Source organism: Panicum virgatum, chromosome 6K (assembly GCF_016808335.1).
Source record: "Panicum virgatum strain AP13 chromosome 6K, P.virgatum_v5, whole genome shotgun sequence".
Taxonomy (NCBI): Eukaryota; Viridiplantae; Streptophyta; class Magnoliopsida; order Poales; family Poaceae; genus Panicum; species Panicum virgatum.
Genome location: NC_053141.1, coordinates 2,275,394 through 2,408,579, shown reverse-complemented (window position 1 = coordinate 2,408,579; position 133,186 = coordinate 2,275,394). Strand labels below are relative to the sequence as shown.

The 133,186-nt window shown below is 48.1% G+C and overlaps 7 protein-coding genes, 1 long non-coding RNA gene and 1 pseudogene across 11 annotated transcripts; 4 read left to right on the top strand and 5 right to left on the bottom strand.

The window, feature by feature from the left end:
• Positions 1-71,759: 71,759 nt before the first annotated feature.
• LOC120711218 (AT-hook motif nuclear-localized protein 7-like) lies at positions 71,760-75,153 on the bottom strand. Its single transcript, XM_039996680.1, has 5 exons — positions 74,628-75,153; positions 73,558-73,625; positions 72,876-73,007; positions 72,587-72,748; positions 71,760-72,435 (listed from the first exon to the last, which is right to left on the bottom strand). The coding sequence occupies exons 1-5, from the start codon at positions 75,151-75,153 to the stop codon at positions 72,145-72,147; spliced, it is 1,179 nt and encodes a 392-aa protein (XP_039852614.1). The 3' UTR covers positions 71,760-72,144.
• Positions 75,154-79,676: 4,523 nt separating this feature from the next.
• LOC120639306 lies at positions 79,677-80,888 on the top strand (annotated as a pseudogene).
• Positions 80,889-94,636: 13,748 nt separating this feature from the next.
• On the bottom strand, positions 94,637-97,456 carry LOC120711217 (50S ribosomal protein L9-like). Its single transcript, XM_039996679.1, has 6 exons — positions 97,258-97,456; positions 96,763-96,897; positions 96,395-96,454; positions 95,555-95,617; positions 95,321-95,392; positions 94,637-95,249 (listed from the first exon to the last, which is right to left on the bottom strand). The coding sequence occupies exons 1-6, from the start codon at positions 97,378-97,380 to the stop codon at positions 95,085-95,087; spliced, it is 618 nt and encodes a 205-aa protein (XP_039852613.1). The 5' UTR covers positions 97,381-97,456; the 3' UTR covers positions 94,637-95,084.
• A 1,087-nt stretch (positions 97,457-98,543) lies between these two features.
• Positions 98,544-102,437, top strand: LOC120711215. 4 transcript variants are annotated; one of them, XM_039996675.1, is made up of 7 exons: positions 98,544-98,772; positions 99,610-100,152; positions 100,562-100,734; positions 100,817-100,897; positions 100,990-101,065; positions 101,146-101,262; positions 102,063-102,437. In XM_039996675.1, exons 2-7 carry the CDS (start codon positions 99,630-99,632, stop codon positions 102,191-102,193), a joined length of 1,101 nt encoding a protein of 366 aa, XP_039852609.1. In that variant the 5' UTR covers positions 98,544-98,772; positions 99,610-99,629; the 3' UTR covers positions 102,194-102,437. The 4 variants fall into 4 exon arrangements, with proteins under 4 accessions (XP_039852609.1, XP_039852610.1, XP_039852607.1 ...); XM_039996676.1 differs by having other exon boundaries at positions 100,559-100,728; XM_039996673.1 differs by having other exon boundaries at positions 100,559-100,734.
• A 117-nt stretch (positions 102,438-102,554) lies between these two features.
• LOC120711216 (cation/H(+) antiporter 15-like) lies at positions 102,555-105,435 on the bottom strand. The gene is made up of 2 exons (XM_039996678.1): positions 104,043-105,435; positions 102,555-103,850 (listed from the first exon to the last, which is right to left on the bottom strand). The coding sequence occupies exons 1-2, from the start codon at positions 105,306-105,308 to the stop codon at positions 102,642-102,644; spliced, it is 2,475 nt and encodes an 824-aa protein (XP_039852612.1). The 5' UTR covers positions 105,309-105,435; the 3' UTR covers positions 102,555-102,641.
• Positions 105,436-108,923: 3,488 nt separating this feature from the next.
• On the top strand, positions 108,924-113,050 carry LOC120713858. The gene is made up of 2 exons (XR_005691298.1): positions 108,924-109,211; positions 112,815-113,050. It is a non-coding gene; the product is annotated as an uncharacterized LOC120713858 (long non-coding RNA).
• Positions 113,051-117,647: 4,597 nt separating this feature from the next.
• On the bottom strand, positions 117,648-121,390 carry LOC120711214 (MDIS1-interacting receptor like kinase 1-like). The gene is made up of 4 exons (XM_039996672.1): positions 120,885-121,390; positions 119,425-119,685; positions 118,464-119,333; positions 117,648-118,334 (listed from the first exon to the last, which is right to left on the bottom strand). Exons 1-4 carry the CDS (start codon positions 121,345-121,347, stop codon positions 117,862-117,864), a joined length of 2,067 nt encoding a protein of 688 aa, XP_039852606.1. The 5' UTR covers positions 121,348-121,390; the 3' UTR covers positions 117,648-117,861.
• Positions 121,391-123,548: 2,158 nt separating this feature from the next.
• Positions 123,549-124,524, top strand: LOC120711213 (probable calcium-binding protein CML7). Its single transcript, XM_039996671.1, has one exon. It carries the CDS (start codon positions 123,688-123,690, stop codon positions 124,135-124,137), a length of 450 nt encoding a protein of 149 aa, XP_039852605.1. The 5' UTR covers positions 123,549-123,687; the 3' UTR covers positions 124,138-124,524.
• Positions 124,525-127,865: 3,341 nt separating this feature from the next.
• Positions 127,866-129,774, bottom strand: LOC120711210 (60S ribosomal protein L31). The gene is made up of 2 exons (XM_039996670.1): positions 129,485-129,774; positions 127,866-128,360 (listed from the first exon to the last, which is right to left on the bottom strand). The coding sequence occupies exons 1-2, from the start codon at positions 129,577-129,579 to the stop codon at positions 128,081-128,083; spliced, it is 375 nt and encodes a 124-aa protein (XP_039852604.1). The 5' UTR covers positions 129,580-129,774; the 3' UTR covers positions 127,866-128,080.
• Positions 129,775-133,186: the final 3,412 nt, after the last annotated feature.

Genomic DNA, 133,186 nt, shown 5'->3' with positions numbered 1-133,186 from the left:
TTCTCCCATCAGCTCCACAGACCATTTGGCAATTCTACCCTCGGCTTCCCGGTTGCGAGCTATCTCTCCCAAGGGGAAAGATGAGACCACGGTGACGGGGTGAGCCTCGAAGTAGTGGCGGAGCTTGCGCCGAGCCAAAACCACTGCGTAGAGCAGTTTTTGAATCTGTGGATAGCGTGTCTTAGTTTCAGACAACACCTCGCTGATGTAATACACTGGTCGTTGGACGGGCTGAGCATGGCCCTCCTCTTGTCTTTCGACCACGATCACCGCGCTGACCAATTGGGTCGTCGTGGCTACGTACAGATAGAGGGGCTCGCCGTCCGTAGGCGGTGTGAGAATGGGAGCTCGAGTGAGCGATGCCTTCAGCCTTTCGAGGGCTTCTTGAGCTTCGGGGGTCCACGTGAAGCGCTCGGTTTTCCTCAAGAGTCGGTACAGGGGTAAGCCTTTCTCGCGGAGACGCAAGATAAAACGGCTAAGGGACGCTAGGCATCCCATGACCCTCTGTAACCCCCTTCAAGTCTCGGATCGGTCCCATCCGAGTGATGGCCGAGACTTTGTCAGGGTTGGGTTCGATGCCCCGCTGGGAGACAACGAAACCCAAGAGCATGCCTCGAGGCACCCCGAATACGCACTTCTCAGGATTTAGTTTTACCCCTTTGGCCCGTAGGCAGTCGAATGCGATCCTGAGATCAGCAACCAGGTCGTCCGCCTTCCTGGATTTCACAATGATATCGTCGACATATGCTTCTACGCTGCGCCCGAGATGGTCTCCGAAAACGTGGAGCATACACCGTTGATAGGTGGCTCCGGCGTTTCTGAGGCCAAAGGGCATCGTAACGTAGCAGTACATGCCGAAAGGTGTGATAAAAGAAGTCGCGAGCTGGTCGGACTCTTTCATCTTGATTTGGTGGTAACCGGAGTAAGCATCAAGAAAGGACAAGAGCTCACATCCCGCAGTAGTGTCTACAATCTGATCGATTCGTGGCAAAGGAAAGGGAACCTTCGGACATGTCTTATTTAAACTAGTGTAGTCTACACACATCCTCCAGCTCCCACTCTTTTTCTTCACTAATACTGGGTTAGCTAGCCACTCGGGATGGAATACCTCTTTGATGAATCCGGCCACCAGAAGTTTCTGCAACTCCTCGCCGATCGCCCAGCGCTTGAGCTCGTCGAAGCGTCTTAGGCGCTGCTTCACCGGCTTAAAGTTGGGTCGGACATCAAGAGAGTGCTCGGCGACCTCCCGCGGTATGCCAGGCATGTCCGCGGGGCTCCACGCAAAGATATCTGCGTTGGCGCGGAGGAAATCGACGAGCACCACTTCCTATTTGTCGTCGAGGGTGGCACTGATCTGCAACACCTTGTCGTCGGAGTGGCTTGGGTCGAGGGGTACTTTCTTGATACCCTCGGCGGGCTTGAAGTTCCCGGTGTGTCGGTGCGTGGAGTCCAAGGCCTCGCTCGCCATTTTGTCGAGGGTGGCTACGAGGGCCTCGTCCTCCGCTTGAGCTTCCGCGCGCTCAACGCACTCAACGTCGCACTCGTAGGCGTGCTCGAACGAAGAGCCAATGGTGATGACGCCCTTTGGACCCGGCATTTTGAGTTTGAGGTAGGTGTAGTTGGGGACGGCCATAAACTTGGCGTAGCAAGGACGACAAAGGATGGCATGATAGGACCCTCGAAATCCCACCACCTCGAAAGTGAGTACCTCCTTGCGGAAGTTGGCTGCTGTGCCGAAGCACACAGGCAGATCGATCTGGCCGAGGGGTTGGACTCGCTTCCCCGGCGCAACGCCATGGAATGGCGACTTGCTGGGGCGAAGCTTGTCTAGTCCGATCCCCATGAGCTCCAAGGTTGGAGCGTACATGATGTTGAGGCCGCTGCCTCCGTCCATGAGCACCTTGGAGAAGCGGGTGTTGCTGATGATGGGGTCGACAACGAGCGGGTACCGTCCCGGATGCGGGACGTAGTCGGGGTGGTCCTCGCGGCCAAAGGCAATGGTATCCTTCGACCAGTCGAGGTAGGATGGCGTGGCTTTGGTGACGGAGAAGACCTCGCGGCGCTCGCACTTGCGCTGCCGAGAAGTCATATTCGTCATTGCTCCTCCAAAGATGAAGAAGGCGTTCTCCACTGGGGGGAACTCGTCATCTCCACCTTTGTCGCCCGCATCCTTCTTCTTGTCTTCGTTGCGATGTGCGACGCGGTTATAGTACTTCTTGAGCATTTCGCACTGCTCGAGGGTATGGTTGACCGGCCCCTTGTGATAAGGGCACGGTTTCTTAAGCATGTCGTCAAACTGGCCACCACCGCCTCGAGGGGGGCCTCGAGGTCCCTTGCGATCTGGGGCAGCTGCAAAGGCCTCCTCGGAGTCCTCTGCCTGTCTCGACCCGCGCTGGCTTGGTGGGATCGGCTTCTTTCCCTTCTTCCCCCGCTTCAGTTTCTTGGCGGGGGCATTGGGCTTGACGCTGCCGCCCTCCGCGGGCGCATCGTCTTTGCGCTTGCTCGATTTGTCGTCGAAGATGGCACCAATCGTTTCCTCGCCGGCGGCGTAGTTGGTGGCAGCGTCGAACAACTCATTGGTGTTAACGGGTCGGCTTCTCGCAAGCTCATGCACCTCGAGGAAAGCGTTAATGACCTCGACGTGGGTGACGCTGGGGAGCTCGGTGCACTGCTTGGAGAAGCGTCGCACGTAGTCACGCAGGGACTCGCGGGGCTTTTGACGACACCCTTTGAGGTCCCAAGAGTTCCCAGGGCGCACATACGTGCCCTGGAAATTGCCCACGAAGATGTGGACCAAATCGGCCCAGTTGTGGATCTGATCCGCAGGCAGGTGCTCGAGCCACGTTCGTGTGGCGTCAGCAAGATGGAGAGGAAAGTTGCGGATGATGGCTGCGTCCTCCCTCGCGCCGCCTAGCTGGCATGCTAGGTGGTAGTCATTAAGCCAGACTGCAGGATCAGTCTCGCCCGAGTATTTGACGAGGGTGTTGGGTTGTCGGAAGCGCGGGAGAAAAGGCGCGGTTCGAATCTCCCGGCTGAACACCCGGGTGCCCGGAGGCTCTGGTGACTCACCCCTGTCGTGCTCGGGGTCGAAGCGTCCACCCCGTCGAGGGGTGTACCTCCTGCCGTCGATGACGTTGCGGGCGTCGCCGTCGCCAGCGTGCCCGCGAGTGTCACGGATTCGCTCCCTTACGGGAACTCTCCCGATGCGCTCGTGCACCGAGGGTGCCCTCGCGCCGGGCGCTACGGCTGCTTTGCCCTTCGCCGCTGGGGGTGTGTGCACGGAAACCTCACGGTCCTGGTGCGCAGTCCCATCACACTGCTCCAGGGCCTTCGAGCGCATGCGAGACGCAGAACTCTCGGCCTGCTACACGGCAGCTTGCTCGATGAGCTCCTGTGGCGCAGGTTGCGGCCCGAAGGTGTCGATGGCTCGGGCATAGCTTGGAGTAGGTAAGCCGCAGCGACGAGCTTCTCGCCCGCCGTCTTCAGTTCCGGAGATTTGTCGACGTTGTCGTCGGCCAGGATGCGCTCCCGGGCAACACATCCCGCCGCCTGGGCGTGTGCACCAGGCACGGCACGCTGCTGCTCGAGTGCGGCGCGTAGCTCCTGGGTTTGTTGACGCTGCTCGTCGAGCTTGGCTTGAAGCTCGTTGAGCTGCGCCAGTTGAGCTTGTCGCGCCGCTGAACTTGACGAGGAAGGGGCCGCAGGCGGGACCACCAGTTGCTTTGCCCGTACGTCCGCCCCGCCTTCCCCGTCGTTGCCTGGGGCGTTGTCATTTTGCTCGTCCGCAAGGTCCACCATGAAGCACTCCCGGGAAGGATCGAAATCCCCCTCACTGGAGTCTTCGGAGCAGGTGAGGCAGTAGGCCGTCGCCAGCTGGAACGCGCGGAGAGCGTCGGGGTCGCGGGCCCCGGAGTAGTCCTCGGCCTCCTCGGCTACGAAGTTGTTCATGAAGAAGTCGATGTCGTCGGCGATCGAGCTCGCCGTCTCGGGGTAGGATTCGTCAGGAGATGACGCGATGGGGCTGCGAATCGACCGAAGATGATGACCCGACAGATCCCCACGCTCGATGAAGTCAGCGACGGTTGACGAGGCATGGGCGGCAGCGTTGCGCATCCCGAAGGGGAAGGGCGACGCCGAAGTCGAGTCCCCCCTGGGAGGCACTAGTGTTGCCGCAGGCGATGGTGCCGGCGCAGATGACGCCGAGGCACGCGATGGCGAAACGGTTGCCCCATTGGCCGTGATGCTGAGTTGCGACATGCCAGCCTCGACCCACGTGGGGGAGCTGTGGCGTGCCGCACGACGCCGCTCCGCGCGTGCTTGTCGCGAACGCTGACCCGAGCGCCTGTTGCGCCGGGCTGGCGAAGTCAGAGTGATGAGGTTGCGTTCGGAGGAGAGGAGCTGCATGAGGTAACCGTTGCCGGTTGTCCTGAACTCGAGACTCCCGAACGAGATCGCGCGTCCCGCTGGAAACGGATCCGAAACACCCATAGGGTATGGGTTCGATCTGCTCGCCATTCCTGGAGATCAAATGGGGAAAAGAGAGAAAAAGTCACGCAGCGCACCCCTACCTGGCGCGCCAACTATCGGTGTTCCGACCCGAGGGGCCTGAATCCCAACTAGTAAATGCTGCGTGTTTCCTCGTCCCAGATGATGATGCAAGAGGCAACACAGTAACGCACGGTTTTATCCTAGTTCCGGCCGCGGGGCCGTACGTCCAGCAAAGAGGGTGTGTGAGGGCACTGTATTATCTTGCACCCGGAGTGCTTGTAGTAGGGGATACAAGCAAAGCGAGAGAGGGAGGGAAGCTCCCAAGTCTCTCCTAGGAGTGGAGTCGGTTGAGGTGAGTGCTCCGTAGTGCTGAGGCCTTTCTGAGGGAGAAAAACCGGAGAACCTGCTGCCAACCACGCCTAAGGAAGCCCACCTCCTCCTTTTATAGTCACAAGGAAGGGCGGTGCACATGAGTGGGGATATGGAAGTCATCGTTTCCCCTTAAATCGCGGGGTACTGTGGTCGAACACTGTAGAAAGTGTACTGTGGGAAGGCGGCGCGCGTCGTTGTCGTCCTGGGTTCCGCGAAGATTGCGCCGGTCGTCCTGCAGTGTCCCGGCGGTAGTAATGGCGTGGGACGGCCCCGGACCCCTGGTCGGAGTGCGGGCGTGCACACTAGAAGGTCCAGGAGCGCGTGGAAGTCCCGGACCCCATAAGGGGGAGGTCCGGTTTCCCTGCCCGTGCGTGCAGAGCATCCTTCTCGGAAGGACACGTGACATCGCCGGACCCCTTCCCCAGCGGGAGGTGAGTCCGGATGGTTGATGTCGGCAGAACAGTAACGGGGGCGGCGCCAACTTGTCTTGCCCCGCATTGAATGTCCACAGTGTTGCTACAGCGACCGGGGTGGCAGAGCAGTGACCGGGGTCAGCGGATGGGACGTCGGTCACATCCACCGCGGGAGCGGCGGTCTGGCGCCGCCCGTCATTTGAGCCGCGGTGGAGTGGCTGGCCTTTAATGCCTTTGTACGGTGGTCGGTTGGGCGGCGGGGCCGTTTGTCCCTTGTGCCGTGAGAGGGCCTCGAGCGAGGCGGAGATGAGTCACCTGCTCGAGGGCAGATCCGCTACCCTCGAGCGAGGCGGAGATGAGTCACCTGCTCGAGGGCAGATCCGCTACCCTCGAGCGAGGCGGAGATTGCCCAGCGGGCCCGAGAGGGACCCTCGAGCGAAGCGGAGATCGTTCTTCTGGTTCGAGGGGGATGGGAATGGGCCGCATGCTGGGCTTCTTTGAGTCCTTTCCTTTCTTTCGAATAGGAAGCATGCCGTGGGTCTTCGTGGGCCCAGTTGCCTTAACAGGTATTCGTGTTTTAAAAGCGATCTTAGTACCCCAATTAGGGTGTCCCTAATTGTGGTACCCGACAAGATCGCCTCGTGAGAAGGTGCAATCCCGCCAATCATGGCTCTGCGCGGTGGATCTGCATCTCCGTAAACCATCTCGTGCAAGGATACGTCAACCAAAGACCTGGCCTCCAAAAACAAAGTGTACTGCTCGACGCTCGGGAGCAATCCAGGCCGTGGCATAGAAGACTCTGACCCAGTCCTCGATATATCTGTTTTGCTCAATCTGGAGTAACCTGGGCAGGCCCCTGAAGTGAGCGAAGTGCTCTCTGACGTTTGCTCCCCCTGCGGCTGTCCTCAGTGACACCCAGTCAAGCACTCTGTGCGGGAAGATCCTGTGGCCCCGCCTCTGGTAGGTCTCGTAGAAACTGTCCTGAAGAAGCATCCAGAACCTACGGTCGACCCGGCTGTCACGGGTCACGGGGAACCAGTCCTCCTCCTGAACACTCCACCTGAGCCTCTTGACCTTCGCCGCATTGGCCTTGGTCAAGTTCTGGAGCAGCACACCTGGCTCCAGACGCACAACAGTGTCCATACGGAACACTGCGCGCTCGGCCTCTAGGGCCTCGGCTCTACGAGCTGCTGCTGCTGCGGACCTGCGAGGCTCCTGTGGCTGGTGACCTCCTCGCGTCCTCGATCCAGTGCGACGCTCGGTCGCTGGCGAAGTGTCTCCTACTGGAGACGTCTGCCGAGTGCGGCCAGACCGTCGTAGAGTCGGTGACTCCTGTGTGCCCTGCCCCTGCGACTGCTCAGACTGCTCTGCCTCTGTATCTGCATCTGACTCTGCAGCTGAAAGTGAACGATCTGACTCTGCTGCTGCTGCCTCAGTCGTGGCTCTGGTGGCCCTGGCACCTCTGACTCTGCCCATACCTCGACCTCTGCCCCTGCCCCTGGCTGGCGGATCCCTGATCGCGAACGGGCGAGCACGGCCTGACGCCTGCTCCTCGGCGGCCTTGGCCACCATCTCGGCCCTCTCGGCCTCTCTCTCTGCACGAGTCCGCTTGCGAGCGGGCTTCTCGACCACAACCTCCTTCCCCTTCCTCTTCTCACGACCCATCTCGACAACTGGGAGTGACAAGGACGCGGCGCTGCGAGCTAGGGCGAGCGCGATGGTTCGGGCAAAACACCGAACACTTGGCGTGCGAGGCGTGGATGCGCGAGTAGGGTTTCGCGTGCGGCGAACTTGCGCTGTGTGGGCTGTGAGGTAGGCAGTGGAGGCGGCGTGATTTTGCAGCGGTGATGATGCGAGGCGCAGACGGCGGCGAGGGCGTGGTGCGGCGGCGGCGGCTACGTGCGTAGGCGGCGCAGAGCGGTTGTGCGGGCGGCGCAGAGCGCTCGCGGGAAGCGCGGCGTGGCGCGGCGGTGCGGCGAGCGCGCGAGGATGGCGCACGGTGGTGGCGGCGCGGGCGCACGGCGGCGGTGTGGAGGAGCGGATGGAGCGGCGGCGGAGTCGGGTGCGGGTGCGGCGGCGATGAGAAGAAAAACTGGGAATCAGAGGCCGCGGGCAAGGGATATATGACAGGTGGACCGCGCTAATTTTCTTATCGCTGGTTAATCCGATGATTAGGTTTTGAACGCCGGACGATTTCATCGGTGCAGTTCACCCGAGACTCAGCACAAAATCCTTCTGAGCGCCGGTTGATCCGACGATATGTATTTTGTATACGCCGGTTGAACGCTGATATCACCGGTTGATTGGCAGGTCAAAACTGTGTTACGCTCACCGGTTGATCCGATGCTGTCACTTTTGTATACGCCGGTTGAACGCCTGACACTAACTGAGCTGAGACACAACTTAGTAACGCCGGTTAAACCGATGGGTATAGATCCATTGAGCGTCGGTTTAACCGGTGAAGCCAAAAACCCCTCACTCAGCTCACTCTTCTATGCTAAGTCCAATAAACTTATAAGATTCAAATAAACTCAAGTTAATGGACTTGCATAGGCGACTTTACCCCTCAAAATAAATAGGATAGCACACTAGCTTAAATAATTTTCTTTTCAAACATAAGGAAAAGCCGCAAGAGAGACAAAGCGCCAAATAAAATGTATGAGCCATGTTATAGAAATATTGAAGATAGAAAGCTTCAAACTCATCATGACATTGCTCACTAGGCAATAACGCACCTAACACTTTGCTCTTTTCACTTTTCATGAATTAAGATCTTGTATATGAAACAAGTCTCATTTTCATCAAGTGATCTCCTTTGTGACCCTTACGCATGCAATGATGGTGCAAGCTATAACCACATGCGAAAGTAAGGTAAACATGAAGTGCACATCTATATGACAAGAAATGCATAGCAAGAATTTAAATTCTACTTGTCAGGTTTGAACCCACGGGAAGCTTCTTCATGATGAGCCTTTCTACAAGCCTAGAGGAAAACAAGTGGACCACCACCTCTAGCTAAACCCTTGCTCATCACTATCTTACCATGGTTAGACAAGTGTCCTATATGTATGCATTTTTCTATATGACATGGCAACTTACATGATGTTTGCCGCATCTAACACATTAAGCTCATTCCTTAGCCTAACAAAGGTACTCTCGTCTAAAGGTTTTGTGAATATATCCGCCAATTGCTCCTCGGATCTCACACCTTGAAGGGAAATGTCCCCCTTGGCTTCGTGATCACGCAAGAAGTGATGGCGAATATCAATGTGCTTTGTGCGAGAGTGTTGAACCGGATTCTTGGCAATTTTTACGGCACTTTCATTGTCACAAAGGAGTGGTATTTTATCTAGTTTCACACCAAAGTCCAAAAGGGTTTGCTTCATATATAGGATTTGGGCACAACATGCACCGGCCGCTATATATTCCGCTTCCGCGGTGGACAAAGCCACGGAATTTTGCTTCTTACTCGACCAAGAAACTAGAGAACGCCCAAGCAAATGGCAACCCCCGGAGGTACTCTTGCGATCCACACGGCTTCCGGCAAAATCTGAATCCGAGTATCCCAAGAGATCTAAGCTAGCGCCTTTGGGGTACCACAAGCCTATGCTAGGGGTGTGCTTGAGATACCGAAGGATCCTATTCACAGCCGAAAGGTGTGATTCCTTTGGGTTAGCTTGAAAGCGGGCACATAAGCACACACTAAACATTATATCGGGCCTAGATGCGGTAAGGTAAAGCAAAGACCCTATCATAGAACGATAGAGAGATTGATCAACCGGTTTACCGTCCACATCCAAGTCGAGATGCCCATTGGTTGCCATGGGTGTCTTGATTGGCTTGCACTCATCCATCTTGAACTTCTTCAAGATATCTTTAGTATACTTTTCTTGATGGATGAATGTCCCTTCCTTCATTTGTTTGACTTGAAAACCAAGGAAGAAGGTCAATTCGCCAATCATGGACATCTCGAATTCCCTAGACATCATGGTAGCAAACTCATGGCTTAGAAAATCATTAGTTAAGCCAAAGATAATATCGTCAACATAAATTTGACAAATGAAAAGATCCCCGTTGACGTCTTTTGTGAACAAAGTGGTGTCCACCCTCCCGATCTTGAAGCCTTGCATGATTAGGAAGTCACGAAGCCTCTCATACCTAGCCCTTGGAGCTTGTTTGAGTCCATAGAGTGCCTTGTGCAACCTATAAACATGATTAGGATTCCTCGGATCTTCAAACCCGGGAGGTTGCTCAACATAAACAAGTTCGTTAATAACGTCATTTAAGAATGCACTTTTCACATCCATTTGATATAACTTAATGTTGTGATGTGAAGAGTAAGCAAGAAGGATACAGATAGCTTCAAGTCTTGCGACTGGAGCAAAGGTTTCACCAAAATCTAAACCTTCGACTTGAGAAAACCCTTTTGCCACAAGTCTTGCTTTGTTGCGTATCACCACCCCATGTTCATCTTGCTTGTTTCGAAAGACCCACTTGGTGCCAATTACATTCTTGTCTTTCGGAGGAGCTTCGAGGACCCAAACTTCATTGCGGGTGAAGTTGTTCAATTCTTCTTGCATGGCCATCACCCAATCCGAGTCCTCAAGCGCTTCCTCTATGCTAGTGGGTTCAATACAAGAAACAAACGAGTGATGTTCGCAAAATGAAGCATGCTTGGAGCGAGTTCTTACTCCCTTGGAAGGACTACCAATGATTTGACCAATTGGATGATCCTTGGAGATGCGACCATGCTTCACTAGCGGTGTTTGCGTGGATGCTTGTTGGGGTGGATCATGGGTGACTTGCGCTTGTGGTGGAACACTTTGCTCCTCTTGTTCTTGGACTTGGGGTGTTGGCGTTGGCACATCTTCTTGAGTTTGTGTATCATCTTTGTTTTGATCTTCATCCACTTGGGGTGCCATGGAGGTGCTTGGTGTAGATGAGGAAGGTCCTCCCCCTTGATCATTGCCTTCATGCACCTCTTCCGGCTTGATATCCCCAATGGACATTTTCTTCAAAGCTTTGTCAATCTCCTCATCACCTATATTTTCATAGCCAACAACCTCCTCTTGGGAGCCATTAGATTCATCAAACTCCACATCACATGTTTCTTCAACTAACCCGGAGGTTTGATTGAATACTCTATATGCTTTGGAGTTTGATGCATAACCAAGAAAGAAACCTTCATCACTTCTACTCTCAAACTTACCGAGCATTTTCTTCTTATAGATGAAGCATTTGCAACCAAAGACTCGAAAGTAGGATATATTTGGTTTCCTCCCGGTGATGAGCTCATATGGAGTTTTCTTGAGGAGTCGGTGGGGATACACTCGGTTGGATGCATGACACGCCGTATTGATTGCTTCCGCCCAAAACTTCTCGGACGTGCCATAATCATCCAACATTGCTCTTGCTAGAGTGATGAGTGTCTTGTCCTTTCTTTCCACCACTCCATTTTGTTGAGGCGTGTAGGTGGCGGAGAACTCATGCTTGATGCCCTCTTCATCGCACCATTCTTCAATCTTCATATTCTTGAATTCGGTGCCGTTGTCACTCCGGATCTTTACTATTGGGGAGTTGTACTCCCTTTGAGCTCTTCTTGCAAAAGTCTTGAAGATTTCCGGAGTTTCACCCTTATCGCCTAGAAATATGACCCAAGTGTAACGTGAAAAATCATCAACGATTACTAGGCAATAGAGGTTACCACCAATGCTCTTGTATGTAGTTAGACCAAAGAGATCCATGTGAAGTAGCTCGAGCGGCTTGGAGGTAGACAACATCGTCTTGATGGGATGATGTGTTGCAACTTGCTTCCCGGCTTGACATGCTTTGCATAACTTGTTTTTGTCAAAGGTAACGTCCTTCAAGCCGGTGATCATCCCTCTCTTGTGGGCCTTCTTGAGGTTGCTCATGCCAATATGAGCAATTCTTCTATGTCAAAGCCACCCAAGAGAAGACTTGGTGAAGAGGCATGTCATGGAGCTTGTTTGCTTTGAAGAGAAATCCACCAAATAAATGTTGCCATGCCTAAACCCCGTGAATACCAATGACTTGTCTTTTTCATGAGTTACTACAACACCATTTTTGTCAAAGGCACACGTTAGTCCAAGATCACACAATTGAGCAATTGAAATAAGATTAAAACTAAGTGATTCTACAAACAAAACATTAGAAATAGATAAATCTTTAGAAATTGCTATTCTACCCAAACCTAAAACTTTTCCCCTTGAATTATTGTAGGATCAAGAACACCGACTAGAGGGGGGGTGAATAGGCGGTTTAAAATCTAAAGCCAACAACACTAGAGAAATTTAATTAGAAACAAAGAAAAAGCCCTATGTCATGCTATTACTATCTCTAGATGGGTTTGCAACCTAAGGTGACAAGAGACAAGTCAAGCTCTAGTAAAGTAAATTGCTCAAAGTAAAAGTAAGTATTAAAGTGAGCAAGAGAAGTAACCAAGCTTGACACAAGAAATTATCCCGTGGTGTCGATGACTTGCCGGTCACCCCTAATCCACGTTGAGGTGGATTCCAAGAATCAACCGCTCCTCTATCAAGAACCTCTTGATCTTGAGCCGGCTAGAATCAAGGAACCGCTCCACACCTCGATTCCACTAGAGTTGCTCTTCACCACTCCGGTGAGGTGAGCACAAAACCTCTCACAACCGAAATCGGGGCTCCTCAACAATCTCCTTGGAGGAGCTCCACGAAATCCACTTCTCCAAGCCGTCTAGGGAGCGGCAACTCCCAAGAGTAACAAGTTGATGACGCTTGCTTGAAGTTTCCCTAATGCCACAAAGCTCAAACTTTTGATGCAATGCACTAGGAAGCTCTCACACTCTCAAGAAAGTAATCTCTAAGCAAGTGTGTGTGAGAGAGGGATGCCTTAGCTCTAATGTGTCAAGAATGCTATCCAAATGGCCAAGAGAGTCACCCAATGGCCGGGCATTGGGTATATATAGACACCCCTTCAAAAACTAGCCGTTACACTCTTTTCTGCGAAATCGCGGACCGTCCGCGGTTCAAAAACCGGACTGTCCGCCGTTATAAACCAGTGAGTCAGAGTGCATTTAATGCATGTCAGAACTAGCCGTTAAGCCATGGCGGACCGTCCGCGCCCCATGGGCGGACCGTCTGCAGTTAAGAGTTCCCCACCACCAGAGACGAACATCGTCTCTGGAACAACTTTGAGATTAGCCTGCGGACCGTCCGCGCCCTATGGCCGGACTGTCCGCAGTTCAACATTGAAGCCCACACCAGTCAGACACCCTTTCTGGTACAAATTTTAAAACCAGTGGCGGACTGTCCGCCCACCTGGGCCGGACTGTCCGCCAGCTCACCAGAGCCTCTGCAAGCTCTCTGGAACGGTCGCGGACTGTCCGCCCCTCTGGTGCGGACTGTCCGCCAGCCCACCAGAGCCTCTGCAAGCTCTCTGACTTAGTCTAATTCAAAACTTTTCAAAACGCTGTTAGCCCTCATGCATGCAACTAGACATTTTGAGCAAAATGACACTAAAGACCCGTCAAGCATGAGTACACAACCCCTCTTGATAGTACGGCTATCTATCCAACAAATCCGGTCACTTTTCATCCACTAAACGCCTTGTGACCGGTAAAATACAAAAGCCCTATTTTATACCTTTGCCTTGAGCCCGAGCTTTGCTCATCATCTCCAAAACTCCATACGTTCACAATCAAATCTCTTTCATCCGTGGATCAACCTATACTCATTGTCTCAACTGAAATCGTTAATCCACAAACTGTTGTCATTAATTACCAAAACTCGAATTAGGGGCCTAGATGCTTTCAATCTCCCCCTTTTTGGTAATTGATGACAACACTAAATTTTGGAGTGATAAAAGTTTTCAAGTCAACTTTATACACTAGGCATAAGGTGGACTTGTAATTGAACTTTGGAAGAACTTACTCATTTTCTTGAAAATTTCAGAATATGGTATGAATAAATTCACCAAGTTCGATGAGTAGAGAGAACTCCCCCTTGATATGTGCATAAAATTTTTCATGAATACCAAGTACACATATATATATTTGAAACTTTTGACGGAGTTTTCCCTACAAGTGGAAAACGAGGCATACAAGATACAAGATATATATGATATGAACTTTTGCATGGTTAGCACAACCTCACAACCACAAGATGAACATAAAATAGATAAGAGTAGCACAAACTAACACAGTTCATCACACATTACAAACCAAGGTTCAAATCCAAACACAAGTCTCAAACCGATCAAACATAAATATGTAAAGCAATACAAATGATCATGAGTGGCAAGCGGAAGCCAAAAACGAATGATCTCCATGAGAAATCCATGAGCTCCCCCTAGATCCAAGCACTCCAAAGCTCCTTCTCCCCCTTTGGCATCAAGTGCCAAGAAAGTCAATCCATCGGCGGTGGAGGAGGTGGCGGTGTGTAGAACGGCTGGTGCGGGTAGAACTCTGGAGGCGGCACTGGAGCCGGAAATACCGAGTAGAAGTGGTCTGAGAACCCTATGAAGGCTGTGCTGAAAGAATCAAATCTCTGCTCTAGCTGCTCCTGCCTCTGCTCAAGCTGCTCAAACTGCTCAGAAGAGGGCAAATCCTCAAAACGTGAGTCAAGTGCTGCTATATCTGAGTGTAAACTCTCCTGAAACCCCTGCATCTGAGCCATCATGGGCTGAAGCATCTGCTGCTGCATGTTCTGAAAGTTGAGGTTCATCTGATTCTGCATCTGATTAGCCAACCCCGCAATCTGAGAGGACATGCTCTCCTGCATGGATGCAAAGTATGGGTCAAAATAGCCAGCTGGAGGAGCCCACTGCTGCTGTGCTGGAGGGTGCGGTGGTGGCATGGCATGCTGAGCTGCAGCTGCTCCCATGTGAGCATCATCATCACTATCATCATCATTCCCCTGTGCATCAGCATCCATATCATCTCCAGGGAAAGGAGTCAGAGGCCTCAAAAGAAAAGCATTGTCATTCTTAAATGGCCTGAAAGGAGTGTGCTTGCTTTCACATAACCCTCTGAAGCTAGTCTTAACCTTGATGATGGACATAATGTATGGAGCAAAATACAAGTTCATCTCCATGTTAAGCCTTAAATCTGCAAGCTGATCCATGATGAGAGCAATGACATTTATCCTATTTCCATTCATGACATGAGATATCACATTCCAATAGTGTCCTCTAATCTTGTCCTTGTTGCCACTCTTAGGCATGAATGTGACTCTAGCAATCTTATTTATCACTGCAGGATGATGCCTCAGACCCTGAGTGCCCCCAAAAGTTCTAGCAATTCCAAGATGTGCAGGCTCATAGAACATGGGATAGTCATTCTCATCTAGAGGGTTTTCTAACACAATATTCATACTTTGCTCACTAGTGATGAAATTATAATCCAATTCATTTGCCTCAGCAAACTGTGCAAATGTAGCACCATAGGTTCTTTTCCCAGTTGTCCACCTAAAAGTTTCCTCAACCATGTTGGTCTCTAGAGTGGCATAGAACTGGCGTATCACAGTTTCATTCCAATCACACCTATGCTGCAGAAAATTAGCTAACCCCATTTGCTGAAATCTATCTACTAGATCAGTCATGACTTGTTGTTGTCTCATGTAGCCTATGTCAATGGTCTGATGTTTGAATACATTTTTCTTAATTAGATGACCAAAGTAAACATCTTTTTGTACCTCGGTTTTGAAGAAGAGAATGTTGGTGTCACGAGGCAAGCTGAACTGATCCACTGCTCTTGCATTTGCATAGCTTTCTGCAGTCCACTGTCGACTAGGTAGATCCAGCCCCATCAAATCTGTAACATCATTGTCAACCCCCTCAGTATCTTCCTCTGAAGACTCATCACCAACATCTCCCACTAAAGATGCAGCAGCCATCTCACTGACATTTGGAGCATAATCCACATCATCCGAGTCATCACTGTCTCTTTGTCTCTTGGAAGTCATTGCCTTCTTAATTTTTGAAGCAGTGGCCTTGATGATCTTCCGAGGTGGCCTGAGATCAAGATTTAACCATAAGAACAATTACTAAAGTCATAGAATCAATCCTTAATGATATAACTCAATTCAGCACTGATCTGAAAAATCTGATACTAGCGGACCGTCCGCACTTCTGAACGCGGACCGTCCGCGGTTCATGAGCTACCACGGCGGACCGTCCGCGTCCAGCAGGCGGACTGTCCGCGGCCCATCTGTTCTGCGCAGGAACACAAAATCGCCCTCATCTTTGATTCACCCACATTTTGAGTTTCGATTCAAATCCACCAACCAAAATTAAACTATAGCATCTCTTCATCACTAGGAATAAGACCCCCCAAGTATTTTCAAGAATCCATGGTCCAAAAATAGATCGGAGCATCTAACCCTAACTCTTTCCAATAAAGAAATCCAAGAACAAGAGTTAGGGATTCATCGAAATACCGAGAGGACATGATGCACAATCTTGAGAAGAGTCCGGGGATGTGCTCGGACCGTCCGGGAACCACTCCAAAAAGGCTTGACCTTGTTGTCTCCCCCACGTGCTTGAGAGAGAAAGAGAGAGAGAGAGAGCCTTTTGGAGGATATGTGCGGTTTGGTGGGGGAGAGTGAGAGGGACATCCAATATAAGTCAAGTCTGGCCGACCCCACCTTTCTGTCCAGTCGCGGACTGTCCGCGATATCCTGGCGGACCGTCCGCCGTTGAATTTTTTACCCTGCCAACCGACTGAAACTGCCTCTGGTAAAAAACTGCCCAGCACAGGCGGACCGTCCGCGGTCCTTTGGCGGACTGTCCGCCCCTTACCCGCGGACTGTCCGCAGTACCAAATTTCAGACTGTCCAGAATTGTGCCAATTTTCTCAATTCCAACTCCGATTTGGGATCATTGCTCATATAAAAATCCAAAAATCTCAAATATTGCATAAAAACCTTCAAAAGACTCATATGAGCAAGTTTCAACAAGAATTCAAAAATAAATCGAGTAGAATCATGAAAACTCATAAATGGCTCAAAAATACCTCAAAAATTCAGAAAAATGAAACAAAGAGAGCATGAAAGAACCATATACCACATGTGCTAGTTTTCAAGCCACATTTGAGAAGTCAATGATATTTAACTCATTTCTCAACTTGCAAAACTGAGATTCATCCAAAGGCTTGGTAAATATATCGGCTAATTGATCATCCGTGCCAATACCATCAATCTTGATATCACCTTTGTTCACATGATCTCTAAGAAAATGATGGCGGATATCAATATGCTTGGTTCTTGAATGTTGAACCGAATTAGAGGCAATCTTCACGGCACTTTCATTATCACACAACAAGAGAATTTCATCAAATTTCACACCATAATCTAGAAGAGTTTGCTTCATCCATAACAATTGTGCACAACAACTTCCGGCCGAGATATATTCCGCTTCGGCGGTTGAAAGAGCCACGGAATTTTGCTTCTTTGATGACCATGATACAAGAGATCTTCCAAGAAATTGACAACCACCGGAGGTGCTTTTCCTATCAACCTTGCACCCCGCATAATCCGAATCCGAGAATCCAACCAAATCAAAATGAGCACCCTTGGGATACCACAAACCAATATTAGGAGAATATTTCAAGTATCTCAAGATCCTTTTGACGGCGGTCAAATGGCATTCTCTAGGTGCGGCTTGAAATCGTGCACACATGCAAACACTAAACATGATGTCGGGCCTAGATGCGGTCAAATAAAGCAAACTACCAATCATTGAACGGTAAAGCTTTTGGTCAACCGGGTTACCTCCCTCATCTAGGTCGAGATGCCCATTTGTGGCCATAGGAGTCTTGATTGGTTTTGCATCTTCCATACCAAATTTCTTCAAGATATCCTTCACATATTTTGATTGACACACAAAGGTGCCTTCCTTGAGTTGCTTGATTTGAAGTCCAAGAAAGAAACTCAATTCACCAATTATGGACATCTCAAATTCCCTAGACATCATTTCACCAAATTCCTCACAAAAGCTTGGGTTAGTTGAACCAAAGATAATATCATCAACATAAATTTGACAAACAAACAAATATTTACCAATATCTTTAGTGAACAAAGTAGTATCAACCTTACCAATTTTGAAGCCCTTAGAAATAAGAAAATCCCTCAATCTTTCATACCAAGCTCGTGGAGCTTGCTTAAGACCATAAAGAGCTTTAGAGAGCTTGTATACATGATTTGGCTTCTTGGGATCTTCAAAACCGGGAGGTTGCTCAACAAAAACAAGTTCACTAATCTTGCCATTCAAGAAAGCACTTTTCACATCCATTTGAAAAAGTTTAATGTTGTGAGAGCAAGCATAAGCTAATAAAATTCTAATAGCTTCTAATCTAGCAACGGGAGCAAAAGTTCCACCGAAATCCAAATCTTCGACTTGAGTGAAGCCTTGAGCTACCAATCTTGCCTTGTTTCTCACAACCCATTTTGTGCCAATAACATTATAATTCTTGGGCCTCTCTACTAAATCCCAAACTTGATTCCGGGTGAAATTATTTAATTTTTCATGCATAGCATTCACCCAATCCGGATCTCTCAATGCTTCATCTACACGGTTAGGTTCAAGAAAAGATACAAAAGAATAATGTTCACAAAATGAAGCAATGCGAGATCGAGTTTGGACACCCTTACTAATATCACCCATGATTTGATCCACCGGATGATCCTTTGCAAGGACATGATGAATTCTTTGAGGAACAATGGGTTCTTGAGTTGATGAAGAAGGTACACTAGATGAACCAACTTGATCTTGTACTTGAGAATCATCATTACTAGAATCTTGTACAATTAGTTGTGCTTGATCATTTGAGATAGAAGTTGAAGGATTTACTCTAATAGAGATAGAAGGACCAACTTCATCTTCATCTTCTTCTCTTGGTCTAATATCACCAATTGACATATTTTTCATTGCATTTCTCAAACCATCACTTCTCACATCATCAAGATTTTCTTGTTCATTGTGAGACCCATTGGTTTCATCAAACTCAACATCGTATGCTTCTTCAACAATGCCATGTGTTTTGTTGTAGACCCGATAAGCCTTGCTATTAGATGAATATCCAAGAAGAAAACCCTCATCACATTTGCTTTGAAACTTTGATAACCGAGTTCCCTTCTTGAGAATATAGCATTTGCAACCAAACACTCTAAAATATGATATATTTGGCTTCCTTCCAATGAGCAACTCATATGGGGTCTTGTTATGAAATCTATGGCAATACAATCTATTAGAGGCATGACAAGCCGTGTTGATTGCTTCGGCCCAAAAGCTATCCGAAACATTATACTCGGAGAGCATTGATCTTGCCATATCAATCAAGGTTCTATTTTTCCTCTCAACAAGACCATTTTGTTCCAGAGTGTACTTGGTTGAGAATTCATGCTTGATTCCTTTCTCATCACACCATTCCTCAACTCTTGTGTTTCTAAACTCACTTCCATTGTCACTCCTCACTTTCTTCACCTTGAGCTCAAATTCATTTTCGGCCCTTGTAAAGAATTTCTTGAATGTGTCATATGTATCGGCCTTGTCATGAAGAAAGAAAACCCATGTATATCTTGAGTAATCATCCACTACCACAAGACAATAGCAATTTCCACCAATACTTCTATAAGTTGTAGGACCAAATAAATCCATATGCAATAATTCCAATGGTCTCTCGGTTGACATGACCCTCTTAGTGGGATGAGTATTTGCAACTTGCTTTCCGGCTTGACATGCACTACAAAGCTTATCTTTATCAAACTTCACATTCTTCAAGCCAACTACTAAATCATGCTTCAAAAGTCGGTTGAGTTGCTTCATGCCAACATGACCAAGCCTTCTATGCCATAACCAACCCAAAGATGATTGAGTGAATAAGAAAGTGGACAAATTTGCCTCTTTAGTAGCAAAATCCACAAGATATACATCCTCATGTCTAAATCCCGTAAAGATGTGATCTTTTCCATCCAAGCTAGTCACCACAACATCATCTTTAGTGAAACTACACTTATATCCAAAATCACAAAGTTGAGTGACCGCTAAGAGATTAAACTTGAGAGAATCAACCAACAAAACATTTGAAAGAGAATGATTGCTTGAGATAGGAATTGTACCAACTCCTTTGACTTTGCCCCGGCTATTGTCACCAAAGATGATGTCACTATAGCCACCCACATTCTCATCTAGAGAGGAAAACATCATTTGATCTCCGGTCATGTGTTGAGTGCATCCACTATCAAGCACCCAATGTCTTCCTCCGGACTTGTAATTCACCTACAAAGAGGAAGTAACTCTTTTAGGTACCCAAACTTTCTTGGGTCCTTGAATGTTAGTGACCACATTAGTGACCAAGACTTTTGGCACCCAAATGGCATTCTTTTTAGCACCATTTATAGGTATCCCAACAAATTTTGCACTAACATTGCCATTTGAATTTTTCATAAGCATGTAACTTGAATCAAAGGATATGACTTTCTTGTTGGTGCAATTCTTCTCAACATGGCCAACCTTCTTGCATTTTTCACAATATGGCTTGCCACTACTCTTCACAAAGGTAGTTTTAGTTTGCACAAAAGCCTTCTTCCCTTTCTTAGGAATATATCCAAACCCTTGCTTGTTCAAGGTGAACTTTTGGCTTGCCCAACAATGATTAAACTTTGCTCTACTATCATAGCATTTTCTCAAATCATTAGTCAAGCAAGTAACCTCTTTCTTTAACAAATCATTTTCCATAATGAGAGATTCATTGCATGATGAGTTATCAATTTTGGTGCACAAAGAACTAGTAGAGCTAGAGCCACAAGATTTATCATCAATTAAATCACAACTAACACCAATGCTCAATGTTGCTTTTCTTTCATGACTAAGCAAGGTATTGTGAGCTTCCTCAAGCTTCTCATGAGTTTCTTTGAGATTCTCATGAGAAGTCTTTAGCTCCTCATAGGAATCTTGAAGAGAAGTAAACTTCAACTTCAAGTCCCTCAACTTAGCCTTTTCCTTTGTCATGAATTCATCGGCATCATTAAGCATTTCAACAAGATCATCATATGAAAATTCATCAAGTTCACCATCTTGTTGTACCTTTGCACCACCCTTTGCCATAAGACAATGTGGTGTAGAGAAGAGTGATGGAGCCTGTAACACCCTAATTTAAATTCTAGCATTTAATAATAAATTTAATTGGCTTTATTTAAATTTCTAAGGTTTATTGTGTTTAGTATGGCATTTAATTCAATTTTTGTTCTATAAGTAATTAAAATTTTATCATAGGTTTAAAAATTTTTGTTGCATTCATGCTGGTGCATACTTTTATTTGAGTGTGGTTTGAATTCAAATTCATATTTGAATTCAAACTTTGTTTGAATTAGATTTAGAAAGGAGAAGAATAGGAAATAGAAAAGGAAAATAGAAACCCAATAGGAAACCCAAACCCAACCCAGCAGCTCCAGCCCGTCCGGCCCACCCTTTCCCCGCGGCCCAGTTCGGCCTGCTCCTTTCTCCCTCAACCGCGGCCTGCTCCGCTCTGTCCGCTCGGCCCAAGCGCGTGGCCGCTTCTCTTCACCGCGCGGCCCACTTCCACAGCCCAACTTCCACTGCACTGACCCCAGCGCCGCACGCCTCCGCGCGCGCGCGGCCCAGCACCCCCACACTGCGCGTCGTCCTCCCCTCGCTGACCAGCCGGGCCCGCTGGTCAGCTTCGTCTACCCCGCGCCGCGCTCGCGCAATGGCAGAGCCGTGATCCCTGCCCCGAATCGCGCCGGCCTTCCATCCCGGGCGCGCACGCCAAGACGCTGCCGCCGCCCTATAAGTACCGCCCGTGACCTCTGTGCCTTCATCCTCCCATTCGCGACCACCCTCAAACCCTAGTGCGGTACCACCGCCATCGCCCCGGCGAGCAGAGGTGCCCCGCCGCCTCAATTCCCCCACCGCCGTGCCTCTCTGGTCGCGCTACCTAGTTCACCAGCACCGCCCGAAGCCACTGCATCCAGCCATCGGATCCAGAATCCCCGAGGTGCCCTTCTCCGGCCCCTCCGCGTGCGCCTCCCTTCCGCTGCCGCCGGTGAGTACTTCCGCCACCGCGATTTCACGCCGTCGGCCTGTTTCGCCCCGCCATGACCCTCTGTTCACCTCCACAGCCCGACCTCGCACCGAATCGAGGGGCCCAGGGACCGGAGGACCCCCACCGCATCAGGACCGTGAGCTCCGCCCCTCCTCCGCCGCAAGTCCTCACCGCCGGCGCCGCTGCGTCACACCTCCTGCCTGGTCCTAGTGCTCGGTGAGCATCACGACACCCCTTTTTCTTTTGCGCTGGAAATCTAGGCCCGTAGCCCTTTCCGAGGCCGAATGGCGCTCGCCGTCGTTCCGCCGCCACGCCGGTCCGCCCCCGCCGTTGCGCACGCCGCCCCAAACCCTGCAGAACCACGCTAAGGCTCTAGGTGGATTACGCGTATTGCGAAGTCCACCCTAGACCCAAATCCGAGTCGCATTGACCGCCAGAGTGCCGGATTTGGCGAAATCCGGCGACCCCTTAGCGCGCCGCCGCGGAACAGTGAGTTCCGGCGAGCTCCGCCGCCGCACGCGCGTCCAAACCTTCCTGGCCGCCAGATCCGGAATCAGCGGCCACGATTAGATCTAAAGCCCAACAAATCTGATCCACTAGATCAAGATCCAAAGGCCCACGTGCGTAGATACCGGTTCGGCCTATACGTTTTGCTAAAAAGCCCCTGCACTTTTTGGAATTCAACCCGCAGTCCACAATAGTGTAAAAGTATTCCCAGTTAAGCCCAGAATTTATCATTTTAACCCCTGAGCTTTCCCAAATTAGAACCCGCCATCCAGGTCTGTTGTTTTTGTGAGTTAGACCCCAGAGTTTTAGTTTAATTACGTTTAGGCCCTCGGTTTTTGCAGAAAACCCCCTGGTACTTAGTTTTTCTCGCAGATAAGCCCCTGAACCTTGTTTTAGGCCTAGTTTATGCGTTTTAGCTCCGTTTTTAGCGTTCTTTATATCCACGCGATCGTTGTACAACGTTGATCCATCTGAGGAGCCCCAGTACCAGTACCCGGAGCAGCCGTCTTCGGAGTAGTTTGAGCAGCAGCCAGAGCAGTACGAGGAAGGCAAGTGTAACATGAACAACCTATCACTTTAAATACATTTTTCATACTGCATTTAATACTGTATGCCTATAAGGATTTCCTAGCCACTTTATATCCTTTATATATATATCCTTTGGGTTGCATTTTGGTTAGTTGTGCTAGGTTGCTGCGCTATAACACTCTCTGGTCCTTTTTAATTAATTTGAATAACGGTTTACTTGAACTTAATTCTGAGAGTGGCCCTCTGTGCTTCGTGCTTGAGTGGCTCACGTCTCGTTAAAATATGGTTTTTGGTAGAAACATGGTTTAGGGGGCCAGCACGGTGCTTAGTGCTTGGTTGGCCACTCTCCATAAGGACCGGTTCATAGAGCGACAACCTGGGACAACAGCGCTACCACAAGGCTAGAATGGGATAGACTTGGCGTAATAATTAGATATTTTTGGTTTGGAGTAACTTACCTGCGGGGCAGGGGCGGTAAGCTTCTATGGCCCTCGTGCTGAGTGACCTCGTCTGTGCTTCGTGTCTTGACGCCCACTAGACCTGCTCCATAGTCGCCGATCCACCCTCGCGGTTACTCCCTACCAACGAGTTTCTTTGTAAAGGCCTCGTAGTGAGTCGCTAGTCATCTCACCTAAGGAAGTGTGATGAACAACTGGCGTAGCTCACGACTTGTGGGTAAAGATGTGCAACCTCTGCAGAGTGTAAAACTGGTATACTAGCCGTGCTCACGGTTATGAGCGGCCCAGATCCTCCTTTTGATTAGTGGAGTTATCTCCTTCCGACGAGGGAGGTGCTTCTCGGGGTTACCTTGGTGGCTTGGTTTCGGTTTGGTTCTCAGTAGTGACATGTTTAATCTTGATTAATTACTATGTAACTGGGTTAATGGTAATTCATCAACTTGTAGTAAATAGTTCTAATAAAATTTTGCCAAGACTTAAAAGCTAATGCAGTTGAGTCAGCCAACCTTAGAGACTCATAGTTTGTGTTATACTTGTTGAGTACAAGTTGTGTACTCACTCTTGCCTCTTCTCTACTTTTTCCTCTTGGCTACGCTACTGCTGCTCAGTTCCTGCCGACACGAGGGAGTTCGTCCAGCGCTACCAGGACTACGAGGACTTCTAGGCGTTCGTCTCCCAGTCGACGTCCCTGTGGCGCCCTGCTTCAGCTTCATTCGTATTTTTTGTACTTCGCTTCCGCTGTATCAGACATTTTGTCATTATTGTAATAAATAACATTCGTATTCGCTTTATTATATCTTTTTACGTGATATGTGCTATGATATACTGTTCATTCTGTTGTATATACGTGTGACTTGATCCTGGCACGTATATGATTGCTCGGTTTATGTTCTATTATAAACCGGGTGTTACAGAGTGGTATCAGAGCCGTATCGACTGTAGGACAAAGCCTAGATAGAACTGGTCGAGTTTTAGGACTTCTTCTCACCAATCCTTGCCTGCTGAAACTATTTTACTATTATACCCCTTGACTTCTATGACTTTTACCCTTCTTGCCTTGATTTCTCTCTCTGAAGGATAGTTTTCGTAGATTTTGGCCTGAATCAGTCATCTGACCACCATGAGTATACCTAGGTGAACTTTTTATAATAATATGATAGCACGTTCTGCGACGCGTTGTGTTAGTCGAGTCGTGTGTTAAACTCGGCTAAGTTGTGAAAATTGTCTGCTTGTTATTATGCTACATGTTTGATTTGGATTTTTGAATGATTGCATAGCTTAGTAGTTTAAATCTGTTTAAAGAAAATCACTCTTATGTTAAAGTTAATTAATTAATAAAATGAGTTAGATCGTTGGGGGTAAAACAGTCCACTCTATCCTGTCTACTTTATCATGACTGAGTCTTTTTCCGCAAAGAGTTATCATATCCATCTGAATTTATTCCTGCAATATCCTTACCCGTGAAATCTTTTGTCCAAAATCAGATGGTGAACACCAGGCGTGGTTCTGATCAGCAGGGGCAGAACAACCAGGGTCAGAACACCCAGGGGACCGGGATCCCGATGCCACCACCTTTGACTCCGGAGCAGTACTTCCAGCTCCAGATGCAGATGATGGCTACCCTGAACAACACTATTCAGGCTCTTCAGCAGGCTCACACTCAGCCTCCGCCTCCTCCACCGCCGCAGCCTCGCGACAGGCGTACTGAGTTCCTGAGTGGTCACCCGCCGATGTTTTCTCACACGTCCGACCCTCTTCAGGCTGACGACTGGCTCCGTGCAGTGGAGCGCCAGTTGGACATCGCCCAGTGCGATGATCGGGAGCGAGTTTTGTACGCAGCAGGACAGCTGCGAGGGGCAGCTTTGGACTGGTGGGAGTCCCACCTAGTTCATGACCGCGAGTCTCTCACTTGGCTCCAGTTCAGGGAGCGTTTCCGTAGCCACAACGTCCCCGCGGGCGTTATGAAGATGAAGCAGAAGGAGTTCCTTGCACTGAAGCAGGTAATCTTAAATATAATCATTCAGCGGTTTCTTTTGAGCTAATGCCCCTTGTTCTATCCTCATGAATCTTGAGTTAATCTTCCGATATCTATCTGTCTTTGTGAATTCAGGGGACTATGTCGGTCACGGAGTATCGTGATCGCTTTCTTCAGCTGGCTCGCTACGCCCCTGCCGATGTTGCGGATGACCGCAAGAAGCAGGAGCACTTCATGGAGGGCCTTGAGGACTACCTCCAGTACGCGCTGCTCAACCTCCGCTTCGACGACTTCAACCATCTGGTTGACAGCGCGCTCAACACCGAGCGCAAGCACTTGGAGATGGAGGACAAGAAGAGGAAGATTGTCCCCGTTGCTTCCGGCAGCAACACTCGTCCACGCCTCCAGCAGCCCCAGCAGTACCCGCAGCCTCAGTACCGGCCTCCTCAGTAGTACCAGCAGAGGCCACCGCAGCAGTACCCGCCTCGACAGCAGCAGGCAGGTCAGGGCCCGAGGTTACCGGCGCCTCCGGCTCGTGCTCCACCAGCTCCGCCAGCACCGCAGGACTCCACGTCCGGCAGCTCCTACTGGACAGCAGGCTTCGACACTTGCACGCGTCTGCTATCACTGCGGCCAGCCGGGGCACTACGCCAACACTTGCCCCCGGAAGGCGCAGGCGGGACAGCAGGGACGCCCAGCTCAGCCCAGGGCGCCAGCACAGGCTCGAGTGAACCACGTGACGGCCGAGTCAGCGGCCGAGGCTCCTAACGTGGTTATTGGTACGTTCATGGTCAACTCTCACCCCGCTACAGTGCTTTTCGATACCGGTGCTACCCATTCTTTCATTTCCAAGTCATTTGCCGAGCAGCATGGTATACCGGTTTCTTGTATGAGGACAGCTATGGTAGTTACCTCACCTGGGGGTCAGATTCGTACATGTTCTATATGCTCCAGAGTTAGTATTGTCATAAAGGGGGTAGAATTCCGCACTGGCTTGATAGTTATTGACTCCTCGGGGATAGATGTGATCTTGGGCATGGAGACACTTACCAGATGGGGAGTCCGTATTGATTGTGCTCAGCGGACAGTTCACTTATCGGCATCTGATGGCCAAGAGGTGACAGTCAGTGCTTCAGAGCCTTCTGGATTTCTTCATCAAATGGAGGCTAGACCCACGAACGGAATTCGCGTGGTGTCTGAATTCCCGGATGTCTTTCCGGATGATCTGCCAGGTATGCCGCCTGAACGCGCCATTGAGTTTTGTATTGATCTCTTGCCTGGCACAGCTCCTATTGCAAAGCGGCCCTACCGTATGGCACCTATAGAGCATGAAGAAGTAAAGAAGACTATTGATGAGTTGCTAGCCAAGGGCTATATCCGTCGCAGCTTCTCTCCTTGGGCTTTCCCATTGTTGCTGGTAGATAAGAAGGATGGCTCGAAGAGGATGTGTGTCGATTATCGGGAGCTGAATGCAGTTACTATCAAGAACTGTGACACCTCAGGTGTCAGTACTTTTAAATACAATCAATGTACCTTAGTTAAAGTTAAAATAAAAATTTGAGAAACTAATTCAAAGAGAAAGGACCAAAAAAAATACAAATCATACAAAAGAAACTAAAGGAAAAAGAGAAAGGAGTGAAAAGCTACTCAAAACTTAATTCAAAAATGTGCACAAAATTTCTGTTGGCTCATGAGAGGTGTTTCAATTGGCATGTGCTCAATTGAACTTCAGCCAAAATCAAGTCAAAAACTGAATAAAACTAAAGTCCTTTTGTGCAAATATGCAAATATACCAATAGTTCAAAATGTGAGTTTCAAATGAAAATTTGCATAACACAAAAGTTGTAGATCTTGAAAAGTTATGCAAAAGTGGTATTCAACACTTTTCCATTTGAGCCCTCCAATTAGGAGATAATTTTTGTTTACCGAGAGGTCCCTGGAATTTCAGAAATCACAAATATGCCCTTATCTCCATCTCTCTCTTTCCCGGCCTGCTCTGTTCGCGCCGCCCGCCGTACGCCGCCGGTGGACTTCGTCCACCGCGCGCCCGCGGCCAAATGGACCCGGGGAAACCTCTCCACGCCACCTGGCCCGCCCCTTGGCGCCCTCCCACGCCCACACGCGTCCCAGCCCGCTCCCCGAGCCGCCACGACACCCCCAGCCATGCGTCGCGCCGCTGCCGCTCCGCCCGCTCGCCGTCGACTCGCCCAGGCCAAATCGACCGCCCCCAGTCACTCCATTCCTCACCCAGGAGCTCTTTGGCCTATAAAGACCCCCCAGAACCCCCACAGTCGCGCCCCTTCTTCCCCTTCTTCCTCCTCCCGCCGCTCCGCCATGGCCGCCGTGATCCAGCTCTCGCGGACCGGCTAGCCCAGCCCCACATTGCCCCCTCCGACCACCGCAGTAGCTTCGCCACCTCCCAGTTAAGCTCCACGCGCGCGGAATCGAATCCAAACCCCCTCCCGAAGCCGTTCCCCTTTTGCGCCGCCGCCGGCGAGCTCAGGCTCACCGCGGACCGGCCAGCTCCGGGGAAGACCGAGCCCGACAGCTACCCCAGAAGCATCCACGAGCTCACGTGGTGCTCATGCGCGCCTTGTTCCCCTACCCCGAGCCCTCCTTCGCCTCCAGCGCCGGCGAACCGAACAACCGACCCGCCATCAACGCCGACGAGCTTGAACCTGTGCTCCAAACGCTCGAACGTCGACCAGGGTAGGTGTTCCTCGATCCTTTCTTCCCCACGCGCCTCCCCGTGGCAGCCCCGGTAAGCCCTGCACCGCAGAACACCACCGGCAAGATGCCACGGCGGAGAAGGTCGGCGAAGGACCCGGTTGTAATTTCTTTTTTTGTTCAAGGGTGTCTCTGCAAGTTTTACAGTGTATACCAGTGAACTTCTAAAATACGAAACAAATCACAGAAAAATCAGAAAAATGCAAACTCAACTGATCTGGAATCCTTGTAACAAAATCTACAAATTTTGTACCATTCACATTTGCAGAAACTCAACCGAGTTTAATCTAGGGAAAAGATTAAGAAAACCACCTTATGCATGTTCATGAAGTTCTACCTATCAAATGACCTTGATTTTTGGATATGTTATCACTAATGGAATGCTAAGATCACAGTAAAAAGATGACACCAACCCAAAGTAGTTATCATGTTAGAACAATCAAGATTCTCTAATCTGTTGTTAGCTTTTTCGATTTAATTCAGGAAAATATACACATGACCTTGCTCTGAAAATTTTATTACAGACTTGTGCCACTGAATCCCTGAAAATCTCTAAATTTCAAATTTATTAGAGTTCATTTTCTATATACCATGATTTATGCTTGTTTAATCAACTTAATTCCTCGTATATAGTTGTTATACTCAGAAAAATCCATATTTATTTCTGAAGTCTCTTTTTAGCTCTGTGTTCCTGTCTAAAAATTTTGAGCTGCAGTTACTGAGTTTGGCTTTGTTGAATAATCATGCTTAGCATCTTAGGGCTAGATTTACTATTTTTGTTCTGAGTAATCTACAATGTTTCTGATCTTTATTTTTGGGCATGATCTTGTTTAGAGTATGTTCTACCTGTGATAAAAAGTTCAGATGCAATACTGGTCAAATGCATCTTGAGAAATTTATTCAAACTCATGTTAAGTTAACTGAATAACTAATATATCATAGTGAGTTAAATCTTGAAAAATTTTCTGGAGTATGCTTAACTCAGGACTAGTCTCTGGTAAAAATTTGAGAACCAAATCCTTAGTAAAACTTTCTGTAGAATTAATCTTTGTTAATGGCTTGCTGTTTTTATTCTTTTTATCACCTCTGCTGTATAAGTGTATAAAATCTGGAAAAATTTCAGTGCTGAGTATATGCGGTGAAGTTGCTCCCATAAAATTTTCAGCACCAGAACCCATGTTGAAAATTCTGTACAAAAAGATGAAGCAACTAGAGTAATCCATTTGCATGAATAGTTATAGTTTTTGCTCTATGGTAGATGCTGAAATTTATACCATGAATGTTCAAGTTTGAATCTGAGTTACTTTAGTGTTTCATCACTAGCTCTTTAGTAGTTGTGTTGTTAAGGAATAATGAAAGCATGCTATGTGTTGAAATTAAAAATGAAAACCCAAAACCCCACTCATTCATGAATAACCGTAGTTATGTTTGCTACTCTATAAACGATTGCCCATGCAATGAAATGTGAAATCATCACTAAATTAACTTTCGTGGACTACAACTTTATCGTGAAGGAAAGAAATTATATCCCTGAATAACTCAAAATCTTGCATTGCATATAGAAACGGTTAACCTCGCGGACGGAGACTACGAACTGGTGCCCGCGGACTCTCGTGCGGAGCAGGAGGTTAATCTGAACTGTACTAACTTGTCTCAAGACCTGGGCCAAGCCCCAGAAGCTTTTATGCCAGACAGTGCCCAAGAAGGCAAGCCCCGGAGCATAATCCCACTATTTTTCCGAATTATCATTCTGCTATCTATTTATTAATGTATGGTAATAGTTGGTTTTCTACATTTAAGTTCTCTAGGCGTTGATCGAAAACCCTAGATGCATGATCCATAGGAACCTATGTTTGATACCGGATCTCTCTATCGACTAGCTGCCATGCTAAATAGGTACGGTAGAAGTCGAGTGGTTTTCTGCCTCTCGCGAGCAAATAAGAATTGTACTGACTTTAATTCCTGTTGAAATGTAAGGACAACGGGCGGGGTTGTGTAGTTGTGATACCCCGCTGGTGTAGTCAAAAAATGGCTAAGGTCGAGGTGTGTGGCTCATTTCGTTAAGCGTTTGAAAGTACTAGCCACATACCGAGAAATATGGTAATCGGTAAGCTTAAGTACCTGATTGGACCGGCGAGTGGAACGATCTCGCACCCTCCTGGTAGAAGTAGGGTTTATTTTTATGTCGCGACGTACGGGTGCAGAGTGGTCGGACTCTATAGTCGGGGAGGGTGTTCCGGATCCACGGACTGGAAAGAAAGGGGAAAAGTAGCGTGGGCGGGAGCGAAGTCGATCCCCATGCGTGTGGTCTAGGTTCCCCTGGCCAGGTTGAAATCCGATTCAGAATCGTCCGCCTCTCACGGCATGAGACTGCTTAATGTTTTCGGTCACACAGAGTAACAAGTGGAACATGATGATGATAATACTGCTGGTTGATTAAATGATTGCTCTACCATGTTTGTGTAGAGTTAGTTGCAAATTAGAATGGTTAATCCAACTAGAAGATGGCTAGATAAAATCTGAAAATAAGGACCAACTCTTAGTGGCTTTTTTGGCAAACAAACCCCACAAACCAAAAAGCCTTGCATGTCTAGTTATCGGACTATGTTATATCCGGTGACGGGTCAGTCTTGCTGAGTATTAGTATACTCAGCCTTGCTTGTGGCACTGTTTTTCAGGTACTAACTTCGAAGATCTGTTTGCAAGTCTTACTTGGCCTTGCACTCTGCCTCCGGGTTGGTCTGTTGAGTGGGATGGCCCTTCAGCTGGTGCTAATCACCCTCCCGCTGAGTGACGCATTCGTACGGGCTTTACCGATGCGTCACGTTATTTCGTTAGTTATCTTTTAATGCTTCCGCTGAACTTTGAGACTTGAATAATTGAGGAGTTGGAACTCCGTAGTACTTCGCTAGTCTGAACATGGTTTGTAATAAATTTTCTTTCCGCTGCAATCACTCTGAGATGTATGAAATGGTTTGTGTTGTAATCTCTGGGCTCACCTTCATATGAGTGTTGTCTGCTGATCCTGGAATAGCGTGGCTTTTATCGAGGCTTCACTCGAGGAACTACCGGTGAGTGCCAAATTGGGTCAGAGTTGCTTAGCAACGAAGATCAGTGCACCCGGGCCCAGTAGTTTTGGGTGGTTCCGCCACAGCTGGCATCAGAGCTCGCAAACAGCCTACCAGAGATGGCAACCTCGGTTTTCAAAACAACAATTTAAAACTTGACTTCAAAGCTACTAAAGTTTTTGAAAGAGTTTAGGATCTCCAAGGACAAGTCTAGGACGTAAAGCCCTAGAGAATCTTATGGGTATAATCAGGTGGCTTATTTTGTATGGCTAACTTCCAGCACCTTACTTTTCAGTATTTAAATCCTGTAAGTTAAATTATGCAACTACATCATCGCCACGAAGGTATGCTTACTCAGTCAGCTGAGGGAGTCTGACCTTCCCGTCGGTGATGCGAGCCGAACGCTGGAGCTCAAGCAGTGGCCTACTTGAGCTGCTGCCCATATACCAACTTCGGTTGAGTATATGGGGAGTAATGGTTCGAAATTGGAATTCAATTCCCCGTCAAAGACGGTACTCAGTCAATACGTTGTTTCGATAACGTATGCTTAACGTTGTCCATACGGCGGTAATGGTATGGATGCCGATTCTATAGTGATCGGTAATGTATGGGGACGCTTTCGTGAGTGCTGGCACGAAAGGTTCATTTTATATACTGTCAATCTTCTGCAGGTACGCTAACTCGAAATCGAATTATAGGCTATCTAGCTATATCGAGTAGCTATATAGTGAGAGACGTAATATGTATGCCACCAAAGTCATTGCGTAAGACCAAGGTTACTTGGCAATTGTTTTCCTTGGTGAGGACGTATAGGTTCTGCATTCATTCTCGAAAAGATTAGCAAATAAATCTCGGGGGAAATCGCAAGCAAATCAGTTAAAACACTATCCTAGGGAGTATCCAGAAAGTCTGCAACCGGTTTCCACGAATTTTAACCTTCTGTTAAGTTACTCAAATTGACTTGGGGTAGTAAGACTAAATGGTGTTTCCTAAGTTATCCAGCTGCTGTAAAAAATTGAAAATTTTTGAAGCCTTCTAGCATGGTATTTGTATTTTTGGATCAACCCTGTGTAAAACTGTTAACTCTGAACAGTCTATACAACTGAAATTTTTCGACCTTTATAAGTTGTTCAAACTAAAAATCGTTCAACATGAAAGTTGTAGACAACTAAGTGATGAGCTTACAATAAAAATTTGAAAAATTTTTGACGTCTGGGTTGAGAGTTATAGTCAAAATACACCCTCTCTGGACACTCAATTTTCCTGGTTGACGTCACTCCGAATACCTGAGCATATCACCCCCATGGAGTCCGAATTGATCTTAGTGGTGACTAGATGAATTGTTCCTTAATATCAGAGGGATCTTGTGTAAATTTTTGAGAATTTTTGAAGCAAGTTCTCTACAGTTTTGGCCATTTCTTTCACTGTTCCAGAGTTAGTAGTCTTGTTACCATCAGCTGATCCATCGGTCTTTTGTTGGGACAGATGGAAGAGCTGCTGGTCGTTGACGCGCAGGGGCACGTGCACTCCGCTTGCCTGCACTGGGACGGGTTTCCCCGCCGTCTTTGGGAGCTTTTGAGTGCAGCCGGTTACCTCCAGCCACCGGTTTACGATGGCCACGAGTTTGTGGAGGACGGAGTTCGTCGCTGCAGTGTGACGATGGTGATTCCGCAGCACCCGCTCAACGGGTGGGAGCCGATCGTGACTCAGATGGTCGGTCACTACCTGCTGGACACCTGGGAGCTTACCGCCATGAGGGCGATGACCGCTTTTTGCTCTTCGCACCCTCTGGAGGTGGTTCTGACCGCGTTCGGGTTGTTCCCTGCACCTGACCCGGCAGACCCGCTTTGGCTCGACCGGATGGCACACGTGGACGTGGTCGCTACCCTTGACCCGGTCGGGGCACTTCGGACGACAGCGAGGTGCTTGGACGGTCTCTACAGACTTCACACTTACCAGGGTTACGCCGTCGCTCAGTTGGTGGACCACGCTCAGGCCTTGCACCTGGCGGTCCAGCTGAGAGATGGGCAGCTTCAGGAGGCTAGTACCGAGCTCGAGAGCAGGGCTACTCTTATCGCCCAGCTCCACGGCCAGGTTCACGAGCTTTAGGACACTGTGTCGGATCGTGACGCTACGATCAACTTCCTGGAGGACCAGTTTCACGACCTGCAGCTTGAGATGGACGAGGCTCAGGGGCAGCTCCACGCGATACAGCACGCGCAGGATGCCCTTCACGCACCTCCCGACGAGATGCAGGTGGACGAGGAGGACGAGCCCCAGGAGATAGAGGGCGTTTCAGAGATGGACTCCGAGGACCAGGCGCCGCAGCCCGCACCGGTTGAGGTTCACACTCCCGTGGCGAGTGAGGCATCGGTCAACATGTAGACCGAGTCACTGTTTCTTAGCTTTTGTAGACTCCTCTTAGTGTAGCCTACTTTTGGATCATGGCTACTAGGCTAACTTAGAGTTGAGTAACCCCCTTAGTACTGATGTTAGGAGTGACCAAGTAGAAATGAGAGAACGATGGATGTAATGAACCCCTAATGCTACTAGTGTTAATTATCAGTGATCTGCAAAAAGCTGAAGGCAGCAGTTAGTTCGAATTTTTATCCTCTTTTCCTTTCGGATTTAGCTCCTGAGTTGAATACCAAAGTTGTTCCAAATTTCATCAGGAACCTGCTCGCAAAATTTCAGCCCAAACGGATTGGTATTGCAGGAGATAATCGCAAATTACAGAAGCTCTGTTTTCTGTGAAGCAGAAAAACCAGAGGAGGAGTAATTGAATTTTTCGACTAACCTACTCTGGAAATCTGACTTTGTGATGACTACCAAAGTTGTAGATCATGAAATTTCCTATCTCTTGTAAAAATTTCAAGTCCATATCATGTACCGAACTCCAGTTATGAGCGTTTTCGTATCGCTGGTCTTGCTGCACAACCTGATTAAGCAATTTCCAGTATTTCCATGTCATTTTGAGTTGTATATTCCATTTGAAATGATGATAATGATGAGCCTAATGCAAAAGTACTCACATTTCAGATGGTTGGATCAACTCGAGGCACCCCTAGTGGTTTTGGAGCCGGAGGGAATGGCGATCCACCTCCACCTCCTCCACCAGTGGGTATTGCTGAGGTTCTTGCTGCCCAGACAGAGATTTTGCGGCAGTTGGTTCAAGCTCAGCAACAACCGCGGGGTGGGCATCATGCTCATCACGCACAAGAAGCGAGCTACCAAGATTTCCTCAGTACTCAGCCTCCGCTGTTCAATAAAGCGGATGAGCCTCTGGACGCTGACGCTTGGATTCGCACGATCGAGTCCAAGTTTTCTCTATTGACTACTCCTTGTTCCGAAGCGAACAAGACTCGCTATGCCGCGCAGCAGCTTCGCGGATCAGCTCGTATGTGGTGGGATCATTACCATGGGATGCTACCGGCTGATCATGTGGTGAATTGGGATGAATTCAAATTGGCTTTTCGAGATCATCATATTCCAGCTGGACTTCTTGACCGTAAGCTCAACGAGTTCTTGGCCTTGACTCAGGGCACTCGTACCGTGGTGCAGTATGCTCAAGTATTCCATCAATTGTGTCAGTATGCTGGACATCATGCCGATACCGACGCTAAGAAGCGTGAACGCTTCCGTCGAGGCCTTAGTACCAAATTACAGGAGAGGCTAAATCTTGTCCGAGCAGACTCATTCAATGAATTGGTGAATATGGCTATATCTCAGGAGGATCTAATTTCTGCACACCGCGCTGAAAAGAAGCGCAAGGCACCTGCTGGACCCTCGAGTGCCTCTGCACCGAGGTATCGTATTGTGCAAAATAACCCACCCGCATCCTCTCAGAAGGCCCCTCAGCCAGGGCGTTGGATTATTAGGCCTCCTCAACAGCAGCAGCAGACTCGATTCGGGCTTCCCCAGCAAGCTCGATTTGCACCTCAGCAGCAGCAGAACGGCCCTAGGCCGAATGCTCAGCCAGCCGCTCGCCCCGATAATAATAACCGCTGTTTCAGATGCGGGAGTCCGGATCACTTTGCCAAGATGTGCCCCCAGGCGGGACAATCTCAAGGGCAGGCTTCTCGCAGAAATAATCAGCACAAGGGCAAGAGGCAAACCATTCAAGTCAGGCAGGGCCGACTTAACTTCACCAACCTTGCTGACCTTCCTGAGGGAGCACCAATCATGTCGGGTACATTCTCTATAAACCAACACCCCACTGTTATCTTATTTGATTCTGGTGCATCTCATAGCTTCATTAGTTCTAAATTTGGAGCAAGGGTTGGGTTAGATTTCTGTCACACAAAAGGGTCATTCATGATATCTACCCCAGGTGGTAAAGTCGCATCAAACCAAATCGTTCATAATGCGCCACTTAGTTTGGGTAGTAAAACCATTCCTACCACCTTGATATTGTTGCCACTAGAAGGTATGGACATTATTCTAGGAATGGATTGGATGAAAAGACATGGGGTAATGTTAGATATCTCTTCCCGAGCCGTTGAATTAAATTCTCCAACTCATGGTCATTCGGTTCTATATTTACCTCATCACCAATGCAACAACTCTTGTGCCTATGCCATGAAAGATATTCGTCTCGAAGATATTCCGGTAGTCCGTGAATATGCAGATGTGTTTCCGAATGATTTACCTGGTATGCCTCCAGACCGGGATATCGAATTTGTCATTGAACTTCAGCCTGGTACAGCCCCTATTTCAAAAAGGCCGTATCGAATGCCGCCTAAAGAATTGGCTGAACTAAAAATCCAGCTACAAGAACTGTTGGACAAGGGTTTTATTCGCCCAAGTGCTTCACCTTGGGGCTGTCCAGCATTGTTCGTAAAGAAGAAGGATGATAGTCTGAGGTTGTGTGTTGATTACCAGCCTCTCAATGCGGTGACCATCAAAAATAAATATCCACTTCCCCGCATTGATGTATTGTTTGATCAATTGGCTGGAGCAAAGATTTTCTCCAAGATTGATCTTCGTTCGGGTTATCATCAAATTAAAATCCGGCCTTGCGATATTCCCAAGACCGCCTTCTCAACCCGATATGGTCTCTATGAATATTTGGTTATGTCTTTCGGTCTCACCAATGCTCCGGCTTATTTTATGTATCTCATGAACTCGGTATTTATGCCGGAACTTGACAAGTTTGTCGTGGTCTTTATTGACGACATTCTGATCTATTCTAAAGATGAGGCAGAACATGAGCAACATCTGCGCATTGTTCTTCAACGTCTCAGAGATCATAAGCTGTACGCAAAATTCTCCAAGTGTGAATTCTGGCTGGACACAGTCAAATTTCTGGGTCACACTATATCTAGTGAAGGCATTTCAGTTGATCCCAGCAAAGTACAAGAAGTAATGGACTGGAAACCTCCTACTTCAGTTCATCAGATCCGCAGTTTTCTCGGCTTGGCGGGGTATTACCGCAGATTTATTCCGGACTTCTCCAGAATTGCTAAGCCCATGACAGAACTACTAAGGAAAGATGTCAAGTTTAAATGGAACACGAAGTGTGATGAAGCATTCCATACATTGAGAGCACATCTAACCACTGCACCAGTCTTGGCTCAACCTGACAACAATAAACCATACGACGTTTATTGTGATGCTTCAGGCACTGGTCTTGGTTGTGTTCTAATGCAAGATAATCGGGTGATAGCTTATGCTTCCCGAGCTCTTCGGCCACACGAGCTAAATTATCCCACTCATGATCTGGAACTAGCCGCCGTTATTCATGCTCTCAAGCTTTGGAGACATTATCTTATGGGCACTCATTGCAATATCTATACCGACCATAAGAGTCTCAAATACATTTTCACTCAAAGTGAGCTGAATATGAGGCAACGAAGATGGCTGGAATTAATTAAAGATTATGATCTGGAGGTTCATTATCATCCGGGCAAGGCGAATGTTGTAGCCGATGCGCTCAGTCGCAAGGTTCACTGCAATTGCCTATCAATGGAGTCATATAATGACACATTGTGTGCTGAAATGCAAAGGCTGAAATTAGAAATTATTCCGCAGGGCTCTTTGAATCATATTTCGGTGGAACCGACACTCTATGACCAGGTCATCATGGCACAATTACACGACAAAAGTGTTGGTATCATCAAGCAGCAAGTAGTAGAAGGTGAAAATAAATATAAGTGTTTCCGAGTGGACCATAAAGGAATTTTGTGGTTCGAGGATCGCCTAGTCGTTCCCAAGAATCCTGACCTGCGGAAACAAATCCTGGACGAAGCACATCTCTCTAAATTCTCTATTCATCCGGGCAGCACCAAGATGTACCAAGATCTCAGGCAAAAATTTTGGTGGACTCGCATGAAGAGAGAGATTGCCAAATATGTCGCAGAATGTGACACCTGCCAGAGAGTGAAAGCTAGTCACTTGAAAGTTGCTGGAACTCTCCAACCTCTACCGATTCCGTCTTGGAAATGGGAAGATATCAGCATGGATTTCATCGTGGGCTTACCAAATACTTCTCAGCACCATGATTCCATTTGGGTCATTGTTGATAGGCTCACAAAGACTGCTCATTTTATTCCAGTGCATACTGAATATCGAGCCAAGAAATATGCTGAAATCTATATTGATCGGATTGTCTGCCTACACGGTATACCCAAAACAATTATATCGGATCGGGGTCCTCAGTTTGTGGCAAGGTTTTGGGAGCAACTCCAAGAGGCTCTCGGGACTAAATTAATTCGAAGCTCAGCTTACCATCCACAGACTGACGGACAGACCGAAAGGGTAAATCAAATTCTTGAGGATATGCTTCGAGCATGTGTCATCCATTATGACAAAAACTGGGACAAATGTTTATCCTTGGCTGAGTTTTCTTATAACAACAGCTATCAGGCCAGTCTGAAGATGGCACCCTTCGAGGCCTTGTATGGTCGACGGTGTCGAACTCCTTTGAGTTGGTCCCAGACTGGAGAACGTCAAATCTTTGGACCTGAATTAGTGGTCGAGGCTGAAGAGAAAGTAAAAATAGTACAAGCAAATCTCCGAGCAGCCCAGTCTCGGCAAAAGAGTTATTTCGATAAAAGAAGGGATCCTTTGAAGTTCATGGTTGGTAATCACGTCTATTTACGAGTGTCCCCAACTCGAGGCGTTCAACGTTTCGGAGTCAGGGGTAAGCTCGCACCTCGCTATGTCGGGCCATATGAAATCATTGAAGAATGTGGACCCGTGGCTTATCGTTTGCGACTTCCTTCACGACTTACCGCCATCCATAATGTTTTCCACATATCCCAACTCAAGAAATGTGTTCGAGTTCCTACGGAAATCATTGATCAACAGAAAATTTTAGTGGAGCCCGATCTCTCATATACCGAATATCCACTCAAAATTCTGGATCAAAAAGAGAGAGGTACTCGTCGAAAGGTGGTAAAAATGTATAAAATTCAGTGGTCTCATCACACTGAGGAAGAAGCCACTTGGGAGACGGAGGATTATCTTAATCGACATTATCCGGGTTTCCTTAGCTCTACCTCAGGTATATCATTTTCCCCACCTAAATCCAAACATCCAATCTCGGGACGAGATTCTTTTAAGGGGGGTGGGTTGTGACACCTCAGGTATCAGTACTTTTAAATACAATCAATGTACCTTAGTTAAAGTTAAAATAAAAATTTGAGAAACTAATTCAAAGAGAAAGGACCAAATAAAATACAAATCATACAAAAGAAACTAAAGGAAAAAGAGAAAGGAGTGAAAAGCTACTCAAAACTTAATTCAAAAATGTGCACAAAATTTTTGTTGGCTCATGAGAGGTGTTTCAATTGACATGTGCTCAATTGAACTTCAGCCAAAATCAAGTCAAAAACTGAATAAAACAAAAGTCCTTTTGTGCAAATATGCAAATATACCAATAGTTCAAAATGTGAGTTTCAAATGAAAATTTGCATAACACAAAAGTTGTAGATCTTGAAAAGTTATGCAAAAGTGGTATTCAACACTTTTCCATTTGAGCCCTCCAATTAGGAGATAATTTTTGTTTACCGAGAGGTCCCTGGAATTTCAGAAATCACAAATATGCCCTTATCTCCATCTCTCTCTCTTTCCCGGCCTGCTCTGTTCGCGCCGCCCGCCGTACGCCGCCGGTGGACTTCGTCCACCGCGCGCCCGCGGCCAAATGGACCCGGGGAAACCTCTCCACGCCACCTGGCCCGCCCCTTGGCGCCCTCCCACGCCCACACGCGTCCCAGCCCGCTCCCCGAGCCGCCACGACACCCCCAGCCATGCGTCGCGCCGCTGCCGCTCCGCCCGCTCGCCGTCGACTCGCCCAGGCCAAATCGACCGCCCCCAGTCACTCCATTCCTCACCCAGGAGCTCTTTGGCCTATAAAGACCCCCAGAACCCCCACAGTCGCGCCCCTTCTTCCCCTTCTTCCTCCTCCCGCCGCTCCGCCATGGCCGCCGAGATCCAGCTCTCGCGGACCGGCTAGCCCAGCCCCACATTGCCCCCTCCGACCACCGCAGCAGCTTCGCCACCTCCCAGTTAAGCTCCACGCGCGCGGAATCGAATCCAAACCCCCTCCCGAAGCCGTTCCCCTTTTGCGCCGCCGCCGGCGAGCTCAGGCTCACCGCGGACCGGCCAGCTCCGGGGAAGACCGAGCCCGACAGCTACCCCAGAAGCATCCACGAGCTCACGCGGTGCTCGTGCGCGCCTTGTTCCCCTACCCCCGAGCCCTCCTTCGCCTCCAGCGCCGGCGAACCGAACAACCGACCCGCCATCAACGCCGACGAGCTTGAACCTGTGCTCCAAACGCTCGAACGTCGACCAGGGTAGGTGTTCCTCGATCCTTTCTTCCCCACGCGCCTCCCCGTGGCAGCCCCGGTAAGCCCTGCACCACAGAACACCACCGGCAAGATGCCACGGCGGAGAAGGCCGGCGAAGGACCCGGTTGTAATTTCTTTTTTTTGTTCAAGGGTGTCTCTGCAAGTTTTACAGTGTATACCAGTGAACTTCTAAAATGCGAAACAAATCACAGAAAAATCAGAAAAATGCAAACTCAACTGATCTGGAATCCTTGTAACAAAATCTACAAATTTTGTAACATTCACATTTGCAGAAACCCAACCGAGTTTAATCTAGGGAAAAGATTAAGAAAACCACCTTATGCATGTTCATGAAGTTCTACCCATCAAATAACCTTGATTTTTGGATATGTTATCACTAATGGAATGCTAAGATCACAGTAAAAAGATGACACCAACCCAAAGCAGTTATCATGTTAGAACAATCAAGATTATCTACTCTGTTGTTAGCTTTTTCGATTTAATTCAGGCAAATATACACATGACCATGCTCTGAAAATTTTACTACAGACTTGTGCCACTGAATCCCTTCAAATCTCTAAATTTCAAATTTATTAGAGTTCATTTGCTATATACCATGATTTATGCTTGTTTAATCAACTTAATTCCTCGTATATAGTTGTTATGCTCAGAAAAATCCATATTTATTTCTGAAGTCTCTTTTTAGCTCTGTGTTCCTGTCTAAAAATTTTGAGCAGCATTTACTGAGTTTGGCTTTGTTGAATAATCATGCTTAGCATCTTAGGGCTAGATTTACTATTTTTGTTCTGAGTAATCTACAATGTTTCTGATCTTTATTTTTGGGCATGATCTTTTTTAGAGTATGTTCTACCTGTGATAAAAAGTTCAGATGCAATACTGGTCAAATGCATCTTGAGAAATTTATTCAAACTCATGTTAAGTTAACTGAATAACTAATTTATCATAGTGAGTTAAATCTTGAAAAAATTTCTGGAGTATGTTTAACTCAGGACTAGTCTCTGGTAAAAATTTGAGAACCAAATACTTAGTAAAACTTTCTGTAGAATTAATCTTTGTTAATGGCTTGCTGTTTTTATTTTTATCACCTCTGCTGTATAAGTGTATAAAATCTGGAAAAATTTCAGTGCTGAGTATATGCTGTGAAGTTGCTCCCATAAAATTTGCAGCACCATAACCCATGTTGAAAATTCTGTACAAAAAGATGAAGCAACTAGAGTAATCCATTTGCATGAATAGTTATAGTTTTTGCTCTATGGTAGATGCTGAAATTTATACCATGAATGTTCAAGTTTGAATCTGAGTTACTTTAGTGTTTCATCACTAGCTCTTTAGTAGTTGTGTTGTTAAGGAATAATGAAAGCATGCTATGTGTTGAAATTAAAAATGAAAACCCAAAACCCCACTCATTCATGAATAACCGTAGTTATGTTTGCTACTCTATAAACGATTGCCCATGCAATGAAATGTGAAATCATCACTAAATTAACTTTCGTGGACTACAACTTTATCGTGAAGGAAAGAAATTATATCCCTGAATAACTCAAAATCTTGCATTGCATATAGAAACAGTTAACCTCGCGGACGGAGACTACGAACTGGTGCCCGCGGACTCTCGTGCGGAGCAGGAGGTTAATCTGAACTGTACTAACTTGTCTCAAGACCTGGGCCAAGCCCCAGAAGCTTTTCTGCCAGACAGTGCCCAAGAAGGCAAGCCCCGGAGCATAATCCCACTATTTTTCCGAATTATCATTCTGCTATCTATTTATTAATGTATGGTAATAGTTGGTTTTCTACATTTAAGTTCTCTAGGCGTTGATCGAAAACCCTAGATGCATGATCCATAGGAACCTATGTTTGATACCGGATCTCTCTATCGACTAGCTGCCATGCTAAATAGGTACGGTAGAAGTCGAGTGGTTTTCTGCCTCTCGCGAGCAAATAAGAATTGTACTGACTTTAATTCCTGTTGAAATGTAAGGACAACAGGCGGGGTTGTGAAGTTGTGATACCCCGCTGGTGTAGTCAAAAAATGGCTAAGGTCGAGGTGTGTGGCTCATTTCGTTAAGCGTTTGAAAGTACTAGCCACATACCGAGAAATATGGTAATCGGTAAGCTTAACTACCTGATTGGACCGGCGAGTGGAACGATCTCGCACCCTCCTGGTAGAAGTAGGGTTTATTTTTATGTCGCGACGTACGGGTGCAGAGTGGTCGGACTCTGTAGTCGGGGAGGGTGTTCCGGATCCACGGACTGGAAAGAAAGGGGAAAAGTAGCGTGGGCGGGAGCGAAGTCGATCCCCATGCGTGTGGTCTAGGTTCCCCTGGCCAGGTTGAAATCCGATTCAGAATCGTCCGCCTCTCACGGCATGAGACTGCTTAATGTTTTCGGTCACACAGAGTAACGAGTGGAACATGATGATGATAATACTGCTGGTTGATTAAATGATTGCTCTACCATGTTTGTGTAGAGTTAGTTGCAAATTAGAATGGTTAATCCAACTAGAAGATGGCTAGATAAAATCTGAAAATAAGGACCAACTCTTAGTGGCTTTTTTGGCAAACAAACCCCACAAACCAAAAAGCCTTGCATGTCTAGTTATCGGACTATGTTATATCCGGTGACGGGTCAGTCTTGCTGAGTATTAGTATACTCAGCCTTGCTTGTGGCACTGTTTTTCAGGTACTAACTTCGAAGATCTGTTTGCAAGTCTTACTTGGCCTTGCACTCTGCCTCCGGGTTGGTCTGTTGAGTGGGATGGCCCTTCAGCTGGTGCTAATCACCCTCCCGCTGAGTGACGCATTCGTACGGGCTTTACCGATGCGTCACGTTATTTCGTTAGTTATCTTTTAATGCTTCCGCTGAACTTTGAGACTTGAATAATTGAGGAGTTGGAACTCCGTAGTACTTCGCTAGTCTGAACATGGTTTGTAATAAATTTTCTTTCCGCTGCAATCGCTCTGAGATGTATGAAATGGTTTGTGTTGTAATCTCTGGGCTCACCTTCGTATGAGTGTTGTCTGCTGATCCTGGAATAGCGTGGCTTTTATCGAGGCTTCACTCGAGGAACTACCGGTGAGTGCCAAATTGGGTCAGAGTTGCTTAGCAACGAAGATCAGTGCACCCGGGCCCAGTAGTTTTGGGTGGTTCCGCCACAAGAACAAGCATCCACTGCCCCGTATTGAGGATCTTTTCGATCTGCTTCGAGGTGCTCGTATATTCTCGAAGATCGATCTTCGTTCGGGTTATTTTCAGCTGAGGATCCGTCCTGGGGATATTCCGAAGACGGCATTCACCTGCAAGTACGGGCTATATGAGTATGCAGTCATGTCCTTCGGCTTGACTAATGCCCCGGCTTTCTTCATGCATCTGATGAACATGGTCTTCATGGATTATCTGGATGTCTTTGTGGTGATTTTCATTGATGATATTCTGATCTTCTCCAAGACAGAAGAAGAGCATGAGGAGCATCTGAGACTCGTATTGCAGAGATTGAGAGAGCATCAGTTGTATGCTAAGTTCAGCAAGTGCGAGTTCTGGATTGACGAGGTTCCATTCCTCGGTCATGTTATCTCTCAGGGAGGCATTGCTGTTGATCCGAGTAAGGTGAAGGATGTGCTAGAGTGGGAGACACCGCAGACAGTAAAGGAAGTCAGGTCTTTCTTGGGCTTAGCTGGATATTATCGGAGGTTCATTGAGAATTTCTCCAAGATCGCGAAGCCTTTGACTTCTTTGCTAGAGAAGAATGTGGCATTCATATGGACTGATGAGCGTCAGAAGGCCTTTGATGAGCTGAAGAAAAGGTTGACTACGGCACCAGTCCTGACTCTGCCAGACCAGACGAAGAGGTTCACGGTATATTGTGATGCTTCGAATGATGGTCTTGGGTGTGTTCTGATGCAGGAGGGCAGAGTGATTGCTTATGCTTCACGGCAGTTACGTCGGCATGAGCTGAACTATCCTACTCATGATCTTGAGTTAGCCGCAGTTGTGCATGCTCTGAAGATTTGGAGGCATTGCTTGTATGGGCAGCGGTGTGATATCTACACTGATCACAAGAGCCTCAAGTACATTTTCACGCAGAATGAGCTGAACATGCGGCAGAGAAGATGGCTAGAGTTGGTCAAGGATTATGATCTGGAGATTCACTATCATCCGAGCAAGGCCAATGTTGTAGCAGATGCTCTGAGCAGAAGAAGTTATGTCAACATGGCCGTGGCTTTCCAGATGCCTCCAGAGTTATGTGAGGAGTTCGAGCAGTTGAGTCTGGGCTTCTTGCATCATACTTCCAGTGCAGCATTCGAGGCAGTACCAACTCTAGAGTCAGAAATCAGGCAGCATCAGAAAGATGATGAGAAGCTGCAGGAGATCCGTGAGTTGCTTAAGAAGGGCAAGTGTAGCGAAAATGGCCTCTCATGCCATATTTCAATATAATGTTTTGGCGATTGATGACACACACAACACTTGGACTAATATGATTGTTAAAGATGACCATTCTCAGGCTTTTAGGTTCAAGTGATGACAAAGAGAAGATAGGCGTAGCTAGGCCCAAAGGAGCATCGGTTCAAAATAGTGCATCGGTGCATTGGGCGTCCTATGTACCAGAGACGATGTCAAGCGCCCAGGAGAAGTTTCTTCAGCACCGGTTCAACCGACGGTGCATCGGAGCATACCGTCGGTGCATTGGCCGTCCTTTGTACCAGAGACGATGTCAAGTGCCCAGGAGAAGTTTCTTCAGCACCGGTTCAACCGACGGTGCATCGGTGCATACCACCGGTGTAATGACGTCAGCGTCCAGGAGAAGATTCTTTCAGCACCGGTTGAACCGGTGAGGCATCGGTGCATTGCATCGGTTCAACCGGTGGTCTCTGCGTCTGCTGTCAGGACTTCAACGGCTACTTCATGTTGTGAGTGACCGGATGAACCGACGCTACCCCACCAAGAGGCATCGGTTCTTCCGGTGATACGCAGTTTTTCAGCTGACCGTTGGAGCAACGGCTACAAGACTTGGTGGCCTATATATACGCCTCACCCCGTCCATTTGAAGTGTGCTGGAGTTGCTGAACATCCCAAACACACCCAAGAACATCTCCAACCACCATAGAGCTTCATTGTACATCATATAGGCTTAAGCACACTTGTTAGAGTGCTTAGTGCTTGATTAGGGATTAGTTCTTGCGAGAGCTCCCTTGAGAGAAGTCTTGCTGCGGCAAGCAAACACTTGTACTCGTCGTGTGACCCTCCGACTTGGTGTGGAGTGGCAACGACACTTTGTGCGGGGAAGGAGGCCCCTACTTGGTGTTAAAGCTCCAAGATAGTGAAGACGGTGCCGTGGTGACGCTTCGAGATAAACGGTGGCGGTGACCTCGTCTTTATGACTTGGTGTCACTTAGCCTTTGCTTGTCGGGAGCCTTGGAGGCGTGACAAGACGGTGATCAAGCGAAGAGACTCGGTATCACACTTGTTCTTTGTGAGCAAGTGGCCGTGGACGTAGGGAGGGACTTTGGTGTCCTAACCGAACCACGTTAAATCGTGTGTCTTGGTGTCTTCACGGGAGTTTGCATATCCTCTCCCTTACCGCTTTACTTACCGCATTACGTTTCCGCATTTACTCTTTCTTGCTTACCTTTACTTTCCTAGTTAGTTTGATTAGGATTGGCTATAGGTGGCAAGTCTTTTGGGGTAAGTAGAGGGTAGCATAGATAAACCTTAGTCATAACTAGCATGTGTAGGACGTGTTAGGTTTATCTTAAGCAATTAGATTGAGCCCTAGGATAGAAAAGCGATTAGCGACCCTATTCACCCCCTCCCCCTCTAGGGTCGGACACCCCGGTGATCCTTACAGCAAGGCTCCTCATTTCAGAGAGGATGATCAGGGTACCTTGTGGTACAAGAACCGGATCTGTGTTCCAGATGTGAAGGATCTCCGAAAGTTGATTCTGAGTGAGGCCCATGATACAACTTACTCTATTCATCCGGGCAGCACGAAGATGTACTATGATCTGAAGGGACGTTTCTGGTGGTATGGGATGAAGCGTTCAGTGGCAGAGTACGTGGCCATTTGTGACACCTGTCAGCGTGTCAAGGCTGAGCATCAGAGGCCAGCAGGTCTATTACAGCCTTTGAAGATTCCAGAGTGGAAATGGGAGGAAATCACTATGGACTTCATTGTTGGATTGCCTCGTACCCATAAAGGGTACAACTCTATCTGGGTAGTAGTGGATCGATTGACAAAGGTTGCTCACTTCATTCCAGTGAACACTACTTACTCCGGTGCTAGACTTGCAGAGTTGTACATCTCTCGAATTGTCTGCTTGCATGGTATGCCCAAGAAGATTATATCTGACAGAGGGTCTCAGTTCACTTCTCGGTACTGGGAGCAGCTCCATGATTCTTTGGATACGAAGCTGCGTTTCAGTACGGCTTGTCACCCTCAGACAGATGGGCAGACAGAGAGAACCAACTAAGTGTGGGAAGATATGCTGAGAGCTTGTGCCATTCAGTACGGTACTAGTTGGGATAAGTGCCTGTCTTATGCTGAGTTTTCATATAACAACAGCTATCAGGCCAGTCTGAAGAAGTCCCCCTTTGAGGCATTGTATGGCAGAAAGTGCAGGACTCCTCTCTATTGGGATCAGATCGGTGAGAAACAGCTCTTTGGCCCTGAGATTATAGATGATGTAGAGCAGATGGTTCAGGCTGTGCGAGAAAATCTGAGGATTGCACAGAGCAGGCAAAAGAGCTATGCAGATGGCAAACGGAGAGACCTGACTTTCAGTGTTGGTGATTATGTGTATCTGAAGGTGTCTCCGATGAGAGGAATCCGCAGATTTAATGTCAAGGGAAAGTTAGCACCTCGGTATGTGGGGCCATTCAAGGTGCTAGAGCGGAAAGGCGAAGTTGCTTATCGCCTGGAGTTACCTCTCAGCCTCTCAGGAGTTCATGATGTCTTCCATATATCTCAGCTGAAGAGATGTCTGCGAGTACCCGAGGAGCAGGCACCCCTGGATGGAGTCGATGTGCAGGAAGATCTGACTTATACTGAGCATCCGGTGAAGATTCTGGAGACATCAGAGAGGATTACTCGGAACAAGCGCATCAAGATGTGCAGAGTTCAGTGGAGCCATCACAGTGAAGCTGAGGCTACTTGGGAGCGAGAAGATGAGCTGATGAAGACATATCCAGATCTCTTTGCTAGCCAGCCCAGCTAAATCTCGGGGACGAGATTTCTTTAAGGGGGTAGGGTCTGTAACACCCTAATTTAAATTCTAGCATTTAATAATAAATTTAATTGGCTTTATTTAAATTTCTAAGGTTTATTGTGTTTAGTATGGCATTTAATTCAATTTTTGTTCTATAAGTAATTAAAATTTTATCATAGGTTTAAAAATTTTTGTTGCATTCATGCTGGTGCATACTTTTATTTGAGTGTGGTTTGAATTCAAATTCATATTTGAATTCAAACTTTGTTTGAATTAGATTTAGAAAGGAGAAGAATAGGAAATAGAAAAGGAAAATAGAAACCCAATAGGAAACCCAAACCCAACCCAGCAGCTCCAGCCCGTCCGGCCCACCCTTTCCCCGCGGCCCAGTTCGGCCTGCTCCTTTCTCCCTCAACCGCGGCCTGCTCCGCTCTGTCCGCTCGGCCCAAGCGCGTGGCCGCTTCTCTTCACCGCGCGGCCCACTTCCACAGTCCAACTTCCACTGCACTGACCCCAGCGCCGTACGCCTCCGCGCGCGCGCGGCCCAGCACCCCCGCACTGCGCGTCGTCCTCCCCTCGCTGACCAGCCGGGCCCGCTGGTCAGCTTCGTCTACCCCGCGCCGCGCTCGCGCAATGGCAGAGCCGTGATCCCTGCCGCGAATCGCGCCGGCCTTCCATCCCGGGCGCGCACGCCAAGACGCTGCCGCCGCCCTATAAGTACCGCCCGTGACCTCTGCGCCTTCATCCTCCCATTCGCGACCACCCTCAAACCCTAGTGCGGTACCACCGCCATCGCCCCGGCGAGCAGAGGTGCCCCGCCGCCTCAATTCCCCCACCGCCGTGCCTCTCTGGTCGCGCTACCTAGTTCACCAGCACCGCCCGAAGCCACTGCGTCCAGCCATCGGATCCAGAATCCCCGAGGTGCCCTTCTCCAGCCCCTCCGCGTGCGCCTCCCTTCCGCTGCCGCCGGTGAGTACTTCCGCCACCGCGATTTCACGCCGTCGGCCTGTTTCGCCCCGCCATGACCCTCTGTTCACCTCCACAGCCCGACCTCGCACCGAATCGAGGGGCCCAGGGACCGGAGGACCCCCACCGCATCAGGACCGTGAGCTCCGCCCCTCCTCCGCCGCAAGTCCTCACCACCGGCGCCGCTGCGTCACACCTCCGCCTGGTCCTAGTGCTCGGTGAGCATCACGACACCCCTTTTTCTTTTGCGCTAGAAATCTAGGCCCGTAGCCCTTTCCGAGGCCGAATGGCGCTCGCCGTCGTTCCGCCGCCACGCCGGTCCGCCCCCGCCGTTGCGCACGCCGCCCCAAACCCTGCAGAACCACGCTAAGGCTCTAGGTGGATTACGCGTATCGCGAAGTCCACCCTAGACCCAAATCCGAGTCGCATTGACCGCCAGAGTGCCGGATTTGGCGAAATCCGGCGACCCCTTAGCGCGCCGCCGCGGAACAGTGAGTTCCGGCGAGCTCCGCCGCCGCCCGCGCGTCCAAACCTTCCTGGCCGCCAGATCCGGAATCAGCGGCCACGATTAGATCTAAAGCCCAACAAATCTGATCCACTAGATCAAGATCCAAAGGCCCACGTGCGTAGATACCGGTTCGGCCTATACATTTTGCTAAAAAGCCCCTGCACTTTTTGGAATTCAACCCGCAGTCCACAATAGTGTAAAAGTATTCCCAGTTAAGCCCAGAATTTATCGTTTTAACCCCTGAGCTTTCCCAAATTAGAACCCGCCATCCAGGTCTATTGTTTTTGTGAGTTAGACCCCAGAGTTTTAGTTTAATTACGTTTAGGCCCTCGGTTTTTGCAGAAAACCCCTTGGTACTTAGTTTTTCTCGTAGATAAGCCCCTGAACCTTGTTTTAGGCCTAGTTTATGCGTTTTAGCTCCGTTTTTAGCGTTCTTTATATCCACGCGATCGTTGTAATGCGTAGAATAGTTTTAGACTAGTTTAGTGTGCTGTTCTTATGAATTGATGTATTGTTTCTTAGTTTTTGTTAGTGTTTGCTTGTATGCTTATTATTGTGCATTGTTTTGGCCATGTGTTCGTGAGTAGACGTTGATCCATCTGAGGAGCCCCAGTACCAGTACCCGGAGCAGCCGTCTTCGGAGTAGTTTGAGCAGCAGCCAGAGCAGTACGAGGAAGGCAAGTGTAACATGAACAACCTATCACTTTAAATACATTTTTCATACTGCATTTAATATTGTATGCCTATAAGGATTTCCTAGCCACTTTATATCCTTTATATATATATCCTTTGGGTTGCATTTTGGTTAGTTGTGCTAGGTTGCTGCGCTATAACACTCTCTGGTCCTTTTTAATTAATTTGAATAACGGTTTACTTGAACTTAATTCTGAGAGTGGCCCTCTGTGCTTCGTGCTTGAGTGGCTCACGTCTCGTTAAAATATGGTTTTTGGTAGAAACATGGTTTAGGGGGCCAGCACGGTGCTTAGTGCTTGGTTGGCCACTCTCCATAAGGACCGATTCATAGAGCGACAACCTGGGACAACAGCGCTACCACAAGGCTAGAATGGGATAGACTTGGCGTAATAATTAGATCTTTTTGGTTTGGAGTAACTTACCTGCGGGGCAGGGGCGGTAAGCTTCTATGGCCCTCGTGCTGAGTGGCCTCGTCTGTGCTTCGTGTCTTGACGCCCACTAGACCTGCTCCATAGTCGCCGATCCACCCTCGCGGTTACTCCCTACCAACGAGTTTCTTTGTAAAGGCCTCGTAGTGAGTCGCTAGTCATCTCACCTAAGGAAGTGTGATGAACAACTGGCGTAGCTCACGACTTGTGGGTAAAGATGTGCAACCTCTGCAGAGTGTAAAACTGGTATACTAGCCGTGCTCACGGTTATGAGCGGCCCAGATCCTCCTTTTGATTAGTGGAGTTATCTCCTTCCGACGAGGGAGGTGCTTCTCGGGGTTACCTTGGTGGCTTGGTTTCGGTTTGGTTCTCAGTAGTGACATGTTTAATCTTGATTAATTACTATGTAACTGGGTTAATGGTAATTCATCAACTTGTAGTAAATAGTTCTAATAAAATTTTGCCAAGACTTAAAAGCTAATGCAGTTGAGTCAGCCAACCTTAGAGACTCATAGTTTGTGTTATACTTGTTGAGTACAAGTTGTGTACTCACTCTTGCCTCTTCTCTACTTTTTCCTCTTGGCTATGCTACTGCTGCTCAGTTCCTGCCGACACGAGGGAGTTCGTCCAGCGCTACCAGGACTACGAGGACTTCTAGGCGTTCGTCTCCCAGTCAACGTCCCTGTGGCGCCCTGCTTCAGCTTCATTCGTATTTTTTGTACTTCGCTTCCGCTGTATCAGACATTTTGTCATTATTGTAATAAATAATATTCGTATTCATTTTATTATATCTTTTTACGTGATATGTGCTATGATATACTGTTCGTTCTGTTGTATATACGTGTGACTTGATCCTGGCACGTATATGATTGCTCGGTTTATGTTCTATTATAAACCGGGTGTTACAGAGCCTCCTTGATGGCGATACCGGCAACTCCCTTGGATGGCTTGTCATTATCATCATCATCATCATCATCATCATCATCATCATCGGAGCTTGCATCGGAATCCCATCCAACAAAATATGCTTGGCCATTCTTTTTCTTCTTGATGAACTTCTTCTTCTTCTTTTCATCATTTTTCTTGTCCTTTTTCTTGTTTGGACAATTTACAATGATATGACCTACTTCACCACAATTGAAGCAAGTCTTGTCCACAAAAGGATTTTTTCTTGATGATTGACCTCTCTTGCCAAAGTTCTTCTTGCTCATCATTCTATTGAATCTCTTGACAAAGAGAGCCATCTCCTCATCCGATTCTTCTTCTTGGCACCCACTTTCTTCTTCATTTTTGCTATCTTGAGCTTTGAATGCCACACTTTTCTTTTTCACATCAATTTCTCCACCATGAGCTTCATCTTGAGATTTCTTGAACATGTCATGGGTGAGAATTTCTCCCAATATTTGTGTGGGAGTTGCGGTCTTCACATTTGACCTTACAAGTAAGGTCACAATTGTGTCATATCTTTCCGGAAGACATCTAAGAAACTTGTGGTTGAAATCCCCATCCGGTACCTCAAATCCAAGTCCCTTGAGGTCATTCACAATGTCATTTAGCCGGTTGAACATCTCGGCTATACTCTCATCCTTCTTCATGGTGAATTCACTAAAATTCCCTTTGAGCAAATATAACTTGGCCTCCTTCACAGTTGATGTGCCCTCATGAATTTCCATGAGCTTCTTTCATATGTCATTTGTATTTGTGAGGCTCTTGACTCTATTAAATTCATTCACATCAAGAGCACTAAAGAGCACATTAACCCCTTGATCATTTAGTGTCTCATTTTCCTCATCTAGGGGTGTCAAACTCTTTGGGTCCAAAATGACATATCCATCACTTACTACTCTCCATAGCTTTCTACTCATGGCTTTGAGATGAGCCGACATCCTAGTCTTCCAATAATCATAATTGTTCCCATCAAAGAACGGTGGCTTCCCAACATGAATCCCATGATCACTAGTCATTGTTCTACTCCAAGATGGTTAAATCTGCAATTAATGGAGTACTTAGCTCTGGTACCACTTGTAGGATCAAGAACACTGACTAGAGGGGGGGTGAATAGGCGGTTTAAAATCTAAAGCCAACAACACTAGAGAAATTTAATTAGAAACAAAGGAAAAGCCCTATGTCATGCTATTACTATCTCTAGATGGGTTTGCAACCTAAGGTGACAAGAGACAAGTCAAGCTCTAGTAAAGTAAATTGCTCAAAGTAAAAGCAAGTATTAAAGTGAGCAAGAGAAGTAACCAAGCTTGACACAAGAAATTATCCCGTGGTGTCGATGACTTGCCGGTCACCCCTAATCCACGTTGAGGTGGATTCCAATAATCAACCGCTCCTCTATCAAGAACCTCTTGATCTTGAGCCGGCTAGAATCAAGGAACCGCTCCACACCTCGATTCCACTAGAGTTGCTCTTCACCACTCCGGTGAGGTGAGCACAAAACCTCTCACAACCGAAATCGGGGCTCCTCAACAATCTCCTTGGAGGAGCTCCACGAAATCCACTTCTCCAAGCCGTCTAGGGAGCGGCAACTCCCAAGAGTAACAAGTTGATGACGCTTGCTTGAAGTTTCCCTAATGCCACAAAGCTCAAACTCTTGATGCAATGCACTAGGAAGCTCTCACACTCTCAAGAAATTAATCTCTAAGCAAGTGTGTGCGAGAGAGGGATGCTTTAGCTCTAATGTGTCAAGAATGCTATCCAAATGGCCAAGAGAGTCACCCAATGGCCGGGCATTGGGTATATATAGACACCCCTTCAAAAACTAGCCGTTACACTCTTTTCTGCGAAATCGCGGACCGTCCGCGGTTCAAAAACCGGACTGTCCGCCGTTATAAACCAGTGAGTCAGAGTGCATTTAATGCATGTCAGAACTAGCCGTTAAGCCATGGCGGACCGTCCGCGCCCCATGGGCGGACCGTCCGCAGTTAAGAGTTCCACACCACCAGAGACGAACATCGTCTCTGGAACAACTTTGAGATTAACCTGCGGACCGTCCGCGCCCCATGGCCGGACTGTCCGCGCCCCATGGCCGGACTGTCCGCAGTTCAACATTGAAGCCCACACCAGTCAGACACCCTTTCTGGTACAAATTTTAAAACCAGTGGCGGACTGTCCGCCCACCTGGGCCGGACTGTCCGCCAGCTCACCAGAGCCTCTACAAGCTCTCTGGAACGGTCGCGGACTGTCCGCCCCTCTGGTGCGGACTGTCCGCCAGCCCACCAGAGCCTCTGCAAGCTCTCTGACTTAGTCTAATTCAAAACTTTTCAAAACGCCGTTAGCCCTCATGCATGCAACTAGACATTTTGAGCAAAATGGCACTAAAGACCCGTCAAGCATGAGTACACAACCCCTCTTGATAGTACGGCTATCTATCCAACAAATCCGGTCACTTTTCATCCACTAAACGCCTTGTGACCGGTAAAATACAAAAGCCCTATTTTATACCTTTGCCTTGAGCCCGAGCTTTGCTCATCATCTCCAAAACTCCATACGTTCACAATCAAATCTCTTTCATCCGTGGATCAACCTATACTCATTGTCTCAACTGAAATCGTTAATCCATAAACTGTTGTCATTAATTACCAAAACTCGAATTAGGGGCCTAGATGCTTTCAATTATCACCATAGGTGACATGTTCATGATCTCCGGGGTCTTCAAGAGTGGTGAACATGCTATCATTGCCGGTCATGCGTTGAGAGCAACCGCTATCAAGTACCCAATGTTTTCCACCGACTTTGTAGTTCACCTACACACATGAGAATCACTTTTGAGTTTTAGGAACCCAAACAAGCTTTGAGCCTTGCACATGTGTGACAAGAGCTTTTGGGACCCAAAGTTGCTTGGGGAGCTTCTTCTTTGACTCCTTAGTGAGTTTGCCAATGAATTTGGCCTTCACCTTGCCCTTCACTTTACTCAAGAGAAAATGGTTATTTTGAAACATTGATGAGTAATTCTTGGGTAAATTAGGAAGAGGACGTAATGGTAAAGTGCACTCCCTAGTGTGGTGCCCGGTGACTTGGCAATGTTGGCAATATGAACCAACTTCCTTGATGAAGCTAATCTTGATCTCCGGAGAAGGAGTAGTAGCTATGTTTGGCTCCGGAAATGAACCAAGACCTCTCTTGCCATAGTCACGGGCATTGTTGAAGAGAATCTCCTTGTGGATGTATTCTCCTCTTGAGAGCTTCTCCACACTACTCTTGAGGCTTGCCACTTAATCCATCAATTCCTTTTCCCTAGAAGGTGCAAGCTCGGGCAAAGCATTAGTAGCATTTGCATTAATGAGTAGGTCATCACATGAAGTAGAAGCATTGACCTTCTCAATAGTTTCATGAGCAAAGTTCTCAAGACTTGGGTCAATTGCTTCATAGGCAAATTCAAGTTCTTGATACTTGTGAGCCAACTCCCTATGCTCTTGTTTAAGCTTTTTGTGGCTCTCTTCAACTTGCTTAGCAAGTACAAGTGACTCATTGTGCTTTTTGAGCAAGTCATTGTACTTGCCAAGCAAATCGGAGTGGGCAAGCTCTAACTTAGCACGAGTGCTCTCAAGAACCTTGACTTTGCCCTTTTCCCTCTTGATGACGGATGTATACTCATTAATGAGGTTAGCAAACTCATTAGGGTCAAGCTCATCATCACTATCATCTTCACTCTCACATACCTTAGAGTTACCTTTGCCCATGAGGCACATTGGAGGTGGAGGTAGTGATGGTTCTTCATTTGTGAGGGCGATGGTGACGATATCTTCTTCCTCATCGCTTGACTCTTCGCTTGATGAGACATCGGTCACCCATTCTTGTTTTTCTACCAAGAAGCTTCTCTTGGTGTGCCCTTTCTTCTTTGGGAAGAGCTTGGTCTTCTTGTCATGGCTCTTCTTCTTCCCAAGTCTCTTGTTTTTGTTCTTCCTTTCTTCTTCTTCATCATCGCTTGAATCATGGCGATGCTTGCTCTTGTTATCCTTGTTTTTTTTGTCCGGCTTGGGGCAATTTGGACGGATGTGACCTTTTTCTCCACAATTGTAGCAAATTTTGTTCTTGACATCCATTGGCCGGAACATTCCCTTTTTAGAGTCAAAGTTGAAACCCTTCTTATTGATCTTGTCATTCAAGCGTGTGAACTTTCTCATCATGAGAGCAAGTTCTCCGTCATCTTCAACATCGGATGAGCTTTCATGATGATCATCTTCTTCATTGCTTGAGCTTGAATCTTGCTTGATCATCTTGAGCTTGCGGGATTTGTTTGCCTTGATTTTTAGAGCAATTGATTTGCTTGAGGTTGGCTCTTCGGACATACCAAGGATACTCATTTCATGAGCGTGAATTTCGTTCACAAGTTCTCCCACTTCCATTGTGTCAAGATTCTCCTTTTGAAGCATAGCATTGATGATGTTATACTTGGGCTTCGGGAGGAGCATGAGAATCTTGCGATTGATGGAGGCACTGTCAATTTTGGATATTTCAAGTGCATTAATGTCCTTGACAATGACATTCAAACGAGAATACATATCATTGCAATTTTCATGAGCTAGCATTTTAAAGGAATCATACTTAGCTCTAAACAAGTGATATTTTTGCTCACGAACTTTAGTGGAGCCTTCATGAATTTCAATGAGCTCTTTCCAAATATCACTTGCTAAGTCCATGCCATTAACTGTAGCAAAGACTTCCTCACTAATGGCTTCGAAAATTGCATTTCTAGCCTTGGCATTCCATTTTAATTGTTCGGTGGTGGGAGTTCTGGTGAATCCGGTCTTAGTTGCCAACCACACTTCGGGAGCAATCGCATCAAGGTATGCGGCCATGCGAACTTTCCAATAAGCAAAGTTCTTGCCCTCGAAGTGAGGCGGCGAACCACCCATCTTGGCCATAGCTCTAGGCGGTGAAGCCTAATGATCCAAATGAGCAACGAGGCTCTGATACCAATTGAAAGGATCGATGGACCAAGAGGGGGGGTGAATTGGGCCTTTTTCAAATTCTAAAACACAATTAAGCAACCTTAAACCTATGCAATGCTAGTAAGGCACCAATTCACCAACCGGATAACTAAGCTTCCTACACAAGCTATGAGAGAGAAAACAAGAAGTAAAGCCTAGCAAGGTAGAGCTAAGTTATGATCTCTAAGTCAAGCACATGAACAAATTACATGAAAGAAAATGCTGGAATAAAGAGAGTGGACAAGAGACGACCGGATTTTTTCCCGTGGTATCGATGTGTTGGCACACACCCCTAATCCACGTTGTGACACTCACAAAGAGTCTTGTCACCTCCCAAGTCACCGAGACGAGGGCGCTCACTAAGAGTCTCCGTTCACCATCCCGGCGTGGTGGAGATCAAGCCACGTACAAACTTCTTCTCCGGGCTCCCACAATCCTTGGCAAGCTCCGCGAGAAACACCTCGATCACCAAGATCGCCTAGGTGATGCCAATCACCAAGAGTAACAAGCTAAGGCCTTCACTTGAGCAAGAACCGATCACCAAGAACGGATGCACACAAGCTTCTCTCTACTCAAGTCCTTAATCTTGCTTCTTGATTGATTGAATGAACAAGTATGTGAAAGATGAAGCTCAAGGTGGCTCTTGACTATAGTATGAGTGTTTGGATGTTCCCTGGTGTCAAGAGTGGCAAAATGACCAATTGGAGGGGTATATATAGGCAGCTCACACGAATAGAGCCGTTGGAGAAAAGCTGCCAGAAAACTGCGTAGCGCCGGTTAATCCGACGTACCTCCAATAGTCAGCGTCGGTTTAACCGATGAATGTAAACTGCCCCTTCTGAAAACTAGCTGTTACAACTTGGACAGATTAACCGACGTATCATTGGTTTAACCGGTGAGTGTAGTTGTCCTCTGATCAACTGAAAAACCAAGTCTCTGGACAACTGCACCGACGTTAACTCAAAACCATCGTCGGTTTAACCGGTGAGTACAACTTCAGAAATTCCTGGAAAAACCATCTCACTGGTCAATTGCACCGACGTCTCAATTCAAACATCGTCGGTTTCACCAGTGTATAGAACCTTGAAACACCCTGGAAAAACCAACTCTGGACTAATGCACCGACGTTCAATTCAAACGCGTCGGTTTAACCGGTGTATTGACTTGTCCAGACTCTGCTGACTTCGTTTAACCGACGTATAGAAAATTGGAGTCGTCGGTTAAACCGGTGTAGAGACTTTTTCCTGATTTTGCCTTTTCTGATTTGAGTCTTGAATGAAATCCAAATATTCTTGAGATATAAGTTGAGAACCACTTATTTGAACTTCTGAAAACCTGAGTGACCAAAGTGTGCATCCATTTTTGATTGACCATGTCCATGCTCAAGTTACTTGGCCTTAACCCCTCTTAATAGTGCGATCACTACAAAACTATAAAACCTATACTAACCTAAGTGTCCTTCTCAACCTTATGACACTTAGGACTAGAAAGATCCTTAGTCTTGACATATAATTGAGTTGAATACCGAGATCGCCTTTTTGAATAATGAAATTGAGGGGCCTCTTTTGACATATGACCAAATGAGCGATAATGATCTATTAAGCTGCACAAACTCATTAGTCACAATAATGGTTGTCATTAATCACTGAAACATACCTTGAGGGCCTAGATGCTTACAACTAAAACCCAAACTTGGTTTTTTTTCAAAATTTTCAAGTTCCTCATGCATGGCATTGACCCTATTAGAATCAGAAAGAGCGTGTCCAATATCCTTGGGCTCAAAAGAGGCAACAAACGCTGAATTAGCAAAACCAGCGATACTTGTTACCTTGGACCTGGTGACTCGCTCGTTGAGATCACCTAGCATCTGTTGAGGTGGATGTCGACGCTGAATGTGTCGCGGTGCTTCCCGTGTCGAAGTCGCCTGCTCCTCAACCAAAACTGGTGTCTCCTCAGGTGCAGCTGGTGAAGCCTGAGTCACCTCCTCGATCAGCCCCCGGGAAGTAGACGTAGTCGGATCGGGGCCGTCGTCATCGTCCGAGCTCGTGGCCGAGATGGCTGGGTCCACAGCACGCGTGGTAGCCTCAGCCTCGCCATCTGCAGCTTCTTTCTCCTCATCTTCAAAGATGGAGGTGCCGAGCTCATCATCTCCTGCAACTTCAAAGACAAAAGAATTGCACGGTGCAGTCTCGTCGAAAGTGACTTCACAAGTCTCTCTGACGATGTTAGTATCAATAATCAGCACACGGTACGCTCTAGAGTGAGAAGCATAACCGAGAAAAACACCGTCAGACGAGCGAGACTCAAACTTATCAAGACTTCCATCTTTCAGCACAAAGCACCGGCAACCGAAAACTCTGAGATGGTCAACACGGGGCTGGCGTCCAAACCGCAACTCATAAGAAGTCCTGTGCATGCAAGCACGCAAGAAAATGCGGTTGGACACGTAACAAGCGGTGTTAACCGACTCAGCCCAGTATTTTCGAGGAGTCCTATGCTCATCGAGCATCGTCCTCGCCATCTCAACCAGCGTCCGATTCTTCCGCTCTACAACTCTATTCTGCTGTGGAGTGTAGGGGGGAAGAATACTGGTGTTCGAGCCCTTGATCACTGCAAAAGGCGTCAAAACGAGCGTTCTTGAATTCTATGCCATTATCACTGTGAATCGCTCTCATGGCCTGGGGTAGCTCGTTTTTCAACCTCAAGATCAAGTCTCGAACAAACTCGAAAGCCTCATCCTTGGTTCTCATGAAAAAGACCCAAGAATAGCGAGAAAAGTTGTCCACAATCACAAGAACGTACCACTTCCCACCAACAGACATCACCCGAGAAGGACCGACAGTGTCCATGTGTAGCAACTCTCCAGGGTGAGAGGTCATCACCTGATTAACAGGCGGATGTGAAGTGGTAATCATCTTCCCGTGGCGACACGGATGGCAAACAAGGTCCTTTTCAAACTTCAATTTGAGCAATCCTCGAATCAGGTCAAGTGAGCTCAGTCTTGCCAACAAGTCAAAGCTCAAATGTCCAAGTCTCCTATGCCACTTCCACAGATCAGAAGAAGGACCAGCCATCAAGCAATGAGAAGGGCCAAAAGGAGTTCCAGAGAAGTCAACCAAGAAAACCCGATTGCGAGGTGTAATCCGGCAAACCAAATCTCCCCTGGAATCCAAAACACGCGAGCAACCCTCCTTGAAGCGAACCTCAAACCCTTCATCAAGAAGTTGCGAACCAGAGAGCAAATTAAAGCCAAGATTTGAAACCAAAGCAACTTCTCTCAGGGTAAAGCGATCAGAAACTCGAACAACGCCGAGTCCACGTACCTTTCCTCTTCCATTATCCCCGAACCCAATGTACTCCTTTGAACGCATCGGGAGGAGGCTGGAGAACCATTTGTCATTTTCGGTCATGTGGCGCGAACAACCGGAGTCCATGATCCACCTGTTCTCCAAGCCTCTGACCTGCACATCAGTAGTGAGACAAAGGGTGAGCAAATGTCTCAACACTTGGGTTAGCAAAGTGAGAAGCAAACCAATGTCGAGCCATTTGCTCTACAGAAGGGTTATCAAAATCAGATAAAGCGTATCCCCCATCCCGTCTACCGCGTGACTGACGAACACCACCGCGAGGAAAGCGTGGAGCCTCAAAACCTCCTCCAAAGCCTCGGTCTCGTGGTCCATAGCCGTACTGAAAACGACCAGGAGCACGACCGGCAAAGCGACCACCCGCCGGAGCACGGTAACCACCACCATCTCCCTGACCTCCACCTACACGGCGCGCCCTAGCATCTCGCCTATCACCACGCCGAGAAAGACCATGCACCCGAGCAGAGTACATGTCTGCGTTCCGTCTCTCCTGCTCTCTCCTCACAGCCTGCTTCCTCCTGAAGCAAAACTCCTCCAGGTGACCTTCCCTGTCACAGAACTCGCAGTGGTACCTCACCTCACGCTTGGGAGGTGGAGGCCTAGCCTGCGGACGGGGAGGAGCAGCCCTCTTCTTCTGGGCAACCTGGGCTGTGGCAGCAGGGAGCGTGTCGAGGGGGTTCCTCAGCGCATTGGGCTTTGGAACCCAAACCTGCTTCTGCGGAGGTGCTTTCGGTGGTTCTTTAAGCACACCATCCGCGGGGTCAACAAGCGAAGGCTGTGTGCTCGTGCTAGCAGTGTTTCCAGCAGCCTTGCCAATCTTACCATGCAACCTGTCAAAGTCTGACTTCGTGTATGTGTAACCGACCCCAAACCCATCACCACGCTTGAACTGCTTAATCATCATGCCCAACTGCGGCTCACTCCTAGAAACCCAACTTAGAATCGCCCTAAGGTATGTGTTCTCATTCTCCAAGTTGGCTTTCTCTACCGCAAGACTATCTAAATTAGCAATCAAACCAGGGCAAACAGAGCAGTCAATAGGTGGGCTAGACTCTACGACCTTAGTCTTTCCAAAAGACTTGATCAAAGCATTCTTCTCCTCTAGCTCCGACCTAAGCGTGGGACAAAGCTTACAAGCGCCAAGCAAAGCAGGCCTAGATCTAAGCTCCTCTAGTTCACAAACAACAGTAGCAAACTTGGACTGCAAAGAAGCTAGATCAGACTTGAAGATAGGACACTCATCGCATTCAAGCACATCACTAACAATGGGAGCGTCCTTGACAAGTTCAAGCTCATGCTTGGCCTTGGCTAGCTCGTGAGACACGTCAGAAAGCGAAGTCTTAGCAACATCTAAGTTCGCGACGTTCTCATCATGCTTGGCACGGAGAGCAACAAGATCATTCATGTGAGATATGCAGTCAGCGCACTCATCCTCACTAGATCTCTCCCTAGCACAAGCCAGCTCAGCCTTAAGCTTTCTACGCTCTCTAGCTGCTTCCTTAAGCAGCCTCTTCTGGTTGTCGAGAGCGGCGTACAACTCCCTAACCTCTGTATCAAGCAGGTTGATCGTGGAGTTTACCTCTGAATCGCTCTCGGATCCAGGAGAAGAGCCGGAGTGCGTCGGTGTAGCATGTCCACCTGAAGACGCACGAGCACCATCGGCTTCGCCCGCCATGGTGCAGAAGCTCTTGCGCCAACCGGCCGCCAAGCAAAGGCCGATGAAGCCGGTGGCTTCCTTGTCCCGCTTCTTCTTCTTCTTGTCGTCGTCGTCGGAGGTCGGTGAAGAAGAGCGGTCGGTGTCGGAGCTCTTGTCAAGGTCGCTGAGCTACGTCAGGAAGGCCTTCTCCCGCTTCTTGGCCTTGTACTGGAAGCGCTTCTTGAGCGACTCCTTGTCGAAGCGTCCTCCCCGGTCATGACTGCGGTGCTTGTGGCGCCGACGCTCCTTGTTGGAGCCTCCCTCGTTGCGGTCGCGGTGGCGGTAGTAGTCGAAGGAGTTGTTCTGGCCACCGCCGGACTTCTTGGGGCAATCGGCGATGAAGTGGTTCAGAACGCCGCAGTTGTAGCACCTGGGGTTCTTCTTCCTCTGCCTGTTGTGGTAGACGCGCTGGAACTTGCTGATGAGGAGGCACAAGTCATCGTCGCCCAGCGTCTCTAGCTGCTCATATGAAACAGAAGGCAAAGAGGCAAGAGAAAAGCCAAGAGCAGAGTTAGCGTTAGAGCTCGATCCACCTGAGCCAGTCACAAGAGCAACGCTCTTGGAAGGAGGGGCACCATTGAGCTTGGCTCGTGTCTGGTTATCCACCTCCGTGGCCTTGAGCTTGCTGAAAAGCTCGTTCACGGTCAGAGTCTCATAGCCTGAAGACTCAATGATCGTGTTCACCTTGAGATCCCACACAGAGCGGTCAAGTGCGTAGAGCAACTTGAGAGCCTTCTCGTGCTCTGTGTACTCAAGGGCACCAGCAGATCTGTTCGCATTGACCTTGTTCACAATCGACTGAAAACGACTGAACATCAGGTCAATGCTCTCACCAGGCTCCTGTGTGAAGTTCTCGTACTCACGCCGGTGAGTCTCGAACAGTGTGGCCTTCACCTGAGGTGTACCCTCGTGGTAGTTCTCAAAGCACGTCCAAATTTTGTGGGCTTCCTGAAAACCCTGTAAGAGTGAGAACTCCGCACGAGAAACGCCAGCGAAAAAGGCATTGACGGCCTTGGCGTTAGCCTCGTGCTGGGTCACCTGGAGAGGTGTGGTCCGAACAACAAGCACCTCGTAAAGCTGGTTCTTGGTAATTTCCCAGACCTCAGCTCCCATGCTCTGCAAGAAGGCTCTCATGCGAACCTTCCAGTAGGCATAGTCCTCGCCGGAAAACATCGGGATCTTACCAAGACTCGCCATGGTCGCCAAGTGGTTTTCGAACCGGTTAAGATATTGAAAACCTCAACCAAGCTCTGGTACCAATTGAGGGACCGAAACCGGCGACCAGAGGGGGGGTGAATGGGAGCCGATCAAAATTTCTTCCGAAATCGATCCGTCGGCCTATATCCCAAAATCACCGCAAATCCTACACCTAGGGTATGTGAGAATAGCTATGAACAAGCTATCTCACAACAGCACACCCTAGAAAACTTCGTGGAAGCAAAACTCGAAAAACTCCACAAACAGCAGCACACTAAGTCAGACCGGTCTGACCGCTAGCACAGACCGGTTGGGCTGGAATTCAAAAATCCAGACCAGTCAGACCGGTTTCAGAGACCGGTCAGACCGGTCCCTTCCAGACAGCCCGAGACCAAAGCTTCAAAAGGCAAATCTTGAGCAAACGAAGTCCAAATTCGATGAAATTTGGACGAAAGCTTCGTAACTACCCCGTGAACATATCCCCAAAGGATCTCACCCAAAAGATTCACAGATCGAGAGAAATCGATGAAAGATCAAAGAAGATTGGGGTTTTCTCAAGAACACAAACTCGCCAATTCGTGAGAACTCTCGATTCCAGTATGTTTAGCACTCGGCTAGAAGGATTAGAATCGTCACAAAGAGTCCATCAAACCACGAATTCAAGGGTTGGTCTCCTCCAAACAAGAAACACACCAAAAGAGGAGAATTAAACCCAAAACGCAAGAGAGAAGGGGAGGACGAGATGCTCAGCACACACAAGTGAATCTCAAACAAATTTCATCCATTAAACTCAGAGGAATTCACCTATACAAAGGCTAGAGTCATCCGCCCATCATCCACCCACTAGATTGAAGAGAATAGCTATAATCTAAACTCTCTTTGCATTGGAGTCCTTGGCCCTAACCTAGAGCAGAGGCTGGGAGAAGGAAAAACCCAGAGAAAACAAAAGACTCAAGAGACTCACCCACCCATGGGCTGGTGGGGGGTATTTATACCCGGCTGCTGCGGCCAGACCGGTCAGACCGGTCCAGGGGACCGGTCAGACCGGTCGGGTCAGCAGCACCCTGCTGTACAGCTTCGATCGACGGCGGAGCTTCTTTCTTCGACTCGAAGTCTTTACTGCGATGCCGCCACGTCGATGAAGATCCGGTCCGCGGTTTTGGAGGGTCCGCGAAACCCGGGTAGGTGGCCGATTTTGAGAAAACCGCCAAAACCTCACGCGCGGGAAGATTCCCGCCTCCACGCCGTGGCCCTAGACGCCGTTCCCGCCTCGGCCTTCTGACGGCCCTAGACGCCGCCCGACGCCCGTCACCTCCTCGCCCGCAGCGAGGCCCTAGACGCCGTCGACGCCCGTCGCCTCCGTCAGTCCCGAGACCGACGCCCGTCACCTCCACGACTTGGCGTCTTCAACCGCCATCCGCCTCCTTGGTTTTGTGGCGCAAACCAAGAAACCCGCCTTCCGTCGTCGCTCGCGCCCTCGATCCAGGAGTGGACGCCACAGCTGCCGCCCAGTACGAGCTCTGGTCCCGGCTGCCCTTCACCGCCGTCCACCGCACGGTCCATCGGTCACAGCACCTCCACGGCAGCTCCCCGCCGACACTCGACGCCCGTGTACCTGCAATCCAAAGACCAAGCGCACGATCACACCACACGGTTGACAATTCACTCATCACAAACAGGATAGAGTACTCTCGTTCCTCAGTCGGACAGTAATTTCATACTAGCAATTTATGTGCCTTTACTTTCATAGAATAGTTTCTTGATAGAAAAGGCTATAGGTTGCTACATTTTTTTGGGATAGGGGTTTCACACTAGAACTACCTAGTTGCACATCTAGATAGCATGTTTTAGTTTAAGTTTTGTGCAAACTAGTTGGAGCCATAGGTCTAAGTTTTTATTAGTGCCTAATTCACCCCCTCCCCCTCTTAGGCTAGAGCACCCGATCACTTTCACACGATGATCAGATGGCGACCCAGTTCTGGCAACTGCTGATGCTCCTGCTCCTGCTCCTGCCGCCCACAGGGATGCAAGAGTGAGCAAAGGCAAGATGGTGTTGGAGTAGCCCATCTCTCAGCCAAGAAGTTTGAGAATTGGGCACGTATTTGGATAAACACATTACACAGTAGTCTTGGTTTCGTGCTCAGGATGACCACTATTTATAAACGGGCATGGAGAAGACAGCCACAGGCAAGACCGTCACACCGTTGATCTACTATCTTTCATATCAGAAAAAAATGATCAGAGAAAAGGTGTCTTTACCTTTGCTCTCAAGGTACAAAACTCTCACAGTAAAAACAAACTGAATAGTAAGTGTACATGCATGTCTATGTGAGTATATGAGTCTGTACTCTGTATAAAAAAAATACTGATGCCATGTGGGATGATTGCTTTGTAATGTTATGTGCAGACCGGACTAACATTGTGAAGGGAGCAACTAGCTAGGACGACACTATCTGATTCAGTAGCCATCCGGTGGTATGTCCATCTTTCAAGTCAAAGAAAGATGGAAGACTTCCATGGCTAGCGCAAGATTTGTTAGTATGTTGTGGTCAACATTTTTGCGTTCTCCAAGAAGATAAATAAATCAAAGCAACTCATCAAAATCTCAGCAATGACGTGGCCGTCTCATACAATTGTCGCTCTATTTCATTTGGATATACTAGTCTATCAACACGTGCTTCCGCGCGGGCTAGCTAGCGATATATCTAATAATTATCGATCTCACGCTCTCTTTAACCAATTAAATATTCTAATCCGGTACATACATATTTATTATTATGTAATTGTAATAAATGTGATAGGTTTAGTTACTAACAATTTTTTCTCACTCTGCATCACACCTCCATATATATTTGATATGTATTTAATTGAACACTTTGTTTGGGCTATGTGAACAACATAAAAATTGACATTCTTATCACTTCTCTTATACATGAATATATAGTGTCACACACATTATGGTTAGTATTTTTATATAAATAATAACATAAACAATATATTATTAATAATAGAAATAGTAATTTAGAATTTTATATTGATGTGTTTTACAATTTTATTGTAATAATATAATTTTGATTCAGATTTAGTGTTTATTTTAACTTTTTATTATGATATTATTGGATGATATATATAAAAATTTAGGGTGTTATTTGATATTATTTTATAATGGCATAAGTAGTTAATTTACATAAAGATTAGGGGATTGTTTTAGATTATTTTTTATAATAGCAGATGTGGGTAATTTAGATACATGTTTAGGGGTTACTTTAGCCTATTTTTATAATGATAAATGTGGGTAATTTATTAGAAAAGGATAACAGATTCAATCACTCTGTTCGCTATTTGGTTTCTCCAGCCAGCCAACAGTATTTTTCTTTCACATAGCTCTAGCACCAGCCTCCAGCCACCAGCCAGCCAACAGTATTTTTCTCTCACACCACTCCAGCACCAGCCACCAGCACCAGTACATCGAACAGAGTGAATGGATATTATGATTAGAGTTGCCAAATTGATGGTCGAATGTTTCAGATTTTTGTGAGAACTTAGATTTTTTCTATTTTTTAAATTATCCACCTGGGATCTTAGGTGGCTTCACCTGAAGATTTTAAAATAAGCCTCCAATTAGTAATAGTAAGACCGTCCACAGCGGCCGGAGCATCCGGTGGAGCAAAATGCTCCTTCCCCTCCTCGTTCCCGTGTCTCCACTGTCTGCAGTGCCAAACAGTACATCTACAGTGACAAACAGTGCATTTGCTCCTCTGACCGCTGTGGACGGTCTAAGATCACAACTTTAATGGTCACCCGTGGTTCTCCCCTCCGATTCCTTCACTGCTGGAAGTTGCCTCCAGAGCGACCTTCGATAGCAGGTGGCGGATCCGGCAAGGAACTCCGCGGAGAGACAGATCCAGGCAGACGCGCAGGAGGCCTTCAGGTAGATGGGTGCCACGCGCCGGCGATGTTTGCTCCTGCACGAGCCGCACAACCGCTGGAGGAAACGTGCCGCCGCTAGGGGTGGTAATGGGCCATGGCCCTAATGGCCTCTTCACAGCCCAATAAAGCCCTTAAAATTTTTAGTTCAAAAATACATATGTTTAGAGCCCGGCCCTTTTAGGGCCCGATCCTTAGATTTTCTAGTTCAAAATGTTGGGCCCTTTACCACCCCTAGCCGCCGCTGTTGGCGTGAAGGATGCGCGCTGCCGGCGCGCTTCATTCTTGGGCTCGCCGTCGGCCTATGTAGAGATAGAGAGGAAGGTGCAGAGGCTGGGGGGGGGGGGGGGTTAGATGTGAGGCTGACAGGTGGCCCTCATATGTCATAATAGAAGTAGGGGCGCAATATTAGGGGTTGTTGCTGGAGTTGCTGGAGTTGCTGGTAAAAAACATAGCCTTAAAAAGTTGAGAGAGCTCCTACTAAATAAATTAGGGGCTGGAAATATGGACTATCACTGAAGATGCTCTAAATCTGCAGAATAGTCTTACCCATAGAACGATGCGTTGGACATTGTATGGAAGGTCCAAGCAAGTGCACATCATCTCCAACTAGTTTATATACCGCTGAAATAAGCAGAGATACAATGGTTGGTGCAGGAGCAGGTCCAAGGCACGTTCTTCATCACCATGCCCCTCTCCAAATTTAGGCATTTGCAAGCAAGGAATAGCTCTGTCAGTTGACTACTGCATCATCTAAGCAGCTATACCGATAGATTCCAGCACGGGAAACCGTTTGGGCGATCTTTGGTGCATTTCGAGTCAGAAAGCAAAAGGGGGAAATCTCAGCCTGAACTTCTGGTACTAGAGCCTGGTAGGATGATCATAGCCTTTTGGGAGACTGAAACGTAGCTGAAAATGTTCGTAATGAATTTGCTGCCGGCCTTGCTGGATGAAACGGAACGCAGGGGAAACAGCCTGGTACTACAGTCTCGAGTCGAGAACGCGGCAGCGCTCCGGCGAGCGCGGACACAATCACACAACGCCGGAGGAGGCGTTCTTTGCCCAGGTCTCGGGGATGGGAGACACAGCCACACAGGACAGCAAGCAAGCAAGGGAGACACCGGGAAGGAGTACGTTGAGGAAAGCGCTTACCAGTGACGCGGCGGCGCTCCGGCGAGCCACGGCGGGCGGGCGTGCGGCGGGTGAGGCGTCCGGCAGACTCCCGAGGTGGACGGTAGTTCAGAATTCTGATAAGCGGTGTGCTGGTGTCTGATAGAGAGGGGATTCAGAACTCAGATCGATTTTTGTCACCACCCGATTTGGTCCGTGCAAGCTCTGTTTCTTGTTCCTCTGTTGGTGGCTCACTGGCTCGGTGCAAGCTCCTCCTAGCACGCGGCGGCGCTCCGGCGACGGCTAGCCAGGGCGTGCGACACAGTTCGTGCTCGCAGGATCAAGCCTGCAGGGCGTCCCCAGCTAGACGTCATGCCCGCCGGCGCGGCGCCGCGCCGCGCGCTTGCTGGGATGCGAGCGGCCTTTGCCTCCTCGACGAGAACGCGGCGGCGTTCCACGGGCGCAGGGAAGGAGCAGTTTGTTGACGAAACCGCTTCCAGAGACGCGGCGGCGCTCCGGCGAGCCACGGCGTGCGGCGGGCGAGCCAGCGAGGCGTCCTGGCAAAGACCCGGGGTGGACGGGGGGTGGACGGTATTTGAAATACCGTCCACCCCGGGTCCTCGCTGGCGGTCGGATCGAGAACTTGCGGCCCAGATCGAGCGTGGACTAGTAAGCGGCCAGGGACTCGGTCGTCCTCGTCCCTCGTCGGAAAGCCTCGCGTCAAGCTGGCGCGCGCGGTGCCGCGCCGCCGCCGGACGATGAGAGCCCGATGCGGCACGAAGGCGTGGCTCAGGCTCGGAACATGCGTCGTCTGCTGTGCCGCCATGGTCGCACGGGCCTGCATCTCAAGGACCGAGACATGCCGCTCGCGGAGACGGTGAAGCTCAGGCGGCGCTCGCTCTCCGTATCGCGCGCCCGAGCTAGCTGTTCGTCGGAGCGGTGGCGGTGGCGGTGGCGAACGTCGCCGCTTGATGTCTCTGGGGACTGCTGCTCCGCGCCGCGCCGGATGCGTTGAAGAGGATGAGACGCCTGGCATGTCGCCGATGTTGGGATGGGACGTCGTGCAATGAGTGGCGAGGTTGGATCACAATTCACACACACCTGATTGCTGGACGCTCGCCAACGACGGTCGAGGCCAAGGCCCAAGGAGAAGCTCGCCGGAGCCGAGAGCGACGACGCCGTGAGTACGGGCGCAACAAGGAAGGATTCGGGTTCAGCCTCACCGGCGTCGTGGGCGATTTCACCGTTGAGCGGCGCTGTGTTTCGGCTGCCAGCTGATTGGCTCCGCTCCCGGCGTCGTGGGCCATGCACGCTCCCCTTCCTTGTCTCCGGCCTGAACCTGAACGCCCCCATCACATGGCCTGAGACCGGGATGCTGTCTGTTCCCTCTCCCCTGGTCTTCATCTCTCCGTCGTCCGGTCGGTGCTTGACACTTTGTCCGTCCGGTGCGGCGCGACGCGCTTGCTGGGATGCGAGCGGCCTTCGCCTCCTCGAGGAGAACGCGGCGGAGTTCGACGAGCGCAGGGATGGAAGCCCTAGTCTGACCCCTTGCGTCGAGCCACCTGCTGGGCATCGGGGGAAAGCCGAACGGACTGAGGAGCAGCGGCGCCGGCACCTCGTCGCCGGCCAGTGGTTGGTCCACGGCCTGCTGAACCGCCCTGGTCAACGAAGGGCAAGTCCTGTCGGAGGAGTCGGAGGAAGCAAGCAAGCAAGGGCGCCGCCGGTAAGTAGAAGTATGTTGAGGGAACCGCTTCCACGGCACGCGGCGGCGCCCCCGGCGAGCCGCGGCGTGCGGCGAGCGAGGCGTCCTGGCTTTGGCAAAGACCCGGGGTGGACGGGGGGTGGACGGTATTTCAAATACCGTCCACCCCCGGCCCCCGGTAACGGTCGGATCGAGAACGTGCGGTCCAGATCTTGCGCGGACTGAGCGGCCAGGGAGTTGGACTCGGTCGTCCTCGCCAGCCGCGCGTCAGGTTGGCGCGCGGTGGAGCGGCTCGGCGCCATGGTGGAGGCCGCCGGACGACGAGAGCCCCATGCTGCGCGGCGGCGTGCCTCGGTCTCGTAGCCCTCGGGCGAAAGCGTCCGTGCGGCGGCTCCGGGAACAAGCACCGCTAGCTGTCTTCTGCGCGCCACCATGGCCTCCACCTCAAGGACGGCGACATGCCGCGCGCTGAGACGGCGAAGCTCGGGTGCGCGGTACGGAGCGGTGGTGGTGGCGGTGGAGAACGTCGCCGCACGATGTCTCTGGGGACTGCTACTCCGCGGCGGATGCGTTGAAGTCTTGAAGAGGATGAGACGCCTGTCATGTCGCCGATGTCGGGAAGGGACGTCGTGCTCGTGCAATGGGTGGCGAGGTTGGATCACAATTCACACACACCTGATTGCTGGACGCTCGCCGACGGCGGTCGAAGCCAGGCCCCAAGGAGAAGCTCGCCGTAGCCGAGAGCGGGGACGCCGTGAGTGCGGGCGCAACAAGGAATAAAGATTCAGGCTCACCGGCGTCGTGGACGACGCCGCCGTTGAGACTTAAGCGGCGCTGTGTTGCGGTTGCGGCTGCCTGGTTGGTTCCGCTCCCGCGCGTGCCTTTCCACGCACGCTTCCCTGACTGCAGACGCCGCCCGCTGCCAGGTCGTTCTTCATCGGCGCATCACTGATCACTTGTCTGCAGAAAGCCAGAAAAGAAACAATCTTGTACGTCGAACAAGCAGACTGTATTTTTGTACTCGGTAGAGAACATTACTAGTACTAGTTTGAAAATGATTTTTGGAAACTTATGCAGGAGAGACATTAGTTTTTTTTTGGCAGAAACAGGAGAGACATTAGGTTTCAAATGTCAATTTTGACTCAAGTGCGCATCAGGAGAAACACAAACACTAGCATGTATCACGGCGACCATTATTGAATGGTGGATGTTGTTCGTCAAGCATCAGCAGAGGAGGCACCGCGCGCGCGCTGGTGCGCCGACGACGCCGGGTTTCCGTCTGGGTCTGACCGTCCAGCGCCACGGTGCCCGGCGCCGCGCCGCGCTTGCTGGGGATGCGAGGGGCCTTCGCCTCTTCGAGGAGAACGCGGCGGCGTTCCACGGGCGCAGAGATGGAAGCCCTGGTCCAATCCCTTGCGTCGAGCCACCTGCTGGGCGTCGGCACCTCGTCGCCGGCCGGTGGCTGGTCCGTGGCCTGCTGAACCGCCCTGGTCAACGAAGGGTAGATCCCGTCGGAGGAAGCAAGCAAGGGCGCCGCGGGTGAGGAGGAGTATGTGGGAAAACCGCTCTCAGAGACGCGGCCGCGCTCCGGCGAGCCGCGGCGTGCGAGGCGCCCTGGCAGTGGCCCGGGGTGGACGGTGGCGCGTCCGGGGGTGGACGGTATTTCAAATACCGTCCACCCCACTCCCAGGCCCTCGGTAGCGGTCGGATTGAGCACGGGCGGCCCAGATCTTTCGCGGACCGAGCGGCCAGGGACTCGGTCGTCCTCCTCGTCAACCTCGCGTCTGGCGCGCGATGGTACGGCGCCGCGCCAAGGAGGAGGCCGCCGGCGCCGTACGACGAGAGCATGATGCTGCGCGCGCCGCGGCGTGGCTCGGGCTCGGAGCCCTCGGCGGGAATCGAGGATCCATCTTGGGATGGGCGAAAGCGTCCGCCGTGGGGAGGAGGGCTCCACCTCAAGGACCGCGACATGCCGCGCGCGGAGACGGTGAAGCTCGGGCGGCGCTCGCTCGCCGTACCGCTCGCCGGAGCTGTTCGGTGGAGCGGTGGCGGTGGAGAACGCTGCTGCGTGGTGTCTCTGGGGAATGGGGACTGCTACCCCGGCGCCGGACATGGCCTGAGACCGGGATGCCAGCAAGCAAGCTAAGCATCGCCGTCCGAGACGAGCAGGCAGGCAGCTGCTACGCCACCGCTGGCCGGCTGTTCCCTCTCCCCTGGCTAGCTGCTGCTTCATCTCTACGTCGTCCGTCCCCTTACTCTAATCCAGCTGCCTCGCCTTGTTTAGCGCGTAACCACGTGTCTGCTTTGCCCTAACCATCATCACATCGTCTCTCCTGCAGTGTTTTCCTTACCGGTCGGTAACCGCCGGTTACCGCCGATTTTTACCGATACCGCTACTAGGCGGCAACCCATACCGGCGGTATATTTCGAAAAATTTCGCCCGAATTTAAAATTTTCAAAAATATTTGAAATAAAAAAGGAAAAAATATGGTAAGAAAGTAGAGATGACATACATCATTCTAATATAGAACATGTTCAAATATTTGACTGTTTGGGCACTCAAAAAAATAAAAAAACTTTCGGACCGGTAATCCCAAGCGGTATCCTCTAATCCCGAGCGTATTCGGCGTTTTCCGAGCGGAAATCGACGCGTTTGGACCGGAAACCACTGCATTGTGAGTATTTCTTGATTTTACATTGATTTTTAGATGTTTGTTGTGTAGCTATATTCAAAAACATGTGTTCATATTAGCTATATGGATCCATTTGTTCATGGTAGTTGGATGTTAATTTGTTCATTTTAGCTATATGTATATATGTGTGTTCATATTTCAAATATGTACATATATTTTCATTTGTTCATTTGTTCATTTGGACCGGAAACCACTACTATGTATGATATATAATGATGATGATGGTTTGTGAGGACTATGGTTGTGATGATTTGCATGGACTATTGTTGTGATGATTTATATGGACTATGGATGTGAATTTCTATTTTTATGGATATGAACTTCTATTCTATGTATGTGTAAATGTTATATAATTGTTTGATATATACCATCAGTAATGATATTTACAAAATTACGGTGAAATGCTGCCAAAATTTTTAATTTTCCAAAGTCATACGGTGTTTACCGGTTAAAAACGACGGTTACCGGTCGGTAAACATCGATTACCGGTCGGTAAACAACGGTTACCGGTTTTTTGAATTTGAATTGTCATTTCGAGCGGTTTCCGGCGATTTACCGCCGGTTTACCGATACCGCTAGTTGGCGAAAATCGCTTTACCGTCGGTAAGGTGAACCCTACTCTCCTGGAAGCTAAGTCTGCCCTTCACTGCCTAGCTAGGCAACGCTAAACTTTCAGAATTTGTCTGACAGGCTGCCAACATGAACCAAGTACTGAATGCCAATGTCAAGAAGAATTGTAGCCTCCTTCACGTATCGGACCCAGCGTCAGCCAGAGTGCAAAACGGAACAACGCGGCTACTTGGCTGGCTGGCGTGCAAGCTAGCTCGAATCTGAACATACAGATAGGGCAGATCAGCATTGCCACACTGAACATCAGTATGATTAATTAGGCCGCACATGAATGATACAGAATGCAGGAACACAGATCAACAGTGAGGCAGAGAATTTCTAGTGCTAATTTAAGGGATCCAACATGTAATAATCCAACACAAGAATTACTAATAGGCACGCCGCTAGCACGCAAACTGTAACTACACACTCCCTCTCTTTCTCTCTCGGACAAAGGTGTTACAAAACCGTAGGTAGGGTAGAAAACAACTAACGTCGCACAGCTACAGCAAATGCAGTTAGACTCTCCTGCCTGATATATGTAACCCAATTAAAACCTAGTGCGAGATCCGCAGACACGCATCTTTTACAAGTCAGGAACGAATGAACCCATCCATCCATCCATCTTCTGCAGCAGCATCCGCGGCAGCAGACGCAGCTTCAGTACTCCGCTCCCCCTGTCAGTGTGGCTCCGTGCTGGGTTTCAGGTTCAGGATCCAGAGGCAGTTGTCTTCTGGTCGCCTGACGGCGTCCGGGACGCCTCGGGTGTTGGCTGGGCGGGGGATGCCCAGCTCTGGTCTGCGCCATAGGCTGGGGTCACGACGCTCGTTGTTCTCTGGTGGGCCGCGGAGCTGTGCTGCCCTTGATCAACGCCGTGGGTGTCCACGCTTGAGATTGGAATGGCGGGAGGTGTCTGGGGGTGGGTGGGTGCTGGGTCCACCCGCGGCTTCTTGTTCTTCTGCTCCATTTGATAGCTTGGCAGGAAGCTCCCCACGACAATCTGTCAAGCAAAACTCTACTGTCAGCCAAAATCAGAATTTTCACAGCATGTAAAGACAGATCATCTGGGGACCTCGAACACGGCATGCAGTTCTGTTGTACAAATGAGCTTATAGGCATTCAGATCTCAACGAGGGCAAGCAAGCGCATACCTGGACAGGACTTGCTGCCACCAGGAGGCCGGCAACTCCACCACCCACGACACGACCATCTGGGCTGGCAAGAGACACGCTCATCCCACCAGATCGACTTCGTGTTCCGCTATTTTCAGTTGGCATAAAGGAGCCAGACAAGGACAGCAACTCGAAGCGTCCCTACAATCAAAATAGGGCATCAGATGGGGTTAAGTAGGACCACTCAGAATCTTTCATGTACACACAGCCATATGAAACCATGCCCACAGTAAGTCACGAAGGAGTAAAAGATTTCTGCGTTGCTAACCTCATAAGTCAATGTGCCACCAGACGAATCAGGCTGACGGAGTGTAACATTTGATATCACGCCGTTTGCAGAGAGAATACAGATAGCCCGTGGTCCTTGTTGCGAAAACGATATAACCTTCATCGTCACATCCTGAACCAACAGGGAAAATATAGATCACTCTTTCACACAACGATAGAGATCACTTTAAGAAAAAAAGATTAGTATAGCTGTAAGCTTTAAGGAATACAGGTACAGTGATCAACAAGGGAAAAAAAGGACACATTCATTTCAGTCTTTATTGACTTTGACACAGATGACACATAAGATCTGTTCACCTCTCCTTGTCTAATTGAATAAATGGAAAATGACACTAAAATAAGAGCATTCTGTAAAAATGTTTTGCTTAGGTAAACCAACAGCGCATACAAAATCCAATGTGTCCTGTGTAGAATAACATTTGATCTGTCATCTGTGGGGTCATCAGCCATCACATTACTTCTGTAAGTTATTATATAACCTAAAGTGCATAAACATACATAAACTGATGCAGGTGATCCACATAACTAATTATTCATAAAAAATGATATTTCAGAATAGCATATATGATGGAGCTACATATACTGCCACGTCAGAATTCAGAAATACTCAAGTAAAATCAACAGCCAGTTACACACATCAAAGACAACATCTAGATCCATACCTCACCAGGGGCGACAGTAATTATATGTGGGGTGAAATTTGCACCAGCAGAACAAGCCACCATGTCACCTGCCAACACATGGTGGAGTTAAGAAAAATCACAGCAAATTGTAACATACCAAACTGAAAGATCAATACAAAACTACCAAATGAAAGGACTGCCAATTTGCTAGAAACGACAGCGATCACCCATCAAAAATCAGGTCTGGACACCACCAAGAGAAAGATGAAATTCTGAAGCTACATCACTACATCATCAATATGATCCTTCCAACTACAAGTGTCGCCTGAATGTTCATTCACCAGTCCAACCATTCTGACTTTCACAGCCATGCACTAATACCGCATGCATTCACAGACTGCCTTGAAAAACAGATGTCTGCACAATATCAATGGCCATTGCCTTGAACACGGTGACACCAGAGACAGGTATGACGAAAAGCACCATGCATGTTATAACCAAACAAGGAGGATCTTCTCGTGATTTACCCTCCCATATTTTGTTTCAGAATCGTTAACCACACCACCATGGCACCCCCACAACAGCAGAACCCCACCACAGAACACCAAGAAGCCTTGAGAGCAACCCAAGGAATTGGGTCGGATTCAGGCAGGATATGCCTCCATCCTGGCCCACACTTTGCTCCCCGGCCGAGCCACGAATCTCGGAACACACCAACCAGCCGCCTAAGCCTGAGGTCCCTGACCATCAGAACTATCCGATCATGCAGCACGAGATGCGTAGAGCGGAGGAGACAAGAAATATTCGAATAAGAGAGGGACAGACACGGACAGTGTCATGACAAGGAGTGAGCGGTGACGCCGCCAGCCAATTACTACTACTACTCGTGTGTCGTGTCATCGCTTTGGCCCCTCCCCCACCGCCCAGCCATTCTCTAATCGAGTAATTCCTCAAGAGAAAAGCGTGATAGAAATCCAACTTTTTCTCCGGAACAGTATGCGGATTATCCCAAAAGATTAGTAGATTTTTTTGATATGGATTAATCTAGAAAAAAATGGGGGGGGGGGGGGAGATGCGAGCATGAGTGAGCGGGAGCAGTAGACTGGTACCGATCGAGTCGAAGTGGAAGCCGAACGGCGACTGGTGGTGGTGGAGCTGGTGATGCTGGTGCTGCTTGGCCGCTGCGGCGGCGAAGTCGAGGGGCCGGCCCCTCCCGCGCTTCATGGCGGCGCCGACCGCCGAGGCGGGCGTGTACTGCCCCGCCGCCACGGCCGCCGCCATGGGCGCCGACGCCGAGATCGGCGTGGCGTTCAGCGGCCGGATCAGGCTCCCGTCCGGCCCGTACTTCCTCGGCCTCCCGCGCTTCTTCGGCACCTTCATCGCCACCGGGCCCAGCGCCAGCGCGCCGCCCGCTCCGGCCGCCGCCGCCGGCCCCGCAGCGGGGGGCGGTGGCCCCGTAGCAGGAGGCGACACCAACACGCCGCTCGAGCTACCCTTCTCCACCGCCGCGGCCGGCGCCGCCGACTGGAAGCTCACCGTCGCCTCTGGTGCCGCCGTAACCACTGGCGCCGCCGCCGCCGCCGCCATAGGCGCAGGCGCGGGCCCGGCACTCGCTTCCCCCGACTTGGCCTCCATGCACGCCGCACCCCGCACGCGTCCGCCTCCTCCTAGCCCAACTAAGCTTCCCGCCACGAGCACTCGCCATTGGAGCTCGCGCGCGCCCGCCCCATCTCCTCCCTCCCCTTAACCCCCCACCTCCTGAAAAAAACAAATTTTCCCGGCCAAAAATAACCGCAAAATCCCGAAATATTCCTCCGAAAATCCCCGCTCCACCGGGAAAAATCCGACGCGGCGATGGGGCGAGGACGGAGCGGAGGTCGCGAGTCGAGGCGGGGGAGCAAATGGGGGCGGCGGAAATGGGGGCGAAATAAAAAGCCAAAACTAAAAGCAAAAGAAGAGGAGGCCGCCGCGGGGGGAGGAGGAGGAGGCGAATTACGGGATTAAAAAAGGAAATAAATAAGATTATCGGGGGGATATTAAATTAATAAAACCCCCCGCGCGCGCGGCCGGGAAGAAATGGGGGGGCCGAAATTGTCGCGGTTTAAGCGGGCGGGCCGGGGGGCCCACGCGAGTTTTTAATGCGGGGATCGAAAAATGCCCGTTGCTTGGCGCCGCGTGGCGAGGGGCAGAACCGGAAGAGGAAAAAGCTTTGGCCTTACGCGGTTAATTAAGTGCGGGTGAGGCGGGTGGGGCGGGGAGTTTGGGCGCGGTTGTGGGGTGGAATTACGGTTCTGCCACTGAGGAGGGGGTGGCTGACCGGTCGTCGGCTTGTCGCATGCGGGGAGGGGAGCTGGGTGCTTTGTTTGCTGCGAGTCAAGGGTGTCAAAGCAAACTGTGACGCGTAGGACAGGGTGAGCCGTGTGGAAACAGCTCGGATCCAACTAAAAAAAAAAGAGTTCAAACGAGTAGTCTTCGTGTGTTCCATTTCAAAAAAAGAGTAGTCTTCGTGTGAAATGAGACCGGTGTCATCTTGTGTTTTCGGCGAAGTTTTTTTTTTTGGTTTGGTTTTTGGCCAACCAGATCCAACTTTCTATCATGGACCAGTTTCACTTGTCGAAATCCATGAATAGTAAAATAGTACTAAAATGGGTACTTTATCTGCTGATAGTGGCCTGGAATATATATATATATTTGTTGCATTATGGCATATTTTCGAAAAAGAGTTTTGGTTATTATTGTAACACCCCGGGTGTTAATCACCTTGCATTAAGGCTGAGCACACGATTAACCTCATTATTAGCACTGAGTTTGCATACATAAAAATGTTGAATAAATTTATACCAAAAAATTTCACATGAGATCCTTTAACAAGTTTTCAAAATGAAATCAAATCGAATTCTAGTTTAAGCATCTAAACATATGAAATGACGAGTTCGAGTATGGTTAGAAATTATGTTTCAATTTCGAAATGATAAGAATTTGAATTCGCAAAAACTGAAACCAACATTACCAAAAATTTAGTTTTGCTCGGTCAGGACCGGTCTGACCGATTGCCCACGACCTTATCCATTTGTCTTGACCCCATAAAGAATAAAACCCACCTCTCTCTCCCTCACAGCTCACTCCCCCTCTCTCCCTCACGTCACTCTCTCCCTCTCCCTCCGTCACGAGCTCTCTCTCTCCCTCATGAGCTCCCTCTCTCTCTCTAATACCCTAGAGTCCAAATCCCCATCCCCAAATCAATCTCATGGCCATGGAAGCTTCAAATCCACGTGGAGGACTACCTTCCCCGCGTATTTATCCCCGGGGAGTCTTGGATTTCAAGTTCTTCGCACAGGGAATAGCTCGTTCAAGGTACTCCAACTTGTGCCGGTCTGATCTATCTTTCGAGGAGGTTTTAAGTGATTTCCCTTGGTCAATCGTCTCTATATGCATCCCTTAACTAGGATCTAAAAGGGTTTCGATTTTGGTGGGTTAGTTTTTCCTCAAGAAGGATTTTTGTTCTTGGCGATTTCTGTTTTTGGCTGAAAACGTGTTTATTGGAACTTCCTACCCTATGTCGGAACTTCCGACAAATTAATTCCAATCGGCCGAGGACCCTTTGTCGGAACTCAAACTTCTGTCGGTGGTCGGAACTTCTGATCAGCACTGTGCAGCAGTACTTCTAAAATGCGTAGAAAATTACATAAAAATTAGAAAAATGCAAAACCAATTTGGTTAGCTTCGTAATTTCATGCTCTATATGATAGAACCATGAAATGTATTATTTGACAACTTTTTATATACAGTTTTAACTATGCTACATAAATGCTTCTATAACTCATTAATTGCATAAATGGAGTTGGGAATTTGCTAAAAATATAAAACCAGTTTGGTTAACTTTGTTTAGACTCGTGCAAAGTTTAATTAACCTCCGCATGTGTAATTGTCCATGTTTAGGCAATATTGACCTTGGGGCTTGTATTGCTGTGTTTTTTAATGCATCATCCATCATTTATGCATATGCATCATTGCACCTCATTTAGGTACGTTAGATGTACAACGTGTGGACGTAAAGCACGTGATGTTGGAGCCAAACCACAAGACGGTGTTCGGTGGACATCTCTAGAAGATGGAAGGACCCGCTGAAGCAACCGAAGACCCGGCCCAAGGTCGGAAGGGCCAAAGGCCTTGATAGCTTTAACACTAACTTAGTGTTACCCTCAGGCAAGCCCCGGTGCATGTCCTACTATTTTAAATTATGACTTACTATGTATAATTATTACTTGTGCATTACGTTTCAGGAGTTGTTTGGAATTCTAGTTGCATGATCCCTAGGGTTCCTTGAGTGTATACTAGTATGTATAGAACGATGGTAATGCTATGCTTAATAGTTCTCGGTAGAAGTCGAGTGATTTCTTGTCACTCGCGAGATATAGGATGTTTAGAAGTCGAGTAATTTCCGGTTACTCGCGAGATATAGGATATATTTATATTCTAGTATATGAGTTATTGAATTTGATATGGAATGAATGGAAATTGGAGACCGGACGGGGAATGATAATGGTGTATAGGTATGGCAGCAGGATGGGGTTCTTGGGTGTCTTAACCCCGTCAGTGTCGATTAAGGACCTTCTGTTGTCGGCGGTGCTGATCGGGGATTGAATTGTACCACCCGCATGCCGGGAGTAGGAGGTAGTCGAAACCGGTAAGCCTAGTACTGCCTCGCTTCGAAAGTACAGAACTTCATCACCACTCCTTAGGGCGAGTCGAGTAGTCGCGGAGAATTGGGGATGCATGTATTTATTTTTGGTGGTCTCACGTTGAGCTCGACTGACTATATGTAGGTGGGGCGGTTCTATAGTTCGAGGCGGGGAGGAGAAGGGTTGGTGCGTGTGGTCCGACGGGGCTTATGCGTGCCGTGTTGATTAGGTCCACCTTACAAGGTTAAATCGGATCAATTCACCGTGTCTCGCGGTTATGAGAGCCTGGATCTCTTTGTCACATCGTAGTAATATTATATGGAACATGGATTATATTATATATAATGATGGCTACTTTGATTTGTAATTTAATACTCTACCATGTATGTTCTAGTTGGTTTAAGCAAATATTAGATTATGATTAATCTATATACAACCTGGAGCTAAAATAATGGAAATAAAGAATTACTTAGTCGCTTTTTCTGCAAAATAAACCACCAGTCAAATGTCTTAGCATGTCTAAATACGTGGGCTAGGTATACCCACTGATCGGGTAAGTCTTGCTGAGTATTAGTTGCTCAGGATTTGTTGTTTACCCTATTTCAGGTATAGGAGCTAACTAGGTTTCACATCGGTGGACTCGATATGGTGCCTTGTCTTTACGTCTCGTTAGTTCTCGACTTATTTAGTTTGTTTTATTTATTCTCTAGTAAAAATGCTCTGTAAGTTAGATTCTCTTCCGATGCTATCTTTTCTTTTGTAAAGTTTAAATTTAAAACTGTTTTGTAAAAATCTTAATATTATTACTATTTTGTGAAATTATAACATGCTGGTACGGTCCGCGCTCGCCGTCGTGCGAGACTTCTGGTCAAGTTACACTTAATTAAGCTAATGCGCCTGATGTGTTTAAATGATGACGATTACGCTTAATTAGATATTTTAACTCGGTGGGTCTGTCGCAATTAGACTATCTTTTTCTTTTTTCTACAAGAATGGCAGGAGCTATGCCTTTTTTATGAAGGACGAAAAAGAATTTAGCAAAAAATTATAGGATGTAACGGGCACAACCCTTGATGGCTTGGTGCACAAAAAGGTGAGGCTTTTACATGTATACTATTAAAAATAGATGACCCTGACGTCTATACCACTAAAAAGTTTGGAGACATTTTTGTACCATCGCGTTTTTTTTGTTTTAACCTCCATACTATTTTGGACGAAAGATGTGCTAACAGAGGCTAACGGAGCTAAAAAAACCATTATATCCTTCGATGCAAAAATTGCTAACTCTCTCCTCTCAATACGAGCGGGCCCCACTTGTCTTCTTCTTCCTCCCACACCGTCTGCAAGTTCCCGGACGACGCAGACGTGCTGTGGTGTACACGAAGCCCGGCCGGCCTCACCGCGGCCGCCCTGGCCACACGGCGGCGCTGCCACAGCCATCCTCGGCGAGGCCGCGAGGGCTTCCCTGGCCGCGCCATGGCCGCCCCGACCGTCCTCGCCGCAGCCACCCTCGCCGCGTTGTGCCCAGCCCCAGTGGTCCGCGCCGTGGCCACCCGGGCCGCCCCGGCCGTCCTCGACCTGGCCACCCTGGCCACCCGCGCCCCGCGGCGCCTCGCCCCGGCGGGCCTCTCCCTGTGGCCGCCCGCGCCGCCCGGCCGCCTCGCCGCGGCCTCCCTCGCCGTGGCGGGCCGCGCCTCGGCCACCCTGTCCGCGCCGGCCATCCTCGCCCCGGCCACCCTAGCCGCCCCGGCGGGCCTCTTCCCGCTGCCTCCCGCGCCTCCGGACGCTCTCCTTCTACAGCTGCTTCCCGGCGAGCAACCCCACGACCATCCCCGCCGTCGGCTGAGACAAGTTCTCGGGGAGCCTCGAGACGCTCGAGTTCCGCACCAACCCGGGCCTCGGCGGCGACATCCCGGCCTCCCTCGGCCGCCTTGCCAGCCTGCAGTCCCTGGTGCTCGTCGAGAACAACCTGACCGGACCCGTGCCCGCCGAGCTCGGCGCGCTGCTAAAGCTGAGGCGGCTGGTGCTCTTCGGGAACGGGCTGTCGGGGCCGATCCCGGCGACGCTCGGTAACGCCCGCCGCCACGACGAGCTGCTGATCGTGGACCTGAGCAAGAACCATCTAACGGGGTCTCTGCATGCATCGCTAGGTGGCCTGAGGGGGCTCCTCAAGATGGACCTGAGCAATAACCAGCTGGACGGCAGCATCCCGCCGGAGTTCGGCGGGCTTGGGAACCTCACGCTGCTGGACCTCCGGAACAACAGCCTCACCGGCGGGGTGCCCCAGTTCGTGCAGGGCATGGCATCGCTGCAGGACCTGCTGCTCTCCAACAACCCGCTGGGCGGGAGCCTGCCGGCGTCCGGGTGGGAGAAGCTGAGCGGCGCGCTCGCGACGCTGGACCTGTCCAACGCCGGCCTGACCGGCGCCATACCGGAGTCCATGGCGGCGCTGGCCGGGCTGCGGTTCCTTGCGCTGGACCACAAGTCCACAACCGGCTGACGGGGCCCGTGCCGGCGGGGCTCGCGGAGCTGCCCAGCCTCGGGCAAGGTTTTGGGATTCAATTTCGGAAAAAATTCAGTCCCAACCGAATTGGGCGAATTACGATCAATTTCGGTCGGTTTTTGGTTAGATTCCTGGGAATATTCGAATTTTGAAGCACTAAATTTGGTTCGGACCCTTCCGAGATGGGTGAATTTCGGTGAGATTCGGTCCGCTCGGGGCCCTGTACCTGAACGGCAACAACCTGACGGGCGCGCTGGAGTTTGCGCCGGGGTTCTACCGGCGGATGGGGCGGCGCTTCGCGTCGTGGGACAACCCGGGGCTGTGCTACGACGTCGCGGCCGTGCACGCGGCGCACGCGCCGGCGGGGGTGGTGATGTGCAAGGACCTACACGAGCCCAGCGGCGCCACGCGGGACGGCGCGGAGGAGGGCGGGGGGAGGAAGCTCGAGCCTCGTCGGCGGTGGTCGGGTTCTCGACGGCCAGGGGAGGATAGGGTTTGATGCAAAAGTAAAATGGTCATTTTACTATGTTAGGTCCACATATCAGAGCCCTAAATTTGTTAACTTCTGACGGATGGTAGATGGAATGGTATAGAGGTCAAAATGAAAAAAACACGATGGTACAGAGGTATCACCAAACTTTTTAGTGGTATGGACGTCTAGGCTATCTTTCGTAATGGTATACATGTAAAAGCCTCCAAAAACACACATCGAAGCATGTGTGTACTCTAATGGAACAGAACTTGATCAAGATTGACTACAGCGGCACGGAAGCTCTTCTCCTTTGATTGATATCCTCCTTTGTTGTATCTTTTTCATTAGTATATTTTCAATAATATTCATAAGAATTCACTTACGGATTTAAATTTCTTAAAATGAAGGTGAAGGTAGATTAAACAAAATGTTTTTAATTGACATGATAGTTACAAGAACAGTGTAACAATTTCTCCCATCAAAAAGTTTCTAATTTAGGACTGAAATAGAAAACAGAGAATTAATGCCACCACTTCGTGGCTTGGGTCCACCTTCTTCTTCTTTTAATTCAAGGGGCCGGCAGTCTCTTGTGCGAAATGAAACTAGTGCATGGTAATCAAGTCTTAATTTCTTTTTCCAGGGACCATTCCCACTTGCTGAAACTCATAGATAGTACACAGCCCACCAACTATTTTATCATAAAATATATCGTGTAGCGCTAGAATGACGACCAATATAGTGTGAAGCGTGTGAAAGATGATTCATGCATTCATAATGTGAAATGAAATAAAAGACTGTTTCTCCTTAAAAGGGCATTTTCAATCTGGCCAACAACAATGCCCTACTTTTCTTGTAGACCAATTTCCTAGAAATCCATAATAGCGTAGAGTGGTGTGTAGTTGCGTTGGTTGCATCGTACAGTACTTTCTTGCTTTTCATATGTTTAATATCACTACATTTCATCCAGTTAGGGGTTTCTCCCCCATTTTTTGTAGTTAAATAGGATGTGTTATTAATTCATTTGATATTCTAAAAAAATCCCATGTTGTATTATTCGCCAAATATTTCCACTTTCGATCTATATGTAATGATAAAATGAAGAATAATTCATGCGCAACTTGATGTGTTAGGCGGAAATTCAATATGAATATGTATGGTAGCTGAAACCACCATCTTTTTAACTCTTTTCTCCTGGGCACAACTAGAAACCCAAACATATCCATCATAGCTCCCGTCCAATCTCCAAACATATACAAGACAAAATCCACGGAAAATAAAATACAAGAGAAGCGCCAAACTTCCCACTCAAGAAGAAGAAGAAAGTAATTCCGAGTAGCATCTCAAAACAAAGCTAGTTACAATGAATTGTTGCCATCCGGATCCTTATCTCTCACCAAATGGGCACCCATAAACTAACACACACACACAAAAACAAAACAATGCACAAAACCATGCTGCAATCTAGTAAAGGTTAGGAGGAGTAGGAACTGCAGGAGGAAGCCAGCAGATGGCTTTTTCTAGCATCTCCTTTTTTTTTTCTACCGTGAGTAAGTACGAGCTGGAATGGAGTGGCTTTATGTTTCTTTTGTGCGTTGGGAACGTGTCCAGGTAAAGCTAGGCAGCGGCGCACTGCACATGCATGCATGCATGTATGGATACCGGTATACGGATTGGATTGGATGGCCTACGCCGGCCAGGCTGCATGCATGCGTAGCTTTTACAGTACTGGAGCGCAGAGTCGGTGGTCAAAAGATTCAGACAGCACCACCCCATGATTGGGATCAGACCACGAGACCAGGAGACGAGAGAGAGGGCCGGGTGGATGAGTCTCCTCTGCAGTACTGCAGAGGGACTCACCCCCTGACATGTGGGCTCGAGTGATGTGGAGCCCACACATCAGTGAGGGTGAGTCCCTCTGCAGTATTGCAGAGGATTTGCTTCCGGGTGTCCATGGGGTGCACGGAAAAGTCAACGGGTTTGGTGGTGTGCGAGTGAGAGTCCAAACGGAACGGAAGCCTGTTGGGCGGGCGGTCAACTTTGAGGAACCAATGCAACGTAACGCAACCTATCTAGGTCCTTGTCCTGACGGGAACGGCTCTCCAAAGGCGGCGCTGGCGGCCCGCCTGATGGTGAACCGACGCCGCCGCCTTCGCACAATGCGCGCGGGCCCGCGCTGTCAGTGTCGCAAAGCTGGTTAGGGCTTCCGGCACCCGACAACCGGGCCCACCCAGCCGAAAACATTCTGGTCGTGCTTTAATTTGCTCATCTGCCGCCGCCGCCGCCGGTCTCTCCCGTACTGATGTGCAGCAGCAGCTACGAGTAGCTTGAGTTGAGGTGCAGTAACAGGAAGAAGACGAGCCACGTCAGCGTCCACGTGTCTTTGCTCCTGCATGCGTACGGACGACGTCGTCACTGCGTTCGGCTGGCTGGAGCTAGAGGCTGGAGCTGGAATAGTGTGAGAGAAAAATACTGTTGGACTGGCTGGAGCCGGTGGCTGGAGTGGTGTGAGAGAAAAATACTGTTGGGCTAGAACAGGAGCTAGTTGCCGAACGGAGTGTGAGTGCGCTTGAGGTGCATGCATGTCAGGATATGCTGACCGGAAATCACATACTCGTATAATATTTCTACTAATTAGTACTAAATACTATATGATTATTAGGATTGACCATGTTGAAATTTGAGTGCATTACAAGGGATCGACGATCCGCTGAAGGCCGGCCGAAAGTAGGGAGCAGTTGAGAGTAAACAAAAACAAAGTGGCGGGAAAACAATTCAATACTGCTACTGCTACTTTGTAATCCTCCTAATTATATTTTGATTATATATAAATAATATACGTGCACACTCACATAAGTGTACATTCAGAAAAGGCCATCCACGGACAGCTCATCGACCTTCAACAATATTTTTGCTCTCCTACTTTTTTTTTCTCTTGGCAAGAAAATAATCTATCCAATCTTTCATTTTCTTCCAAGACAAGTATGCGAAAGGCGCGGGTTTATTAATCCTCGGAAACAAAAGAAAATCGCGGGAGGGATTAGGATGGGAGCATTTATAATGATGAAGGGATGGTGGCAATCAAAGGAGTCAATGCCCAACAGTGGATGAAAGCCTAGCAACACATAAGATAATGGGATTAGTTGATTAAGATAGGCCTAATGACAAGCTTTACTCCAACCTAGACCGTACCCCCCTCTAATCCATCTACCATCATCTATATCTAATAAACAACTTGGAAAAAGCCAAGGAAAAAGGGGATAGATAGGTGCATGAGGGAGGGATGGAGGGAGGGATCATGGGCACTCCACCACCACCACCTCTAAGCAAGCAATGTTTACCTGTGGGAGGACAAGCAAACACACAAGCAAGCAAGCAAAACCTAAAAAGCTACCTATGAGGCATGCATGCATGTTGTACTTAAAAGGATGTGATGGGCATGCAAGTGGAGACCTTGTTACACTTTATCGCAGTTAGATAGGAACACGGGAAAGTGATTGTAGTCAAGCGCCACCACCACTTACTTAGTCACAAGTTTAGGTGAAATGCTCCCTAGCTAACTGAGGGCCCCTCCATCATCAGGAAGCCAACAAGTGGCGGCAGCACGCACAAAACAGGTTGCCGTAGATGCTAGCTCAGCAAGGCAACAAGGGACAAGCCCATCAGCTATTTTGTTGGCTTGCACACACAGCTTGCTTCGATCAAGAGGACAGTTGAGATGCACGCGTGTGGGTCGGATAAGGGAAAACAAGTGTCCTCTTTTTGCGTTGCTACTTTTCAGTTCGAGATGCAAAGCTGCTGTGTGATATGATCCAAATCAAAGAGCATCTATCGAGTCCTGGAACAAATCAGATCAGGCCAAGTGATGAAAGATAAACTTGTTGCCTACTGTTAGGTTGATCTCCTTCCTAATAGGCCCAACGGCCTATTAGGCCCTTAAACCGCGCCCTGATCGGGGGCGTCCAACCCTTAATGGTTGGTGGGCCCCCGCTGCACAGCGCCAAAATAAAAGGGGTGAGGGGCCGGCGGCACACGGTACGAGGTTCGCCGCGCCGCCTACACCCTCACCCACAGAAACCCTAAGCCGATCTACTAGGGGGCGCTGGAGCAGTGGGAAAACCGCCACCGTACTTCAGCCGACTCACTCCCGCCGTCGCTGCCACCGTCCTCGACACCGTCGGCCGGCGTCGACCTCTCTGCACTGCTCGTCGCCGCCTTTGAGCGGATCTCCATCAACGAACCCGAGATGGCCGCCGGCTCGAGCTCCAATGGCGGTACAGAAGGTCTCCCTCCCTCTCAGTGTACTTTTGTGTTCTTTACGTTCTAGATCTAGGAACATCTTGTGCTTGAACAAAGAAAAGAGAAAGAGATCCATCTTGATCGTGCACTGTGTTGATTTTAAAACCAACATTGGTATCAGACACCTACACTAAGTGTAGATCGAGATGGGAAGTGTAGATTCGGTCACGAATCAAAGAATCAAGACACAGAAAAAGCAATTCGATGCAAATCGAAAAAGAAAAGAAAAGTTGAAACCCTAACCCTAACCCTAACCCTAGAGGAAAGGGGACGCCGGACTTACTTGGTCTATGCGTCACCCATGGCCGCACTTGTGCGGGACGGATGAGCGCCGCCCTCGCCAAGCGGGCTCACCACAGCAAGCAGCCGCTCGCCGTTCGGGACGCCGGGGGCACGAGCGCGCGCGCGCGCGAGGGCTTAGGGCACCACCGCCAGGCCGCTCGACGGCGGCGCGCTCTCGCACGGGCGGAGCGCGCGCGCCGGCGAGGGGGCCGACGGCGGCGCCGGCCACGCTTCTCCCCAGCCGCCATGGACGCTCGGGTCGCCGCTGCGTCGCGTGGAGAGAGAAAGGGGAGGGGCGAATGACCTAGGGTTTGCGGACGCCGCGGAGTCGTCGTCGGTTTTGATCCGGCGAAACGCGCGGACGGCCGTTCGATCAAGATCGACGGTCCAGATCGCGCCTCGCCTCCTGGGCCGGCAGCCGGCCCATGCGGGCGGGGGGAGGAGACACCGCGGCGGGCCGATTCGGCGGCCCGGCCGTTGGCTGTCGGGCCTCGGGCCCAAGAAAAGGTTGCGAGCAGGCCGCGGGCTTTTTTTTGCTTCTGGGCCGCATGAACAGTGTCTCGTTTTATTGTTTTTTTTTCTATTTTTTCAGAAGCAATTTCAATAGTTTCTTGAATGGTTTTGATTATAGTTTGATCTCTATTCAATTTTGCACCAACGTGTATATTGTTTAGAGCTAAAAGTTCACAGTATTGCTTCTGAAAATAGAAATTTTCTACTTGTTTCCGCTGCAAAAGTCATTACAGTTGCTCTTTACTTTAATTCGAACCAACGAGACAATTAAAGTTTAAGAGCATGGTTAAAAGATTATTTTTGAGCATTATGGTATTGTTATTTTTCTGACCAACGTTGTTAAATACAATACTGTAATTTCATAGTTTTTGTGCATTTACTTCTATTTCTGCCCAACGGTGATATAGATTTAATTGCATAAACAGTTGTATGTTCTATTTTGACCAACGTTGGAATTTTACATGCAATTATTGTTATGATGTTCTCACTATTTTTTGAAATTTTCAGCGGGGATGAACTTGATGGGATTCATCAGTCACATTCCGACTTTAAAAGGAGACAACTATGGCGAATGGATCAAGAAGGTTGATCTTGCTTTCGTCTGTGGAGAGGTGGATGAGATCATCACCACTCCAAAGCCCACTGAGCCACCGGCTCCAGTGAGAGGGGAATCTGACACTGATGCTGAGTGGCAGAAAAAGCAAAGGGACTATGCTCCCTTAAAGATGGCTTATGATCTCGAAAAGACAAAGTGGAATAACGCCAACAAGAAATGTGTGGCAGTTATAAAGAACACAATTGATCCTAACATTTTGGGTTCAATTGGAGAATGTGATTCAGCTGCTGAGTACCTTGCAAAGATAAAGAATCAGTTTACTGGTTCTTCAAAGACTTATGCTACACAGATCATAGAGCAGTTGATCACAAAAAGGTACTATGGCAATGCCGGTACGATAAGAGATCATATCATGGGGATGTGTGCTTTGAACTCCAAGCTCAAACCAATGGACTTGGATCTCAAAGAAGAGTTTATGGTGCACCTGGTGTTCGCCTCTCTGCCAAAAGAGTTTGCAACGTTCGTTGTAAACTATAACTCACAGCCAGAGAAGTGGAACATGGAAAAGGCAATTGCAATGTGTGCACAAGAGGAAGATAGACTCAAGAAACAGAATGGTGGGTCTGTCAATTTTGTGCATAATAACAAGAAAAGACCTTTCCAAGCTGCTTCTTCATCTAAAGCTAAAGACAAAGCCCCTATGCCACAGAAGTATCAGCAACAGCGTCAGCAACAGCGCACTCCAGCTCCAGATGAGTGCTTCCACTGTTTTGACAAGGGGCATCGCAAAGCAGATTGTCCCGCTTATTTAAAGATGATAATGGCAAAGAATGGTGAGAATATAATTTCATTTGTTAATGAATCCCTGTATTTAAAGTTTTCTAAATCTACTTGGTGGATTGATTCTGGTGCAACTGTGCATGTTGCAAATTCTTTACAGGGATTCCGTTCGACAAGGACTACGCTAAGAAGCGAAAGACAAATTAAAGTCGCGAACGGAGTACAAGCAGATGTTGAAGCTGTTGGCGATGTCTCCATCGAGCTAGTTAATGGTTTCATGCTTGTATTAAAAGATGTTTTATTTGTTCCTTCGCTTCAAAGAAACTTGATCAGTGTATCACGCTTAGACACAGATGGTTTTGGTTGTCATTTTGCGAATGGCAAATGTGAACTATGGTTTGATAATAATTGTATTGGTGATGCTATCCTTTACAATGATCTTTATTTATTATCTATGCGTGATAAAGTGCATTCTGTATGTAATGTGAATGTGAATGAATCCTTGTCAGAGAAAGAAACAAAGAAAAAAAAGAGAACTCAAGATACTTCATCGAAATTATGGCACTGTCGTTTAGGCCATATTTCGAGGGGGAGAATTGAAAGATTAGTGAAAAATGAAATTCTTCCACAGCTAGAGTTCTCTGATTTTGATCAATGCGTCGAATGCATTAAAGGAAAATTCATAAAGCAAATTAAAAAGGGTGCCAAACGAAGTGCAGGAACGTTAGAAATAATTCACACTGATATATGTGGACCGTTTCCTGTGAAAAGTGTGGATGGCTATGATTCGTTCATAACATTCACAGACGATTACTCCCGCTATGGCTACATTTATCCAATCAAAGAAAGATCTGAAGCATTGGATAAATTTAAAATATTCAAAGCTGAGGTTGAAAATCAGCTTGACAAAAGAATTAAAATAGTAAGATCAGACCGTGGAGGGGAGTACTACGGTCGACATACCCCTTATGGACAAGTTCCTGGACCTTTTGCGAGGTTTTTACAGGAAAATGGTATAGTTGCCCAATACTCTACGCCGGGGGAGCCTCAGCAAAATGGAGTAGCTGAAAGGCGCAACCGTACACTAATGGATATGGTGCGCAGTATGATGAGTTATTCCACATTGCCATTGAGTCTGTGGATGGAGGCGTTAAAAACCGCCATCCATATTCTCAACAGAGTGCCAAGCAAATCGGTGTCCAAAACACCGTATGAGCTATGGACAGGAAGAGAACCCTCACTGACTCACCTACGGGTCTGGGGGAGCCCAGCTGAGGCTAAAGTGTTTAATCCAAATATTGGAAAACTGGATCCCAAAACTGTAAGCTGCCATTTTATAGGCTATCCTGAAAAGTCGAAAGGTTTTCGTTTCTACTGCCCAAACAGACATACAAAGTTTGTAGAAACGAGACATGCTGTCTTTCTAGAAAGTGAAATGATCAGGGGGAGCATGGTACCTAGAGAAATTGATCTTGAGGAGAAGCGGGTGTATGTGCCTACTCCTATGATTCAAGAGCCATTTTTCTCACTACCTGTTGATGCTGCACCAAAAGTTCCTGAAATAGTAACGTCAGTACCTTCTTCGGTTGTTGCTGCGCCAACTATTCCAGTTATTACGGTGTCAACACCTGTCGCAACTCCACCCATACCAACAGTGAGCGAAGGTTTGGAACCTGTCATCCAGGAACCGCCTGAACCCGTGGTTGGACATGAGGAGGAGGTGCTACAGCCCCCTATGGAAAATATGCCAGAAGTTGAGGCACAAAATGTGCCACAAGCAGTGGCCCTTAGAAGGTCACAAAGAGAAAGAAGGTCGGCTATTTCTAGCGACTATGAAGTTTATAATACAGAAGAGGTTCATATGGAGGGTGATCCCACTTCATATGAAGAAGCCATGAGAAGTATTCACTCATCTAAATGGCTGGAAGCTATGAAGGATGAGATGAAATCAATGAGTTCCAATGGTGTTTGGGACTTAGAGGAAATTCCTAAAGGAGCCAAAACAGTAGGCTGTAAATGGGTTTACAAGATAAAACATGACTCCAAAGGGAATGTAGAAAGGTTCAAAGCACGACTCGTGGCAAAAGGCTTCACGCAAAGAGAAGGGATAGATTATAACGAAACCTTTTCTCCGGTTTCGTGTAAAGATTCCTTCAGAATTATAATGGCATTGGTGGCACATTATGATTTAGAGTTACATCAGATGGATGTAAAGACGGCATTTCTTAACGGGGATTTGTATGAAAATGTTTATATGGCACAACCAAAAGGTTTTGTCATGAAAGGAAAAGAACATATGGGGTGTCGCTTAAAGAAATCCATTTATGGATTAAAGCAAGCCTCTAGGCAGTGGTATTTAAAGTTTGATGAAACCATAAGGAAATTTGGGTTTAAAGAAAATGAGGAGGACAATTGCATTTATGCAAAGTTCAGAAGTGGAAAATTTATTTTCCTGATCCTATATGTGGATGACATTCTACTTGCTAGTAGTGATGTTGGTCTGCTACTGGAGACAAAGAAATTCTTGTCCTCAAACTTTGATATGAAAGATCTCGGTGAAGCTTCATTTGTTTTGGGAATTGAAATTCACCGAGATAGAACAAAGGGGGTATTAGGATTGTCACAAAAAGCATACTTAGAAAAAGTTCTAAAGAAATACAGTATGCATATGTGCAAGCCTTCACCTGCTCCAATAGTCAAGGGCGATAGATTTGGGAAATTTCAATGTCCCAGGAACCAGTATGAGATCGATCAAATGAAAGCGGTTCCATATGCTTCAGCTGTCGGAAGCCTACAGTATGCTCAAGTTTGTACACGCCCTGACTTAGCTTTTGTTACCGGGATACTTGGCAGATATCAAAGTAATCCAGGACAGGCACACTGGATTATGGTAAAGAAAGCATTACGTTATGTGCAAGGCACAAAAGGCCTCATGCTAACATACAGAAAATCCGACTCCCTAGAGATGGAAGGGTACTCAGATGCGGATTTTGCGGGGGACATCGATGACCGAAAGTCCACATCCGGTTATGTGTTCACACTCGCAGGGGGAGCTATATCGTGGAAAAGCTCCAAACAAAGCGTCACTGCATCATCGACGATGTACGCTGAATTTGTAGCATGTTATGAGGCTTCGGGGCAGGTTGAATGGTTAAAGAAATTTATACCCGGTTTAAGAGTGGTAGACAGCATTCAAAGACCACTCAGAATGTACTGCGACAATGAACCAGCAGTGTTTTATGCTCACAACAATAAGTCAAGTGGTGCTGCCAAACACATTGACATAAAGTTTTATGTTGTGAAGGAGAAAATCCAGAATCACTCTATTACACTCGAGCATATAAGTACAAAGAAAATGCTTGCGGATCCGCTAACTAAAGGCTTACCACCTAATGTGTTCATGGAACACATAGCCGGCATGGGTTTGAGGGAAAGCCTGTGATTTCTGAAAAAAAAACAAAAGGGCCCAAAAGATAAAGAATTTGTTTCAAAACAGTGATGTGTGTGGTAGCTGTCGAGTCTATCGGTCTAGGACTGTGATGATAAGGCATGCTCTATTCATTAATCTGTGATGGAACAACTAAAGGAAAAGTTTCAGGTTAAAGTATAAGGTTAAAGTACAAAGTGAGATCAAGGGGGAGAATGTTAGGTTGATCTCCTTCCTAATAGGCCCAACGGCCTATTAGGCCCTTAAACCGCGCCCTGATCGGGGGCGTCCAACCCTTAATGGTTGGTGGGCCCCCGCTGCACAGCGCCAAAATAAAAGGGGTGAGGGGCCGGCGGCACACGGTACGAGGTTCGCCGCGCCGCCTACACCCTCACCCACAGAAACCCTAAGCCGATCTACTAGGGGGCGCTGGAGCAGTGGGAAAACCGCCACCGTACTTCAGCCGACTCACTCCCGCCGTCGCTGCCACCGTCCTCGACACCGTCGGCCGGCGTCGACCTCTCTGCACTGCTCGTCGCCGCCTTTGAGCGGATCTCCATCAACGAACCCGAGATGGCCGCCGGCTCGAGCTCCAATGGCGGTACAGAAGGTCTCCCTCCCTCTCAGTGTACTTTTGTGTTCTTTACGTTCTAGATCTAGGAACATCTTGTGCTTGAACAAAGAAAAGAGAAAGAGATCCATCTTGATCGTGCACTGTGTTGATTTTAAAACCAACACCTACGTATCCTGCAAAACAATCAGCGGATCTCAAATCAAATCAAATCTCTATTGAACTGATTTTATTTCGACATCCAAATTTTGAATGAAAGCAAACAAATTGATGTAACTGTACTGTCTTTGGTTTTTTTTTTGCCAGGGGTCTGTAGTGCATCTTGCATTTCTTCAAGCCCCAGCGAATTAAAAAAAAAAATCTTGTATTAGTTAGTATCCAGGAGACACTTAAGTGAGCAGTTAGTTTGACGTCTACGTTAACAAGGTGGAGTGGCAGGCGCATTGCCCAGCAGGGCTGTTGTTAGAAAAAGGTTAATAATTAGAAGCGTGTTTAATTATCTACAGTAGCAAGAGCAAGCAACGGATATATTCCTCTTCAGTTCATCAGTGATTAGAGAAACTCACAAAAGGGCATCAGCGTGCTAATGGCATGCCCGAGCTGCTTGCTGGTGGTGAGTGACAGTGGCGAGCTAGCTTCCACATGTGCTCGCCGTGGTCCAAGCTAATTGATTATTGTTACTGCCTGTGTACTGATTAACTAAAGCACCCGGCCAGCATGATTATTGTCGCAGGCGCCACTTGCATGATGCTCTGTGTGCATCTGCGTTTTTTTTTCAAAAAAAAACATTTTTTGTAGTTTAGTTGGTTTGGTTTGGTTTTGTTGCTCCTCGCATGCTACGGGGGGGCATATTCCACTACTTTGGAGAAGCTCCTTTTCTGGGGGCGAGCAAAAGGCAGCTCCGAGCTGCTTGCCTGCTGCCACACTGCTTGACAGGCCCAGATGAAAGAAAGAAAGAAAGATGGGTGGATTAGTGGCCTGCAAATCGAGTTCCAGCACGCATGCGCGCTGATGCTGGCGGCATCTATCTCTGCAGCTGAAGCTACTGTACCCCTGCTGGCGCCTGCTGGTTGGTCAACGCGCGACACGTGTCTGCTGCTAGGAGCTGGTGCTGGCAGCTGCCCTGTGATTAACAGGATATACAATCAAAGTGATGGATGCTGATGAGCAGCGGAAGGGAGAACAGTTTACTGACTAGTGCTTTGTTTCTTTCCTCCCTTTGTCTGGGAATGAAAATGCAAAGATAACCATTCAGATCGAGTGTTCATTTGAAACCTAAGCAGCAAGGATACGAATACGTGTATCGGTATCGGAAGAATACAGATACACGGATACGACAATTTCCTAAACAACCCGATACGCGGATACGTTTTAACTATTTTTTTAATAAATAATAATAGTGCATAATAAATTACAAAATAGATATTCTAGTTCAACATAGAGACATTAAAGGTCTATTACACTCAAAATAACATGATAGCAACAGGTTCTAAATTTGGAGATGCCATACTGGACAATGAACATTTGACAAAATCAATAAGGCAGGGCGCACTAGCTCAGATCTAAATTGGATTGGGGAGGGAGAGGAACTCACATAAGCAGGGGCACGAGCAGAGCAAGGTTGCAGTCAACGATTCGCCGTCGCAGGGGGTCGTGGGCATGGCGTAGCAGCCGGCTCGGCGCAGCTCTTCGTCGCCGTCGCTGGACTTGTCGCTGGAGCCTGGAGGCCGGATGCGGGGCTTCTCGTCGCCGGTGAGGTTGGAGGATGGTCGCCGGCGAGGGTGGAGGCCGGTCGCCGGCGGGCGGCGAGTGGACGCCGCGTGCGGGTGGTGGCTGCATGAGGGAGGCGACTGGGAGCTAGGAGGGGTCGGCACTCGGCAGTAGGTCAAAAGGAATGGGATGGTGGTTAGTTGGGCTGGGCCGTATCCAATAATGGGTTGAGACGTTTCCAATCGTGAGTTTCAGGCCCAATTAAACTGGGACACGCAGACATGGTGTGGATACGTATCCTTGCTGTATTCCGCGCGTATCCGTATCGGATATGTATCGGATACGGGATACGCATGCCCCCTGACGTATCCATGTTTTAGAGTTTGAAACTAGTAGTGAGTGATTCGTTTCAAAAAAAAAAAGAAGAAGAAGAAGAAGAAAAACTAGTGTTGAGTGATAAGCACACTGCCACACTCCCTCTAGGCACCAAGCACGCAATGCATGTGCAGCTGGTGCTAAAGCGGAGCCTCTCTGCAAAGAACTGATGCTCTTTTTTTCCCCCTCCGATCCGGCGATCCCTGCTGCTGCTTTGGGCTGCATTGACTGAATATTGTTCAATGTTCAGAGGAACGAACCAACCAAAGGCAGGCCTGACCTGCGAATCCATTGTCTCAGCTTTAAGCAGGTAGTACGCCGGCATAATTGCAGCCATGAGCGAGTGAGAGGAGCCTCTGCGGAGATGCCAGCACAAAAGCCCATGCTGTACGACTGTACGAGGCCAGCTTGCATGCTGGAACGCAGCAGCACGGGGGCTCGCCGGCCGAGCGGCGGCATCGTGTGGCCAGCAGACAGACAGCAAGCCTGAATGCACTACAAGTCTAGAATGAGCTTTGGCTTTTGGGAGCAAGCTGAGCTGGGGCCGGACAAGGCAGCTCCGGCGCAGTTTCAGAACATCTTTAGAGGGCAACTTGATCATCCCAGGCAACGACGGATCAGACAGACGAGATGGTTGAAGGTCCTTGCATTGTCTAACCCAAATGAATATCAGAGCATAAAAAAACACACACACACACACAGGGCACCATTCCCCTTCTTGTCCAGCAGTCCAAGGCCTCTGATTTTTCTCCTGTTCCACTTCCCAAATTCGTATGTCCCTGAAAGAAACAGTCTGTGTGTAGCGTGCGCTATCCAAGTTCCAGTGCTCCGCCACTTTGGGTAGCACCACTTGGTGCACACAAAAATCATTCTAAAAAATAGACACACAAAACCCCAACCAGAACAAACATGGATAGGACATGAAGTGCAAGCATCCATGTGCGTGCAGTGTTTGATGTTTTGATTCATCTTTACTTCCAACAAAATAATTCGATCAAATGGCTGTTTTGCATCACATCCCCTATTCCCCTATCATATCCACTGCTACCACAGCCTCCTGATATGGTTCCTTCTTCCTCGCCTTTTATCTGTCACACTCCCGTTGTGAGTGGGGACACTAAACAAGTCAACAACCACAATATAACATTTGCCGTGTCCTATTGCAAACAAATTATTCAACACTTCTCGCTACATTTTCTAACAATCATATTGCCATTGATGGCATCCTGTCCAAAGATGGGCAAGAAGTTCAAACAGCAAAAACAAAGGCAGGAAGGAAGCTTGGGGATCAGATATATCTGATCAGCAAATCATTTGATCTGAAAACCTATTCCATAGGTCCCTAGATCTGAAAGCTACAATGGATCGGGTGGTGAATTAAATTTCCCCAATTACTGTGCTATTTCCTCCTGATCTTGACATTCAGAGTCCATTGTAGCTTGCCTTCTGGGCGTGGTATATCCTGCGGTAAGCGAAGGGGCAGTTCAAATTCACCAAGGGATGTCAAAGGTGACGGCAGATGCAGATTGTCCGGGTGGATGTTGATGTTGAGTTGCCTTGCCACCTGTAGGTAGAGTAGACAAGTCACGGGAAAAATGAAGTTTCGGGATAACGGCATTTGAACTTGAAAGGTACCTCGGAGACAATTTCATCTTTTGTTATAGGAGTGCGCAGTTCGTTTCCAGTCGAGATAAACCGCCTCAACACCTAACAAAATAACAGTGATGAACAAAACCAACATGAGCTAAGTTTATATTAACTTAATCGGAAGATGCAAGTGCACCCTACATGAAAACACAATTGCATGACTAAAACATGAGAACAAATACGATGCAGCAGGATTTCCACTTTTAGTGGTAGCATACTAACCAAAAGTGCATTATCTAGCCGCTTTGCTGCTGTTTGGTACTGCTTCAGTCTCTCTTCCAGGAGCTGTTGAAATGATGATTATGTAAATGAGTACCATCCAGAATAAATAACAGGAAGCAAATGGCAGGGGAAACACAGAATATCAGCCTTTCAGCAGAACTAGAAAAATTAGCACTAAATTTATCCAAAATTTTATCTTATATTCAGAAAACAAAATGCTGTTTTATAGCTACCAACGGGGGCTTTTATATGCTAATACAGAAGTATAAAACATTTCACTTTAAGAGCCAGAAAGAAGCTGCTGAGTAAAATTCGGCAGTGCCAGGACAGTGCAGGCTACATCCTATTTTTTCTAAAAAAAATAGTAATAGATTATGAAGCACTATCTATATTCAGAGACAAACAGGTAGAGGGAAGAGAGTAACTTCCAAAGGCCAGTATTCAGATTTTTGTGTATTAGATCAGTTAAATGTTTAAAAAATGAGCCTATGATCATAATTCATAACCATTCTTCTCAATATGAAGAAACATCCAAAATATTAGTACTTTAAGAAAACAGAACCCCCACAGCACATTCCTATGTTGAATCTCTGCTGTTATGATATAAAGGTTAGTGAGCACACTCTAATGCAGTAACAGCATCAAATAAACTGTAAACCTAAACAGGAAAATCAACAGCTAATCCTGGACTTGACATATATTAACTGGTACCCACAGCAAAAAAGACATATTAACTGGTAACCGGCTTGCAGAGAAATAAATGGTACATTAAACTAAGTTGTTTATTAAGAACTTTCAAGGCAGGTCAGAAAATGTTTGTATCTGAGATTCAGAACCTACCCGAGCAGCATCATCTTCCTTTGTGACTTCTTTCACCACTTCCTCTTCACGTTGATAGAGCTGGTATTAAAAAAAGGAACATCTAATGAGGTTGCTATTACAAACTGAATTTTAAGTAGCAAACTTGAGGAGGAATGGACAATAGTCCAAAGTATTACTGAGCTGTAGGCTGTTTATCAAATTGCCAAAGTAAACAGATATGTCTAGGAATGTTGCATGACAAGTGGAGTGAATAGTCCATAGTGCAATATATGTTCATACAGATGGACAAATTTTATCATATCAAACATCGAAGCTTTTGCTTCACAGCAAATACCGTAACAGACACGCTTGCAGTACATTTAAGACTGTGAAGGAAATAAGCTTACCTTGCGTTGCTCTCGGATGAGTATGGCGAATTTGTCCATGTTTGGGACAGCGAGCATCTTGGGCATAAGGTGGTTGCGGAAGTGGCCAGGAGCCACCTTCACCACCTCCCCTGCTTTCCCCAGCTTATCAATCGTCTGCAGCACAACAAGAAGGGGATGAAAGACAGCAAACAATTTCTTTCCCCGGATATCTATTTATCACAGAGGAATTAACAACTTGGTGTTACGCATATTTTCATAGCAAAGCGCCGATCAAGCGGGCATCACTTGCTCCAACGAATCAAATGGAATGGCTGAAACCGACTTCAGTCCCCCCATCCACCCTACGGCGGGCAGCCGCCATTTCACAGTACAACGCAACCCTCACTGGATCAGAAAATCTCGCTAGAACTGACCCAATGCGACCGCCTCGCTACCACACCGCAGCGTGGTATCAAACAGCAGATTTGCGACCGAGGAGGCGTGGCGGGATGAAGGGACAGGTGGCGGCGTTACCGTGGTGAGGATGACCTCGAGCTTGCGGTAGCGGAGGCCATGCCCGGAGAAGAGGTACGGGTTGGCCGCGGCGGCGCCGAGGCACTGGCGCCGCAGGAGGAGGGCGGCGCGGGCGGAGGCCATGGATGGCGGCTGCCCGGTAGCCTGGGTAGGGTTTGCGGGGAGACGGCGAAAGGCGTGTGTCGCGATGCAGGGCCCAAAACTCGCCTCAGAGGAGAGGAGGTGATCCGGGCTGTGGGCTTCCCGTCAGTGGGCCAAAAGGGCCGGTGGGCCGTCAGCATCCAGTTTTCGAGCCTTCTGGAATTTTCTCGCGTCTCTCTCTCTACCGCGATTTTTTTATTTTTCAATTTCGATTTTTACAAAAAAATATATTTTTGTTTTCGAAATTTACAAGAATATACCCCGGCCGCCCCGCTGCCGGGCGGCCGGCACCTGGCCGCCCCACTGCCGAGCGGCAGGGGCTTTTCTGCAAAAAGTTTCGTAGAAAATTTGTGCCCGGATCCTTGGAGGACCGGTCGCCTGGCAGCGGGGCGGCCAGCCCCCCAGGCCGCCCGGCTGCGGGGCGACCGCCTCCCCCTCCACTATACAAGGGTTGTATTGTACATCAAATGCTGCGCGAACGTCGCCCCGTTCCAGCGATCATGCGTACCGTGCCGTGCGGATCCTGTGGTTCCATCTCACCGATCCTGATCAGTCTCGTTTCATTCAGCTGAGATCGTGCCGCGACATCGAAATCCCAGCTAGAAGCATCTCGCGCTGTCTGCTCACAGCATCAGGAAGACAAGATAAAATACGGAGTACAAATCTTTTAGTTCCAAAAACAGAGAGGAATACTCAATACTCTGCAGTGAAAACAAATTGCACGCGTATATTGTATACTCCATCGTAGTGTTCACAGAATCAGGAACAGAAGAACCAGATACGATTGTGTTTACAGAAGCATTCTTGTACAGCAAACTGAAATAGTACATTCACCAGTAATTTTCAACACACACAGCACAGTCAAACATACCATCGGCAGCAGCAGCAGCCGGGCGGACTGGGCGGTCTGGCGGGCCGGCCGCCCCGCTGCCGGGCGACCGGTACTCTAGGGGCCTGAGTGTAAATTTTTCGCGAAATTTTTTGCAGAAAAGCCTCTGCCGCCCCGCAGCAGGGCGGCCGGGTGCCGGCCGTCCGGCAGCGGGGCGACCGGGGTATATTTTGTAAATTTCGAAAATAAAAATATATTTTTGTAAAAAATGAAATTGAAAGATATAAAAATAAAAAAAGCGCCTCCTCTGCCTCTCTCCACCATCGCTAGGTCACGCGCCCACGCCACGAGGCTAGAGCTCGATACGGGAGGGCGGAACACGAGCAACCGGAGCAGAGGAGGAACTCGATTTCTCCCCGCTCCCTCGCGTCGCGTCGCCCCCGCCTCGCCCAACCGGAGCTCCGCCCGCGTCCGCCGTTCCCAGGGGTCGGTCCGATCCGACCGATCCCTTCGCGCGCCGCGCGCCCGGCCCTCGGGGGTTTCAGGTCTGGTGCTCTCCCCCACCTCCTCCTCCCCCCCCCCCCCCGATTGGTCTGGGGTTCTCGTGCGGTCGTGCGACGGTTTCTAGTACGGCCTCTCATCCGTTTCGAGTCCGGTGTAGCGAGTAGCGACGCGGGGTCCGTTCCCCCGTCATTTCTCTGGCTCCGGGTCCATTTTGAGGTTTTTCTGAATAGGTAAATCAGCTGTGTCTGGCTCCGGGTCCATTTCCTCTGTCTTCAGATGCTTGAGGCACGTGCTATGATGAGTGGCGACACTGGTAGTACATCTGGGAGAAGTTAGTTTATGCTGGGGGCGTCACGGTACTTCCATCGTAGGTGGACGATGGCTTGAATGCATAGAAAATCCTGTGTGATTTTTTCTGCTTGTCACCGGCACTGGATCGAGCGAGGGAGGAACACTTTCGCCGCTGGTGTATTTGGTATGTGTGTGGGTGTGTGTTGGGGGTGGGGAGGTTGCAGGTCTGCTTGCTCGAATAGATCCTAACGGGCGGGTTACTGTCACACCGATGCTTGTGCCATTACTCGTTACTAGCTTACTGCTGATATGATTGTAGAGTTAATGTCATTGTTGTCATTTAGCACCATGTTTGATCATCTGGTTGATGTTATGGTTCAAGGTTCAGTCTTCGGACAAACTCCTTGATTGTGTGATGTTGCAGTTTCAGTTACTTGCTGTTTATTTACATATGAACCATGCTGCCACTTGTTCATGTGAGTTGATGATTTTGGACTGCAGCTCAGGGTGTAACTAAGTCACTGTATTTACTAGGTAGTAGCTACACGACACTGAATCATTTATGTTTCGCCTGTATTTTGAACCAGGTAAGGTGCTGTAACAGAACATGCAAGGCGGAAGAGGTGGAAGGCATGGCTTATTCAGTTTTGGGGATCCTTTTGCTGGTTTTGGCGGCTTTGGACGACCAGGGAGCCTTGCGTCCAGTTTCTTTGGTGGCGCGACTCCCTTTGACGACCCTTTCTTCACAAACCCCTTTGGAAGCATCATGCAACCTAACTTCCCAAGCCCTTTCAGCAGTATGATGCAACCTAGCTTCATGAACCCCTTTGGCAGCTTGATGCAACCTAGCTTGCTTGGACCGAGTATGCTTGGGCCCCATAGCAATCTCAATGCAGTGATGTTTGGAAACCAGACAGATCTCAGTCAAGGCATGAGCAATGCCAGTGGTTTTATTCAGCAGGCCCCTGAACCAAGCAGGCCTAAAGGGCCAATTATCAAGGAGCTGTCTTCAGATGACGAGGATGATGCATGCGATGATAAAGAAGATGAGAAGAAGAAAGGTAACTTCAGGAAGCATCCACGGGAAAGCAAAGAACCATATGTGGAGGACCCAGATGGAGAAGTAGAAGGTCAGTTCATTACCTCTTCATGTTTGTATTATGCAAACATTTGAATTAACATTGGCAATCCTGTCTTGAGCCCGAGACCAATTTTTCACCCTTCTGTAACGGAGGGGCTGAAGTGTTTTCTACTAATTCTTGGAAAATCCATTCAGTAATTACATTTGTTTTATTCAGCAAATATACTTGGATCTTGTATGATGTAAATAACTAGTCAACTTCATTGTTCATAAAATAAATATTGTATCACATTGGTTCAGTGTGATCTCATCTTGTGGTATTGCTATGCAGCCTACATAATTGATATTCAGTCTTTCTTTTGTTAAGCAAAGTACTTCTGAAAATATTCCCTTAGTGTATGTTTTAATGGATTCACATTACAATTGGAGGTTGCTATTGCATATGTGTCCTTTAGCAGATAATAAAAGACCTAAGCGTGGACAACTTGGGAGGGATTTCAATAGAGCTAGCACATCACATCCACAGCCTCAGACATTTGTGTTTCAGAGCTCGACTGTTTCATATGGTGGTCCAAATGGAGCCTGTTATACATCTTCAACAACTAGGAGGACTGGTGCAAATGGAGTAAGTGTATGTCATGAATGCTGTTTTCTTCATCGGTATATTTGTAGGGTTCAGAGTTATAGTGGTAATTTATTTGTTAATGCGTTAGATTACATTGGAAGAAAGTAAGGAGGCTGACACAACTACTCGTAAAGCTACTCACAGGATTTCACGTGGCTTTGGCAGCAAGGTACCTAGTATTTCTTGCAGATCTCTCCCTTTCTCGCTTCCAATGGCATATGTTGTTGGAGCTACTGACTGTCTGTTGTTGTCTTACTGCAGGGTCACTCTTTAACAAGAAACCTGAATTCTGATGGACATGTTAACACCTTTCAAACTTTACACAACTTGAATGAAGGTTAGTGGTTTTTTATTCCTGGCACCTTAATATTTTTCTGTCAATCTGATTCTGATGCCATTCTTCCTTTTTCTATTCAGATGAGCTTACTGCATTTGAGGAATCATGGCGAAGTGCCAGTGACAATTTACCTGGCTGGGATCCCGAAATTAACATGCTTGGCAACAGTACAGTGCCTCTCCCGCCCTCCCTCTCTGGTACGTTCACTCACAGCCATTTCTTTTTTTATCCCATCATAGAGAAGAAAAGGGCATTATAGAGGCAGGTAACTGTTTTACAAAACTAAGGGTTTGACTATAACATTTTTTTCTTTGTACTGGTGATGGTATCTTGACGGAAATGCTCTGCAACAGTAATCCAATCCCCCTACAATAATGTCATATGTGCTAACACTGTTGTTGGGGGAGTGATTACAGACTTGGATAGCGGTTTAGATATCCTGGGGGAATGATTTTTTTTCTGAACTGAAATAATCACATATAAAGTTCTGTCATAGAATAGATATCTGAATTGTTGACAAAAATAAAGCTTAAGGGTATTAGGCAGAACTACAGAACCTTGGGAATGGATAACTTGTACATGTGACCGCATGTATTACCTACACCACAAATTTGCATTGAGATCTGCCAAAGTTTTGTTACATGTTCTCCATCACCCCTAGACATCCATTTCAATGTATAAATCTATGGTGTGAGTATTACTTTGGCATAACAATTAACCACAAATGACATAACAGTTAACCACGACAGTAATTTGAGCATCACACAGATCCTCTGTAGGCAACGGCACAAATATAGGAGGATATATTGTTTGACCCTATAGTGTGTCATTTTGAGTGTATGCTTTCAGTTGGCTTTCAAGATCTTGGATGGTACTCATGTTAGTCACACTGTTCTCTCCATGCACTTGTTAATAACTTTGTTTGGGCTCGCCTGATTTACTTATGCAAAGCCTTATTCCTAGAGTTCTGAGATCTTACTCGTTGCAAAATATGCAGGAAATGTTCACCCTGACTTCCGAGATGCGAATCATATGCTTGCACTTCCTGCGCATGATCAATCCCGTGGCACCAATTCCTCAAGGAACTCCCAGATTGGCTCTTCCACGGGCCGTGCACACCGCACATGAGTTCCTCTGTAGTATATGCAGATTGCAGATCAGAGTGCCAGATACGGGTGAATTCCACTGTTTTGCAGAAAAAGTGTTGTAACTTGTGAGGGTCCTATCCTCAATTAGAATGTGTGATGGAGCGGATTTCTTCGGAAACTTAACTGAATTTGGTGCCATCTGAAGAAAAGGAATGCCCCTTGTAGTCTTTATCTAACAGATTCTGGTGATATATATATATATATAGCCTGTTAAACTTCATGAATGTGACTCGGCTGCAAAGTTGCATACCTCGGTGCTGTAGTGATCTAGTTCGCGATCTTTTTGTTGAGCTGCAAGTTAGTGGTTTTTCTTTCAAAAATTTGCAAACTAGCTGCCAAGATGCTACACAGTACAATGATTAGGGTTTTACTGCTCACAACTAGAGAGAAGAGAAGAGAAGCTAAACAAAGTTGCATGCTAGTTGTTTTCAGACGTGGCCGTCAGATTCAGTCCGCGGAGACCTGCTGACTTCGCCGGCGGCCGCCCTAGTCTGCTGCTGCACTACCAATGTCGTGACCCGGCATCCAAAGTCCGTAGACGTGAGGAGATCGCCGAGGACGCCGAGCTCCATGTGCTCGCTCCAGTCTGATATGCCGGCGGTCAGCGGCGACTCGGGGCTGTCCGCTCGCCGGCCGACGATCAGCAGGTCCGCCGCCGGGCTCGTCTTCCGGATGACAGCAACCATCTCGTCGGAGCCACTGATCACGTTCTCGCTATACACGAGCCGCCGGTCATCGTTGCACCGCCGGACATACTCCTCCGCCGCCTCGTCGTCGAGCCGGTCCTCCTCGAGGTCGCCGCCCTTGCGCCACTCCGGCGGCAGCAGGAACCGGAACACGGTGAGCCCGATCTGCGCGTCCTCCGCCATGTAGGCCGCCAGCGCGAGCGCCTCCCGGTCGTCCGGCCCGCCGAGGAAGTAGACCGCGACGCGGTGGGGGTACCCTTCGGCGTCGTCGCCCACGGGCGCCGCCGCGGCGCCCGGCGCGGCGACGGCGAGGCTGCCCCGGTCGACGAGGAAGGCGACGGAGCACGGGGCGTAGTTGAGCACGTTGATGTTGGCGGCCTGGACGGCGCCGGCGTTGGGCGTGGTGTTCTCGACGGAGCCGTCGATGGCGAGGCGCTTGTGGAAGGGCACGACGATGAGCGTGGCGCGCTTGTCGAGCGCGACGGCGCAGACGTCGTCGTGCATCGTGGCGTAGGGCGCGATGCAGACGTAGGGGAGCAGCGACGCCGACCCCAGCGGGCGCTGCTGCACGAAGAAGTGGAAGGCGTTGACGACGCGCTCGGCGGCGGTGCCTCCGCCCGACGGCGTGCCGCCGCCGCGCTTGAAGGGGCGGAGCACGGAGGTGGTGAGCCCGGCGAGCGGCGCGAGGTGGAGGAGGTAGACGGAGATGGGCAACGCCGGCGTCGGGCTGGACGCGTCGAGCAGCGCCAGCATGGGCTCCACGTCGGCCGGCGAGTGCACGCACGCCAGCAACCGGAGCTCCTCGCCCAGCTTCTTGTGCTCCACCGTGCGCCGCCGGTACGCCACGTACTTCTCCTCCGGGTGGTACATGCGCTTCACCAGCGATGCCGTCGTCGCGCCCACCACCAGCACGTTGATTATGAAGGCCGCGTACACTTGGTCGTCGAACACCTATATATAATTCATCATCAAGTTCAATTCATTATTCTAGCAGCTATCAGTATCAGATCAACAATTGACACTTACACTGGTGAGTGTGCATGCTTGTGAGAGTCTGAGTTGTTCTGTGTAATCTCTAAAAAAAATTAACACAAATTGCGCGCGCAATAATATAACGTAGCTACTCGAATTCTTTCTAGCTACCTTGGCGTCCATGAATGCGGAGGCGTAGACGACCTCGGTGATGCCTTTGAAGTTCATGATGAGGCCGATGAGAATGGCTTCCTGGCGCGACATCCCGCAGTAGAGGCACGGCAGCATGCAGAAGACGAACTTGGCAGCGGCGCCGGCGACGAGGAAGACCTCGAGGAGGAGGCACGTGGAGGCGTCGGCCAGCTTGAAGACGTCCATCCTCATGCCGCCCTGCGCGAACAGCAGCGGCATGAGCACCCCGGCGACGAGCCGGTCCAGCCGCTCCGCCAGGGTGACCCCGAGCGGGGCGCCGCCGGGGAGCATGAGCCCCAGCATGAAGGGCCCGTACGTGGCGTGCAGGCCGAGCACCTCGCCGGCGAAGCTGCAGGTGATGGTGATGAGCAGCACGGCCACGAGGCGCGCCTCGCAGAGGAGCGCGCCCTCCGGCACGTCGCGCATCAGCCGCAGGATGGCCGGGCGCGCCACGAACGCCATGAACCCGATGAAGACGCTGAAGGTGATGAGGGACAGGAAGCCGATCCGCTGGATCTTCTCCGAGGGACTCGACGCCAGGAGGTAGGACGTCACGCCGGCGATGGAGAAGGTGTTGGCAAAGTCGCCGATGAGCGCGGCGGACATGGCGAGGCGGCCGAGCTTGGTGGAGAGGAGGTTGAGGTCGTCCAGTGTGCAGCAGACCACGACGAAGGCGGAGAGCGACCACCACGAGTTGAGGTTGGTGAGCAGGAAGGTGGCCTTCCAGGCTGCCGGCACGCGCGCCTTGAGCGCGGCGCCAGCGGCGAGCATGGTGAGATGCGGCGCGGCGGTGCCGAAGAAGGCGATGGCGACGGCCTTCTTGCCGGACTTGACGATCATGCCGAGGTCCGTCTTGACGCCGACGACGAAGATCTGCAGCATGAAGGCGTACCCCCCGACCGTGTTGATCTGCACCCACCCCTCCGGCGTGGCGAAGAGCTCGCCGGCGCGCGGGAGCACCTTGCCGAGGAAGGACGGCCCGAGCAGCGCGCCGGCGAGGATCTGGGAGATGACGAGGGGGACGTTGGCGCGGCGGAGCAGGGCGTGGATGGCGCGGGAGAGCGCGAATACGGTGCAGACATGGTAGAGGAGCAGCGGGAAGTAGAACTTGAGCGGGTCGTCGCCGGCGAAGACGCCGGAGGAGGTGGCGGCGGAGTTGTTGGGCGGGAAGCAGAAGAGGCTCCTGTTGACGGTGAGCTCCCCGTGCAGCGGCGCGCCGGGGCCGGGCGGCGCCTCCAGCGACATGGCCGGCCGGGGGCTTGGGGTGAGGAGAGCACGGGTGGATCGGAGGGGGCAACAGGGAATAGAGCGCCGGGAAGAATGGGAAATTTTCCATGGCGCGCCGGATGACTTGCATGCAAGCAAGATGGCAGCCAAGGACTACAGCACGCGGGACAAGCCGGGGCCATGGCTCAGCGACAAACATGGAGCGCCGGCCACACTCCTTCCACACCACATAGGGCCGGCCTCTTTGCATGCATGCATCCTCTTTTCATTTTTTTCTTTGCGAAACAATACTAGAATTTCACCTTACAGCAGAGACAAATGATCACCCATCCATTCTTGTCCATGTCCATCCATGCATGATGTTCTTCATCTGTAGAGCTGTCTATCATTGGTTCTGAAAAAATGAATACTCGGCGTAGGTTCTTTACCTTCATGGCTTCCTGCAGCAATAATCAGCGTTAGTATATCAGATTTATGAATGTTTATTTGTTTCTAAATAAATAAATACTCGTTGTTCTGTGTATTCATCTCTGAACATTCAGTTTTCAGTGTATTCACCGTGAGTATGCTAAGGTTTATGAATATTCAGTGTAACAGGTATGTAGCAGCTTCTGTTGCTGGGTGAAACCAGTTTTAGATTTCATTTTTTGCTGGTTTTCCAAATAGTCTGATGGCCCCCATAGAGTTAATATAAAAGAATAGCATACACCATAGAGTCACAAGTGGCTGTGTAGTGCAGTGAAAAGTAAAATATGCGCGAGGCTAGAGGTAGGCGGTTTGGTGATGCAAGTGTGTATATTTCGTCAAAAAAAATCATAGCTTGGCATTGCAGGGCTAGTGGTGGTGGCTGGTTGGCTAGGATAATTTTTTTCTTTTTTATTTTGCTGTTTTTGATTTTTTTGACTTTTTTTTATTTTCTGGACATGAATTTGTAGGGGCAGACCATGACATGACCCGCCCCTAGAAATCGATTTTTAGGGACGGGCCATGCCGTGACCCGCACCTGATTTTTAGGGGCGGGTGCATTACCCGTCTCTGAAAATATCATTTTTAGCCGCGAAAACTAGGGGCGGATACCGCATTCGCCCATAAAAATGTGTTTTATTACCCATCTCTAAAAATCTTTTTTTAGTAATGTGTCTATAGCCTCTTCGGTACTAGACATGTAGAAATCGACCGCGGTATTAGGAACATGTTTGGGCCATGCTTGCAAGATGAGTTAAATAGCCTTCCAGCGTCTCAAAGCTTCTTTTATTTCAGCTTGATTCTTCTCTCGTGGTATAGTTTCAAGACTTAGCAAAATAATCAGAGAGCAAACGGAGGCCCTGCTCCTCTTCACATAGCTCGCCAGGGACTTCATTTTTTTATTTACTTCTTGCCACGCCTCGTGCAAAATGCTATGCCAAGGATTTTGAGCTAGCAAGTCTGCTATTAAACCTTCAACTCCCGCCGGAGCCATTGCTCTCGCGTGGCCAAGCGATTTACTGCATTGATTCGACCTTTTCCGGTCCTTCTCGCCGTTGATGAGGAAAATTAAAGTAACTCGCACCACCGATTCATGACATTGATTCGACCATTTTCGGCCCTTCTCGCCGTTGATGAGGAAAAGTAACTCGCACTGCCAATTCATGGCACTGATTTGGCCTCTTCCAGCCCTTGTCGTCGTCGACGAGGAAAAGTATCTCGCGCCGCCTGCGGCCTGTAGATTTATTTGCTCGGGTCATTACCGGGAGCATCCACCATGGGATAGATCAGAAGCATCCGCCGCCGTAGTATAGATCATTGAGCTACCGCTCGGAGAGAAAAGAGAAATGTTTGGGGCTGCATGCTCACCGTAAATCCTGGTGACAGCGATGAGTTGACGAACTGCTGTGCTGGCCGGCGGCGAGGTGCAGCGGGCTGGCAGGATTGCTCGACGGCGGCGAAGTGTTGCTTACGGCGGCGTGGCCTCGGATGCAACGTATGGCGTCTTGACCGATTTTCTTAGTTGGCGCGCGAGGGCTGCTAGCATATAGCAGCGAACAGACATACTAGTCTTAATAATTTTACTTTAGTTGATTATATTTCCTGTCGTGAACGGACATTTTCATGGAACATGGGTATTCGCTGGCAACTGTAGCAGCGAATGGCGAGCCAGCTCTAGTTGGAACCACGTGGACTCTTTTATGTCCTCTCATTTATCATCTTTTCATTTTTTTTCCATTTTGATTTTTTTTTCTGCGACAGCAACACGCCAACGGTGCATTTTTTTTATAAGTTGGTATGTCTTTGTGGAGCTTCTGTATGCACACATATCTCAGATTTCTAATACCACAAGCCGAATTCCATACAGTGCGCACGCGCGTCGCTACTTATTGCCACTGCGTCGCTACTTAGAGATACTACTTCCAAATTTCTGCTTCGGATTCAGCCCGTATCGATCGAATCTCAGCTACCGCTTCATATATATATGCACCTTTTTCCTAACTTTTCTCCCTTTCCCCTTCCTTTGGCCCGGCCTCGAGCTGCAGGCGAAAGGGGATCGCCGGATTTGAGGGATTCAAGGGAGACAGGGCGGCGAATCACTAGAGACCCGCATTGATCTCCACGTCATGAGCCTCGCTTGCTGTGCAATTCATCCGCGCCGAGGCGGAGTACGCACGGGAAGCGAGCGGAAGCCGCGCCGAGCTCGCCGCGCACTCCGTCTAGTTTGCTTCATCGGGGAGTAAGCCGGAGACGAGGAGGCAGCCGCCGCGGCGAGCTCCACCGCATTTTGGTCGACGCCGGAGTTGAGGAGGCAGCCGCGCCAGCTCACCGCGCACTCTGTCTCGCCTGCTTCGTCAGCGATATGTGTAAGGGTCCAGTTTTTTTGTATTTTTTTGTTTTTCTATATATATGTTTTTTTTCATTTTTTGTTCCAATTTGAGATGTGTGTATTATTAGTCAATTTGTGATGAGGGTCCTAAAATAAATTAGTTTATGTCAAAATATATATCTGCTGGAAGCTATTGTACACTAATTTCAAAGTTTTACATCTCTAGGTACAAAGTTTCAATATATCTGCCCAAAGTTGTGCCCCCCCTCCAAAACAAACTCCACATTATGACATGCAATTCTTTTTTGTTAGGCATACATGTTTAGTTAGTGTTGTGAATTGAGGGGTTCAAAGTTTTTATTCCATGGCTTGATATATTTGTTACTTTTATAATCATTTATCCAAAGTTTTTATATACATGATCCGAAAGTTCTCAATTTGCATTCAAAGTTTTCAAATAGTCAGTTTAGAGTTTTAGCATGAAACTTTATAAGTTTGGACATGTGATGTTTTATATGCTTCATAGTTTTTTTTACAAATAAAATTTCAAATACGTGCATTTGAAGCTAGGTATTCTATAAAAAATTTCCACACAAGAGCCAAAAGCTTTCAAGATTCTACTATAAAGTGCCATATGTAGAACTTTAAGAGTCAAATATATGTAAATGTTTGTAGCGTGGAGTGCATAGTTTACAATTTGGCGGTACATAGTTCCATATATTCATAGTGCAATGTTTGGAATTACAAAGCCTTTTTTTTCCATAAGTACAATGTTTTGAAATGTGCAAGCAACAATCCTTTGAATATAGAATGTAAAGATTAGAATAAAAGTTTTTTTTTAGTTTATTATTCCACTGAGATGCACTTCTCCCTTGCCCCATATATTCCTTTGTGGCCAATTATTTGCATTTCTTTGTGTAATTATTCTATTTTTTACTGTTACCAGAAATTTAGCATTGAAATATGCTAAGGTAGCAATTTTGGTAAGCCGTCAAAGCAGCTCCAGGTTTTACTTTGCTATTGGCCTCTTGCTTGACCTTGAATATTTCATTTGTTGGGACTGCAGGTCAAGCTACATGATGGGTTATAGTGAGTTTCTGACGAGCTGAAGTTCACCATCAAATTAGGTGAGGCTATGTCTACTGTTGTTGAAGTGTGACTGAACTGAAATGCATATGTATCTGAATTTCAGCTTCAAATATACATCCTCTTTTCATGCTGCTGTGATATCCGGCTATTTTATTGTTGCTATTAGAAATAGCTGCACTTATGTAGCTTTCACACAACATTACTGCTATAATTGCAATGCACGAGCTTTTGGTTATCAATCGGTATCAGCTCTGATGGCTGTCAATGGGTATCAATGCACACGACTGTTTATTTATCTTGCCGTCTTAATCTATCAGATAATTTGGAGTTGGCAGCTATATATGATGTAATACCTGCCTCGCAGACAGTCCGCTCGGGGCCGGCAGACAGTCCGCCAGGCATAGCCTAGATATTTATCTGGATGGACGTGGGACCCACCTGTCATTCCTCTCTTCCTCCTCACTTCGTCCAGAGCCGAGCGGAGCTCGAGCTCTCGCACCGTCGTCGCCCCCTTCCGTCGATCTCCCTCCTCCGGCCACCAAATCTCGATTCCTCGCGCGGGAACCTTCCTCGACACCTCCTCCACCGTCCTAAACCCCTTGACCGGCTTCTTACGGCCGGAATCATCCCCGCCACCACCGGACGCCATTGGAGGTGCTTAGAGCTTGGTTCCACCGCCAATCCGCCTCTCCGGTCGTCCTCCACTCGAACCGACCGCGGGAATGGGTTCGTGGTGAGTTCCTCGTGCTTCCCGGTCTTTTTCCCTTTCCGTGGTGTGTCGCCGGCGCCGGTGAACGACCGCCGCCGTCGCCGCTGCACTTGCTGCCGCCTGTGGCACGGGTCAAGAGTTAGGTGTCGCGGACGGTCCGCCTGGGAGGTGCGGACAGTCCGCCGGTCAGATAGATTTTGTCCAGAGACGATGTTGTCTCTGGTGGGATAGCAGAAATGAACTGCGGACGGTCCGCTATAGGGGAGCGGATGGTCCGCCGTTGAAACTGGAAGTTTGTCCAGAGACGATGTCTCTGGTGGGGGTTCGCAGGATTGAACTGCGGACGGTCCGCCACTTAGGCGCGGACAGTCCGCCACTTGGACGCGGACAGTCCGCAGTAGAGTCTAGGATTTTGTCCAGAGACGTTGCTGTCTCTAGTGGATTGAGTACGTGAACTGCGGACGTTCCGCCAAGGGTGGCCGGACAGTCCGCAGGTAGAATTAGAAATTGTTCCAGAGACGTTGTTGTCTCTGGTGGGTCGGTAGAATAGCACGGCGGACGGTCCGCCACTTGCGTGCGGACAGTCCGCAGGGCATTCCATTTGAAGTCAAATAGTTACATCATTGAGCTGCACTCATTTATTTCATATGCATACGTGTAGCATCCGCAGCTGAGGGCGCCATATTTGAGGTGATTGCGGCACCACAGGAGCAGCCGACGCAAGCCCAGGAGGAAAGGTGTGAGCACCCGGCCCAAGGCCCGTCTGACCCCAGTTCTGTGCAATAGCCCGAAGGCAAGCCCCAGAGCACAACCTATTAATTTAACTTATGATATATATATATATATATATATATATATATATATATATATATATATATATATATATATATTACTTGTGCATTACGTATGGAAATTGGTTGAAACCCTAGTTGCATGATCTCTAGGTTTCCTTGAGTTTACACTAGTATGATAGGACGATAGTAATGCTATGCTTAAGAGTTCTCGGTAGAAGTCGAGTGACTTCTTGTCGCTCGCGAGGTATAGGATATATAGAAGTCGAGTAATTTCCAGTTACTCGCGAGACATAGGTTATGTCTACTTATATTACAGTATTGAGTATTGAAATGGATATGGAGATGTGAGACCGGGCGGGGATGATGTATAGGTATGGCCGCATGACAGGGTTCCTGGGTGTCTTAGCCCCGTCTGAGTCGATTAAGGACCGGTCGTTGTCGGCAGTGCTGATCGGGGATTGAATTGTATTAACCGCATGCCGGGAGTAGGAGGTAGCCGAAACCGGTAAGCCGAGTACTGTTTTGTTTCGAAAGTACGGAACTTCTACCCACCCCTTAGGGCGAGTCGAGTGGCCGCGGAGAATCGGGATGCATATGTTTACTTTTGGTTGTCTCTCGTAGGACTCGGCTGACTATATGCAGGTGGGGCGGTTCTGTAGTTCGAGGCAGGGAGGGGAATGGTTGGCATGTATAGTCCGACGGGGCAAATGCATGCCGTGTTGGTTAGGTCCACCTTGCAAGGTTAAATCGGATCGATTCGCCGTGTCTCGCGGTCATGAGGGTCTTGATCTCTTTGCTGCATCGTAGCAAATTGTTAGAATGAGAATTATGTATAGTATATAAAATATTGAGCACATTGAATTATTTTTGCTTGCCTCACCACGATTGCTATAGTGAGTCCATGCAAATATTAAATGAGAGTTAATTTATATAGAACCTGGAGCTAAAATAATAAAAGTAAGGAATAACTTTAGTCGCTGTTTTCTGCAAAATAACCACCAGCCAAAAGCCTTGCATGTCTAGATATGTGGGCTAAGTTATACCCACTGGTCGGGTAAGCCTTGCTGAGTATTAGTATACTTAGGGTTTGTTGCCACAATTATTTCAGGACACGCAGACGTAGACTTATGTCCCTGCTGCGCCAAGTTCATCCGTCGGGACGCAGAGGGATGGGAGGTTGTGGAGCCAGACGTTTAGTTAGGGATCTCCCTAGGGCACACTTTTGTTAGTTGTAGGCCCCCCCTTTTCTCTAGTTGAACCCGGATTTCAGTAATGCAAAGTTTGTAAATTATGTATTTATTCACACTTGGTTGGTAAAACTTAAAGTAAAGTATTATGTATATTTGTTGTATTTTCAAATATGTGTCGTGCTTGTACCATCTGCGCCCACCTTCGCGTGGGACTATCGGTGATGTTTCGATCGGTACGTGGGGTGAGAAAGGATCGCCAAATTAAACCGTTAAGCTAATGAACCCGATGTGTTCAAATGACGGCCATTACGCTTAATTAGAGTTTTAATTTGGCGGTTCCGTCACATATGCACAGAAAAATTGAACCCTCACAATATCTAAGTTTCTGAGTGGCAGTAATACTTTCAAGTAGTTCTCGGTTCTTACATTTTGGGTCATTTTGTCTAGGAAGGTAGCAAAATGGAACATAAGTTATGTGCAATAATTATTTAAATTGTTCAACGTGCAGTTCATAGTCAAATGCAATGAACTGATTGTGCCTACATTTTTATGGTAGAAGAGAGTATTACCTAAGACATACATGCCTGAGTGTTTGCAAATCCTGTGAACTCCCCAACCCTGCAGCTTGTTGCTTCGGTTCTGCAACTACAAAGAGCCGTGGATATTAAACTAGGGATGTGCCTGAGTTTAGGATGGTGTTGTTTATGGAAAATAATATTGCTTGGTATGCCATTTTCGGATCAAACTTATCAGGCGCTCAGCTTCCCTAATGGCCACATCAATGACAAAGGCATATTTAAACTTTTATTGTGTCTTGAATTATTAAGTCAACAAGAGACATATCTTAACTTTATAGATTTGTTGCCCCTACATTGTCACTGTATGTAATTTATCTTGAAATTTGTACTTTGGTCATATGCATGGTTTTTATTAGGTTTTATTGTGTAGGAAATAATTCTAGACAAGGTAGTGGTTGCTGGGGCAGGAGATTGCAAGGGAGCAGCTGGATAGTCGAGAGTCATTGTAGCCTCACTTATGGATGGCTAGCTAGGTTAGCCCATTTCCGGTTCCGCCTATCCACTATACACCATTTTTTTTAAAAGAAACTTTCAATGTAGTATAGGATACAATGACTTAGCTACATTTCAGTCGGTACCAAAATAAAAAGGCAAGTGTTTGTCAGATCCAAATGAGTAATACTTAGTCACATTAACGGATTTGCTAGAGGGCAGCACACTCTGGTTCACGTTTTTGTATATTTTGCTCCGATTGGCTGCTGTGTTTGTCTTCCTATAATGTTTTCAGTCTTTTGGAATTTGCACAAGTACTTGTGTCTAAATTTTGGCTGAATTTTAAATAATACGTGGAAGTTTGCAAATAGTTCTGGATTGAACTTCAGGGTGCTCAGCCAACTAACATGCTTGAATGTAGATATACACAATTTTGATTTTGGGATGAGATAAACAAATATGTATTTCTATGGGAGGTAGAAACTAATAGTTGCCAATATTTTTGTATTTCTTGAGTTGTATTTTACATAAGTCTTTACAAATATAAATATATCTTGCAAATAATTTGAGCTAATACATTTGTTGTCCGTAGAATCGCACGGGAACTGACCTATGAGGTTAGAAGCCAGTTGTTTGGATTTGATATCATGGCGTACCTTGGTTTGATTAATTTTAAAAAGAATTATGTAACGTTTGTTTGTGGATATCGTTAAATTTGAAAATATCATGTGTTGCCCATAATTTATGTATTGCTATGAAATTTGTATGCCGCCCATAACAACACACAATCCAATCAATTTTAGTATTAGTGGAGATGCACTTCCTCCGTTCCAGCCAAATTGTTTGACTAGTGGAGATGCATACAACACGAGTACGGCGACCAGGACGAACTGTCCCAAACTCTGGACCTGCATTTCCTCCGTTCCAACCATCAGGGCCGGAGTGCGTCTGAATTCTGAAATTTGGTGATTTCCCTCGCGGAAGCTATCAAGAACAATAACTGAATTGCATCGTACGATACACATCCAAGTTTTATTGTGAAATTCCTTCGTTCCGAACAGACCCTCATCCAAGGGTAGATTAGGTTGAACACACATGTATGCATTCACATTTGACACCAGTGACCACCAGAGCCCAGAGGTGAGAGGTCATCACACAAAATCAGTGCCATGAGGCAGTGGTTAACTACTAGTAGCAGATTGCTCCTAACTACTTCTACAGGTGAATTAAAAAGGAGGCAACCGCTTGCTAGAAGCAAGCTCCCGAGGAAGGAGCTGGAACTCAAACAAGAAACGATGGCAGCTACCAAGCTTGTAGCCGATCACTAGCCGTCACTCCAGCTGACAAGTAATAACAGGAGGCTGACTTGTCTCTGTTATTCATGATTTTTCGCTAAATCAGATCATTTGAACACCATTCTTCTAGATCATGCAGAAAAGAATCCACCTTATCACACACAAACACTAGTCACTCATCCATGCATGCAGAATTGCAAGTTACGAGTTTGGCAAGGAGTTTAGGAAGCGATTGACCTTTTTGGTTCTTACTGTTGGAGTAATGGGCTTGGCCCATTACTTCTAAAGCATTAAAAGAATTTAAAGCCCACTATTAATGCTAGGGAATCAATGCTTAATTCCGTACCGAGAATTGAGGAGGATCTCAACCGACTTAAAAGGTGGACTTCGTGTACACCACTTGTGAAGCCGGTAAGAGGAGGACGGTGAACCACACGCGCGCGCGCGCTCGCTTGCCGGGCCGGGCCTTCATCCAGGTACTCCTCTTCAGGAGACCTCTCCCTTCTCCCTCAGCTGCTTTCTGCCTTCCCCACCGCTAGCACTGCGCGCACAGGTCTAGCGAGAGCAGGGCCTCCGGAACCTCTGCTCGCTGAAGGTCCTGCACGGGACGCGGGCAATTAGGTTTTTGGGAAGCGTCTTGACGCGACTGCTCGCTCCCTGAACGACTCCTTCGTCTACTTCCCGGCGTAACCGCTCGTGCGAACGACTACTTCGTCTACTTCCCGGCGTAACCGTTCGTGGGACTGCACTGCGAACATCTTCCTGCATCGACATAGTTCGGCTACTTCGAGCAAGACCAGTCGAATAGCATGTCTATTCCAGCTGGTAACGGCGCAACCGGTGCCTCCGGCACTGGTCCCGCCTTGGGGTACTTACTAAACCTACTCTGGTTTAATTCTTTGTTCATGCTTATTAGTGAGAATAACATGAACACATGCATATATTTTGTACACACATTATCACTCATCTATATCATGAAATTGATATTAATATTTGGAATTAAAATATACCAAAAATTGCCTAGATATCTAACAATCCAAAAACCTAATTGTGTTAATAGGCTTTCGGTATCTAGCTTTGCTGCATCAATCAAACCACCACCTTTTGATGGTTCAAATTACAAACGTTGGCAAGAGCGGCTTATACTGTGGTTAACACTATCGAGAGTGATCCATGTGAAAGAGGGTAAGCCTGAACAATTCTCTCCAGAGGAAGGGAGTGCGTTCGATGAGGCTGATATTCTCTTTCGAGGCTTGATCATTAGTGTTCTCGGTGATAACCTGGTGGATTCTTATATCCGGCTGCCAACTGGCAAAGCATTGTGGGATGCTCTTGAGGCTCAATATGGAGTATCTGACGCTGGGAGTGAGTTGTATATCATGGAGCAGTTCCTTGAGTACAGGATGGTCGAAGACCGTTCTGTAGTGGAACAGGCTCATGAAATACATACTCTGGCAAAAGATCTCAAAAATTGCAGCAAAGAGTCCCCATGTGTGTTACCCAATAAGTTTGTGGCCGGAGGTATAATCTCTAAGCTGCCACCTTCTTGGAGAGACTTTGTTACTTCTCTAAAACACAAGAGACAGGAGTTCACAATAGATGGACTCATAGGGACTCTTGATGTTGAGGAGAAGGCAAGAGCAAAGGACATACGTGGGAAAGGAGTTGTTGGTGCTTCAAGTGCCAATCTTGTTTAGAAGAACAACTCCCACAAGAACAAGAAAAAGCCACCGCAGAACCAATCAAAGACTAAGAAGACAACCACTTTTAAGAAGAAGAAGACGGGAGCTTGCTATGTGTGCGCTAGTACGGATCACTTTACTGCAAAGTGTCCGAACCGCAAAGGCAACGACTCCGCCAACATGGTTATTAGCGAGCCTGGAGGAACTTCGGGGTACGGTAATTTATTATCTACTGTTCTTTCAGTCTTTGGTTCACCCGAGTGGTGGTTTGACACTGGTGCTAATATTCATGTTTGTGCTGATGCTTCTTTGTTCTCTTCTTACCAGACCGGCGGGACTTCCTCCTTGCTGATGGGGAACGGATCACATGCGCGTGTTCTTAGTGTTGGTACGGTAAATCTGAAGTTTACTTCGGGGAAGACCGTGCAGCTGAAGAACGTGCAGCATGTCCCCACCATCAAGAAGAATTTAGTCAGCGGCTCTCTACTGTGTAGAGATGGTTTCAAATTAGTCTTTGAGTCCAATAAATGTATCTTGTCTAAGTTTGGTACTTTTGTTGGAAAAGGTTATGAAAGCGGAGGCTTGTTCCGTCTTTCTTTGTCAGATGTTTGTAATAAAATTGCATACAATGTTATTAACGTTGATGAAACAAATGTTTGGCATTCGAGGCTTTGTCACGTTAATTTTGGTTGTATGATGCGCTTAGCTAATTTGAGCTTAATTCCAAAGTTCACTTTTGTCAAAAATTCTAAGTGTCATGTATGTGTTGAATCAAAACAAACTCGTAAGCCTCATAAGACCGCGGAGGCAAGGAGCTTGGCACCCTTAGAATTAATTCATTCCGATTTGTGCGAAATGAATGGAGTGTTGACAAAAGGTGGTAAAAAATATTTTATGACTTTGATTGATGATAGTACTAGATTTTGTTACATCTATTTGTTGAAGTCAAAAGATGAAGCTTTACACTACTTTAAAATCTATAAAGCTGAAGTAGAAAACCAACTTGAGAGAAAGATCAAAAGAGTTAGGTCAGATCGTGGTGACAAGTATTTCTCAAATTTATTTACTTTATTCTGCGAGGAACATGGTATTATTCATGAAAGGACGCCTCCCTATTCACCTCAGTCAAATGGGGTTGCCGAAAGAAAGAACCGCACTCTAACGGATTTGGTTAACGCCATGTTAGATACAGCGGGACTTTCCAAGGAATGGTGGGGTGAGGCTATATTGACTGCATGTCATGTCCTAAACCGTGTTACTACAAAGAATAAAGAGATAACTCCATTCGAGGAATGGGAGAAGAAAAGGCCAACACTGTCATACTTACGTACATGGGGTTGTTTGACAAAAGTGAGTGTGGCAATAACCAAGAAACGTAAGCTTGGACCTAAAACTGTGGATTGTATCTTTCTAGGTTATGCTATTCACAGCGTTGGATATAGATTTTTAATAGTGAAATCTGGAGTACCTGACATGCATGTTGGTACTATAATGGAGTCCAGAGATGCTACATTTTTTGAAAACATTTTTCCCATGAGAGATGAAACAAGTTCATCTAGGCAAGAGTTCATCGAGGATGATGGCTCTGCTGAGCCGATAGAACACAATGAACATACAAGTGGTTTTAATTTTTTTAGATTCATATATTTTATTATGTACATAGACATATATTATATCTAGGTGTATAAAAAACACTATGAATCAAATTTTTTTAAAACAACCTACATTTTAGAACGGATGGAGTACTATTTAATTTGTAGCAACTGTGTATTACATGCATCCATGCGTTGGTCGTCGTCGAACAAGCCAACCAGCTATCTCCATGAGGAAATTCCTTCGTTCCAAACAGCAGATTGTGCCCCAAACTACTTCTACAGGTAAATAAATTAAACGAGGCAACGGCCCACTACAAGCAAGCTCCTGAGGAAGGAGCTGCAACTCAAACAATGGCAGCTAACAAGTAGTAATATCAGAAGGCGGTCTCTGAAAAGCAACGCCCGTCGTCGCTTCACTGGCTGGTGCCTAGCTGCTGCAGCACGGCCGCCATGGCCGGGCGCTGGGCGGGCGCCTCGGCGGTGCACAGCAGCGCGACGCCGGCGAGCTTGGCGGCCTCGGCCCGCGAGAACCGGCCGCCGAGGCGCGGGTCCACGAGGTCGTCCAGCCTCCCGGACTCGGCGCCCAGCCGGAGGTGCGACGACACGGCGCGCCGCCCCGTCAGCGCCTGCAGCACCACCACGCCGAACGCGTACACGTCGCTCTTGTCGGTGGACCGCCCCGTGGTGGTGTACTCCGGCGAGAGGTACCCCATCGCAGCGCTGTCCTTGAGCGACGAGAACACCACGTCGTCGGCCAGGAGCTTGTGCAGGCCCGCGCCGGCGAGGCGTGGGGTGAACAGGTGGTCGATCAGGACCTTGTCCGTAGAGATGCTCTGGTGGACGAGAGGGGGCTTGTGTGGCTTGCTGCTGTGGAGGTAGTCAATGCCTGAACAATTCAAGAGATTTTGCATATCAGCATAATGTATTGGGCAAACTGCTAGTAGTACACACACTACCAAGTGCTGATCCTATAATACTAATAGATAACGAAATGGAGATGCTGAATTATGCATACCTTTGGCAATGCCCTTGATGATGGAGACCCGAGTGGCCCAGTCGAGGACGGTCGCATCGCCCTCCTTGACATCAAGATACTGCGAAAGGCTCCCATTCGCCATGAATTCATAGACGAGGAAGCATTCCCCTCGTGCCCGGGACCGGCAGAAGCCCCTCAGACCAACAAGGTTCTCATGCCGCAGCGACGTGAGCATTCGGAGGCCTTTCAGGAAGTCGGCCTCCTCCGATTTGCAGCTGCTCTTGTTGATGCTCTTCACCGCAACAACTGAGCCATCCCGCATGATCCCCTTGTATGTCGCTGCGAAATTGCTCTTGCCAAGTAAGTTCACATCCGAGAAGTACTGTGTTGCACACTCCACCTCTTCGAGATTGAACCTCGCACTTGGTGAGCCCTCCGACGACAGCCTCACTCCGTGCTGTGACCCCTCAGATGAGGTGTCCCAGCCACTGGAGTACTCAACATTGATCAGTGAGGAAGCACTTCTCTGACATGTTTCCTTTGACTGGTCCAGACTAATCTGGCCTTCCAAATGCTCAACTGAACTGCCAACCTTTTGCTTCTGGCGACGGTGCCATGAGAACACAGACAGGCCGCAAGCTGCTGCTCCAGCTACAATGATTATTGTTCCAGCAATAACAGCCCCTGCAGAGAGCGTCGAAGATCTTGAGCAACCTCCAGTGTCACAATTTCTGTTGAGGTCAGCTGTCTTTTGAATTTGTTGGGGCTTGACAGAGGTTGATTCGGGTTTATGGGGCATTTTGCCATCGTCATTGCCGTCGTAAGGACAAGCTTTCAGAGAATCGAATTGAGCTCCACATAGCTCTGAATTGTTCTCGTAGTGAAATCCCTCATGCAACTTCTCCAGACCTACATCATCAGATTCTTTTTTTAGATAACAAAGAAAGTGGGCAGTGACATCAAGAAAGAACACCATTCCTGAGTTGTACTAATTAATTACCAGATGGAACACTTCCTGAAAGCGTGTTGTTCCGGAGGTCCAGTGTCAAAAGCTGAGGTATCTCAGCAAGCTTGGAAGGAATGGAACCAAAGAGTTGATTGGAGCTCAAGTCCAGCCGTGTCAGTGCCGGCAAGTCCCCGAGGGATGCGGGTATTGCGCCAGTGAGCTGGTTGGACTGAAGGGCAAGAACAGTGAGCTTCTTTAGCTGACCCAGCTGAGTTGGGATGCTCCCTGACAACTGATTGTAGCCGAGCTGCAGTACTGCACAAAGAAAGGAACCTTTTTGAGCTAACTACCATTAGAGGCGGACACTTATTGCTGCAAATTAACTTTGGGTAGGTTGGTCTACTGAATTTTGGGCAGGCTAGTTTGATCCTGAATCAGACAGAGAAGTAATGTCAATTATGAGCTGTAGATCAACAGGAGCAAAGCTGTAGGAGCAGTGTAATTGCAGAGCTCTGGTGGAGCAAAACCAACACATTAAGGGCGCGTTTAGTTCCCCATCCAAAAATTTTTGGATGTCAAATCAGCACTTTGACCGGATGTCGGGAAGACTTTTCGGACACTAATTAAAAAACTAATTTCAGAACTCACTTGGAAACCACGAGACGAATCTTTTGAGGCCTTTGACCGCGTCATTAGCACATGTGGGTTACTGTAGCACTTATGGCTAATCAAGCACTAATTAGGCTTAAAAGATTCGTCTCGTCATGTACATCCAAACTGTGTAATTAGTTTTGTTATTTAATTACATTTAGTGCTTCATATATGTGTTTAAAGGGGAGGTGAAAATTTTTGGGAACTAAACGCGCCCTAACAGAATTCCTTGAGCAGAATCCAAGCATCTTTTTGTGTCAGTAATAACTAGCTTTAGGCCTCAGTACAAGAGGTAGAGAGTAAAGATGGAATGTTATGATTCATAGTACATCAAATTAGCCGTACAATCAAATCCACAAAGGCCAAAATGTACTGAGAAAAAAACAACCTTTGTGTCGCTTCAGTTATGTGGTGCTGTCCTGAGCCTCTAGGCAGGCAATCAGCACTCGAGAGTCAACAGTCACGACAGAGGAAGCACAATGTTTTGAACGAATGAGAAAGGGCATGCCCTGGCTGAGTATGTGAAAGAACGGCATTTTGAGCAGCACGTGCACGAGAAATTGAACTTTCCTGCTGTCAGTTCAAAGCTCTGGAGGCCACAATAATAAGATAAAAAACTATTTCCCTAACAAACGAATTTTGTGTGTTCACTAGCCCAAATTCAAATTCAAATTTCCACAAGTTTTACCCATAAATGGAAGCAACTCAGTCGAACAAACTAACTATTGAGGCGCGTGAATGCACACACATGGAACTCCAAATACTCCTACTCAGCATTTCAAATTCTACCGTTAAGCTAGCTAGCTAGCTAGCCCCAGACATGAGACACCCAAGGCAGTCGAGTCGAGGAAGAGCCAGGTCACCTTGGAGGCTGCGGAGCCGGCCGAGCTCGACGGGGATGGGCCCGGACAGGTTGTTGACGCCGAGGTAGAGCTCGGCGAGGTCCGGGAGGCCGCCGAGCTCCCGCGGGATGTCCCCGCGGAGGTCGTTGTAGTGGAGGTAGAGGCCGGTGAGGCCCGGGAGCATGGCGAGCGCGGGCGGGACGGTGCCGGCGAGCCCCTTCCCCTGCAGCGCGATGGCGGCGACCCTGCCGCGCGCGTCGCAGGAGACGCCCTCGAAGTAGTCCCCGCGGCCGCAGGGGTCGCCGCCGCGCGCCCACGAGGCGAGCGCGCGGCCCGAGGGGTCCAGCGCCGCCTTGAGCTCCATGAGCGCGTCCACCTCCGCGCTGCGCGCGGACGACGCCTCCGCGGCGGCGGCGGCGGCGGCGGAGAGGAGCAGGAGCGGGAGGTGGAGGAGCAGCCGGGGGAGCGAGCGCCTGGACGCCATGGCGGAGCGGGGACTGACACTGTCGCAGTGGCGCTGGTGGGAGTGTGTGTGGAGGCGTGGGAATCCGGAGGTTTATAGGGGGTTCACGGTAAAAAGCGGGGGAGTCAAAAGTTGGGAGGCTCGAAAGGCCTTTGGATGGATAGTAAAAAAGGTGGAAAAGGGAGGGGTTTTATCGGGATTGTAGCTGGTACCATGATGATGCTGGTGCACAGCTACAAGAATACAAAATGACGGATCAGAGACTGCATCAGCGTGGAAGTACACTTAGGGGTGGTAATGGCCATGGCTCTAATGGCCTCTTCACAGCCCAATAAAACCCTTAAAATTTTTAGTTCAAAAATACATATGTTTAGATCCCGGCCCTTTTAGGACCCGATCCTTAGATTTTTTAGTTCAAAATGTTGGGCCCTTTACCACCCCTAATTATACTGCTGAAGATCGGCGTGGACTGTGGTCTCTTGTGGGTCAAATTAGAACCGGGACGTGAAAAGAATATGAAGTTACGAGACTAGTGTTGTTGTTTTTTATATAAAGCCAATAAAAAAGGTCGTGAGGACATTTGGCACCATCTTTCCTTTGCAAAAGAAGGGTACTTGGCACCTAACTCTGTTCGGCTGGCTGTGACTGGTGTCTGGTGATGATTTATTGGATTTATTGTAAGAGAAAAGTGTTGTTGTTTGACTGATGCTAATTTGGTGTGAGAGAAAAATACTATTAGCTGGTTGCAGTCGAACAGAGTAATTGTTGGTGGGCGAAGATATAACATAATGAGCTGTTTTTAAAAAAAATGAGATCAAGAATGAAATCAGCTTAGCTCCATTTTACTATTTGGATGGGCTAAAGTTGCTTGATGCTAAACTTTAGCACGTACTGTTAAATTTTTTTTATTTTAACTAAATTTAGCCCACCTCATTAGCACTCTTGTTTGGATGGGCTAGCACTAATTCTTAATACTTTTGAATATTAGCGCTAGGATCAAACATCCTTTAAAATCATTGTAGAATCATAGGAGATGCATGCGTGCGTGTCTTTGTTGGAGGACTCGTTGCAGGAAGAATCGCATTGCATCCTTGGAGCACGGTAGATGCGGGATGGTTCACCTTACCACTGGTAAATCGCCGATTATCAGTGATTTTACCGATACCGCTACTGAGTGGGATGTGGTTACCGGTCCGATAAATGTTGTTTTTCGATTCAAAATTCAAAAATACAAAAGTCAAATTTTTTTCAAAAAAACAGTTACCGCTACAGTAAAAACGATAAGGTGAACCCTGGATGCGGCGGCGTCTCGCTCGCTGCTGCGTACGTACACGGGTCCAGCGTACACCACCACGCGACGCCGTGGCTGGTCGCCGACCGGGCATCGGCGCAGGCGCTGCTTGCCCGGACAAGCCGCGGAGGTGTGCACGGGAGGGGAGACGACCACGGTGGAAAACCAGACCAGCGCCGGCCGCCGTGGCACGGTAATACTAATACCGCAGGTTAAGTTTTTTTTTAAGAAAAAAAAACAGATCGCTGCTGCGGTAACTAATTCAAATAGGCGGAGGCGGCTCGACCCCACGGCGGTGGGTGGCGGGGCACGTGCCGGCCCCGCACCGCACGTACGGCGATCTCACCGGAAAGGGTAGGGAATAGCCGAATAGGATGATGAGAGGGATCATCCATGGATCGTGCGCGACATGCTTTGACGGACGCGATTCAAATTTCGAATTAGGAGCGTCCTCCCGGCGTGACCGCATTAAATTAAATTTTTTTAGGGACATTAAATTAATGCATCGACCGCGGCGGAGTAGTTAATCACTCTGTTCGGCAGCTCCAGCAGCCTCCAGCCCAACAATATTTTTCTTTCACACCGCTCCAGCACCAGCTTCCAGTCACCAGCCAACTAACAGTATTTTTCTCTCATACCACTCCAGCCACCACCTCCAGCTCCGGCCCAGCCAACAGAATAAATACTTCGCGCGCCCAGGGCCCACACAAGTGGAGGATGGGATTTTGCTAGTGCTCCTCCTGCCCTGGTCGGTCCGACAAGATGGGATGCGCCCAGTGGGCCCAGAACTCGGCCCTGCTGCTGGTTCCGGTCCCCTGGGCCTCAGCCCACGCACAGGCCCATCACGCTCAAGAGGATCCCGAGCCCAATTCCACACCCAAGCCCACCACGTCCCCTCCCCGGCGGCACGCCACCACTAGCCCACCGCGTGATTCCGATTCCCCTCGCCGCTCGCTCGCTGGCTGGCTGTTCCCCACCACCACCGCCCCCAATCAATCCCTCCTCCCACACGCCTCCCCTCTCCCACCCCTCGCCGCGAGATCCTGCCCAAATCCCGATCCGGCGGCGCCATGGGCGGCGGCAAGGACCTCACGGACGACCAGATCGCCTCCATGCGGGAGGCCTTCTCGCTCTTCGACACCGACGGCGACGGCCGCATCGCGCCCTCGGAGCTCGGCGTCCTCATGCGCTCCCTCGGCGGCAACCCCACGCAGGCGCAGCTCCGCGACATCGCCGCGCAGGAGAAGCTCACGGCCCCCTTCGACTTCCCGCGCTTCCTCGACCTCATGCGCGCCCACCTCCGCCCGGAGCCCTTCGACCGCCCGCTCCGCGACGCCTTCCGCGTCCTCGACAAGGACGCCTCCGGCACCGTCTCCGTCGCCGACCTCCGCCACGTCCTCACCTCCATCGGCGAGAAGCTCGAGCCCCACGAGTTCGACGAGTGGATCCGCGAGGTCGACGTCGCGCCCGACGGCACCATCCGCTACGACGACTTCATCCGCCGCATTGTCGCCAAGTGATTCCGGTCCTTACAGACGATTTCATCTGCTTCGCTTTGGTTTCGTTTCCTTTCCTTTCCTTTCCTACTATCATCTGATCTGATCTTGTCTCGTTTCAATTTGCCCATCACTTCTACTATTCTCTTCTCCTCTCTCTCTCTTCCGTGCTTTCATTTCGGAACTGCTGCTGTGCCTACCAGGGTTTGGATAAATGGATGGATAATGGTGTGCGTGTGTGTTTGTCGACCGACCGATCAATTAATTAATGGATCTCGCTGATGATGCTTTGCTTAGCTACATGTGATGTAATACAGCTCTTTTTTTTGCAATGTAAAGTGTGGATCTGTTTCGGTGTTTCCTTCATCACTGTTTCGCTATCTTGCTTAATTGATGCTACCATTATTGCAATTGATGCTATATGATCTGTGCTGGTTTACGCACTGTTGCTGATTCAGTGCTGCTACTTTTTTTCGTTGCTGGTATAGGAATCTGCAAATTCCATGGGGCTGTAGGACTTCTGGCGTTGCCTATTTGTGCAGGCTGCCACTTTCCCAATTGGTTGATCCATTCATATAACAGGGATTGTCAACAACACTCTTAAACACAATCTCACTTGGCATTATGATGATAGCAATTTATTATCTGTGATGTTGGCGGTCCACCAGTCCAATTGTTCCTAGTCCCTCTGGTTTGCCCTATCAATCTAAATTCTCATGAGTGGGACTAGCCCTTTATAGTTACTAACCTTGCAGTTCATGAGGTTGATACTGATAAGTGGATGCCCATATACTTGGAAAGTATTGCAGTCATTTCTTTAGATTATGCTCAAAACCTGTTCATGATTTTCAGGCATCATGAAACAGTACCCGATTCTTCCATTGTCTTCAATTAGAAATCATGTTTTCAAGAGGTTTTTGTTTCATAAGCTCAACTGATAGTCCTGATGAATGGATTGAAACACCCTCTGGTAGAAGGCTGGAAACTATATGCTCTTTCATTGATCTAACTTCATACAATGTTAATTTACTAATGGAGAAAACGGCCTTCTGATAGTAAAAGTAATCTAGCAAGAAGTATGTCAAATACATAGGATGGTTTTTTCGTATTTCATAGTTAATTTGGTCCCATATGTCATTAAGATGTCCCTTTTCAGCGCATGAATAACTGTCATCTTCCACATACTTGTAAGTTCCATCATTTGTTTAGATCTTCCCAAAAAGTTTACTCTATTGATTGACTGATTAAAATGCCCTCTAGAAAGCTAATGTGCCGTTACATTGATCTATCACAATAAAATGTTAATTTAACAAAGGGGAAAACCTTGCATTGGGTTTCTTCTGGCTCTTTTGCATGCTCAGCCAAAATTTGGGAAGTCTGGCTGGTGAAACAAGGTAACCATAAATGGAAGTGTTTCCCTGTGTTCAACAAAGTTAAATGAGAAGCTCTTAGATCTCCAGCTTTTGCATACTTGCCAAGGTTATCATGAAGTATACCAGTAACTGTAAACTAAATCCTTCTTTGTAATATGTTTCTCTGTGCTCACAGAAGTCACAAAGATTATCATGGACTATTTCAATGAACTAAACTAAAAACTAATTTGTTTTCACCTCCCCTTGCTTTTGATTCATGTAAAGCTATGGTCTTACATTGGTTCAAAATTCCTTTAGAAGTTCAATACACCATTACATCTTACAAAGCTCTATTAGGAATGCAACATGTTGTTTCTCTTACATTGATCTTCCAGAAACGCATTGTGCTGTTGTCTGTTACATTGTCTAGATATTTAATGCTATATGCTGTCAGTTTCCTTATGGAGAAAAGTTATGTAGGTCGTTTTGGTTTTTCTAGTTTCATAGTGTTTGTTATGCGCTTAGATAGTTCCATATTGGTACCCAAGGTTAGAGGCTTTGGCCTGTTACACCTGCCTATAGCCCTTCAAGTCTGTAAGCTTTTTTTTCCAATAAAACTGTTGCTGGTGAGTCGGAGGAATTCATTAATTGTTGACTCCTCCCCAAGCCTCAGAAAGTTGAAAAGATAAAGCGAAAGGATTCATTTACTATACACTTGAATATTTGGTGCATGCAGTTCAGAAAGCTGTTGCTGTGCGGAGCTACCTCTAACTGACATCATCGGCAGATATCTATCTGCCTGTAATCCTAGCTTGGTGGTGGAGCTTCAGTCAGCTGCTGAGCTCCCCTGCATACCATTGCTCGATGATTCTTTTAGCTGCTGGCCGGGTAGTTACCCAGCTGGCTAACCGGATTCTCCTTCACCTAATCACCTGTTCACAATGTAAGCACTGCTATTTCAGTGTTACCTGTTTGATCAATTACCACATCCTCATGTTTCTTAAACTTTCAGAATGTGAGTAGGTAGCTATACCTGCACGAATCAGGCTGCAAGACATACCCCTCGAATTTCAGGCACGAATCAGGCTATAAACACATACACCTCGAATTTCAGGAAATGTCGCTGAGCTCGGAGTTCAAACGCTACGAGCATCAGAGCTGGCTTAGAGTTAGGAAAGCAATGGCAAGGCCTTCCACGAACAATCAAGAGAATAATGCTTCCAGTGGCCAATCTAACACACAGACAAACACGCACGGCATCGTTAATGAAAAAGAAATTCCAAAATCTGTAACTTTTCAGTACTAGTATCCTCTCATAATTGGATGAATAATTGTAAAGTTTATTTTTGAGGGAATTTGCTCGTTCTTTTATTCACCAAACTCTGTATCAGCAAGATCGCGGTGATAAAATATAGAGACAGCAGCTCTTGTATATCCTTGAAGATGACTCCCCCTGGGCCGAGATCTAGATGACTGGGCTTGATTGCCGTAATTCTGCCAAACTTGTATGGTACTGCTTGAACTTTTTTTTTTGCACTATCTGAAGTATATGTGCAAGGCCCCAAGTAATCATGGGTTGCTACATGGTAATGCGGTGAAGGCGTGTAGCGAAGGGATAGCGTGGCGTCTCAAAAACAATGCATGCTAGAAAGAAAAAGGAACTGACAGAGAAAGCTGTTAGTTTATCATCCTTGGCCCTCGGCTTTAAAGAAAAAGGAACTGACAGAGAAAGCTGTTAGTTTATCATCCTTGGCCCTCGGCTTTAGCTACCACAAGGTTTTTATGCCCACCTAGATCTTTGAATAGATAGTGCAAATTTAAAGATTTAGAAGAACTGACGAGCCCACGGCTCAACGGACTTTTTTTTATTCAAACGTCGAGCAGATGCAAGCGTTCAGTACAACACCCTGATGATCCAAACTGCAAGTAAACATCTCAAACTTGAGGCCATCTTTGCCATGGCACGGGATACGAACATGCATATTTTGACTGCCACAAAGGGCTGAATCAGCTGGAATATCTGACTGTAACCACAAGATGTTATCAGGTCCTGTTTAGTTGGTGAAAAGTTGTTAATTTTGTTATTGTAGCTCATTTCGTTATTACTTGACAAACAATATCCAATTATAAACTAATTAAGCTTAAAAATTCATCTCATACTAATCAGTTAAACTATGTAATTAGTTATTTTTTTCAACTACATTTAATGCTCCATGCATGTGTCCAAACATTCGATGTGATGGCACTGTAGAAAATTAATAGAACTAGCTAGTGGTGTTATCTGACAAAACTGAACACAATCAATAGAAACGCATCCATTGGATGTTTCCAAAGCAACTAGAACTCATTTGTCATACATACAACACGTTTCACTGATGCAGAGAGAAAAATGGGACAAGGTTATCACACCCCATGTATAAGTTGATTGCACGCCACGTAGATACCACGATTTGGCAAAGTAGTCAAAATTTCAAGCACTTGAAAGAAATGAGCAAAGTTTTGAATCTTCTATTACATAAGTCATCAACGGTAGATAACAATAAGCTAAGGTAACATTCTCAAACTTGCTCTCATGATATGCACTAAGTGCTAGCAGATTCAATCCATGGGAGGGCTTAATCCTCATCCTCAACAACCTTAGTACCCAAACCTTTGAGACCCTCTGCAGGGATCTCAGCAACTGTGACCAGAGAGTAGAGCTCCTCCTTGGCATCTTCCTCATCATTCCTCTTCCGGGCGATTCTGACGCGAACTCGCCTTGGAACGCTCCGGATACCACTGCTCCAGATGTGCTTGTTGAGCTTCACATCAATTCGGACATCAGTGGTTCCCATAGCCTTCTGTGCAAACTTCCTGATCTCCTTGATGGCATTTGGTGCTTTCTTCTTGAAGGTGCTGCCATACGATCATCAACCGATTAGCAATCACTACAATGACAGATCAACTACATATTGATTCTCAGTACAAGACTTGCTGGGATTTGAGTTTTCAAAAGAAATCCAATAACAGATGGAACAGCAAAATTTTGCACTAATGTACGGATGTAGCACTCAAATGGAACACATGACAGCATGTCAAGGCAACATGTGTAATGGTGAATGGCATCTTTCTACCGGGCATGTAACTGTATCAACCACAACATTGTATAAGACAGATACCTGACTATGTCCGGACAATACAAACCAACGAACTATATTAATGGATCAGATACCAACATAAGATGGCATCACATTCATAAAGCAGGAAAATTTTGTACTTCAATATAGATGTAGCACCCAAATGGAACACATGACAGCATGTCAGTGCAACATGTGTAACGATGAGTGGCATTTTGTACCGGGCATGTAACTGTATCAACCACAAAATTGTATAAGACAGATACCTGACTATGTCCGGGCAATGCAATATGCTATGTTTGGATACATGATATTTACAATAAAAGGCACTGATGGTGATGGATCATTACAACAATAACTACAAACCAAACTACACATGGCCATTAGAATGGATGAAAAGTGTACTGCCCAAATGGAACACATCACAGCATAATGAGAAGCAAAACGTGTAACGATGAGCAGATTACATCTCCCGGGCATGTAACTGTGTGCAGCCACAGAATAATAAGGCAGACACCTGACTATACCCGATTAGCACTGGCACCAACAAAAAGATTTGCTATTACAAGCCACTAATCACCAGTCAAAACAAGAAAAAACGCGATGAAATGTGGGATCAAATACAAGAGCAGGATCCACCATAATCTAATCCCGCTCGGTCAGATGATTCCGACTGCACTCTAGCTGGTAAAGGATACGATCCAAAAAGGTATATCAACCATTCGCAAGCCCACAGAGTGCTCGCAGGCCGCAACCCTCCGCACCAGCAACTCAGAGACAAACCAAACACAGCTGCATAAATTCGTCATGCGCGATTCTACTGTCCAACACGCGGATCTAGTCAGCAGCTACTGCAAAGCTTGGGATGGGAAGAGAAGGGCAGGGGAAGGAAGGGGACAATACCATCCGTGGAGGCGCTTGTGGAGGTTAATGGTGTACTCGCGGGTCACCACCTCGTCCTTGCGGGTGCCGCCGCCGCCGCGCTTCTTTTCGGACATCTCCGCTGCCGCCGCCGCCGCCTTTCAGAGACAAACCAAACCGGCCGGTGGAGAGGGGCGGGGAGCGGCGGATGCGGTGGGTGGTGGCCACGGGAGAAGAGTGACGGAGGGGGGGTAGCGGCGGCACTTGACCGAGCGAGGACGGAGGATCTGAGGGAGGCGGCCGCGGGATGTGCTGGAGAGAGGCTAGGGTTTCCTTTGTTTTATACTCCAGTGAAAGATGAGGCCGGGAGGGAAGGATTAAGTGGGCTCTTAATGGGCCTATGCTTTTTTTACCGGGCGTGCCACCCGGCGGGCGCTTTTTTCTTTTTTATATTTTTTAAAAATAAAAATTTTAAAAAAATATATCTGTTTTGAAATATTTCAAAAATACCTCCGATCGCTCCCTCATAGGGCGACAGGCTCTAAGTGTAATTTTTTTTCTCAAATTTGCAACGAGGTCTCTGGAAAAAAGGGGGCCTGTCGCCCCCCCTCGGGCGACCACTGGGCCCCGGCCACGGGCGCGGCAGGGAGGCCTGTCGCCCCCCTGGCGGGCGACAGGGGGGCTGTTGCCCCCCCGGGCGACCGGGGTAACCCCCTTATATAAGATCCAACCCCCCTTCCCTCCTCATTTGAGCCCGAAAATTCCACCAAAAATCCAGAAAAAAAGAGAGGGGTGAGGAGAAGGAAAGCGGCGAAGTCCTGCCGGATTCAGCACTTATGATCTACAGGTTAGTACATTTAGTTTATATATTTTTCTATTTAAGTAATTTAATTTAATTAGTGCTATAGTAGAACCATTTAAGTAGGAGTTTAATGATATTTTAGTTTGTAGTTACGTAGTAGTAAATTAGTTTAGAAAATTAGTACTACGCATTTATTATTACAATTGCAGTACTATTAGAGACGTGTTTATAAATTAATTGTGATTTAGAATAGAATTTGACATATGCAGTATAGAATTTGAGTGTCATCACGTAGTTATGAATACTTATACGTTGTAGTTGAATTTCATACTTAGTTTTTACGGATTATTGAATAAGGTAGTGAAGTAAAGAGTATAACTCGATAAGTATTATGTGATATATAGATATGTTGAGCAAGATGCAGTTTCAAGTATTTTATGGTGACTATAATATTTTGCATGGGCCAAATGGAGTAGATCTTTCTGCCTTTAAGTGCACATCTAGCGCCATAGATAAACCTCTGGAAAGGAGTTTTGGTTCCATATGTAAGTGGCTGCAGCGTGAGTTCCGTGTTAATCCGTTGACACATGTGATCACCGTCCAGTCTCTTGTTAATTGGGAGGTAGAAAGTGAATTATGGGAATTGATGATAATACATAGCACTGATGACTGGCAGAAGTACATGCAAGCAGCTCTAGAGCGTGGGTGGCCTCTGGCCATTCTTGTTCAAATCCGGGAGAAGACACAAAATGAAATCCAACATTGTGCAGATCAAGGAACTCCGAGTATTCGAAGAGAGACCAATTATGTTGAGCAAGATGAGTCAGAAGAGACAGAGAACCAAAACATGGGACCACAGGGCCTTACTGATGAGGGAGAGAGGATACATAGCATTGTGGACGAGATGGAGGCAGAAGACCAAACCGCAATAGAGATGGAAGAATATGAGGGCTCATCTGATGACGAGCAGTACTCATTGCCAAAAGAGTGGAAGGAGCATGATTTTGGCAGTCATGTCGCAGAAGATGTACGAAATCAGGAGCGGGAGTACAGAGGGAATGAGGTAGTGCAAGGTGCAACATATCCAAATATTGAAGCCGTAAAAGATGCTGTGAGACTATGGGCAATATCATTGAAACAAGAATTTAGAGTCGTAAAGTCTGGCAGTAAAGAATATGAGGTGAAGTATGTGAATGATGGATGTCCATGGTGAGTACATGCATTCAAGGGAAAATGGAAGTCGAACTGGAAATGTTCCATTGTGACAGAGCACACTTGTTTGCTGTCAGAAGTTCTTCCCTCGCATCGCAATATATCATGCGACTTTGTTGCAAAGCAAATGTATGGGTTTATTATGAACAACCTAAATTATGAGCCAAAAATAATTGTTCGACACATTGAGCAGACTTACCAGTACACCATCAGTTATTTGAAGGCATGGCGGGCTAAACAAAGGGTGTTCGAGATGCGGTTCGGCACATACGAGGCATCATATGATAACCTACCTCTTATGTTATCCCATGTTGCTGCTAGAAATCCTGGAAGTTTTTATGACACATACCTCGTACCAGCCGTGACTAGGGGGCAAAGAATTATGCAACGAGCCTTCTTTTGCATAGGAGCTTGTGTTAGAGCATTTCAGTGTTGTCTTCCGGTGATCTGCATTGATGGCACATTTCTGACTGGAAGGTATAAAGGTCAGATACTCACCGCAATCGGGGTAGATTGCAACAACTAAATAGTTCCGCTCGCATTTGCATTTGTTGAGAATGAGAACTTAGACAGTTGGTATTGGTTCCTTGAACGAGTGAAGGTTCATGTTGTTGCTGCACGTCCAGATGTGTGCCTTATTAGTAATAGACATGCAGGTCTGCTGCAATCAATACTGAAATTGCAACGTGGAACTGCGACAACGCCTCCATTGTGGCCCAATGTCCAAAACAGGTGGTGCATTAGGCATATGGGTGCAAACTTCAATGCATTATGGCAGATGCTTGATCAGTTGAATGCAGAGCTAGTGAAGGTAAGGCCATCAGGAGCAGACACGAGTCAGGCTGCAGAGGCTAGGGATTCAATTGAGAAGCCATTTTCACACTGGATTCGAGGTGCACCTAAGGAGAAATGGTCATTCCTTTATGATACCAACGGAATACGGTATGGTATTCAGACAACGAACCATGCAGAGTGTTTCAATATGATTATGCGTTCTTGTCGTGCCTTTCCTCTTGTGGGAATTGTTGAGTTCATCATGTATGGGTGCATGAAGTATTTCAGAGAGCGTTACACGGCTGCAAGCATAAACATCAGTAACCCCCAAATTCAGTTTTGCACAAGAGTGACACAATATATGCAAGAGAAGATTGAAAAGGGTCAAACTGCACCGCGTCATATCGACAGGTACAATGGAGCATAGATTTGAGGTTCTATGCATGGATAGAACTGGTCGTGGTATCCGTAGAGATAGGGTGGTACAGGAGAGTTTGATTACAGTAGATGGAAAAGCCTTCTGCTCCTGCATGAAGCCTAAGTTATTGCATTTGCCATGCTCCCATCTCATTGCGGCATGTGCAGAGTCTGGGTTGCAGCCATGAGTATTTGTTTCACCTTACTTCAGCAAGGAAGCAGCTGTATCCACCTGGGGACATGATGTATACGGGATTGGAATAGTGGGGCCTTTCGTTCAGGATAATGAGAATAAGATGTTTATTCCTGATCCAGCCACTAAGAAAGGCAAAGGCCGTCGTCAGACACATCGTATTCGGAATGGTATGGATGAGTTCGAAGCAAGCAAGGCACAAAAGCGTTGCAGCCAATGTGGAGGATTGGGTCACAACTACAAGAAGTGTCCGCAGAATGCACCTCACGATGCTGCTGACATCGGTCCTTCCGGAAATCCCAGAGATGGAGCACCTCCTACGTTCAGACGAGCATCGGCGAGAATT

What these genes read in the sequence shown, in the direction of transcription:
- LOC120711213 (XM_039996671.1), top strand. Translation starts at nt 123,688, where the DNA reads ATGGGCGGCGGCAAGGACCTCACGGACGACCAGATCGCCTCCATGCGG.
- LOC120711215 (XM_039996673.1), top strand. Translation starts at nt 99,630, where the DNA reads ATGCAAGGCGGAAGAGGTGGAAGGCATGGCTTATTCAGTTTTGGGGAT. An exon ending in CCCAGATGGAGAAGTAGAAG is followed by an intron (nt 100,153 to 100,558) that starts GTCAGTTCATTA and finishes TGTGTCCTTTAG; the next exon opens with CAGATAATAAAAGACCTAAG. An exon ending in TCTCCCGCCCTCCCTCTCTG is followed by an intron (nt 101,263 to 102,062) that starts GTACGTTCACTC and finishes CAAAATATGCAG; the next exon opens with GAAATGTTCACCCTGACTTC.
- LOC120711214 (XM_039996672.1), bottom strand. Translation starts at nt 121,347, where the DNA reads ATGGCGTCCAGGCGCTCGCTCCCCCGGCTGCTCCTCCACCTCCCGCTC. An exon ending in CCGGCTCCGCAGCCTCCAAG is followed by an intron (nt 119,686 to 120,884) that starts GTGACCTGGCTC and finishes TTCTTTGTGCAG; the next exon opens with TACTGCAGCTCGGCTACAAT. An exon ending in TTCAGGAAGTGTTCCATCTG is followed by an intron (nt 119,334 to 119,424) that starts GTAATTAATTAG and finishes CTGATGATGTAG; the next exon opens with GTCTGGAGAAGTTGCATGAG.
- LOC120711217 (XM_039996679.1), bottom strand. Translation starts at nt 97,380, where the DNA reads ATGGCCTCCGCCCGCGCCGCCCTCCTCCTGCGGCGCCAGTGCCTCGGC. An exon ending in TCATCCGAGAGCAACGCAAG is followed by an intron (nt 96,455 to 96,762) that starts GTAAGCTTATTT and finishes TTTTAATACCAG; the next exon opens with CTCTATCAACGTGAAGAGGA. An exon ending in GGCTAGATAATGCACTTTTG is followed by an intron (nt 95,393 to 95,554) that starts GTTAGTATGCTA and finishes TTATTTTGTTAG; the next exon opens with GTGTTGAGGCGGTTTATCTC.
- LOC120711210 (XM_039996670.1), bottom strand. Translation starts at nt 129,579, where the DNA reads ATGTCCGAAAAGAAGCGCGGCGGCGGCGGCACCCGCAAGGACGAGGTG. An exon ending in CACAAGCGCCTCCACGGATG is followed by an intron (nt 128,361 to 129,484) that starts GTATTGTCCCCT and finishes ATCGTATGGCAG; the next exon opens with CACCTTCAAGAAGAAAGCAC.
- LOC120711216 (XM_039996678.1), bottom strand. Translation starts at nt 105,308, where the DNA reads ATGTCGCTGGAGGCGCCGCCCGGCCCCGGCGCGCCGCTGCACGGGGAG. An exon ending in CCGCATTCATGGACGCCAAG is followed by an intron (nt 103,851 to 104,042) that starts GTAGCTAGAAAG and finishes AATTATATATAG; the next exon opens with GTGTTCGACGACCAAGTGTA.
- LOC120711218 (XM_039996680.1), bottom strand. Translation starts at nt 75,153, where the DNA reads ATGGAGGCCAAGTCGGGGGAAGCGAGTGCCGGGCCCGCGCCTGCGCCT. An exon ending in GTGGCACATTGACTTATGAG is followed by an intron (nt 72,749 to 72,875) that starts GTTAGCAACGCA and finishes TTTTGATTGTAG; the next exon opens with GGACGCTTCGAGTTGCTGTC. An exon ending in TGGCAGCAAGTCCTGTCCAG is followed by an intron (nt 72,436 to 72,586) that starts GTATGCGCTTGC and finishes TTTGCTTGACAG; the next exon opens with ATTGTCGTGGGGAGCTTCCT.